Below are 144,179 nucleotides of genomic sequence, written 5' to 3'. Positions count from 1 at the left end.
GGTCTAGGTAGAAATATATTGTTTCTTTAATTGCACCCATTGACCTAATGGTAGCAACATAGTAAAAAAAAAACTAAAAAAAAACCTGTTGTCAAAACAACCTCGGATTACTGATTACAATCTGTTTTTGTTTCTTTCTTTTGTTCAGGCTCCATGGGTCTGTAGCACCATGGTTAAACCATTTCTCTTGTAAATTATCCTTGCCTTCCAGCTGAGTTTTTCTCAGCACATTTAAATGATGTAATCCTTGTACTACACAGTTTTGATACTTGTAACTCTTAGCCCACAACACACAATGGAAGTTGACGTAAAAAGCCCACAACAGGAAGGGAGGTGGTTTCCCGCAATATTTAAAGTTTCACCATTCAATATTTTGTATATCAGCAATGACTCAAATGGTGAAGTGTAGTATCAACGTCAGGGCAGTGCACTGCTGCTGCATGTTTAGGTAGGCAACTATCTGTTCATATATTAATCATAACACCTTTACTTTATGTCTTTCTGTGTGTGTGTCTGTCAGCTTGTTGTGAAGTTCTCCCTGCAAATGGAAAAAATAATGTGAAAACAGCTTCAAAGTGCAAAATCACACTACACTACCAGCTGCTGCACCGCACAGGCCAAATCTTGCATGTGCGACTACACCCTAATCCGTGAAGGGAAGGCAGGTGTTTCCAATCCCTCGTTAAAGGCCGATATCTTCATGTCACGTCAGTGATGGGGGGGGACCCACAGAAACCCACAGAAAAAAGTACAGCAGTTTTTTATTTTTTTTTATTATTTTTTTTTACCAGTTTGTGATTTAGTATAGTTTTATTATCTAATGTTCTAATGTTGGACCAGTGAAACTTCACATATGTCTACATGCCCTGTAATGACACATGCTTACATTAGCTCAATTCAAAGCCAATTTCTCCAAGTGCTTGTACCAAAGCTGAATACTATATCTGATAACACAGGGCCTGGGAATATTCTTTGACCTATAGCAGGAGTAAATGGTGCTATTTTCTGCTCTTCAAACCTTTGACCAGTGTGTAGGATTTAGTGGCAATGAATATCAACTCACGAAATCACAAAAGGTCCTCTCTGGAGCCAGTGTTTGGTTTGTCCGTTCTGGGCCACTGTACTGAAACATGGCAGTGTAACATGGTGGGCTCTGTGGAGGAGGACCTGCCCCCTATGTAGATATAAAGGGCTCATTCTTAGGTAACGAAAACACAACGAGCAGCAAGGAGCAGCAAACATAAAACAGGATTTTATTAAATTGATTAGAAAATATGAGTTTGCACTTGCATTAGCTACAGAAATGCTTTTGTCCAGATAACACAATGTCACAAAGACCTGTCCGACCCATGAGGGCAAAGAATAAGGCATTTCTGCATGGTGGTGCATGTTGACATGGGTTTCCTGTTACACACATACAGAAGAGCAAGGCAGGTGAATTGGAAACTAAGCCCAGTGACCCACCAGCAGCCACTGCAGCCCCCTTGCAACACTGCAACAGGATAAACTGATGTAAGAGATAGTGATGAGAGTCTTTTGTTGGATATCACAGGACAAACAATAATATCACTTTCCTGACTGGAGGGCAAAAGCACAATCTTGTTTACAGCCACTAACAGTAAAAGCTTACAAGGCTGGCTCATCTTAGTGATAAGAGAAAGAAAAACAGCTGTGGTTTAGAATACGCAGTGTGGGTACTGTGCTGTTTGAAGGTGTATTTTCAGAGTTAGGGTGGGGTTTCTCAACAGTCGTGGGTGTTTTTTTAACACCTCGGTTGTTGTTGTTTTTTCTTTTTCCTCACTCTATAACGTCTCAGTGTAAATGGATTCAGTTAGACCAATAGTAGAGTAATATCTACCCTACATAAAAAATGTTTACACTGTAGTTTATTGACACATGCCTGCGTTTTGCAATACTGAAAAAGGAGAAGCTGCATTAGACATTAGCTACCTTGGTTTCACAGGGAAGGCTCATTAAAGTCATGCCTCATTGGCGTTATGCGCAATGTAGGTCAAGTGTCTCAGTTGTGTTATATTTGCATTATTTCTGTCTCTACATGCATAACCTTTTCTTCTTCTTGAATGCAGATGGGGTGCAAACTAGAGCACTGTCGAGTCAAAACACAGAAATGATATTGTGATGATGGATATACTGTGAACGGAAAATGAGGGATGCAATACCCAGCTGCACATTTTCATCATAATTTTCTATTGAAAAACAATATTTTCTAAAAGAAACCTTTGGGGAATTTTTTAGGGTTGCACTTGATCTCTTTTCTGACCGCATTAGCATGCATTTGATAAATGATAATTATAGCACAGTGATACAATTAGACCCTGCTTTGCTGAAAGCTTGAAATATTTAATCATGGCCTTTTGAAAACTCCACTGTGAAGTACAAATGTGTAACGTGTCCAAGTTCTGGTTTTGCTCATGTTTGTAAAGTGGTTTCATGAATTTTGGGTGCTTGCATGATGCCAGGGCCTTGTGCGCTGGTACTCAGTATGTTATATGTTATGGTAAAAGTGGTCTACACCTAAGTGCCACTACCTGTCATATAGCATGTGGTTAGGGTCTACTGGTGCATGATGTGAGGCTTGCTAATCTCAAGTGTGCCATGCATAGTGACAATAAGAGCGTGGAGTGAATATAGCGCAAGTGTGGCCTCTATACCAACCACAGATGTGCGATGAGACGTATGAAACCCTCTGTGCAGGGAGGGGCCTTTTTCCATCTGATTGGAAGTTCCTGTTTTTGTCTTTACTTTCTGAGAAATATTGAGAAAATATAAACTCTAATTTGGGCTTTTGTAATAATGCTTCGCTTGATGCCACCGTCTCGTAAGTGAAATTCTTGCCACATATCCTCAAAAACACTGAGTCATTTACTTAACAAAACATTTACAACTGGCTTAATATGACGTGCACATGTTGAAAGGACCCTTCCCGTATAAGGTATCATAAGGCAGCTTGAGCAATACCATTTGATGTGTAGTAGTACAAAACAGATGATGCCTCTGGAATACATGATGATTTTGATACACCACAATTAATGGAAAATTGTTAATTGTCAATTAATTGAAAATTGATCTCCTGAAATAAGTGGAACGTTAAGTGGAAACGATCGTCTTCAAACAGCTTTTGACCTTTTCGACTGTGAAATTTTAGAATTCACAGTTGTTGTGTCTCTTTGCAAGGCAATGGAGTAAAAGTGACGGCAATCCTTCTGTTGCATATTTCTCTCTCTGTGTGTGTGTGTGTGTGTTTGTGTGTGTGTGTTGTGTGTGTGTGTGTGTGTGTGTGTGTGTGTGTGTGTGTGTGTGTGTGTGTGTGTGTGTGTGTGTGTGTGTGTGTGTGTGTGTGTGTGTGTGTGTGTGTGTGTGTGTGTGTGTGTGTGTATGCTTTGGGTGTGGTGCATGTGCTTTGGGTGTGGTGCATGTGACAACCTAACCTTCTTACTTCCCCATCAAAATTCTGTAGTCAGCGACAACATCTTCTCACATACTCAGCATCACCACCAGCAGCCAGAGTAAGTACCCTCCACTGCGCAGAATTCACTTCAATCTACAACTCCGATAATTACGTGTGATGGATTTCATCCACTTATTATAGGATAAAATTAGAACAAAACTTTAAATATTTGATTCTTAACAGATTTACAGATTACTGTATGCCACACAACTCTTGTCATATGTCTGCATGCCATATGACTCTTGTCCTATAGCAAATTGATACATAAGTAAAGCTTTTGCTCATAATGTATTTCATATAAAACAATATGAACTTTGAAAATGTTTTTAGTTAAATGCTTCTTTTTGCATTAATTTGGATTAATTGATTTTGGTTGATTTCACCAAATATGTAAAAGCAAGAAAAAAGTCTGCACACTGCAGCTCCCAATGCAGGTAGATTTAACAGGATATCCTAGGTATCCTACCTTGGTATCTTGCTTTTGCATGTTTTGTTATTTGGTCCAGCACCTGCTTTCTTACTCTGGATGTGTGCATCTACCACAAAAGCATTTTTTGAGGAGAAAAAAAAAACCTATATGATATTGTGTTTGTGCTATTTGCTAATATAGATCAGTATTTCAATTTCTACCGCTGCTTGGGAATTTTAAGACAGTATAATACTTTAGTTTACGAAGTTATTTGTGCGTTTCCTTCATGTCATGATTTAAATGCCCTCTGCAGCTGCTCACTCATCCTGTGTTAACCACAGCAAGGTGGAGTACTGTGGCATACACGAGGAAGACATTTAAATGAAGCCTTTTAAACTGATAAAGCATTGTAGTGAGGAAGTACACACTACAGTTATGAGAGCAAGGAGAGTTTTGTTTTATTGGTTTGTTTCATATTGTTGGATTTTGAAATTGTTCTTATTTTTTCTTCTTCAGGTGTGTATTGTCCACAGGCAGAGCTCCAGTGGTTAGAGTGTGCTGATAGCCTGTTTTATTACAGGAGTTTCGCATTAATTCCCTCGCAGCTCATACCAGTTTGGTTCAGCCTGTTGCCACTCACAGCCTCAATCTTGACCAGCCCAGGCGTCACTATGAATGTCTTCACCTCCCTCACATCCCCTTCCTCCTGCCCCCACTTGTACCACTTACCCAATTACCCCAGCAACACCACCATCTCAAATGCCACCGCTACAACCACTGGAACCAGCCATGTCATCTTGCGGCATTACAACCACACTGGCCGCCTGCAGAACAGGACCATCTCAAACACCCAGAACCACATCAGTGTCACCATGGCGGTCTTCCTCTTCTTCAGTGTTTTCATCATCCTGGAGAATTTCCTGGTGTTGGTGGCCGTCATCTCCCGCATCCGCCGCAGCAGACGCTGGGTTTACGTCTGCATTGCCAACATCACACTCAGTGACCTCCTGACCGGTGCTGCCTACCTCGTCAACATCTGTATGTCCGGTAGCCAGACGTTCCGCCTCAGCCCTGCGCTTTGGCTGTTCAGAGAGGGCATGCTGTTTGTCGCCCTGGCAGCATCAATATTCAGTTTATTGTTAATTGCTGTGGAGCGTTACACCACTATGATGAGGCCAATGCCGCGGAAGTCAGCCACAAATACCTACTACAGGATCTATGGCTTGGTTGCACTCTGCTGGGTTTTGGCACTGGTGATTGGCTTCCTCCCATTGCTGGGCTGGAACTGTATGTGCAGCTTGGACAAATGCTCCACCCTCCTCCCTCTCTACTCCAAGACCTACATCTTTTTCTCTCTTATCATCTTTTTCCTCATCCTCCTGGCTATTGGCGTGCTCTATGGTGCCATCTACTGCCACGTGCACAAGGGTACTCAGCTGGCCTCCAAGCGCAGTCGCAAGCGCTCCTTTGCTCTGCTTAAAACTGTGATCAGCATTGTTGGGGTCTTTATGCTTTGCTGGGGGCCACTATTCCTGCTTTTGCTAGTGGATTTTTTCTGCGTCTCCCGCCAGTGTGCTCTACTGTTCAGTGCAGATTTTTGTATTGTTCTTGCTGTCCTCAACTCCGGCCTGAACCCCGTCATCTATGCCCTGGGCAGTAGTGATATGAGGACAGCTATTGCTCAGCTTCTCTGCTGCTGCTGCCTGAAGGCCGGCCTCTGTGGCCCAGACACATTCACATCCAAGGACACCAGCAGCACCTCAGAGAACAGGCGGGACAGTCTGAGGAACAGTTTCAACAAGATCAGGAATCTGAGTGTAGCCTCTCCGCCATCAACCCCAAGCAAGATTCGCAAACCACCCAAAAAATCTAGACTGAGCTCCACCACCACCTGCCTGTCAGTTTCAAGTGGTTAGACCACAATGTGTTCCCCTCCCAAGTAAACAGGACCTGTGTGCACTGATACACATCTAACGGTTTCCTCTGAGTTTTGGTTTGAATTTCAACAGTTTGCTGTCAGGCATTTTCACTCATGATTACACACTGTCAGAAAACTTGACAATATGAACTCATCTTTCCATTTCCATTTTGCCATTAGGCCACAAATTGTTTTTTTTTAAATATTCCTTTTATGTATAACATTTATATACTTATTGCATTGTTGTTGTTGCATTGTTATTAAAGAGCCAAATATAGTCAAGTAATATTTTTATATGAATCTTTATATTACATGTATGAAAGAATTTCCACTGAAAGTTAAAATAAAGAAAAAAGAAAAATATGTGTGTATTATTAAGTATTGCACTGTATTGTGACATTTTGTATTACTCTTGTACAATTTTCTGACAACTTATGGAAATATTAATAAAGTTTATTTTGCTTTACATATGAACACACGTATTCAGTCACTATACTTCCTCTGCGTTCCTCTGGAGGGAGACATGTCATCGAAGCCTTGATTGACTCCTGCAGAAGGATCAGATTACTCAAAATGCTTTGGGTTTTTCCAGCCAAAAAAAAACATCACAGTCATCTGTGCACAAGTGCTGAATAGTCTCATAATTTCACCTGATCTGATTTTAAATATTCCACCATGTTAAATATTCTAATCTCTGTCAAAAACAAGATCTTTGTGTAACACTCATGTAACTGTACATTGCACAAAATATAGTTTTTACACTCTTAAAGGTTCATCTTCTTTATTGGACCTAAAAGTCTCCTCAAAATGCCTTCTCAGGCTGCTCTCATCTCTCTGCTTTTCTGACAGGATGACTGATTGAAGTTCAGTGCAGAGGAGGTGAGGGCTGGGACTGCAGCCCCAAGGGCACATACAGCCAGGCCTAATTGATAAATTCATTATGACTGTCTGGCAGGGATAGATAAGGTTTAGCAGATAGTATGCACCCGTTATACAGGCTACTGTACTGTACTTCAGTATACTGCAAACTGAAACAACGTGTTTTGTCTTGACCGTACAAGGTATTTTCACCAAATAAAACCAATGGTTGTGGTATTGATTGTCAGAGTATGCAAACTGTGCTTGTGTGGTAATTTCACTGTTCTGTTTCATGAAACAGTAGATACTACAACAGATAACCACCAGCTACTAGCTGTGAAAACCCAATATGCTATTTAAAGATCTGGAAGTTCCCACTTTCAATATAATATGTTTCCTTTACTTTCTGAAGTATCTATTCTCACACAAGGTCAGGGCCACAGCTCTCACATTACATCTCTGAAAACCTCTGAAAACTTCGATTCATATGTTAAGTATTTTTTTAATATGTAAAATGAAGTATTCATTATTAGACATGCCGTAATTAAAGAGTTTAGCAGTCACAAATGCAGATCATTTTCTTCATCAAAGTTGTACAGTTTGATCAGATGTGATTGACAATAGCCTGGCAGAATGAGCAAACAACCCCATAACTGCCATCGACTCTGATTCAAATGTTGCTCAATCCTGATTGGTGCTCACAAGTACATGACATCATCACTTTATAACTAAGCCCAGCCCAGTTTAAACCAGTAAGAACATTATAAAGGAAAAAAAGGAGTACAGGAAACTCTCATGTGAAATAACAAAATATTTTCAAACTTTGGAAGAAAAATGTGTCTCATGCTGCATATCATTGCTTCAAGTAAAAGGCTAATTAAAGAAAAAAGATCCTTTATTCATCAGGTACCCACGCCAGCTGGCAAACAGGTTCATACATGTAAATGAAAAATACATGTCAAATGGTCTATTTGGTCACATCAAGTGAGTTGTCAGTTTGTTTTTACTTCAGTGACTATTAAGTAAATAAAAGAAAATACTATAGATTCTGAAAAATGACATGCATTTTTATGTCACAGTTATGACTGAAAGAGGATAAATTATTACAAAATACACAGTTTAGTCTACTGATTCACTCTGTGTGTGTGTGTGTGTGTGTGTGTGTGTGTGTGTGTGTGTGTGTGTGTGTGTGCGTGCGTGCGTTTGTGTGTGTGTGTGTGTGTGTGTGTGTGTGTGTGCGTGTGTGCGTGCGTGCGTGCGTATGCGTGCAAGTCATGTTCACAAACTCACGCTGACTATAAAAGGGATTAAGGAAGATGGCAATGTGGCAAGAATATCCTTAATCCCTTTTCTCAGCCTGAATTAGCAGAATATTGCTCTAAATGCATCAAAGTGTCCCTGTAGACTTGAATGCTGAAGCCCTGTCCCCTCTTTGAGGTAGCCTCTGTTCCACTGGCCTCCCCAGGAAGTGTATCTTAAAAAGCTCATTCATGATACTGGGATTTTTGCTTCATAGTCTAATGAGTGCTAACTTACTAATGCAGTAGCCAGTATGCTGTTATTTCAGTCAGTCATTTTAACACAGAAAACAGTCAGTATCTAATCAAACAATAAATCCCACAAGTCTTAGTAAACAGTAAACATGCTCTCATGTGATATTCTGACAAAACAATAGTCTCTTATCTTTGCTAAAAATAAATATAGAAAGAAAATCTTGATATTGTGTTTTGTTTTTTCAGGAAGAACGATGAAAAGAAATTACACTCGAGCAAGAGAAGAAAGTAGAACAGAATCAAACCCAGAAGTAAAGTTGGCTCTATAATATACTCACCTGTATATATGTACACAAGGAACAAAAAGAACATTTGCACAGCATTTCTTATCAATACTGGTATTCTAGCAGCTCTGTGAGGTTTTACTTAGCGTACTTACGTAGCGGTGTATTTCGATGTGTTGCAGGTATAATATTTTACCATCTTAATTTATCATGTTAGAATGCTAACATTTGCTAATAAGCACATAACACAAAGACAAAGTGAAACTGGAATGTCATTAGTTTTTCAGGTGTTTGGTCATAAACCAAAGTATTGGACAAACAGATATTTGTATTTGATGATAGAACTAGATTCCATGTTTTGTTTTTTATAGTTTTTATATTGTTGTAGTTCACTGAAATACAGTGACAACTTCGGCCTGCTGGTGCCACTAGAAGAAAAGCATTCCTGCTCATGACGTGTGAGAGCTGTACAGGCTCGTTGGTGACAACTGGAGGAAGGAAATGAGGCGTTAAGGTGAAAAAGTAGGAATTCTGTTTTTAACCTTTTACCTGAAACGGCCGCCCACACAGCGGATGAGGTGATTGTGCTGTTCCGTAACAGCAGGAGAGCATACATTCAAATATGCAGACACACACACACATCTATTAATGATTAAGTGCTTTCGACAAGGGAAGAAACCTGAAATAAAGTGCATATACAGCACTACTCAAAAGTTTGGACACACCTTCCTATTCACTTGAATGAGAAAGTGTGTCAAACTTTTGACTGGCACTGTAAATACATACTCAAATATCATATTGCAAATGTCCATGCATAACCTATAGGCCCACACATACATACTGCAGATAAATGTGTACAAACATGCCCATAAGCATACTGCACATACTCTAAATCCGGTCTCTGCAGTCATTTATGAGGTTTCTCAGAAGTAAGGATTTCTGAAGCCGGCTCAATCTTTTCCTGTTTTTTGTGGTTGAGGAAGCAAACAAGTCATTGCTGGTTGTGTGTATGTGTGTGTTTGTGTGAGTTCTCGCTTTGCCTTTCATAAATTCCTGCATCTTTTTAAGAGTAGAGGATAAGCCTCCCTCATCCTTGGTCCTGGCACAGCTCCAGGTCTGGTGCCTGATGAAAAAGCAACAGCAAATTCCAGGCTTTATTAGCTCTCTGCTCAGAGACGTTTGTTGTATCATATTTGACACGTCATGGGCTGATCACCATCCCACTGACTGGGCCCCTGTTTTCAAGCTCCTGGGTACGCACATTGCTGAAGATCTCTCCTGCAATACCAACACAACTGCAGTAGTCACAAAGGCAAAGCAGCAACTCCAAGTCCTGGGGATCCTCAGGAAAACCAACCTGGTGGTGACCATCAAGAGTGTGCTGGCGTACTGTATCTCTATCTGGTACTCAAACTGACATCAGAGGGTCATCAATACTGCCCAAAAGATCATCGGCTGCTCACTGCCCTCTTTGGAGGACTTATTCAGCTCTTGCTGCCACAATAAAGCAGCCAATATACTGACAGACTCAACCCACCTGGACAGCCTGTGTTTGACCTGCTGTCCTCTGGTAGATGCTTCAGCTCCATCAAATCACAGACCAACAGACCTGGACACTGCCAAACACTGACACTGACTGCATGGGACCTGTGTGCCTATCAGTACTCAAATGCTTACATTCCAATCATAGAAAGAAAATAGAAATAGAATAGAAATAGAATAGAAAACCTTTATTGTAAATACAATGAAATTCTTCTGGTTGGTGCACTAAAATCAATCAATCAATCAATCAATCACTATATATATACATGTATATATATATATATATATAATGTATAGATACACACACACATATATATATACAGTATATAGTAATATATACGTTTATCAATGAAGTGTAGCGTATACAGTGTACAGTGTAGTTTACACTGACTTGAGTAATATGAAATATTGCACATAAATAGATGTGATTATTGCATAGTGTCAAATTCACGAGAATGATATGGTATCATTGCATTATAGAGCACTGCACAGATATCTACATGCCAACTGCACCTCTGAATGTATACTCTTAACTGCACTACTTGTTTATAAGGCTGCTAATATCTCAGCTGCTAACATGTTTTCTTTTTTCACATTATTTTATAGGTAACAGCAAGTATATGTATTGTATTTATATATTTAGCTTGTTTGAGCTTTTTAATTACTGTTTGTTATGTGTAAACGCACCATCAGGATTGCCATTCAGTTTTGTTGTAATGACAATAAAGGAATTCTCTTCACTTCACATTGCTCTCTCTTTCTATCTCCTCCCCTTAAAACAACAAGGCCTTTTCTCTGCTGTAAATGAGGTACGATGGGTTAATGATGGTTGCGTGCAGACGCCGCTATGCCCTCAATAATTACCTTGCTGGCCTTGCCTCCAGGTGTTCAGCAGACAGCTAATGATGTACTGCCGGCTCAGGAGAGTGGAAAGCAGGGGGTGATGCTCAGAGACACTCCACCGCAGAGAGTGGTACGTTGCCATCAGCACTGCGACAACTTGGTGGCCTGTGTGTTGCAAAATGCAATGTTGCCTTGCCATGGGAAAGAAAACTGATAAAATCTCTAAATGAAGCAAGACCAAATAATGTTTTTGTCCTATGTGCTTCTAAAAACAATATTCAGTTTTGTCAGTTTCATTTGTGAACATTTTATATTTCTGTTCATCATTCATCTGTTATGATAATATTTTGTCGAAAGTCGCTTTACAATGGACGCCACGTGGCATCTACAGCAGATGCAGTCAATTTAAAGGAGTACTCCACCCAAATTATGTCTTTTAAGCTTCTTACACACCCAATTTCGACTTGAAGGGTGTTTTTACAAGGTTTGTAGCTCACTCTTTCAAGGAAAGCAGATCTAAACATGCTTTCATGGAAGTTGCAATGTGACCCAGTTTCATGTAAAAGAAAAAATACATTAAACATTATTACTACATTGTGCCACAGAGCACAGAGTTAAGCTTAACCCGGAAAAAAGCATTTTGACCTATTTTGTCTCAGTAGTCATAGGATTGAAATTCTTACCAAATTTACAGCGACGCAGGACATGAAACCCCCCTCTAACAAAGGTAAGGTTTAATCATACATGGCATTGCCAACCTTACTTTCATCCCAGAAAAGAGCTGGCACTACAGATAGACACCTTAAAATATGAACTATGTAATTTTTTACTAGAACAGAGAAATCAGTACTGAATTCAATTAAACTTTTGATTAAAAAAAAAACCAACTATGATATTTGTTTGAATACAAATATTTTCACCATTGTGTCTATGGCTGTTTCAACAGCCTTCAGCTACACAGACATGACTTCACTTCTGTCTATAGAAGTGGAAGGGCAGTGTTCAGGAGGTCAATCTCTGAACTGAGCAGCAGCCAAAGTAAAGCTTCAAACAGGCAAGTACGCACAGTGTATATAAGCACCCTAGAGTTACTGTGAGGACACTGCACTTAAAGAGAAGGAGTGTTGAATGACACACAACTCACCACACTGACACATAACAAAAAAATAAATTGTCTAGGGTGAAGAAAATTCCCTCAGTTAACACCTGAAATTACAGAAAAGTAGTGACTCTGGTGAATGACATATTCAACAAGGGAAAGATTATCATTCCTGACGTGCTGACATGTTGTCACGCAAACCCATAGATCACATAGGAATGGAAACCAGTAAAACAGAACAGTCCTGAAATCTCATTCTGTAGTTGTAGCTCATGGAGAGAAGAAGGAAAAACATATATACATATATATATATATGGAGATGATCTGACTTTACCTCAAAACATTTGCATGATGTGCTACATTGTAGTCCATTAAAAAAAAGACATTTATGGATCTTTCCACTCTCTCCAACACTGAGTTTTTATGCAGAATGATTGCATTTAATGGGTATAATCTAATAAAAATAGAATACGTTCAGAAATTAGACATCTGACATCTTTCATCATGATTAATTTGTCATATTTTGGCGCACAGCACCTGATCACTTACATTTTAGACAGAGCAGGAAAAAACACAGAAGAACTTCTTGTGTGCGTGTGTGTGTGTGTGTGTGTGTGTGTGAACATTGCAGGCATGTGTGTACACTCACATATGTCATCCTATATATATTTATGTGTGCATGTGCTCATGCATCCGTACATGTTCATGGATGTATGTGTTCCCACACTAATATAATGCAGACTCTAACAACCAGGTGTCTTTTGGGTCAGTCAGTTTTTATCTGGTCTTTCTCAGTCACACTGAGGATGATTTAAAGTATTGGCAGCTTCAGAAAACTCTGTGCAGTTAATCCAGCAGACTTGCTCTTGTGGGAAAAAAACAACTCAAGCAAACAGCCCATTTATTTGGCTACCTTACAGCGTCCCATCCCACGTTCAGGCATCAATAATGGCTGTGCAAATATCTAATGTTGTGTTTACAATTATACCCAGTCGATCAAAGTGTTTGCCATTTTCCTTTGGGCAGCTGACATCATGCTCTTACCAACAAGGAGAACAAAAGAACAGGAAGGGCGTGCTCTGTGCATGTCCACACAAAAAAATCAGACATTTAAATACAAAGCACTTTTCTTCCCCACGTGTCTGTCTCTGTCGACTGCACCTGGCTGAGAAATCTCATGTGAAGGAGCTGGAGAACAATGTATTCCTTCTGTGTTCATATTTACAGTTTATAGTCATGCACGTCTCTGTAGTTGTACACAAACACATACCATATATGTCTGTTATTCTCCACACACAGTGGATAGGAGGGAAACAGCTGGAGAGAAAAAAGGAAGGACAAGAGAGCAGGGCAAGACACATTTTTTGTTCACTTGTTCCTTAATTAAAGGGGAATGTGCTGCCACGTCGTCTTCATTCGTCTTTTTTTTTCTCTGAATCTTAACAGAGGGGAATAGCTTAGAGGTACACAGGAGAAAATGTTCTGGAGATATTTACTCCAGCGCCAGTATGGGCACATGTGGAGGAGGCAGGGCTCTTAAAATCTGCAACATCTATGGTTCCAGCTGCTGCCTCCTTATCAAATGAATAAATAAATAAATAAAGATTATTCCTCCAGATAGTGGGCCAGCGGATACAAAGGAAAACAGGCCAGGGATTATGAGACATAAAATGATGGAGGCAGACACACTGTCATGACATATTCTGTTGTTAACTGTTTTTTAAAATGAAAAATAAGTAAACTGTATGTTCCAACGTGATGAAAAATTGCCACAAGCACATTGAAGCACTTTTTTTCTCATTCCTCTTTCATCGTAAGTGTAGAAAACAATTACTAAAGACAACGTAAGTTTTCTCTAAGGGCTGGATGTCGGCCATGTGCAGTGACTTTGCTCTCATCCTTGGGAATGTAGCTATGTGAGCATGTTTTCTCTCTTTTCTTAATCCCCTCTCTCATTCTTGCTGTGCTTTGGCTGAGCACCATGACCACTTAACTAATTGTGTTGTGAAAGATGTTCCAAGGGTGATGATTCGGCTTCGGTTTCCAAAAGTTTCCAAGGTAAGGATGCAGATTTTCTTAGAGAGGGTCTTTGTTGAAGTTCTTCCTTGGCCTAAAATTGGGGACAAAAACATGGTTTATCTGTACTTGCGCCAATTGCAGAGCAGAATCATGTCCGTACGATAAATATAGAGCTGGAGCCAAGAGACAATTAGCTTACCTTGGCTTTGCATGATGACTGGAAACAGTATCCTCTGTAACAAAAACCGTCCCCTGGCTCCAGCTTCATATTTAATAGGCAGATATGAAAGCAGTATTGATCTTTTTATGTAACACTCAGCAAGAAAATGAAAAAGCATGTTTTTCAAAATGTCAAACAATTCCTTTTAAATGATGTCAGTGTTCAAATGTGTTTATACATCACTGTGTATTTAAAATAAACGCAGTCCATCACCATATTGTATTTCACAAATCCCAGTTTAAGACACACAATTTGTGTATAATCTTTATGACTATGGTCCCACATTTCTGACTAAATAATGCTAATTAGTTTAAGCAATTATCTTTTTCATAACAGTACGTTTTCTTTTAAACGATAATGCAGTCCAGGAGACTGATAATTGCACATTTTGATGTCATGACTTTTCATAGTCTTATTTCCGATGATAAATTTACTCCATGTGGGCAGACTGGCTGAATGAAACACTTTGTCTTCATGTTTAGACCTCCTACTGTACATATGAAATCAATAAAGTGTATCCTTAATCATTGTCAGTCCAATAGTAAATCCTACATGACTTCACACATTTGAGCCTTCCATTTCAAAGAGCTGTCACTCTTCTTCTCTCATTGCTGAGATTATTCTTGAGAGGATCTGGACTCAATGTTGGGACTTGCAGGTTTGAAAGGTCCCAAGCTGCAGTAGTTGCCCTACCGCTGGCTTCGTTTTTTTCCACGAGGCCCGAGGAACGGAAGGAGCAAAAGCTTTGTAGAACAGATGTTCTCGCTCAGCTCTAAACCAAATTACGCAGCCAAGCTCACAGCCACGGGCCAGAACCGCACGGATGCTGATTGAGTGGTGGAGGGGGCAACAAAAGCAGATCAGGCTCAATAAAGCAGCCACATCGTGAAATCTGGTCAGCCTTTGAGGCCTGAAGATGAAAGGGACACTGACATCGCTATGGAGACTGAAACAAGAGCTGGAGGCTTTGGTTTGGGTACCCGTCTCTGGCTGCATGGTTGTGTGCCTGTTCTCATGAAAACTGGAGAATATATATTGTCACGTTTTTGGTTGATGTATGAAACAGGCAGTCTGAAACTGGGTGTAACAAGGATAAGTCAAATAGAAAGTTGAACTTTTGACCTTTTGCGGTCTGCGGGAAATGTTCTGCTCTAACACTGACGTCACAGTGAGGATTTTAGAAACACCCAGGTCGTGAGTTCAAGTGCCCGTCTTCTGGAAAAAAATACCCAGATTCCATAAACAGTGTCTTTTTAAAAAAAATATTTATTTGTGCATTTTAAAACTTTTTTGATTTAATCCACTGTTACATTATGAGTGATTTTTGTTTTCCAACATTAAGTTCTGCAGTTAAGATGCATTTTCAGACAATTCAATGGCTAGTAAAATGGTTTATTTAGCCTAGAGGTGGGATATTTTTTCATCACATAATGGAACATTTAATTGTTTAGTTTACCTGAAAAATCACATTTAGGCATATGTGGTTTTCACATGATCTCCTCACTATAAAATTCTGCTGGGGAAATAATAAATCCTTTATTCATTTCTGAGAGTCAGTCTAGAAACTACAGGAATAAGCCTGTAAAATATACTCCAATGACATATGTAAACCCCCTCACAAAAAAAACAAAGACCTGACCTCAGTGTCCTCAATGATGGCTTTGACCCTTACTTGTAAACATATGGCAACTTCAACACACAACACAAGTGGTAATTATCTGCAATTAAACCCAACTTTGTATAATTGCTCTCGTTTATTCAAATTTATCTTTACTTCAATCTTTTGTTACTGCGTCTTTATTTGTCTGTGTCTCAGCCTTTCTTTTTTCATGCTGTAACAAGCTTCCCTCTGGGATGAAGGATTTTATTGTATGTTACTGAATAAAAACAACAATGGAGTTCTTTTTCAAATACATTTCAACTTTATTACAATTAGTCGTGGCTGGATTAGTAGTGCGAAAAGCAGCGGTTGCACTTGTAAAATTGAAATAAATCATGGTTCAGATGATTGAAAGTAGCTAGAAAATTACTGACATTTACAATAATGCACTTCATACCCCGTTTTCTTCCACATTCAGCTAGATTAAATACTTGCACAAATCACAGATAACTTGTCAGTGGTACCACCTGGCTGGAACAATGCCTTGATCAATATCATATTGCTGATGTGATTAAAAACAACTTTCTAACCTTTCCTTGGTTTGAATAGAACATTTATCTGCTGAAATTGAAAGTAGCAGAAATATAGAATTTTATGGTGCCAACCCTGATCAGTGGAGTTTCTGGATGAGATCATATTCATCGCGCTTAATGAGCCTCCACTTTCCTGTTGGTATGAAATCTTCAAGATGAAGCACTTTCTCTTGGTGGCTCTGAGAGTGGGGGGGGGGGGAGCTGCATTGCACACATTCCCAATCACTGATAATGGGGACTGCTGGGTGACATCAATTACACAGACATAGCAGACATTGCACTGGAATTACCTCACAATGAAGTCCAGTCTCAGTCTGGCCTTTGACAGCTCAGAAAGACTGAAAAAAAAAGAGCGAGAGAGAAAGTCAGGAGGGACACAGGCGAAGAGTGAGAGACGTGTTTGCAGTCTTGTCAAGGGAGGAACGCTGAAATATGCATGAAAGCAAAGCAGAGCAACAGGATCGACTGCATCAGTATGTAACAGTATTTAGGCAACGGCTCAGGATGCCAGGGCCTACCTACCAAGCAAAGAATCGTACATCTGCTCATGAAACATTCATAAAGAAAAGGACAGTCATCTAAGTCATCGAGCTGCACCTCCTTCCATACACTTCAGGGTTCAGTGTCGTTGTCTGACAGGTTGGAATCCTCTGGTTTGATTTTCATCAGGGCCAATGACTTGAAGCTAACGTCCCACACTGCTCTGTGGTGGGTGTGGTGTGAACACCAGAGCACAGCGACTGAAAATATCTTATCTGGGCTGGGCTGATTTGCTGCACGATCAATGGAGGTTCGTGAGGCAACATGGGACACTGATTCTGCTTGTCAGTGAGCTCCACTCCTGTTCCTGCTGAACTGAGCCAGTTTTCAGGTAAAACACTGATACCAGTTCAGTAGGCACGGGAGTGCACAGCCCACGCAGTGCTCCGTTTGGCAATGCTGGGTGCAGTCCGCATGCTTATACTGAACAAAAATACTAATGTAACATTCAGCATGTGGTATACAAACAGCGCCAAACAAGCAAAAAATCTCTGTAGTAGGTTTGTCTTCTCTAGCCTGCAAATGTTATCAACTATAGCTAGCTAACTAATCAAATGATAGATCCACAATTTTTCAAGTCTGGCTTAAAACAACAGTCAGGTTCCCAAAGTGAACAGTGAACAAGTTTTTCCTCGCTGTAAAAATTCCTCCTGTTCATACTGACTATTTAAAGACCCCTTTCAAATGTGCCTTTAGTGATGGGGGTCAAAATCCACAATGTCCACACTTTGTGCAAAAATGCATCTAAGAGTTTATCTGAAGCTTATAAGAGGCTTCAGCAGTCTGAGTTAGTCAAATCATTTGGATATATTTAGTCTTTTTACCATCAAATTTCCTCTTTGTGTTTCCTCAGACACTGTTTTATTGTTGCGGTGGAAGTATATTAGCAAATAGATGGACTTTGGCTGTATTGTTGAAAAATATCTACTGGATTTGATGAATTTGGACAGCTGAAGCGTCATATTAGCTTCAGATAAACTTTTAAATACATTTAGTCTTGTACTGCACTTACATTATAAGTACATTATAATGGGATCTTATAATGGTCAGTATGATCAGGAGGCATAAATACACCAAGAAAAAAATATTTCAATGACTGCTTTTTTAAAACAGATTTAAAAAGTAGTGAACCCATCCTTTAAGTTAACATTGCCTCCATGAGTTGGTTGAAGCGACTGTCTCATGAGTTGTTGTTTTTTAACCCTTTGTAGCTCCTTCATTCCTTGTTTTGTATTTTCAAACATTATGTTTTCACTTTTAATATTACATGAGAAAATCTTTTTAGCATGGGGACGTTTTGAACAAATGTAACCGTATCTATACTAACGTCGGCGTGTTCTCCAAATCCAATTAAGTGCAGGTCAGAACTGCTAACATTACCCAAACTGATAATATGCAGGACTAGCTTCCACACAGGAAGAAAAGGGTTTATAACAGGGTGTCATAAAATAAAATGTAACCCCAAAAACTATAAATAAAAATAGAATATAGTTAATTAATAACCTGTTTTGACAGTTAACTAGTTAGCTGGACATGCTAAATGATCATTAAGGCAGACAAAAACACTGGTTAATCAATTCCATTTTGGAAAGGCTAAAAAACTATCCATCTTCCAATGTCTTAAATTATGAGTTTTTCTCTTTCTAAAGCCCAAAGCTTGACAGGCTCCCATGCTTAATAACAGATGCTAAGCTATGAGGTTTAGCAACCTGTCAGTTAGGTGTGTGCAGGTTTCTTCTCCAGCACAAGTCCAGGCTGTTGTGTGGCATCAAAATACTGGCACCATGGTCCTCAACTGACTCAGTTGGACGTGAACTGGGCATGCCCAGACGGGCCCAACATTTAGCACCACATTCCTAAGATCGCAAAAGAACCCATGGCATTTTAAAGTCCGCATTAAAGCTAGGTCAAACTGCCTCACGGAAACACTTTCAAATATATTTGGTATGCATGATGATTCTTGCCAGATGTACAGTATAAGGTGAGATGAGACAGTTGTTGCTTCAGGCAAACACAGTAAAACAAAGTCGTACATGTCTGGACCGTGATGCACAATCAGGACCTGTCATTGGTCCACAGCAACACACATTTAACCCCACATAGCGCCCACCTCCTAGTCTCCCTCCTTCTCCACCTTATCTCCCGTCACTCCTCTCCACCTCCCTCCTCTTTTCTTCATATCCAAGATCATCAAGTTCTTTCCATTCACTGGAACAAATCCCCTCCGACGAATCAACTATTTCACCTCAGGCACTGAACTTAGCCACTGTGAACAACACATAGCAGGGATCAGTGCTCACCAATTAGCTAAGCTCTGTGCCTTTAGCAAGTGGGTGGCTGGCTTTTGAGGGAGCAGAGACGCACGCAGACCTTTACGTGACTGCTGAGTGGTAAAGTTGGCGGTTTCAAAGCCTGCAATTCTTATGATGTCGAAGTTTGTTTCGCTTTCAACAGGGCTCATTTGTTTAGTGTGCTGCCAGTGGAGGATTCTTGCCTTCATTTTAAACATCAAAATACTCTCCTTGTCTATGAAGCTCAAATCCAAAAGCTGAAATGTGATCTCCCTCCAAAAAGTGTGTTCTATCATGTAAAGCTATGTGGCTCTCATATGCATTTACATCAACTTCCTAGCTGATTTGAAAAGGGAGAACAGTGAGGACAGTTTAAATTTCAGACAGCTGCACATTTAACTGCAGCCTGCAATACATTTAGACACTTTTAAAGGAGACACATGTTATTTTGCAGCTTTCTGTGTGAGAAACAAATCCTGCAAGTTAACTTGTTGAAGTCCGTTGAGAGAGTTGATCACAACATCCATCTAAACCCTCAAATATTTAGTCCTTTGACTCAGTGGCAACATCCAGTGTCAGATGTCAACTGAAAAAGACAAAACCGCCGAGAAGACAAACAGAAAAGCATCCTGCTGTGGAAATATACCGATAGAGACGAGTCACCTGCTGAGCTGTGAAGGAGTGGAAATCCCTGGCAATGTGATTTTTGTTTCTCTTTGTGCATCAAATCACGGTGCCAGGAACCCTCCCCACCACAGCTGGGGCAGAGGTTCTGCCCTTCCCCTGCCCTCTACATCTTCATCTCCAACATCCTCCTGGGCTCCAGATGCCTTCATCCACAGCAGCTGTGGAGCACCTGTGACCTGAGAGAAAGAAAGAAAGAAAGAACGAGAGAGGGGATGTGGGTTACATTACTCCTCGGAGATTCTGGACAAAAGCTTTACATTAGAGGTTGAACTGAGGATGAAAGATGATACAACTGGTCTATGCAACACAACAAAAAAAATGTAATTTGTGGGACATGAGGAATGACTCTGCAGACTTTTCTGTTGCACGGATCAGAAGGATGCAGCAGATGTGGAGTGTAGTTGAAACATGCAGAACCAGCTACCTGGTCAGTTTGTTTAAAGCAACTAAGGAGCAAAAAGAAAACATGGTTTGTTTGAAATGGCGAGGGCAACGCAAACTGTCTGCTACTGCTGGACGTCAATACTCTCACTATGAAATGGAGTAAAGCTGGAGCACCATAAGGAGATCTGTATCTCATTTTAGCAAATAATGAGCAAAACATGACTAATGTGTTTTGTTTTGTTCCTACTGTATTAAACAAGGGGTTTTCAGGTCAAACAGGGCTGCTTTATTTGTTTTCCCATTGTAGATGTCTTAACGCTATTGGGTGGGTCCATAAGGGGAGACATAGAAAAACAAACTGCAGCTCTTTATAGGACTTCCTTCTTGCAAAATTAGAACGTCACGGTGTATTATTATCTTTTGTTGTTGTTTTTTATGCTGTTTTGCAGGAAAATTCCAGGCCCACCCTGTTGGGGAAGGAATAATGACAGGATTGTTGAGCAGTGAGGAGGAGGTTAGGGCTGAGTCTCCACAGTCTCTCCTTGATCGCTCTCCTACATTCGTCAGCGCCTCCCTTAATTTGAGAGTCAAAATGATTGGAGAGCCGTCTGGAGTCACCTCTATCACGAGTGATATATCCCGAATCAACTTATATAAACATTTGAATCTTTCTTTCCATTTTAAGATTTCAAAACACTATGATAAGATGTTCTCAAGCTTCTTGTAATTGTTTTCTTTAACTTTTGGACTAAGTTTGACATTTTGGGAAATATGTTTATTGACTCTTTGGAGCAGAGTTAGAGCCAGGAAATAGTCCGACACATAACTCCCTGTAAAACAGTGAATTGCTGTTTTTACACGTCAGTTTTTGTAAGTTGAGGTGAGCTGTAGAGGTGCTGGTAGCTGGAATTTGCAACCTTCAGACAGAGCATGCTAGGTGTTTCATCTGGTTTCCAGTCTTTGTGCTAAGCTATGCTAACCGGCTGCTAGCTGTAGCCTCAAATTTAACAGAAAGATACTAGAATATTGTTGATCTTATTGTCTAATTCTCAGCAAGACAGCAAGCACTTTTTCACAAAATATCAGACTATTCCTTTAATTGTTGAGTCTGTACGTTAATTGTTTCTTTCAATTTTGTGTTCTTTTAAAGTAAATATGAAAAGTATTAGCGAACAGATTAACAACTCAAGGGCCAATTCCACTTAGAAGTTAAGGACTTCAGAGATCCATTTATAATCTAAGTTTCAGGATCCCATCTGAAAGTCCTAACACCCCTGCATTTTGAAATCTTAATATTTACACACAAATTCACAGAGACGATCTTTTAAAGTCACAGCTCTCTACACTTGTTTGCACTTGCAGGTATATAAAAGTGTGTTTGCTGACAGGATTGTGACAGCATCTAGAAGGAAATGGGTGTCTACCACAGTTTTTGGTCCACAGTACATGCTGTACAACTTAACGAAGGCATGCAGAACCCTTTCCCGACAGAGGAATATGTCTGTCCTGTCAACCGGCATTAACAGTCTGCCCCTCCCTGCACAGGAATCATGAATAAATATGTTTGTCTAGGTTGTGAGATGTGGAACGTACAGATGTGCTTCACTGAACAGTTGTAGGATAGTGGAATGAGGGATTGCCTATGTGTGTGTGTGTGTGTGTGTGTGTGTGTGTGTGTGTGTGTGTGTGTGTGTGTGTGTTCACGTCTTGTCTGTGCGTGTTGTTCATTTGCATGCATGAGCTGACGTGCGTTGTGTATGAAAGAAAGGGGAAAAGAGTGAGAGTGAATAAAAGGGAGTGGCCATGCCTTCTGACATGTCTGTGAGTCAGTGTTTGTTTGCTGGGTGTGAATACCTGATATGGGAGATAACTCATCGGTGACATTGTTAGCTTTAATGTACGATGTGAATATGTGACATGTTTTTGGCAAGCAGGGTAGATTGCAGAGTAGCATATAGAGGTTGACTGAGTAATGATGAGAATAAAATGTCCTTCAAACATAATCATCTACACGTATCGGTGTAATATTGGTGTAATACTTTAAATGTACAGTAGATTTGATTTTTTTAATCAATTATTAAAAATATTCCCAAAGCCCAATGTGCCATATTCAAATGTCTTGTTATATGTGACTAAAAGTCCAAAACCCAATGATATTCAATTTACTCTCAGATGTGAACAAACAAAAGCAGAATATCTGAACATTAGAGTGCTGCAGCTTGCAAATGTTTGACCTATTGCTCAAAAAATACCAGAACAGATTAATTGATTATCAAAATAGTTGCCTATTCATTTTCTGTTGACTGACAAATCGACTAATCTTTTTTGTCAAATAACATCTACAGCCTCGGGACAAGACTAGTATTTTTTACTGCTGGAGGTTAAGTGTTCAGTTTGACCTGATTTCCATATAACCATAGCAACTAAACTTGACACTTATTATCATTTGTTTGTGGTTTGTGAAAGCATACGGTCAGGTCTCCAGCTTGTGTTAGTCCACATGAACATAATTTATAACCTGATGGAACTTGTGATTGTATGTGAGGCTGACGGTGTGAACAAGTAACCACATTTAGAAAGCGCAAGGTTTGCACTTTGAGCTGAACAAAATGACCTCATTCACACAGCCTGGAGGAAATGCTAGTTGGGCAAAAGGCCTGAGAAGAGTCAGTGTGGCAATAACGTTGGACCTAAGTGGCTTTCAATACCTTTAAGATACAAAAAGGCAGCCACAAAATTAATTGCACAATATACTATATATAGTTGCAATGCCTAACCCCGCATTTTCTTTGAGACGTGACAATTACCACACACCATTTGCTGAAAAGCAGTTTCTCATGTTATTCTAGTCTTGGCAGTTGGCAGTGTTTACACAGGCGATACGGTGATATATGTGCTGGTGACCGCAGGCATAAAATTTACATCTGAACCCAGCCGTGTAGCGCTGACGTCACTCTGTATCTCACACTTTGGTGGCACTGCGATTTGTCACCCTGCTCTCACAAAACACAGACAAAGTGTTGAGAGGGAGATGGAGAAACAAGAGATGGAGAGAAATGTAAGTATGTGAGAGTGTGTGCGTGTGAGAAAAGCGAGAGCAATCTCCAGCCTAATTGCATTAGGAAAGCGTTGGTTTATGGATGCCACGCTATCATGCTGTTCCGGTCTGTAAAGTGTGCAAAGCTCTTCTGAAATGTGAAGCTCCTTTTGATTCGCAACCTTTTGAGGGAACGGTTTGAACACTGGACTCTTCCAAGTAGGCTCTAAAGCATGATCAAACAGCGTCTGTGTCCAATAATCTCTGTAACTTTCCAAAATCTCTGTAATTTTCCAAAATTCAGACAATCTATTTGCACACCTCACGCAGCTATCGGCCAGGTGTGCCGGCTGTGTCAGTCTTTACTCGACTATTTCCGTCATGTCATGTGCAAAACTATGAACGCCCTACATAGGACATTGTCCAAAAGTATGTGTTGTATCACCATATTTAAATGATTATTGCATTTAACCCTTCTAAAAGTGTGTGTACTATCCCCATATTTAAACGATTACTGCATTTAACCACTCTCTATGATGGCCAGCTTTTCACTCCGCTGTCTGGAACCACTATAAACACTTTTGCTGTCACACGTGGTCAGACCACACGAAGTTGCCTTTAAGCAATCAGTATGCTTCAAACAAACTACTTGTCAGATTCTCCCCCGGCACATCTCCGATGTTGGAAACAAAAGGGGGCCGCGGCAGACAATTTCTGTAACTTTCCGAAACCTACAATCTGACAAGGTTTGAATCTCCTTCCAAGCGCTCTTTTTTCATTGGCCACACTTCTGTGTACGCCCCTTTTTCTGTGTACAAAGAGTGCAACTTCATGAATAACTTAGAGGAAAAATAGAAAGTGTGTGCTGTTTTCCACATTTTAACAATAACTGCCTTTGAGTGTGTTATTGGACGACGCATTGTACGTACCTAGTCGTTACAAGCATATCCCCACCTTTACACTCAATGATCGAAGAAGAAATTACCCAGATATAATATATGTCCCTCTTTGGAATTGACATGAAACCCTGATCTGAACCAATCACACTTCTGTAGGTAACTAAGGACCCTGTGCGCATTAAAAAGTCATTACCAGTGGTTGTTGGGCTTCATTATTTAGCTCATTAGATCACTCGGTCTCGATAACGCAGCCCTCACATGTGACTGATGAAGGGAGCAGGAGTCAAGCAGCAGCTTTTTCACATATGCCATTAACAATAATCAACTTTGCATAGAGGTAATGCAATTTGGTGAAATTAAATTTCATGCAAAATCAATCATTACCAAGCTCTTCTTAGAAATGTAACAGAACAAGACATTTGAGACTAAACGGATTTGGTTGGTTCAGGTATTTTATGTGAAAAAGTACTTGACGCTAAATTATTTGAATGTCCAGTCATCTTTCAGAGGCACTGAGTCATCTCTTATAGGAAACAATGGAGACATGAAAAAATGATGTGGCCCCCTGCTCTGACAGGAACATGATCGATTATAATGTATGAGGGGAAATGGCACAGCTGCATTAAAGCCTGGCATAGGCTATCTCTAAATCTGATAGTAGCAGCTATCTCAGCTATTAGCTAATAGCAGCGGCTACGCTGATAAGATTCTGACTCTCAGAGAGAACCTGAGATCAAACTGAGAGAAAGGGAGGTAGCACAGGGCGAATAGGTCTGAGAAAGTGACGCACAAAAGAGGGTAAAAACAGGAAAGAGATAAAAGAAACGACTGAGAGTGTGTTCACATGACGTCGCAATGGAGGAAATAAACACAGACACAACAACATTAGACTGACAGGTTCATTGAGGACACTGGGATGTATCAGTGCTGCTAGAGCTAACTGCAATACATTCCTATACCAGACTCAACTAAACCAACTGCTTTTTTATTTGTGGCACACCCAGTACATTGTGTTCCTGCAAGTTTTAGACACCACCTATAAGAACAAAAGCCTGCGAGGAGTTCTTCTATTAGTCCAAAAGTCATTACATAAAAATTAAGTACAAATGTAAGTATAGGTAACATCTTCAGTAGAATCTGTAGATACACCTTTCCAGTTAAATTCAGATTAAGGTAGGGAGATTGGTTTAAGGAGGGTTGTTTGGGAGGGATTCCTAACTGACTATTGAGATGCATCCGTCAGCATGGCGTGTGAGAAGGCCAAGAAGAGTTGGCGTGTTCGGATTGTGACCTCTGTAACCAGCAGGCTCCCTCCCACTCCAAGCATGCAATCTCTCCACAAACTGAGGCCTGTTTTTCCACCACACATGGCTTCAATTGGAGGCTACTGCTGCTGTGTCTGCAGCTCCAATGAAAAAAACAAAACAAAAAAACAAAACAGCCAGGCATAGCTCATCAAACCTGATTATGAAATCAGTGACTGGCAAACAGATCGAGCTGGCAGTGTCACTAGTTTTGGATATTTCTGTGGTGTTCACTGGCAGAAGAAAAAATGTGCGCTATATTTCTTCTGCTTTTTTTAAATGTCCCCATCTATGTGTGCATGCATGTGCGTGTGTGTGGTGTGTTAATGTGTTTGTATGTGTGTGAACAGGCCTGTATTTAAAGTCTCGCTCCAGCGCCAACAAGGCAAGCTGTTTACTAATTCATTGGTTGTAAAAAAGTAAATATGCATCAGTCGGGGCCTATCAAAGGCTCCTTCATATGGTTCCTGGCTAAGATAGCTTTGGATGTGTGCTGTGCCTCGGCTCAGACAGAAATTCTCTGTGGTAGACGCATGGCTGGCCTGAAAGAGCTGAGGGAAACCATGCTGTCCTGTACACTTAAACCCTCTGCAGTTGATCTGAGGGGAACCAGCGAACACACAAAGTGCAGGAAAACCATGAGAGAAGGGAAGGCCATGTGGCCGCCACCGACACACACAACAACCTACTGTAGAGTCACACAGGTGCACTCGCAGGGGAACACACACTTCACAGGCATGTACTCACACAGAGACCTGTGCACTCACAGTCACAGACGCACATAAACTCTATTGATGACAGCAACATTAGCAGCCAAACTCAAATAACAAACATCTGTTCACTGTTCTCGAGACAACGCCCTTGTCAGCATCTGCCACAGTGCACTCACAGTGTTTGGTCTATTCTGAAGTACACTTTTGATTTAAAGCTGTATGCAGTGATTTTTGACCAGTAGGGGGCAGAAGCATGCCTGAACAAACTGACAAAAATACAATTCAACATAGCATCTGTTCATTAATTATGTATTAAAGGACCAGTGTGTATGATTTAGTGGTATCAAGCAGATTGCGACCAAATTAATTCACCTCCTCTCATCCTCCCCTTCCAAGAGTGTGGGAGAACAGTGACTGCAAAACTTGCGAAAAATGGGAAAAGAGTCCAGAGTCAGTGTTTGGTTTGTGCGTTCTGGGCTACTGTAGAAACATGGTTGTGCAACATGGCGGCCTCCATTAAAGGTAACGTAAACACATTGATGCTTATTTTCATGGGATTATATACTAATTAAAACACACTTTTTCTGGCAAGTTCCAGTAGATGCCACTACATTTTACCTACTGGTCCTTTAAGAGACCTGGTTATAACGATTAGCCTTCCTGACAATCTTTCCCAGTGGTCACTCACAGTATTGCAGTGAAAAAGTTTCCCATAAACAGCCAGTATAAAAAAAACACATCTGCAAATTTAAAAAAAAATGCAAATAAGGTCAGTTTTTATTATGAATCTTTGATACATGGGTGTCTTACATTTGTAAAACTTCCCCCGAGCCTAGAAAAGCAATTTTATAATTTGTGACATCATCTCTAATGCACATATACACGGTCGCCCTTAACATTGGAATAGAATATTTTTTACTTCTTCTCATCAAATGATTGTGACAATGTGATTTATTCTTGATAGATAAAGTGTATATATTCTCAAAATTGTATTGATCAATCTCATTGCACCTGGTCAAAGGTGATTACTGATGTGTATGAATAGAACATAAAAAGAGGAATGTGTCTGAAAACAAAATTATTCCAACTTTATGGGCGACCGTGTACATTGGGCCATATATTGCAGAAGCTACTGAATTTTTTTGCTTATGCACCAGGCAAGTCATTTACATTTGACTGAATAGGTGCCAACTTTGAGTCTGGTATTCAGTTCCTGTAACACATCATATAATGGGTGATAGCAATTCCCATTTAACATGTCCAACAGTCACAGAGCAATGGTAAGTCTGTCTTGTCTGTATTGTATTGTAAGTCCAAATCCCACTTGCTCACTCACTGTTAACTCTAGTTTGATTTACTAACCCCTGAGAAAAACACATATCTGGCAAGTTATTTTGCTTGATGTTATTTTTCACAGCTCATTTGTTTTGGCTGTCTGCCATTTCATGTTCAGCATTTGGCATCGTCTTGTCTGAACTTGCTCTCTGTAAAAGGTTACCATAGGCTTTATATTAGAGGGTTAGTAAGAAATGTTAGACACAACCACACACTAAATGTTTTGTAAACCGAAACAGTGAGCTAAAAAGTGCTAAAAGTTGCTAGAAGCTGCGTTTGGCACTATGAGCAAATTTTGAATTTCATAGATTCCTCCTTGTGCTGCTATTATTTGTTTATCATTAGCAGTATTTGATATAAACACTGTACATTCAGTAAACTTCTCTAAAAGCGCTTAGCCTTGCCCTTGAGTAACACAGCTCTTACACATGGGAACAGCTCACTGATTTAGTAGACCCAGATAAAGCCTTGGACCACGCTCAAATATTTGAACTATTTGTCCAAAAATGTTCTTTGCACTTGACTTTAGGGTTAGTTTATCAAATCAAGCTCCTTTTCCAAACACTGATGAGATTATGGGGTTATAAAAAAAAAAACCCTCCACAGTCATGAGCTTGCTAAGAAAAAGTTTCCTGTTGCAGCAGCCAAAGAGACTGGGAACCATGCAGGTGTGTGTGTGTGTGTATGTGAAATATCAGTTTTTCTCCTCACTGATCGAAATCAAATACAGGTTTATTCAACTTTCATGAAGCCTTTATTGATTACAAAATACACTATGTTATGCTCTAGAGTTCAATTCTTATTTAGCGGAATTAAACCACCCATGTGAAATATTTTTGATGAGCCAACGGTGGCTGTAAAACCAACTACTTGTTTGCCATACAAACAGATGCACTGTCTCTCCGAGTGCTATCATAAAAAGATCAAAGCTTGACTACAACAACTGCATAAACTTCATATCATCAAACTGATGCTTTGATCTAATCTGTTGTCTCGTGTTGTGTTTGTGACAAGTCAGCTGCCAAAAGGGAGGGGGAAAAAAGAACACATAAGGAGAGGCACAGCAGAGCAAAACTAATAAAATTTGGAAATGGAACGCTGCACCCATCAGGAGGAAAAGAGTCAAAGGAAAGAAATGTGTGTGAAAAAGCATGTGAGAGTCAGAGAGGGGTGTTTGCCACTCACCATGCCCACAGGTCCGCTTTTGCTACTCGGTAAGTCTGAGTCACCTCAGAGTTCAGATGAGGATATGCACAAAGTGGAAGAGTTGACCCTACAGGAAAGACCACACTGACCAATTTACTGGCTGACTAACTAACTATCTGACTGGCTATTGCATGCCTGACTGACTAGACAACTGCAAGGCTGTCTGTCTGACTGACAGCCTGACTGGCTGACCGTGCCAACTGTGCCATTTCAGATCCAAGAGTGCGATCCTCATTGCCGAGGTCTCCCGCTGAGGTCTCGCTGCCAAGGCTGTCCTGTCCTGTCCTGTCATGTCCTGCTCTGTACAGGGCTGGTGCCCAGAGCTCGTCAGCCCGATGAGAGCAGAGCCAGTGAGGGGGAGAGAAATGAATATCTGTCCCCTTGTTCCCACAGCCTGCCAGGAGGAGAGCAGAGGAAGGGAGAGGAGAGGAGAGGAGGCTGCTCTGTTCCCATAGAGGTCAGATGTGGAGTTAACACACCCAGCCAGCTGGCTGGTAACTACTGCCTGCCTGCTACCGGAGTTGTCTCCCCCTCTCTCCCTCCTTCTCTCCTCCCTGCAAACCTGATAAATCACACTGGAGACACAGCAGAGCACTGACCCACTCAGCCACTCATACACAGCCAAGAGTAACAGTAGAGACAGAGAGAGACTTTCAACCAGTTGTCCCAAGAGATCCACTGTCCGTATGAGAGTCTGGAGGTAGAGCTGCCAGTTCTCCTTCTTCTCTCCCTCTTCTCTCTCTATTCCTCCCTCCCTACCTCCCTCCCTCCCTCCCTGCCTCTCCACTTTCATTCCCCTCTCTAGTTTTTTTTTTTTTTTTACAGCCTCCGCTGAGACACTCTTATTGTGGCAATTGCATTAGCCTTTACCGAGTGAGGAATGGCTCTTAGTGCCTAATGCAATGTTGTGTCTCTCCGTCTTTGTCTCTCTTTCTCCTTATCTCTTTTTCCTCTCTCTGTCTCTCTCCCAAGTGTCTATCAGTTTGACATGTACACGTACACATACACACCTCCTCTCCTTCCTTCTTTGCAGCTTTTCCTCTTTCTCTGTGAGTTATCCCTTAAAGGGACACTGACACTCTTTTTGCTCTTTCACAGAGGTGCAAGGGTTCTTTGAAGGAGTCCAGGTGCAGGATCACATTTCTGAAGGCTGAGAGGCATCGATTGTGTTTCTCTGTTTGCCTTGTGATTGTCTCAAATGTTTACCCGCTATTACACAACTAATGGTCTACTGTGCGGCTGCAGGAGATATGTAGAATCAATCAAACAGCAAAAGGGAGAAAGCACATTTAACCACTTAGTTTATGGCCATGAGAACATAGCAAGAAGCTTATTATCACAATGAATCACAATGGGAAATTGAGTTTGCAACACGGAGCTTGTTCTCAAACAAGTTTCAGGTTCCATTGATTAGAATGAATTAAACTTCACATTTTCATTGCAATGTGAATTTGAATTGTAACCCACAGTCCTTAATGGAAATCTCCCTCTATGTAGAGTCAATTTAACTTCAGAAAAATCTGTTTGATTGAACTCTTTTGATGTAGATATTCATCTTTATCATACTTAATGTGATGTGACCTCATTATCTGCTGTATCTCACCTGAGGTTTTTTACACTGTGAGCTTTTTTACTAGCCAGAGTTGAATATACCTGTACACTAATTTAATTGTAAATTAAATGTATAACCTTGAATTTTCTGTTTTCACTGTTAAGTAAAACTAGATACTAGATTTTGAACTCAAGGTTTGACAGCACAAAATGATCAGTATATTTTTTTAATCAGTTAGCTTACAGTCAGACTTCATTACCTGATGTATCTTTGAAAAATACAATGGCAAAAGAAATATGGCTTTCTCAGTTGCAACTGTGGTATTTTTTGAGAGAGAAAGGCCATGTTGATTTTTACTGTATATTTCCTTATTTAATTTTGCTATCAGAAAAATGACCACATGTAAATTTACTTTTTAAACTTTTTTTTCTTTTGCTTAATGTGAAAACTTATTAACGTGTAGCAGACTTAACAAAATATAACATTTTAATGTCTGTATTAGTACATATTATGAAGTTATTATTATTATTATTATGTCGCATGTCTTACTTTAATTACTAAAGCCTATATATTTGATGTGATTTGTGAGTATATTTAAACCTTTAAGTGTTAATCTGGAGGCAACAGAAGTCCTACAACTAACTCTCTGTACACTTGTGTTGAGTGTTGAATTGACCTCACTTACAGATTTTGCTTTGTAATGCAGTCAGATGTTACTTACCTTACAACAGGGTTAAAGACATTTAGCAGCACTTCAAAATAAATGCTAGATGTCAAAAGTCACAGTCATTCTTCACGTCCACATCAAATATGTTCAAGCCAATAAATCACTCTGTAAACGAAGCCAAGATGGGTCACAATGTTTCATCAGCAGGCACAATGCATCAGTTTGGGACTTGGCCTTTAAGTCTGACATTGGAGAGTGACAGGGGGCCCAGCGGAGAGCACGTCTTGGAAGTGAAAAGTCACGAATTTTATCCCCAGAACAGTGTGTCCAAAACAGCTTTCTGTCCTGCTGAAGTGTCCCTAAAACTAAACCTTTATCTGCTCATTGTGCAAAAAGCTGGCTTGGATGACTTCACTTCACTGTTAAAAAAGTGTAATTAAATGTCTGTAACGAACAGCAGAATATGTGAACAGCCAGTAAAAAAACACTCAGCAGGGATATCCTAATGATGTCCCTCTGAGGTAGAAACATGGCCGCTGGTGGCTCCGACCGTTCCCTGCTGTAAATCTAAAATGATTAGAGGGCAAGCAAGCAGCAAAGATGAGACTGTATTTCAAAGAGTATTACATGTTCAGACATAACATTCATTAATTAAACTTTTGTGTTCTCTTTGAAGTTAGATAATATCTTACAAAAGCAGTTTGGAGGACGAGAACTGCAGCCCCTGCAATGTTCTTGGAGCCGTTTGTCTGTCTCATAACTCACAGCGACTTTATCAGTGCGACTGCTATCTATCATTTCACTGCACAAAATTAGACCAGTGTCTTTTTCCAGGCTTGTTTTTCTCCATTTCTGAGCTAATATCAAAGCAGACTACTGATCCATTCAGTTTCTCCTCAACAATTGACCTGGGTGTGACTGGTGCACTTGAGGACACACACCCCCCAAAAAAAGGGGAAAAAAGGAAAAAACTTATTTTCTTGATTACTAGTAGTGAAGATGGTTTAGATTTATTTTATTTTAATAGTCCCTGTTTTGACATGCCCATCTCTGTGTTTTTTTTCACCACCACAATACAATGGAGGTATAAGATTTTATGTGTGATGCTTAAAACTGTACTAATCAACAATTTTGTAATAACAATTTTTTTTTTAATCTATTTGTAATGTGACAGGGGTCACTCATAGTGATACACTCCCCAGCTCTGCAGTTCTCCTCAACTCTCTGCAACATTTTAGCTTCTTTCAACTTCATTGTTTCGGTTTTGTGGCAAATTTAGTTGGGTTTGGTATTATATTTTTTTATTAGTATATATTGTAATTACATTCCTCAAGTTACAGCAAACAAGACTCTAAATGAATGCTAATGATGCTCTGTATCTGCTGGATGTGACATATGACAAACTGTTGCTAACACTTGCACCATAACCATTTTAAACATTGATAATATGTCAATGTTGTGTTTACAGCTCATTGCACTGCTGCAAAGTGGTTAAAAACGAATTTATTCAGATTGGTTATTTGTGTAAGTCAAATTGAAAGAACCTGTATAACTCTCGTAGTCTCTTCCGCACTTTTCTATCGCCATGTTTCATATCCCGCACACAAAACTTTGTCTGGATCGACCATTTTTCCAACCAGGAGAACAGCTGTCAGTGTGTGCGCCAGATTTATTTGAAACACACACAAAAAAAATGCATTGTAAGCAGTTGTTGGATCTTGAACCAGGATAAAAGAAATGGTCCCTATTAAGACTGTCTGAAGTGTGTTCTGTGAATTTCCAGACTAAAGGGAAAACTAATTCTGAAGAGATGTAATTTAAAGCTTTGAGCGCCACAATTCCTTTCACCTCTATTGTGTTGGGGTGAAGCTAGAAATCTCAGGGCCAATAAAACCTGGCTGCAAAAAATTACAGCTCTCTCTGAAAATTGCTGAAAATTAATCAGTAATTATGAGAAAAAAGCTTCACGGGATGAAAACACACACGGCATGACAGCATTAATCATAGATCATGGGGGTGATGCCGTCTCAGCACAAAACCAACCATCTTTCAAAGCAGCAATGGGTGCTCATTACTCGTGCCAAGGTGCTGATGTTTGTCTGTATTTCTCATATTTTCCCTATGGGGTTATTTGTTTGTTTAAACTAGTCTGCAACGTTCAGACTTTCCAGCACACTGAGCCAGGATAAATCAAAGAGGCAGGGTGACCGACTGCAATCATAACCTCATTTACAGTGACTAAAACCAAACATCCACCAAAACACAAAGCAGAGTGGTTTCACTGCATGCACTCAGTTGCACTTACTGTGTTGTAGTGTATACCCAATGTCACACACTGTTAGTATGATGTGGCCTTGTTTAAAATGCTGAACTAAAATTAATTCAAACGCTTGTATATTAATGTTAAAGTCAATATTACTGTGTAAGACACAAGAGACGTTCTACCAGGTAGGTAGGTTTTATTTCCAGTGTGTCTTGAATTAAGTGACACCATGAAGTAATGTGCATATTTTATAGGTAGCCTAGTGGGTGAAGCTTTTTGAAATGAAAGTGATTTTCTTTGTCTGTTATAGCATAACTTATTTTTGTTTGAAGAAATATGACGCTCGCAAGACTTTGAGAATGATTTATTCACTCATTGGGGTAAATATTTTTGTTGCATGTTCCTGACGATATTCGTGATTTGATATTGAAACATACACTGCCAGCGCAGAAAGATCGAGAGGTGAGGCTGATGACAGACTGAAGGAGACAGACAGCCTGTCTGCCTGTCTTTGACTTTTCCAGGGTGGGCTGAAGACAGCGCCAGCAGGGATGCCATGCATGGTGCTGTGCCGGGAAAAGAGGCCTACGCAAGACACGGGGGAGGGAACACACACACACACACACACACACACACACACACACACACACACACATTTATGAACTTATTATGTACAAGGGTTTCACTAAACAGGGGCAAGAACAAAAAATGTGCAAGCTTATGCACGCATGAACTGACAATAACCCAGATGCACAAGCACACAAGGATTTCATTGGACATCCAGCTACAGACCAAACACTTGTACAAACACACGCACACACATAACCTATGCAAATGAGCTCCAGAAGTTTCATGGCATGTGGCAGATGACCAGTTCTCCTGCCCACATCCTGTTTCCAGACCAAACCAGAGCTCGCCTCTTCACACAGGGCAGCAGCACAGCCTCAGATGAAAAAGAGTTTTTGAATGTTTATCATTTCTCTTTTTTTCTCTCAAGACATAATTTTGAACACTCCCAGTTTCTTGTCATTCATGTGCAGGTCTTTACATCTGTGTGTTAGCCTCCTGGTTACTGCAAGAGCATACCATTTCCTGGTAAAAAAAAATAAAGTTATTTTGCTTCTCCCTATTCAACAGTTGAGATTCAGTTTGTTGCTCAAGGGCATCTCGAGCATGGTAGAGGCTTGCTGAGACAGGACTTAAAGTCAGATCATATAGCTGAAGGTTCATTTCTGCTGCTGTTGAGTTATTTCGTACAGTAGGTCCAGAGTTTACAGTACTGCACCTCTTTGCAGCATCATAACTTAAGTGACCGTCAGAACACCCTCTGTGCAGCTGCCCTCAATTGTAAGTCAGATATAGTGAGAGAAAGTAACTCAAATACAAGCCAACACTCATAGAGGCGTGCTAGATCAGTCTTTTGAGTGAAAATAGACACATATGTTCCCTAAAGCTCAGGGACTTTTTGCTGTAAGCCGTTAAAGAGCGGGATTGTGTGTGATGCATGCTGCCCGCGGGGCGCTTTGTCAGAGTTCTCCCTGTATTCATTCTCATACCTCTCAAATATAAGGTAATCTGTAGCTCAGCTTATAACTGTACACTATACAGCCACACATGTTAATTTTATACACACTCACATCTCCACTCAGTTTAACGCGATGGATTACACACCCTTCTCTATTTTATGATTCCAATTTCTGATTCATTCAATCAACTTTTTCCTCCATGCACATTTTGATTTGTCATAGCAGGAGAGGCACAGGTGTAACTAATAACGTTAACGGTGGCTCAGTTCCATTTTAGTGTCTCTGTGAAGCCAGGGCCTGGGGTGTTATGAATGTTATTAATTACACTTGTGCCTTTCCTGCTATTACATCAGAACGGTCTATTGAAAAGGCCAGCATCATTACAAAACAGTTGAGGTCAAACAAGAAGTCAGAGGGAAAAATAACATACATGCAACGTGAAGTAAATCAAATTAACCACAGTTGAGAATCCCAAAGATTTTGCTACCCTTAATGCAGTACAGAAGATGTTTGAAATTCAGCAGTGGTGAAGGATTCGAGTGGACAGAAGCCAAAGGGAGAAGCAGAAGAAGGACATGGAAATGATGAAGCAGGAAGATGAAGGAAGGGAAGGGGAAGTGAGTGGCACAGAAGAGTCATATTGCACAAGGAAGAAGAATGATGGACAGATTGAAGAGGAGAGAGGAGTGAGAATGGAACAGAGGTATGCAAGGACAGACACACATATTGTATGTCAGCTGTATGGCTCTCCCCAGCGGCCCTGCCTGTGCGAGAGGCTCAGGGGGAAAATCCACATGGACTAACTGAACTCTTCGCTCCTCTGCTGCCACATCTGGATGACACACCACCGCCCAGCATCAAAGGAAGGGACGCAGTGGACGGCCAGACAGGTGGCAGGGGAGGATGACTGAGACCCACACACACATGTTGTACATGCAGAAACAAATGCATGTATGCACAGATGTACTGATGAACAAACATAAACATTTTATAGCCTTGCTGCACAGATAGAACTGCTCAAAAGTGCACCAAAAAGTATTTGAATTTTTATTCCAAAAACTACAATTATTATCTTAAAGGCAGCAATAATCAATATTTTTTTTATAATAATGTATCAAATGACACCATGCAATATGAGAGGTTTCACTCTTAGTGGCTAACCCACAGAGAATCGTCATCCAAATCTGCAGCTGTAGCGAGTTTTCGCTCATTGTTTAGCTGCTTCGACTATTTTGTTTTGGTTCACTATCAGCACTCTCATAATTTTATTTTTGGCTGCAGCAATCAGCTGTTTTCAGAGAAAAAGCTCTAACAAATCCACTACCTGCCCAGCGCCAAACAGCAGACACAGTTAGCGACTAGCTGATTAACATTAAGCAGCTAAACGGCCAGATAGTTCCCCTCAGTAATTGGTGGAGACCAAGTACAGAGCTAAACAAGAGTAGAGAGAGAGAATATTGGACTTGTATTCATCAGAGACATGACTCCAAATCTATTATGAAGTTGCTCCATAACAGCAAAATTACATGTAAATAAGTATTATGGGAAATTAAGCAATAAGTATTTCAAGTTCAACATATCAACCTAAAAGATGATAATATGTCATGTTGGGACCATGAAATTATTGAACACTGATTAAATAGGATAAAAATGAATAATATCAGAAGAGACCATAGTACCAGGCAATATTAAATAAAGCACCAGAGCTGACCTGACATATTGGTAACCAAGCTGCTCTCCTGCCACTGATCTCTTTTAAAAACATAAACCAGAGCTCTCATTCCTTACCTGAGATTTCCTCCAACACTTCAAACATCATTTCTTTTCATCTTGATAGGTCAAAAGTAAAGTTAGATGAAACACAGACTAAAATTGAATCACAATCCAGCAGACTGAGTGCTATAAAAAGTAACTTAATGATCCATTTCTTTCACCCTGGATTCATATTGCACCCAGGCCTTTCTACTTATATGATGACATTAATCAATATCTTGTAACTCTTGCCTATTTTCTGTTTTTCCCAGTCTATCACTTCAACACGTGGACATTGCACATGTTGAACTAATCACCGCAGCGCTCTACAGGAAGCTCTACGAAGCACATGTTGGGCTGAGTACCCAGTGGGGCACTCGGAGCAGAGTGCTCCCCAGATGCTCCCGGGCTCTCACCCAGCCTGGCGCTGCTCCTCTGCCTGCCGCTGGTGATGGATGACCTGTAAGGGATGATGAATCGACTCCTGTCAGGTCCTCAACACATCCTCATCTGGGATTCAGCCGTAAGGAGAGAGGAGCGTCACCATCACCCAGCATTGTACTTTAAAATACAACCCATATCCATGAGGAAAGATGATAATTTAATATCACTCCATATTGTGAAGTAATAATGTCAATAATCAAACTAAAAACATGTTTTCTTGAAATCTAAAAAGTTTACTAATGGGTTTGAGGTTTGTAGATACAACACTTTTTGTGAACAAAACTGTCCGACCTAGTTTTCCAAAGCATCCAAGTGTTTTAATTTTGTCTGACCAACAGGACAAGACAAAGACTTTTCAGTTTACATCAATATGAAACAGAGAAAGGCCCAAAAAACTCACATTTGAAAAGATGGAACGAGAGAATTTGGGCATTTTTTACATTAAAAATGTCAGGATCAACAAACTGCTGCAGCTTGCACAATATCCAGTGTAATTTCATTAAATCTGATATGTATCTCCATTATCTTGATTCCCTGATATTTTGATTTCTCCTCAGTATTTCGGGGTTTCCTATATTTAAATCTACAATACCTACATAACAAAGCACAGTGGGCTCTAATTACCTTCATTCAGTTTTGAGATGAAATATTTGTCCTGATGATTGTCTAGTGACAAAAAGCTCGACTTTATCATTAAATGTCTTTTCTCCATATTTAAGGATTTTGACCTTATTTCACATCAGCATTGTGTCATAAGTGATCATCTTAAAAATGGAAGTGAGAAGTTTTGTTTTTAATTGATTCAAAAATTGATTTCAAGAAAACTCATCTGTTCCTTTAAGACTACTGTTACAGTGGCTGAAATAGAAACGTTTTCAGTCCTGTCAAAGTACATGTTAATATATTGTAGATATACTATGACATATGAGCAAACTTTCATCACTTAGAGTCATTGCTCTCATTCTGCCAGGAAGCCCATTCACATACTGGATCAGCTCTGGTTTTTACTGTTTGAACTTCACACTCTGTGCTTTCCTCACTCATTTCATCACATTTTCTTCATTTCCTGTGAACGGCAAGCAGATGGATCTGAGTTTGGGCTAAGGCCTGAGTGTTATCTGTGCTGAGCGAGAGAAGGGCTTCCTGCTAGCTTCAAAGCCAGCAGACTTTGAGCTGCTTTAAACCAAAGAGCCTCTCCACTATCTTGAACGCGGTTTCTCGCTGAGGTGGTCAGTTGGCTTTATGAGAGTCAGCAGCACAGATGTTTTGTGTTTGTGTGGAGAGATCAGGTTAACGCCCCTAACTGCTATCATGTAAGCAACTCGATCGATAAGCTGTGGGTCAGTACTGAGATATGCGCAAGGAGAGATGGAGAAAGAGTGTGAGCCATGTGGTGAGAAAGTCTCATTTCACACAAATCTCAGCGCGAGTGCAAACAGAAGCAGACAGAAACCATTCCCTCTCTCCTGCATGCCCCAGTCCAGATTACTTCCTGAAGGTCCGCTGGAATTTCAATCATGTCCCCCCTCCTCCTTCCCCCCTTACTCATGTGCATCTGCCAAATGCTGGCCGATATTTATATTCATAAAAACAATGAATTTGCCATGAGGAATAGGGAGAATGATATAGAATAACTGAGGCAGTGTGGCTCAGGAGCCAGATACAACACTGTATGAGCTGTGCTGTGATGGCCTGCTGGCAGATATTAGACTTGGGCTGGATGGAGGGCACCAAAGCCTCAACAGTCCGCTCAGTCCTCAGCATCATCCTTACAGCAGCACGGCCAATTACAAACCAGATGTGGCAAAAACCCGGGGATCAGGCCTCCCTGATTGGAGCAGATCTGCATCTCACGTTTGATTCTAGCTCTTGACTCAAGTTCGGATGAATGGATCAGAGGCCTGTGGAAGAGGGTAACTCTGCAACTGCCATTCTTTCCAAAGCACTTACTCGCTTTCTTGACCAGAGATGTGAAGATCAATACCGCTCTCATGTCTGGACGTTCAATATGAAGCTACTGTACAGTCAGCAGCCGGTGAGCTTTGCTTAGCATAAAACAAGAGTAAAGAGCTAGCTTGGCTCTGTCTACTTGCACCTCCAAAGCTCACAAATTACGTCATATCTGATTGGTTTTCAAACTGAATTTAATGTGTTCAGCAGCAATGTTTAGAAGTGCTGGTATGCAGATTTTGTTACCTTTGGACAGAGCAAGGCAAGCTGTTTTCAGTCTTTATCTGAACTTAAGCTAACTGGCTGCTGGCTGAACCTGGATATTGAATGTGGAGTCATGAGAGAGGTATTGATCTTCTTATCTCACTACCAGCAAGAAAGCAAGTAGGGGAATTTCCAAAAATATCTGACTATTCCTTTAAGTGGTATCATTAGGGTGAAAATCATTGTGTAAATGTCAGTGTGGGTCAGTTTTCAGTGTGGAAAAGCTTTAATTTCTTGTCTAAGCCTCTCCTTTCCCTTGAATACTCTTACCCTTTATTTACTTTGAACCAAAAAGTTTAGTAATGGTGAATTTTAACTTTTTTCTTTCAACCAGCGTCCATCTGCGTCACCTGCATCATGATGCCCTACATGTCCCAGAATGCCTTTGAAGAGTCTAAATTTGTTGCTTTCAGCTGCAGGTTCTATGATCAAGTTGGGACATGAAGACATAGCTGAGTCCTTTTTTCTCCTTCCAGATGGAGGGAGACTGTTTACTCTGAGAACAGCCTCCTGCAATAATAATGTACGACGAGCCATTGAGCTCTAAATACATGAACAAACACAACACTAAACCCAGTCTTGTTTCCTGTTTCTCTCTCGCCATCTGAACGACCCTAAACCAGGCTGGTAATCAGTCGGCAATCAGGCCAATCAGGCTGGAAAACAACCAAAACAAACACAAGGAGGGTGAGCGATGGTCGGACAGTGCTCCCGTAGGCTTGGCCTGACCTCATGTTGAGACGGCCTCATGACTAATTGGTGTTTAAGCCCAATCATAGTCAGCACACTTACTACTCCTGTGGGCCTACTAAATGGCTCTATTCTCTCTGTCAACCCCCCATTTTTGTGTCTCTCTCTCCCTTTCTCTCTCTCTCTCTCCCTCCAGGGTCCCCTAACATCCCTTCTTTAGTCTGTCTGTCTGGGCCAGAGGGAGGCACCGTGGGAGTTTAATTGCCTCGTATTTCCACAAAGCCAAGTTCATTACATTAACAGCTCCGGCCAACGCTGCATACTTCTAACCTGCTGCAATTTGTTTTTGTATTTATTAGGCTGGCAGAGAGGCAACTTCCCGCTCAGCTGAGGGAAAGAGAGAGAGAGAGAACGCCAGGGTGAGGGAGAAGGTCAGAGGGAGCTCGTCAGGCACAGGCATCCATTGTGATGCACCAGCCGGGCGGAGCAAAACATGACAGGGAGGTACAGACGAGAAACGCAAGGCCTACTCAGTCCAGGAGAAATCAGGGTCGCTCTAGAGGGATGTAAAAGCATGAGGCGGCGGAGGACAGATGAGGGGAAGGTCAGAGGCAGTGTTGACTCAAAGTGTAAACATCACATTTGGAGGGACGGAGGAAACTTTTAGAATAATTTGTCAGCAATATACATAAGAGAAAAAAAGTCTGCTTGTTTAGCATGATGATTATTTGTCGTTCGTCATAAAAAGTCAGCATGTTATGTTACATGTCATCAGCCACAAAGTTAGTTCATTATTTTTCATGTTTTAGCTAACTGTTTGCTGACATCATCTTAAAGACATTTTCCCAAACCTGTGTCCATGTGTTAATTGTTTGGTTATTTCTTAATAAGTACAAAAAATATGCAAAACCCCCCAAAACAAACAAACAAACATCAAAAATATGCATTTCTATTTTTCTACAAATTCCTTGTCTTTTCTTTTCCTGTAAAACATTTTCATATGTTTGATGATTCATCTTGAACTCAGAGAAGTACAGTGAACAAAAATGTATCCAATCAAATGTGATTTTGGGTGACAAACCCACCACGCCTCATATAAAACTGCACTTGACTGCTTGCAGTGTGTTTGGATATCAGTGGGCAGAAGCGTTGTTTTCATTTTCAAAAGAATGTGACTGAGGTTTGCTTAATTTATTTCTCCCTCGTCATTGTCTCTTCATCTAACAACACTGGGTGGGGGAGGTGTGTGTGGAGACCAACAGCTCTGTATTTGTTAAGCCATGCCCGTCTTTTAGTGGTCCAATCAAATCAGAGGGATTTGATTTAAATCCATCTTGTAATTGTAAACTGCCCACATATTCTGTTTCATTGAAAAACACGTCACAGAAGGTAAACACAGTCTAACCTCTGTTTCACTGGAACTTTAAAGCTGCACTCATCAATAGTTTTATGCTGGATCAAATTACTTACTGTAATATAAATGGAGTCACTCATAGTGAGTCAGAGGATTATTATGACATGAATCTGCACTTCTCCTCAGCTCCACAAAGCATTTTAGCTTCTTTCAGCTCATTGTATTGGTTTCATGGCCCACTAATTTACTGTTTCTGTTCAATACTCTCATCAACTTTGTTTCCAGACAGCAGGCAGCCGTTTTTCAACAAAAAAGCTTAGATAAACCCACCATATGCTAACTGCCCAACACCATACAGAGAGACAAATAAAGTTGTGTACTCAGTGCAGTATTTAGCTACTTTCACTTCTGTCAAGAGGTGCCAAAATAGCTAATAGGGGAGTGAAGATTGCACTTACATTTATCAAATGACCAGAAAGATTACTCTAATAAAATGCTAATGTTGCTCTGCTTGATGTGTAAATAAGCAACTGTTTGCTAGCATGTGTGCCATAATGATATTATATAGTGTTAATCTGTAACTGTTGTTTTTGCAATAAAGTTAGGCTTGGGCCTTAAACATCACCTTTCAGACCAAACTTGATTGAACCCATCAGGTCTTGCAGAATTTGAGACCCAAACCCAACCTGAGACTATATCTCAACGATGATGTTATATGATTGCTTTGTCAAGGCTCCCACATACAAAGTAACTAATCAAATAAGACACTAGCACAGATATAACATCATTTCTCCTTCTACTGGCATTATACATACTGCAGTCACTAATGCATTTAAAAATAATAAATGATCTGACTTACCAGTTATAGATTAACATTGCTGTTTCTTAATATTGACCAGATTAATGGGGATGGTAAACTCCAAAGATCTTTTCCATCTGAACTTGACAACAGTCCAAACAGTTGTAATCCAGAGCAGAACTTTGTAAGGTGATTGCAATGATCATTAAAGGACCAGTGTGTACAAATTAGTGTCATATCTAGCGCTGAGGTTTCAGATTGCAGCCAACTGAATATCCCTCACCTTCTAGATATGGCATGGTAGCCGCAAACCTCTCAAAAAATAAGAAAAGCCTTCTCAAGAGCCAGAGTTTGGTTAGTCCGTTCTGGGCTACAATAGAAACATGGCAGTGCAACATGGTGGCCTCCATTAAAGAGGAGGTGCTCCCTATGTAGATATAAAGAGCTTCTAAGGTAACAAAACACAACAACTCTTATTTTCAGGTGATTATACACTAATTAAAACATACTTTTGAGTAATATATTCCATTTCTGCCATATCTGCTAGATGCCACTTAATTCTTCACACTGCACCTTTAAGTACTGTGGAGGAAGCTTGGAGGTTTTAATTTGCTGTCGTAATGAGGATGTTTCCACATGCTTTTCCCAAATCATAAGGAATTTTAAGCTACCCAAAACCTTTTAAGACTGGCAGAGTCAGAGTGAGAGAGACAAAGAATTTTCTTACAAAACTGCATTTGAAAATACTACAACCTGAGCCAAAGCTGAGCCATAAGCTTTAATGTTCTGCTGCCCTCAAATCAGTTAATGTATGTATATATATATATATATATATATATATATATACAGTTGCAATCAGAAATATTCAACCCCCTCACCTCAAAAGACATTTTAGTGATGTGTATGAAGGATAATGACAATAAGTGACAAAAAACCTCATTAAACAACAGAAAATATTTATTGATACATATTTGAGTTATTTTGAGAACACAAGTTGACTCAACTTTGAAGTTCAAATGAAAAATGCAACTCTCTTAACAAATGTGCTTGTGCAATATAATTCAACCCCCAGCTTCAGTACTTTGTGGAGCATCCTTTTGCTTTTATAACTTCTAACAAACATTTTCGGTAGGTGCTGACAAGCTTCTTACACTCTCGAATCTTTGCCCATTCTTCATGTGCAAAAGCCTCTAGTTCAGTGATGTTTGATGGCTTCTGTGCTGCAACTGCCTTCTTTAAATCCCACCAAAGATTTTCGATCAGATTTAAATCTGGTGACTGAGAAAGCCTCTCCAGGACATTCCAGGATCTATTTCTCTACATAGCTTTGGTTGACTTGGAGGTGTGCTTGGGATCATTGTCCTGCTGGAAAGTCCAATGATCACCAAGGTTCAATTTCTCAACAGAAGACATCACGTTCCTCCTTAAAATGGCCTGGTATTTCTGGGAATCCATGATACCAGGTACACGGTCAAGATTGCCAGTTCCTGCTGCAGAAAAACAGCCCCACATCATCAATGATCCACCTCCATGCTTGACTGTGGGGATGGTATTCCTGTGGTCATAAGCCTGGCCTTTCGCACACCAGACATACTGCTGGTCCATATGTCCAAACAGTTCCAGCTTGGTTTCATCAGTCCATAGAACTGTCTCCCAAATCTCTGTAGTCTTATCCAAATTCCTCCTGGCATATTCTAGACGACTTTTGATGTTCTTTGTGGTCAAGAGTGGAGTGCGTCTTGGAGTCCGGCCATGAAGTCCTTGTTTATTCAGTGCTCGTCTTATAGTTGCCACTGAAGTACTTGTACCAGCCTTCATCAGGTCATCCTGTAGTTGTTTTCCAGTAACACAGGTTTTTTCTTAGTTGTCCTGACTAAGTTGCTAAGGGCCCTTGATGAAATGTTGGGCTTTCTTCCACGGCCAGGCAGGTTTGCAGCTGTTCCATATGTTTTGAACTTCCTTATAATGTTCCCAATGGTGTCTCTCAGAATGTTGAATATTTTGGAAATCTTCTTATACCCAAAGCTCTTCAGGTGTGATAAAATAATCTCCTCTCTCAGCTTTATGGAAGCTCCTTTCCCATGATTGCAACTCACCTTGGATACCTTCATGGGTGAGTTTCTATACGCATCACAGCTGAAGCAAATGAAGGATCATTATAGAGTTCCCAAAGACTTCATTATGTTTCAACTCCACTTTAGGCCATAGAAACTGGCAGAAGGCTTCAAAAACAACAATATTATATAGGGGTTGAATAATTGTGACATGGCTATCTTAACAAAATATACTGTTACACACAAATACTACATCATTTATTTTCTGTGTTTATTTTATGTTTCACTCAACTCATAAAGAAGTCATCCAAAGCAGAATCTGGCTCTTTGAAAAAACTTTAATAGATAAATCCTTAAAATCTTTGGGGGGTTGAATATTTCTGATTGCAACTGTATATGACTGAGCAATAATTGAACTAGGAAAGCATTAGACAACATCCTCTCCCATTTCTACCAATTCCCAGCACTGTAGCGGATGGATGGTTGCCACATACATATACACCCATGTCTCCATTCATGAATTCCACTCTGTACCGCCCACCAAATGTACAGTTCACACAGTACTGACACATGCACCTCTTTCACAAGACTGAATTTCCCACTTTGCCACACAAGTTGTGGTGACATGCTCTAAGAGCATTGGAGAAACACAGATTTAAAAATAAGTTTCTAAGAAATCTGTTTTGCAAAAGTGTGAATCTACCGCAAATCCCCCAGCATAGTAATTCAAGAGACAATATGTACCTTTGACTCTTGTGCAATGACTGTGATGATACTGTAGGAAAGCCACCAGCTAATTTAAAACAGCAACACAGAATGGATTAACCAAGCAGCCCAAGCAACCAGAGAGAGACAGAAAGAAAGAGAAAAGGATAGAGAACAGATGAGGAAAAGAGACACATGCAGAGGAAGTCAACAGTAAAACAGGACAAGAGAGAGAGAGAGAGAGAGAGAGAGAGAGAAAGAGAGAGAGAGAGAGAGAGAGAGAGAGAGAGAGAGAGACCAAATCTACTGGCCATAATGAGTGAGCGTCTCTGAAAGTGGATATGAAGGCGGATGAGCCACGCCAACCTCCTCTGACCGCATTAACGAAACCTAATGGAACGGCTGGCTCCAAGAGGCCTCGTCATCCATTATCTGACTGTTGCCCAGCGCAACCAAATAGGCTCACGGTGTCAGTGGCTGCAGCTCAGCTGTCATCCACTATGTTCTCCCTTTTTCTTTGTCTTATTTCCACTGGTCTTAATGAAAATGATTGGTAAATCAATTGCCTGGTACGTAAAGAAGCCAGGGAAATATTGCCTCCACCAGGCCTGTGGCCACAAATCACTGTAAATCAAGAGGAGAGGAGAGGAAAGGATGACCATATTTTGTATTGAGAAGCAGCCATCATCTCACTACACACACCAGATCCATCATTACCAGCTCATGATGGGTGAACAAACACAGTTCAAACCCTCAGCATGGATTTTACAGTTTCACTGTGATTGAAGGATTCAGAAAACTGTATTTTTCTTCTTGCATTTCTTATTTTATGAAATGATAATACTGCTAAAATAGAGAGGTTTCAGACTCTGGTGGCCTCAGTGTGTGTTGAACAAGTTTCGAATGTTTATGGTCGTATTGTAGTGCTGAGTAACTTTGTACATCTGTTTAAGCACTGTCCTTAACTTGTACAGTTCTTAGGCACTTATACTTTATCCTCCAATACATACTTAAACTCCACATTTCAGGGAAGAATATTTAATTTTTTAATCCACAACATTTATTTTAAGTTTAAGTTACTTTTTTATACAAAAAATAAGATGAGTGTATAGATATATAATTTTCCATAAAACTACCCAACTGAATGTAGAGTATTCAAAAGCAGCTGCACTCCAACCAGCTACATTTAAAAAAAAAAAACAGCTTACACATTATCGCATTAATATAGTCATTTAAAAATGTATTAAGAAAATAATAATGTAACATTAACAGGGGCAATTCTGTCGCCATTATTCATACTTAAAATGTTATTCTTGAAATACACTTGCTGATAATATTTACATATTTTATTTAAGGAAGCTTTGAAAGCAAAAGTGCCTCTTTTTTAATTTGCATTTTATGAATACAACAAAAGACCAAATACAGACAGCACACAAGAACAGTATGCCAGAGATTACATATAAAAAGATGTAAATATAGTATATTTGCTCAGGAGATCATTGTATCATAAACGCTTCTCTTTTCAGACTTCCCTGTTTTACATACAAGATTCAGGTTTCTATTCATTGTATATTGGCTTTGTATGAATACTTCTTCTTCTTCTTCTTCTTCTTCTTCTTCTTCTTCTTCTTCTTCTTCTTCTTCTTCTTCTTCTTCTTCTTCTTCTTCTTCTTCTTCTTCTTCTTCTTCTTCTTCTGCATAGCACCCTGAAAGGGTTTTAGAGATTAAATATAAGGTCAGGTAATAATAAGGTAACAAAAAGAACCTGTTTCTTTTTTGCTTCTGGCAGTGCCATTCAAGTTTCCATATGATGAACAATAATTATACTGTGAAAATTATCTTGGATCGTGTAACTGTTTTTCCAACATAAGGAATTTTGTTATTGTTAGATCAGGGTCAGGGTTATTGTGGGTGAACATGACGTTGCCTTGTAATCCAGGGCCGTGGTACACTGAACTACATCATTGATATTTCACAAATGTTGCGGTGTCCTCAGAACATAATTGCTGGTTTAACTACATATTTGTGTGTGTGTGTGTGTGTGTGTGTGTGTGTGTGTGTGTGTGTGTGTGTGTGTGTGTGTGTGTGTGTGTGTGTGTGTGTGTGTGTGTGTGTGTGTGTGTAATAAGGTGACCATAGATATATAATTTACTGGCTTAAAAGGGTGAATTTAGTGTTAACCTGCTCTTTACAAACATTAAAATTCAAATGATTCAGATCCTCTGACCGCTCTGTCAGACCCACTCACTAAATTCTCAGGTCCATCCATCAAGCAGGACCTTGTGTTTTTTCCAAGTTTTTGCTCATTAACAAGGGGATTACAGCGGGTGGTGTTTTAAGGGGTGAAAGACACAGAAGACCTGCTACATAGGTCTTCGTTATAAAGCCCATCATTGTGTGCTAATAGTGGTGTCTGTGTGGAGAATTGAGCACTCCCTCTTACAGTATATCTCTGGTATTTTGTGATTCTGACCTTGTCGTTGAGTGGTTTAAGCACTTCAGTGTGGCCAGTGTTTGAGCAACCTGCCAGTGTGGTGAGAAAATGACAGCATCCTCTGAGAATGGAAAGGGGCAATAAAAAGAGGGGGGGCTACTTACATAGGCATGCTATACAGAAATTGCTTACTTACTGCTAGGTAGCTAATCTCTCGTTAATCCACGGTACTTACCCCCACGCACACTGACTGCACCTTTTGTGTGGTCGCACAGAGAAAGTGTTTTTCTGTGGCCGGGGGTCGGGAGCAAAGGCTGGTCTGATTCAGGACATTCCCAGGAGCACTGGAAAGAAATGAGGACACTGAACAGCTCATGCATTGTGTCTGTCTGTGTGTCCGTGTGAGTGTTTATTTCAGTACATTTGACTTATTTTGTGTCACAGTCTTCAGTGTTGTGCGGAGACATATATTTCATACACACATTTCATATTTGAAAAAAAAAAGACGTTTTTGTACATTATGTGAAAAATGTGACCACACACACACGTTTTCTGAGCTGCTGTGTCGGGTGATCCTATGATAACAGGATGTTATGATTTTTGAGGAGTGACACAACTTCTGCTATGCCACTCATGCACCATCCACACAAGAACATTATTTTCCTCTTGGAACAATTGTTCTTTTCTACTTCTGTCTTCACATTGAGCAGCGACAGTTAGTTTGACCGGACAGCCAGTCATCTGAGCGGATCTCCAAATGATCATTTCTCAATAATGTGAAATCATTACACTGAGTTTCAACCTCCACGCCAAATTGGTTTTGTGCTTTGTTTGCTGCTTGCCCTCTCACCAGCCTGGCCATGGATTACTCATACAACAGGAAATAATGACGCCAAGGTCCATTAAGTGGGATGGCAGGACATCATATCAGCATTAATCTCCACTTAGCAGAGCAGCCCCAGGAGAGAGAGAGAGGGAGGGGAGACGAGAGAGCGAGAGCGAATATGATTTTCAGCTCTTCCCAACTGGACTCAGGCTTTTAATTTTTATTACTATTTCTTTTTATGATATAAAACTTTGGTGAAAAGGTCTGGTGGGAACTAGGATCATAATCAGGCCAAATTTTCCATTCATAAACACACATTTATTATCTCTGCACATTAATGCTCCCAGCAGTAAGACACTTTTTAACATTCTCTTTATAGACATGTTGCCTTTCCCTTTAAGCCAGTGAAATTATTTAATTTAATTGGATACATTTGTGTTTCAGAGCAAGATGAGCCATTAGAAATATATATATTTTACATTTTTATTTTATGTTAAACATTGTATTTTACATGGACATGAAAGAGAAGATTTTTGTATATAAATACTAATTTTTAAGATATATTTTACATCTACCAAGAGACAGCAGAACAAGGTTTTGTACGTGGTCCCTGACAAAAAATGTCATTAAATAAAAAGAGACTTGGTAAATGTATTTTGTATTTACTGTGACTCTAATGCCACCTTCAGGCCACTCTCAGGCTAGTGCTACAGACTGTTCTGTCATGTTAGTAATAACAAAATTGAGAAATGTGATATTGATCTAACCTTTTAGATTGTCTGTGCTCACAGCTGTAACTGCTATTGAAGACCCTGAGGTCATGTTCTCGTCTTTGTGGAGGGGCGGGGGTTAGCCACCTTTTACGACATATAACTTACAATACGTGTGAAAATCCGATGTGGCAATAGTCCTCCAGGACAGGAATTAACTAACATTTAGAAAATTGGGCCTCAGGTCTAAGGTTTGACCCTGTGGTGGAATGTTGAAACCTGAACCATAACATCCCTTTTCTTTGGTGTAGTAGAAAAAAGTTTGCATATGCAATATATGTAGGGCTGCAAATAACTATTATTTTCATTATTGATTAATCTGTCACTACCCAAAGCCCAAGTTAACATTCACAAATGTCTTCTTTTGATCCAATGAACAATCCATTACCCAAAGATATTTAGTGTACTATCATAGAAGGCTAATAAACCTATAAATATTCACATTCGATAAACTTGAATCAGATTATTTGAATTTTTTTTAAATTAAAAAAACATCCAAAAACAAATCAATTATTAAAAAGATGACAATTCATGTCAATAGACCGATTATTATATGATATACCATCAATGTTATTGCTTCAAGGGGCCTGCTGTCTTCACTTACTTTTGTCAACATTTAACGTTATTTTTATGTCAACAATGTGTCAGGTAATGATCAGACAATTAAAGTGTAAGCCTTGAGGTTTATTCATTACTGTAACCAAAGCATAAAAATGCTTTTTTTCAACGTAGGATTCATGACAACGGTAAGAGTACAGGGTGCATACAACACGAAATGAACTGTCATGTAGCCTCCTTTGCTGCAAAGAGAAAAATACTAATATTAACACATTTAATTTGTACTGCACTTCTCGTGTGTAGTCAATCTGAGAGTGCTACAGCATTGAAAACATATAATACATGACATAAAGAACATAATAACAGTTAAAAAAAAAAAAAGTATTTATTTTCTGAGTAGAAAGGTTTTTGGGCAACTGCCAGGCTTAATATTGGCACCCCTGTCACTATAATACAACATATATTAATATAAGCATACAAACAGTTTTAACTAGTTGAACCCTAAGTATTATTCAAATGTAAGCCAGCTAACACACTGTGGTGACTACACACAGTGTTGTTATTATTATCATCATTATTATCATCATTATTATTATTATTATATATGACATGGGTGTATTGCGCCATCGGGTGTCGTTGAATATTATTGCACAGCCGTCCTTAAATGTCCCTGAAGGACCCCTACTCCATTCAATTTGAAATATTTATATATCTGAGAAGCATATAAAGAAACAAACACTTAGCGGTGCAAATTGATTTGTTTTCGGAGCGGAAAATAAAGATAATAATATATTTGTCTACGTGCCCCTCATAGATATATATATATATATATACTATGCGTGCCCCTTTAGAGGAGCTGGCTGTCCCGCTGTTCGCCTGATCAGAAGTATTTAACGGCTGCCTCTGTCCCCACGGCTGTCAGAGGCTGTGACAGCTGAAAATATCCTTTCACTCTTTATCTGTGCGCTGAATACAGTCTCCACCATGTTTGAGGAGGCGAGTGAAGTGTTCGATAACATGTTTAAATCTTCGTTTCCTCTCACCTTCATCGTGTTTCTGCCCGCGGTGCTGATCCTGGTGTCTCCGCTGCCGGCCGAGGCGGCGCATGAGTTCACGGTGTACCGCATGCAGCAGTACGACCTGCAGGGGCAGCCTTACGGTAAGACCTTCACCCAGGACTAAATGTCAAGCTTTAGGACTTTATATTGACATGTAATTAGATGTGTGTCGAGCTAACGGGAAGTTTCCCTGTGAAGAATCGTCTAATGTAGCATTAGCCAGCTAACTAGCAGCTAATGTTAGCTTCTCTTTGCTAGTAGGGAGGATCAAAGTAGCCTGTTTCATTTAAGCAAATCAATACATTTAAGCATCATGCTAAAGCATACATATCTCCTTCATAACCTGCAACAGTTTCATTATTTCTGATATGCTATTGTCTAACTAGTGTCGTTAAAATCATCAACTTTGTACGGAGCAGCCAGAAAACTAGAGGCTGTCACAACGTGCCTTCCTCCTCTTCCTCGTAGTTTTTCGCCTCGATGAACTGATAAGATTATCTGCGAGTTGTTTAAATTGTGTACAAGTATGAGCATGAGTGGGTTGAAGGACTTTCTATCCCCAGTAGGAGAAAACATTTTGACAAAGGGAACATGAAGGATATTTATTATGATAATCCACTCAGTCTACAACACTGGGGAAAGTAGTAGCAGAATAAATACTCTTTCTCTGTTTTGTATGGAAATTACTGGAAGCTACCAGTCAAATACGTCACTGAAACCAGGGTATCAACAAGTCTTGACAAATCTTAGAAATTATTGATTTAAGTTTCTTCCTAAAATGTCTGGCAAAACCTTGTTGGAAAATCCTCAGTTCTGTTGTTGCAGACCTCTGACCTTAAATGAATTAGTTATTTTTTAAATGGTTAATCTAGCCATCCATTCATTTACTGTTGCTTACCCACATCTAGGTCATGATAATGAGTAACTATTTATATTATTGGGAATGATTATTTTAAACTACAAGGAAGTAATTCCCCTTGCACATGATAAATAATTGTAGCTCTGGTAGATTAAAATGTCCTTATTGATTTCTTCCAAACTTTACGTGTGACACAGGTATTAAATTGCGTTTGTGAAGTAAACATTTTTTTTTTTTAAAGTCTTAAATTTAACGTGGTGAAGGGTACAGAAATCCTGCAAACCCAAACCTGCTGTTAGTGTCTCTGTCAGGAACCTGAATGTGATTCATTTTATTATTGTGAAAGCATCAGTGTATAGATAAGAGTCCTAACATATATAAAAAATGGTGGGAGTTCTTCTAAAGGAGTTGATTGATGATTTTAATCATTGTGCCTTCAGGTACCAGGAATGCCATCCTGAACACTGAGGCTCGTACTGTGGAGGCAGAGGTACTAAGTCGTCGCTGTGTTATCATGCGGCTGGCAGACTTCTCTTACGCCAAGTATCAGAAAGCCCTGCGTCAGTCAGCGGGGGCTGTTGTCATCATCCTGCCCAAGAACATGTCGGCTATGCCCCAGGACATAGTACAGGTATGTATACACACAGACTGTTGTTATAAATTTTGTGCTGTGTCCCATTTTTTCCCCTGATGTGTTAAAGTGAAACATGGTTGTGTCACATTGCAAAGCTTTGTGAATTGATAAGGAGGTGGAGATCTTTCTCCTTACCTCCAGTAGTGAGTTATTAGTGATGTTCTACCTGTGACTGTGACTATGAACCCAACCAACACTGAACTGAGGCCAACACAGATGTTTATTTGAGTACTTCAGATATATCTTTTATCTTTTATTTATTGGATGACACATACACTGATATATCTGCAGTATACTAAGGTTGGTCATTACTTCGGCCTAGCTGACTTACTGTTTATCTCTACTCGTGACACATTTTAATAAGTGAAGCAAAAATGAACAGTAAATGGTGGTGATGCAGCATTAAAGTGGATATGATCTACAGATATACAGCACAAGAAGAAGAAATCTAGTAATTCACATTTTTGTTGTTAATCTTTATGCACAGTTTCTCTTCTGATCTCAGCATCATTTAAAAGTCACGAGTACTATCCCTGCTTTGGTTTTGAAATTACTAAGCAGATTACTCAGCCACTAGCTTATCGGTTTTGAGTTTAGTTTGTTTAGGTTAGGTTAGGCCTTGCTCAAGGGCACATCAACACTAGTAGAGACGAGTTTTGTTCCCATTCAGTATTTCTTTTGTTTTCTTTTTTTTAAACAGCTTTTCTACTCATCGTTTCAGGTTTAGTATGTCTCAAAAACAAAGAGAAATGTTTAGAGTGAGTGCGGTCCTGCCTGCCCCTGACAGAAATTCAGGATTATCTTGGTGAAACACCAGCTGTGATTAAGTAGACTTCCCACCTATGAGGGGGGTTATTAATCTTTCTGAAAAGCTAAAGGTGTAGGCATTTAATGAGTTACTGGTTTTGTTGTATACCTAAAATACATTTTTAGTTAATTTGAAAAGCTCTAGAAAGCTGTTGTAAAAGCAGTTAGTTTCCTATTGTCCTTTCCTGAACCTTTTTGGTTGAAAGAATTCGATTGGATTTCCTCTTTCAGTTTGAACACATCGGCACTAAATGGACCTCTGTCTCTTTTATTGTTAAACATGCTGTTCCTGCTTGTTTTGTGTAGCAGTTCATGGAGCTGGAGCCAGAGATGTTGGCTACTGAGACCATCGTCCCCGTCTACTTTGCCATGGAGGATGATGAGCTGCTGTCCATCTACACTCAAACACTGACCTCCTCCTCCTCCCAGGGCTCCTTATCAGCAGCTGAAGGTAAAGACTTGATCGGGCAGCCGAGCTCTGCTCACAGTTGAGAAAGTAGATAAACTGATCATTTTTCTTTTGTGCTTTCTTTACTGTGTGTGTCTTTTTCCTTTTTGTGTATTGTACACACTGATGAAACAGTAACATGTCTTGTCGTTGCAGCCCGGTCTTACGCTGAGGGGAGCCAGGACACTTGCTATGATATGATATGAGGATACACAATACTTAGTTTAATACAGTCTTTAATCTGTGATTGTGTTGTATTTGTGTTTTCTGTAGTCTTGCTACATACAGCCACAGCTAATGGCTTTCAGATGGTCACCAGCGGAGCTCAGAGCAAAGCCGTCAATGACTGGGCCATCACCAGTCTAGAGGTGAGAGACTGAACTATAATCTGAAGACAGATGTAGCTGAATCAGCTCGTTAAAAAAATGCATTGTGACATGATTTATTTATGCATTGCAGACACAAAAAAACAAAGTCCAAGGCATAACATGTTGAAGAGAAAACGACATGGTCCCAAGATGTCAAAAGACATATCATATGACATGAAACTAACAATAAAATCCTGACAGCCAAAAGTACATCACCATAATTTAGATAAAATAATAATAACACTGCAGTACAGGGAAAATTCAATAACTGAAGCAAAAATATCACTGAAGTTTTCATTACAAGCCTGTGACTGTACTCCATAAATTAGCCCTAGCCTGTCTTCTGTATGCCCGTTTGGCTGTTTCACAACACAGCACCAGTGTAAAAAAAAAAGGAACTTCTGGCTACATTATTGACGCGAGGAACTTTAATGCATGCTGGCCCTAGTATTATGGTTATGCTAAGCGGGTGATTATCTGTGAAATCATTTTATATTGCTGTATTTGACAGTGCATATTAATAACACTTCTTAGAATATGTCAGAGTTAGCCATAAAGTCAGATTGTCCTCTGTAGTCCCTGAGCAGCCAAATAGTTGGAAGCACAATTATTATGAATAAAAGCATTGAAAACACAATCGACAATAAAAGCAGTGAAAATATATAGATATAAACAGAGCCTGCACTACATACAGATACTACATACTGTGGACAGATTATGTCATCATGTGACAACATTCACTCAGTAGTAAGATGAAAAAATACTTTCCAAGTTGTTAAATTTAAATGCTGCATGTTGCATACTTTCGTTTTTTAAAATTTCTACATATATAAACTTTTAAAGCCAAAGCGAAGCTCCAAAAGTAGGTTGCAGAACAATGTTACACACAACAAGTAGCAAACAGTGGCTCTGTGGTTTGGACTGATGACTCACTTCAAGAAGCAGCCAGTATTTATCTGTGTGGTTTGTGTTACTTCTTAAAAATTATAAAGTCACTTCAGTTTTCAGTTAGTGTGTGTGTGTGTGTGTGTGTGTGTGTGTGTGTGTGTGTGTGTGTGTGTGTGTGTGTGTGTGTGTGTGTGTGTGTGTGTGTGTGTGTGTGTGTGTGTGTGTGTGTGTGTGTGTGTGTGTGTGTGTGGCAAGTCATGTCAATTAATTGTTTGATAACTAGACAGTCAGGCATGTTTTCTGGCTGTATGACTATAGACAAATTTGTATAATTGAAATAAAATATTTACACAGCATTTTAACTAAACTTTGCTTAACAAAAGGTTTCAGAAATTTACCCTGTTTCTAAACTACTGAGAAGAAACTAAAGCGATAGCATTGTGTGTTAGCGTAGTGTTGTGTGTGCTGCCTGCTACAGTATTTTAGAGCCCAATCTGTGCATTTTTTTTTTCTTCTTCTGAACATGTGGGTGGGCTTAAATCCCTGAACAAAAACGGTTGTGTGGATTTAAAGCCTGTAAGTCTAGATGGATTTGATCAGAAAGGCTTACTTTGATTTTATTTAGTGTTTGTGTTGCTATGCACATATTGACAAATTTAATCTGTAGCCGAATAAGTGTTTACAATTTAAATTGATATTATATATTGTGTCATTTATACAAACCCACTGTGTACCCAAACAAACCTTAAAACTGCTTTGTGCTTTATTTATTTCTATTTACCCTCAAGCTCAAATTTCAGTTCTAATTATGTTGATGCAAAAGCCGGAACAACTAGATTATTAATGCACAGTGGGAGATCTTTCTGTATGAATATCATTATCAAACTCAATTGTTCGCTGTTATTTCTGTCTGCTTTAGTTATTGTTTGAAAGAAGTTTTAAACCAAAGAATTGGAGTCAGAAAGGTTAAAAATAAAGCCAGAGACAAGTGTTAAAACAGGACTTTTTCTAATCTTAGTTTGTGTTAAAACCAGAAGTCGAAAGTGGTTTAGTGGTTTAGTCACACTGCAGAGGATTAGGAGACAGAGGGCTTGTGTGACTGTAACCCACTGCAACACTGCACAGTCACAGGCTGGCAGTTTAAACACACAGTCACACTGGATTAGCTGAATTCTCTGCCACTGATTTACTGTTTCTGCCTTTATTTCCATCTGTAACTATCTAACGGTTTCGTTGTTGTTTACCAGGGTCGCCTGGCAGGAGTTGGAGGAGAGGATTTGCCTACTATTGTGGTGGTGGCTCACTACGACTCCTTTGGTGTTGCTCCAGTACGTTTGCTGCTTCTTTTCTCTTTCAGATAATTGCTGACACCTTAGAAAACATCCACAGAGTTTAGCAGTTGAAGAAATATTTTGTCTGCAAACAGCTGAGAGATTATCTTACATTTGACGGTTTATTTAGTCTGTGAGTTGAGCAGTCAGATACAGTGTCTCTAAGAATAAGAGATGTAAAAACTGGAGATATGTAATTTGTGCTTACACAGTAATAGATAAGGAAATAACACTGTTCAAAGTATTATCAGGTAAGATCAGAAAGCTTATCTGACTTGTGTTTGTGTGCAGTGGTTGTCGTACGGAGCAGATTCAAACGGCAGTGGAGTGTCCATGTTACTAGAGCTGGCTCGTCTCTTCTCAAAACTCTACACGTACAAGAGGACGCACGCTGGGTGATTAACGACACAAATGCACTCTGATTTTAATCAGCACTTTCAACACGCCTCTTACACATTCACAGTAACGTTTTGACACCACGCTGAAGCTCCAAGCTGCTCATGTAATGTAAGCTTTGTGTGTCTAATAAAATAGTAAAAGTGTTATTGATTGCTGACTTCAGTGGTTCATCCAACGTCAGCTCAAGTCTATTCATCATGTTAATCACATTTGGAGCAGGTTAGCACCCTGCTCTGAATGCTTTTTGAACTATACTGAACATGATCAGTGCACTCTGTGTGCAGTAAGAATCACATCAGACACTCAGAGTGCTCAATAAACTGATGGAGGTTTGTTCTTATGTCCAAATGTACTCAACTGTAGCTGAGTGGAAGGAGCTGCTTCTTTCACATGCTGAATAATGGACTTCACTGTTTATGCAGTGCTAAAACAGACTGTTCTTTGTAGAACCAAAGCCGGCTCTATGCAGTTGATGTCCAACAACTTGTGATTTATTGTCCACATTGGAAATTACCAATATTCCTTAATTACCACTCTTATTTCCATGTCTGAATATCCTAGTATCATACATTCTGCTTCATCATGTTTTCACAAGTTATTACTTTGGGGTTTTTTTGCAAATTAAAATCTAACTCTGAATCAGGTTATTATTGAGTCAATCAAGAGTTTCACGACTTAAATGAGTCAAATCTACCAATGTTACAAACAGTCTATCACCTCAGAAATATTTATTGCTAGAGTTAGATCCTACCTTACACTGGAAGATGCCAAAAAGATGACTCATGCTTTTGTGTTTTCTCACCTGGATTATTGTAATGCACTTTGTTCAGGATTACTAAACAAAAACATTGACAGGCTGCAGCTCGTACAGAATTCAGCAGCCAGGGTTTTAACATAACCAGGAAAAAAGATCACTCCAGTTTCTCACAGTGGCTGCCTGTGTCGCTCAGGATTGATTTAAACCGTCCTCATAGGTCTACAAAACGTGAAGCAGCCTCTGTTTTTATGCACTGTTTTTCTTCTTCGTCTTCTTCTTCTCATTCTTCTTATTTATGAATCCTCTTGTATGTTCAGGTACAACCTGCTGTTCTTTGTATCTGGTGGGGGGAAGTTTAACTACCAGGGCACCAAACGTTGGCTAGAAGACAATCTGGACCACACAGGTACTGTAGAGTTCAATGTCTAACAGTGTTCTGGACATTTATAGAATAGGATGTAATGATTCATGCAGCTAGATTTGGTTTGATACAAAATACTGGTGCCAGAATACTTGAGCCAAAACCTGAATGGAGACAGTTTATGTGAATGTATGAATATAAAGAGCTCCCTGCATTACATACACCTCTGTGTTACATGCACTAACAGTTGAAGAAGAGAAGAGTGAAATGATCCATCATCATTCATTGTCTGCTCACCATATGAACAGGTTTTGTCATGTCGTCTTTCTGTATCTCTTATCATATTAATTGACGTCCTCCTTTTCTCAATAGACTCCAGTCTGCTGCAGGACAACGTAGCCTTCGTGTTGTGTTTAGACACTTTGGGAAATGGAGACTCATTGCACCTCCATGTTTCCAAACCTCCTAAAGAGGGAACTCCTCAGTATTCTCTGCTCAAGGAGCTCGAGATGGTAAGACTGCCTCACTATAGAGTATAATATGTATACCCTAATTTGGTGATACGTGAAGGAGATTTTAAAAAGTGCTACATTTGTGAAAGAATAATTCTGGAAAATGTCCAGACCTGATTCAAGAAAAAATGTATCTTGGGCTAACAACCTGTGCTGCAGCCATTGAAAAAACCAACAAACAAAACAAAAAAACTTCCATAAAGGCCTTAATACACATAAAGCAATACAAAAGATAGTACATAATAAATATAATGCAAAAAGATATTAAATACAGAATAAATACATACTCAATACCAGATAGCAGTTCTAATAGATAGACCTGATTCTCTGGATATTCTCCAAAGTTAATATGCGAAAGCAGTTTTATAGATGAATTAATTGGAAGAAGAGAGACGAGCAGTCCACTGGAAGAGTTTGAATTTAATAGATTACTAAAAACAAAAATGTCCTGCTTCATATTTATTTTCGTTGCCTGATACAATTAGTTTGAATTCTTCTAGCTGTACCTTAATTACTAAGCCTGGAGCAAAGGTTCAGATATTCTAATTATCACTCCTTTTAGGGAAAACTAAGCTTATAATTTCTGTTATTCTCTCCTCCACCCTCAGGTGTCATCGAGTCAGTACCCTGAGCTCAAGTTCTCCATGACCCACAAAAAGATCAACCTGGCCGACGACATGCTGGCCTGGGAGCATGAGCGCTTCGGGATCCGCCGGCTGCCAGCCTTCACTCTGTCCCATCTGCCATCCCATCGCCTGGCTCAGCGCTCCAGCATCATGGACGTGCGGTCAGTGTCCCCCTCCTCTCGCTATGGAGTGGGAGAGCCCCCTGCTGGGTGGGTTCATTACTGCAAGTCTCTGAATCACCAACAGAAAAGAGTTTCCGTGTCACTTTTCCGAGTCTTTTTCATTAGTGTCATTGATGTTGTTAGTGCCCCGTTCCTTTTCACCTCTCCTGACTTTCTTCATTGCATCACGTTAAATAAGCTTTCTGCATTTCAGCCCACCTGTGTGGAAATGGATGCTCTGTAAGCTGTTTCTCTTTTCTGTTGTTGCCCTGGGTGTTTTTTTCATCCTCTGATGTCTTTCACTTCTTGATTCTCTTACTGTCTTCAACCTTGTGTTTGTGTTTTACAGGCCTCACGTTGATGTGAAGAAGCTTAGCAGGAACACCAAGGTGGTGGCAGAGGCTCTCGCCAGAGTCATCTACAACCTCACAGAAAAGGTTAAATACACATATGAAGAAAAGTGGTATCAGTTAGATGCTTTTTCCTGTTTCCAGTCTGTGAAGTAACACTTTTCTTGTACTCTGCTGCACAGGGGGCTCCTGGAGACCTGCAGATCTTCAGCGAACAAATGGTCAGTCACTGTTCACCCTTGCTCTTTCACAAACATTAAGTGCAAAGGTTTTGTGTATTACTGCTGAGTCCAGCGTCATCTTTTGTCTAATCTGCAAACTTTTTCTGAATTGCATAGTCATATCAGAATCAATCAGAAACAGGCTCAGAAATTGCGACTGTGCAATGTAGAGCGGAATGGTCCGGCTCCTGAACGCCAAATTGATCCCAATTGCTGTGCTGTAGATCTCGAAAAGTAAAACAACTGCCAACAATCAGCTGTTTTTGCTGCTACTATGACAAAAATCGCAAAAGTGTGATTTGTGTGACAGCAGGTGCAGGAGGAGCAACTGTCAGCGGTGGTCGACTGGCTTACAGCACAGCCCCGAGCCGCCCAGCTGGTTGACAAAGACAGCAGCGTGGTGTCCACCCTGGAGTATCACCTGGGACGCTACCTTAAGGATGTCAAGAAACACTACGTCAAAGCAGACAAAAGGTAAAGGAAATGAACAGAAGACACTTTTAGGCGCTTTAATGCCCAAAATAATAACGATGACTCTTTCCTCTATATTTCCAGAAATCACAGATCTAACGTTAGTCGTATATTCTGAACAGTTTGATGGTGAGGGTTTGTGATTTTCTCTTCCTCAGGGATCCAGAGTTTGTATTTTACGACCAGCTCAAGCAGACGATGAATGCCTACAGGTACGGTTTAATGAGCTGCTCTTCTCACCTCTGAGATGCTTTTCTTCAGCACTGATGTAGCCCTGTATGCACTCTCAGCTCACAGTTGTCTGGAAAGTCTTGAGTGTTGTTTCAGTCAATCCTCAGTTAATGTTGTTTCAGACTTTGGTCCATTTCTCTCTATAATCCTGAATCCCTGATGATTCTCTCTTTCTCTCAGAGTGAAGCCAGCTATTTTTGACCTGCTGCTGGCTGTCTGCATTGCAGCCTACTTAGGGGTGATGTATCTGGCGATCCAGGTAAGGCGCAGCCCTCTCAGACATGCACCTCATTATGCAGTTTTGTTTTTTTGCATGTTGATCTTATGTGTGAATAAATTAGTCACTTTTCTGTAAAAGTCACGGCAGCAGTCTCTGTAGTTGTAACATTTCTAGCACAAGTCTGCATTAAATGTGGTCATGTTAACAAATGGAGAGAAATGTCAAATACACAACTTGCCTATGCTTTTTAAAGAGCAGTCGTAATTTGATCAGTATACAACATCATCTCTTGCACACAAATAACATGAAATCTGTACAATAACCAGCAAAATACTGAAGTGACAGAAGAAGTGAAAAATAAATAAATAATGTGCACATCTGGGAACAGCAGTGAACAATAACCAGCAGTCTCCCTCCCTACAGTTTCTGTAGTTGTCAAATATAAAAATAAATATCCTACAAAACATACTAAAGAAATTAAATGAGTCACATGTTGATGTCTTGTCATTCTACACACATCACGTTAAATTGATGAGAACACTTTGAAGCTGTTTCATTAGAGTCTTTGAGGTTTACACAACAATGACGTTTTAAAAATCCATAACTGACCCACACAGTTTCCTCTGGTGCAGCAGACACAAAGTATTACTTCAGCATCACGTTGATCCCATCATGAATAAAGCTAGGGCTGCAACTAATGATGATTTCCTTGTCAATTAATCTACTGATTGTTGTTGTAATGAATTGTTTGGTCTATTAAAATCAGACTCAGAGTAATGAAAAACTGTCCAAAAATTTCCCAGAGCCCAAGATCTTCAGATACCGTCTATTGTCTGAAAAAGGTCTAAAACTCAAAGATGTTTAATGTTTAATGATATAAAACAGAGAAAAGCAGAAATTCCTCACAATTTGAAAAGCTGGATGCAGAAGTTTACTGTTTTTCACTTGAAAAATCACTGAGGTGATTGATCAGATTCAAATTATTTTTCTTTCAGCTCCTTGTTTCAGCTTTAAAAAAATAAATGTTAATTGACACCAATTACAAATATTCCATGTTTGCAAAAGGCTCATGAGTTTGCAGATGTTTTGTGAGTCTTGCCTTAAAACATGAACTGATGTCTTTTCCCTTGTCGTCTCTTCACAGAACTTCGGACTCCTGTACAGCGTTGTCCGCAGAATCACCCAACCCAAGACGAAGGCCCACTAAGCCTCACAACAATTTTTTTTTTGTTCCCCCAGACCCTGCCCTTTTCCTCAAATCCAGAAACTCTAGCCAGTAAGAACACAAGACGCCAGGCCAAGCTGCCGTTCTCGTGATGGTTTTCAAAACCAGCAGAATCATTTCCATTTCCTTCATCCTGAACAACAAACTATGATGTCAGATCCTGTCTTGCTGCCAACTTAATCTATTCGGTCTCACAGACCAGAATATTCAGGAATCATTTTTTGCTCTCCCTGTCCTCATGAGTACACACGCCTCGTCATTCATTTAAAATAATCCCTCTACGTTGGAAATATTTATTTATTTGATTGACGTTAAACGTTAGTTCACACCTCGGATCCAGATGAGATGAAGTGAAAGGTTGTGATGTTGCTGTACCACTGATCACTCTTCATTCCTCTCCTCGTTATACTGTACGAGTGATCGTTCTGCCAAATTGACGTCATGTGTTGTTTCGGGCAGCTAGAGGGAGACAGAGACCGCACAGAGTTTCGCCCAGAGTTTCTTTTTGTGCTCATCACCAACCTTTTTGTCTTCTTTCAAGTCCGTCTTGATTCAATACTCCCTTATGTAGGCTGAAAGAGTTTTATTATTGGTCTCTGCAATCACTCTCCTTCTGCATACTGGTCGTGTAGAGACCTGCATCTAATGTGAAGCCAGTGTAAGAGAAGGAGCACATGTTTAAGCTAATAAGAGGCTTCAGAAGTTTGAGTTAACCAACCCGAGTGTGTATTTCTGTCAGTCTCCACTACGGCTGATTATTGTTCATTTTCTATTACTTCTTTTTTGTAGTCTGAGGTGACCTATTCAATTTACTATCATAGAAGTTTAACAAAAGCAGAAAATATTCACATTCACGAGGCTGGAACAATTTGTCTTTTTTTCCCCTTAAAAAATTACTCAAAGCCATTAATCAATCATCAGAATAGTTGGTGATTAATTAACTGTTGCAACTTCAATTTCCACAACTATTGGATGGATTGCCATGAAATTTGGGACACACTCATGTCCCAGTCAGGATGAATTTTGACTTTCTCTCTTGCACCGACATGAGATCAAAGTTTCAGTTTGTCCAGTGCTTTGATTGAATATGAAAAACAAGTTTTGTTAATGATAAATTATCACTTGTTAGCATTTAGTTCAAAGCTCAGCTGTGCCCACGTAGACTGTTCAGTTTGTTTTTTCTAAGAGACTTTTATACCAACAAGAGTAGAAGTTTGGCCTCTTACCTCCCTCTTTATTTAACTCAGACTGCTGAAGCTTCATATTAGCTTCAGTTCAACTCAAGAATGCTTCTTTTGCACCGAAAGACACTAATAACTCTTTCAATGTACATATGGGCATGTGCGTATTTTATGATACCGTACTTGGAAAAATCTGTGAAAATGACTCAACACAAATATCGTTTACGGAAAAGGCGACCTGTCCAGATGAAATGTGAAGTAGTGTTTTAGATGATCCTGATAACATTGCCTTGGTAGGACAAAAATATTCTTGCCAACAATAAATGTGTGCATGAATCTCCTCTTTTCTCCCCACTGAATATAGATGTTTGTAGAAATCTAACCCTGAAATTTTTTCTAGACTCTGTTTGTTTCCTGTTGCTGTGTGACTTCATGTGTCTTATTTTTTACCACTCAGTCTTTCTTTTTCTTTTTTTTTTAACCCCTGTACTGCTAAGAAAGTCTTGATGTTGAATTACTGGCGGCAAAAGGTCACATGCCACAAACGTGTTCTCTTGTCTAATCAGAGCCCCTGTGTGTTTTTAGTGTGTAAGATTACAACGCCAACACATCACAATGAGATAAAACTCCCCCTTTACTCCTTTTTTATCAGTCAAACCGTGCTGACTGTGGCAGAAATGTGATTTTCACTTAATCTGATTTTTTTTTTTTTTAAAGCCGTGACAAGATTTTTGGTCAAGTCAGCACTGCAGGTTTTATACAATTAATGTCTTAAAATGAGCACGAACACAAAGGGGGAGGTGGTTAAATCTGAAAAAGTATCTTAAAACACACAAATTCTTCATTAGTTTGTGTAAATTCAACGATTCTGCAGTGAAGTCTTGACCTTTTCTCTGCCCTGGTCTTGCCTTGTTGTGGGTGAATGGTGTTTATTTGCTGTTTTTGTGTTTTCAGTGTTACTGCATGACCTCTTCCCTCCCTTTTTTCTCATGTCGCCATGGTAACAATGACATTTTATTTACCAACACAAGGGAACGATCGTGTGGTACATATGATTTTTTTTTTTTTTTAATTTATTGAAACCGTTTTGATTTGTGCACTGAAAGTGAACTCTCCTCTCGTCTGAACTGTTTCACCTCATCCACAACACTTGATCTTTGCAATGAAAATGATATCAGTTGTGATTAAAAATAAATAAATAAATGACAAAAATAAAATCGCACATCTGGTCTGTTTTGTTTACTGACATGTTTTATTTTATGGGAAAAAATAATAACATTGGCTGAATGGTATTAAAATTGTATTACAAAAAGAGCAAGTAGTGTCTTTTATCAAGTGGTCAGATTTTAAAAAGTGGTAAAATTTAAACAGTTTGGAGAGAAAAAAAAGAAAAACGGGGCAATTTGTTTAACTTACAGTGTTTATGAATGGTCCAAAAAAAAACATTTCATTAAAATAGACTTTCAGTTAATTAACAGGTTTTAATTAATGATTCTTCCAATAAAGTCATAAAAATTCCCAGATTCTCCCTTCCCTTTTCTAATTTTGATCTACGAATGAACAATAAAAATAATACTAATAAATTACAGTGCAACTTTTAAGAAATACCTGCAGTGCTTTCAGCCTGTTGTTCTCTACCAGCTTCTACTAAGCTCTCATCTTCACTCGTCAGCAGCTCCCACAAACACTTGCCTCATAATTTTGGGGTGGACATTTTGGCACAATCAAAGCATTTGTGTAAATAACTGGTGTCATGATGGAGTGAGGCCTGCGAGGCGGTTTAGACAGACAGCTCACATGTCAAAACTTGGAGCAAAGCAATTCATCCTCTGCAACAATGTGGTCCAGTCAATAAAGCTGATTGATTAACGAGTTTGCAAACATTGCTTCATATTTTATCATCACTCCCTACATTTCTCTGCTGAGCTTTTGTGTATGCAAGCAGGGAGTGATAAGATTGGAAACTAGACCTCAAATATATCAAACTCTACTCACTGCAACCTCTGCAATATGGTGGTCCTGTCAGCAGTGCATGTTTTACTGATCAATTTGCAAACATTGCTTCTTTTTTTTTTGAAATCCTCAATCCCCAATCTTTTCTTTCCTGATCTTGGTGTATGCAGAGATCAAACTGAAAACTGCCAATAGGTTAAAAATCAGCTCTGCATTCACATAACATGTTCCAAGTAAGTTGTCTGACTGAACCGAACTTCACATAAAAACTTTAAACCAAGATGAAGTGTGTGAGCCAAATGTTCAAATGCTTAAATGAAATAAGAAACAGCCAAATTGCCACAGAAAGACAAAAAAATAAATAAATTACAATTTCACATAGTTTTGTCAATTCTGGGTAGTATTAGAGGTGGGCGATATGTATGAGAATATTACAACATTAATATACTTGAAAATCAACTGAATTAAGTGTTATCTAGTGGACACCACACAGACATGTGTAGTAAAATGAAATCATGTGAAGGTAAAAGTTTGAATTCCCTTAAACTGTTCACTGAGTTTAGATACATATCAGGCTAATAAATTCAGTGTTGACAGTGTGTGAGAATCCAACCTTTACTTTCACATAGAAATTCAATTGTTATTGGAATATATATCACGTCTGGAAAAATCAGAGTACCATAGATGCAAAAAATCCAGCTCATTGGTTTCCAGCATACAGCACGGCGTCTAAACACACTCAGAGATGTTTAATGATATTCATATGACAATATAAATAAATATGGCTAAATAAGTATATCATCTGACAGTATACATATTGTCATATCGCCCACCCCTAGCAGTAGTTACTTGTTCACACGTCACAGCGCTGTTTGTAGTCTGACACAGTGGGATATCCGTACCAGACTTGAAGGGTGAGTCGCACCTGATTCAGATCACAGGTCTTTGTGGGTTTACTGCAATCTGGATTTTACTTGTGTCACCATATAACCACTGCCGTACAGTTGATGCATACAACAAAAAAGAAAAAAAACATCAGGAAATTATGGATAATGTAGTCTCACAGTTGAGCAGGCAGGATATTGAGAGATCACTTCCTGCCAGAAAACCATGCTATTAAAACCGGGGGACTCTGAATGTTTGATAAATTACACACAGTAACATGTCTGATAATCCTTGTTACTTACAGTACAGATGGTTGATGACTACAATAAAAAATAAATTTAAAAAAAGAGCGTGAGCCAGCATTCAGATTAAAAGGAAGAGATCTAAGACTGAATCCAGATGTTTGTAATGTACGACTCTCCCTGGTCCCTGGATATCTGTTCCAAGCAGACTATCACCGACTCATACATAGCAGAAAAAACCCCCAAAACAACGGGTATATAAACAGTGTTCTCAGAGAAAAGAAAACAGCAGCAATTAAAAAAACAAAAACAAACCTAAAACTAAAATTAAAAGTTAGTTTTAACTCCCCAAGTGCTGACGCAGTGGTGTTGGGGATTGTGGAAGACGCACAGATAAACTAAAACGGACAGACGACATCTGCGGCCTGCTCCGGCAACACAAGCAGCTGTTCATCCAAACAAAAGCTCGAAGTTGATCGAGAAGGTGAGAAGAGTGAAAGTATCCCTTATATTTCTTTTTTTTTTTTAAACAAAAATGGTGCCACAGCTGTTTCCACGAACACACCAATGAAGCAGGTAAACATTCAAATTTAAATCCTTCCTGAACTTGTTCCTTCTCATCTCTAAAACAATGTGTGTGAGACATTTGAATCGCACACTGGTTTGTGTGTGTTCATTATGTGTGTTCAGTGGTCACCGCTGTTTTAAAAAAAATTTGTAGACATTAATAAAGACGATGATTACATATCTAGAGGATTTTTTTTCTTCATCGTTTTGTTTGTAAGACAATTTCATAGCATATTTCCAGAATCATTCCGATGTCATGCATTCCTGGATACCGTAATGTGAGCATACATAATGTTTTTTTATCATACTGATTTTTAATCTTTACACAAGTTCTGGGCTATTGTTTCTAATTTTCTAGCCGTCACCACCTGTGAACCGGTTATAAATGTTATTCAAACGTCATATTGTTTAAACAAATGAAATCATGAGGATGATACTGAAACCCAGTCAATCAATTCCAGCTATTTGCTGTCATTAAACCAGCAATCAGCTTGTATGCCTTCATGTCAGTGCAGCAACAGATGCTTTGCAACAAACGCACACACACACACACACACACACACACACACACACACATAGAGGAAAAGAAGAAAAAAAAAAGACGAAAAAAAAAGCTTTTTTCCATTCAGGAATGCAAAGTGAATATCTGTTGATCATCAGCGACAATATGGTAAATCAAACCGAGAGGTGAAATGTTGTGATTTTTGAGTTTAAAAGACTCGGCTACATGCGTACTCTCACACATACCTACACATACACACACCGATGTGGCTTTTTAAAATCAAACTAATGGACGCAGGGGGGGCCGGAGCTGTGCGGTCGCCACCACTGGAGTTGTGCAATGATATGAAAATCAATACATGTGGTGAAAACAGCACCGGACGAACCGGGCTCTCCTGCATCGCTGCAGCTATGAGAGCGACACTCGGTACGACGCAGTGTTTTTTTCCCCCGGTCTGAATTGTGTTTTCAGCCTTTTCTCCTCACGCCTGGAAACGAAGATGAGGGACGGATTTCGAGGAGGAGGCGGAGAGAAGGAAAGCAAAGAAAAAAGATTCCAGACAGGGACTTTAGGAAACACTTGGACATAGTTCACTGATGGCGTATTGCCTGATTATCAAGTCACTGCAGGTCTAGATGTCTACAGAGTCACTACAGGCCTAATCCTCGTCTTGTCTGGGCGCTGTTAAGGGTGACGATGGTGATAATTATGACACCCTATACTACTGTACATGACAACTACAGCCCACCTCTCACTGAAACTGGTTTGTCTCTACTGAATGTATCAAATGCAAAGTTAGCAACAATAAGACAAAAAGTCACCTGAAATAACATTCACAGTGCTCTAATAAAAACAAAATGACAGTGATGAAATGACATGGCCTAAAACAAATGAAAAGAACAAAAACTTGTTGCAACCTAACTAGGTTTTTTCCTTCCTTTTTCTTTTTTGTGACGCTCTTCCTTTGAGCCACGCTTTTTCTTTCTTTCTTTTTTTTTCTTTTTTTTTAGCGTGACCTATCCAAGGAGGGCGTCTCGTCTTGCTTGTACTCGTAGCCTTGTGCCAGGTGGTGGCGACAGAGAGCCTGTTATAGATGCTTCTCCTTGGAGATTCCATTCTGCACGTGCTTCCTGCAAGGAGAGAGAGAGAGAGAGACAGAGAGAGAGAGAGAGAGGGGGAAAGACAGAGAGAGAGACAACAGAGCGTCAGACAACTGAGAGTAAAGCGTCCCGGATGAGAAGTAAGCTTGTCAGGTGATCAGCAGATGTGAGGTATTAGCAGGCCGAGAGGATATCAGCAGTGTTCAAGGCCAGGCAGATAAGGGGTGCCACATAATCACATTTCCAAATGGTCTCAGGCTCTTTGATCCAATCTACCTACGAGGGTCGCTGGTTACACCATGGGAGATCTTCTCTATCTGTCTGTTCCTGCCCTCAAGAGAGGAGGAAGTACCAGCAGACTCTTCACGTGCTTGACTTATTAAGGCTCAGGAAGTGTCAGTTTATTGTCTCTGACTAAACTAGTCGTGGAGAGTGTGTGATCTACACATCTGCAGTTTCAGGTTCTGCGGCTTAGTGGTGGCCAAAGGCTACTATGATAACCATCAGAAGATGACAGGGGTACACATGACAGTCAGACACGAGGCTGAAAGCAGCTCCTCAGATAAAGTCTGATGAATCCATATCTTCAGATAAAGGAACAGATATACTGTGATTTTAGTCACTTTTTCTAGTTTAAAGCTCACTATTGAGTGTTGAGTAATCACTTACACATTAGAGGAGACAACTGTATTACGTAATACACTGTCTTCTTTGGAGGAATAAAGTTTAAATTTGTAAAAGTTTACTTACTAGCAAATGAGACCATGATTAAGAGGTATCAAACTCAGCTTTAAATATAGCTGCAATGATTAGTAAATTAATCAAACAATTAATCAGCAGCTATTTTCATGATCGATTTCAGTCGTTCTTCAAGTAAAAATGCCAAACAGTACCAACAGTTAACATTTCAGACTGTTAGACAAAACAAACATATTGAAGACGTCACTAAATGATGAATTGACTAATCAAGAAATTCATCCGCAGACTAATCTATAATGGAAATAATTGTCAGTTGCAGCTCTAAACTCAACCCAGCGGCACTGAGAGTCTGACTTTAATTAATGCCATAATTCACCATAAAAGCTGCAGTTTCCTGTGACATCAAGGAGGACGTAAACCCCATCTGACTGAAGAAGTGCGTTGTGTCTCAGATTAGACAAAACAGAGTTAGATGGAGAGAAGCGTTGAATCTGTGTCAGTGCAGTTTTACTTTGAGCTCAGGGTTTGAGCACCTGCTATCAGTAGGAAAGTGTTTAAAATATCTAGTGACTTTAATTTTTCTGAGGCCTGTTTTTATACTTTTCAGATCTACTGTACTAGTACGCATGGGTCTACACTGATAGGTTTAATTCATACTTGCATTTTTCGGATGATTGACAATATACAATACGTCTAGCTTTGGTTTTTGATATATTGTGCATAGAAAACTTGAAAATGTGTTCTTTATAAACTCAATCACTGTATCGTATCATTTAGTCAACGTAGCACAGTCACTGATCTGGAAGCATTTAAACTGGTGTGAAAGCTGCAACAGATTTCTTTTTTTTAACAGTAGTTCATGTTTCCGTTTATTAACGACCTCTCTTAAAACTAATGATTTATTGATGTGGAAATTCTACAAATAGCACCTTAAACGGTTGGTTTGGTTTCCTGACACACTGCCTGCGAGACAAAAACAAACTTTGTGTTTTTCCACACTAAGCAGCAGCCTCTCCGTCATATTAAACACATGACAGCGTCTGATGGTGCTGCTCACCCCTGGGCAGAGATGTGATGTCCAGCATCATCATCGCTGTTGTTCTCCACCTTAAGCTTTCTGAGCAGGCCCGCTGCTGCCTTGTTGCCCGCTAGTGCCTTTTTGCTGTCCTCGTCCTCATACTCCCTGACGTCGTTCACCTCCTTCAACTTGAGCACCTTCACTACGAACACCACGATGAACTACACAGAGCGGGACACACAAACAGATCAGACTGTGTTAATGTCATTTCAGTTTTCTCAACAAAAACAGACATGCTTTCCACTTTTTTGTGTGTATTATGTTTTTGGGCATTTTTGCCTTTATTTGAAAGTAGATGGCATAGAGATCAACAGGAAACAGGGAGAGAGAGAGAGAGAGAGAGAGAGAGAGGGCAATGACATGTAGCAAAGGTCCCGTGCTGGAATCATAGCAGGGACACAGCAAATATGCGGCACATACGGTAATAGCCCAGCTACCAAAGTGCTTCATGCTTTCCTTTGATTAAAAAAAGCTCTGCATCCTGTCATTTATGCCCCCCCAAAAAATCTGCATTTCTGTGTTCTCACCAAGAACCAGTAGATGTTCATGAGCAGCAGGGCGAGGAGAAGAGCGTTGAAGAAGAAGTAGAAAGGGATGTTGGGAACAGATTGAAGGCTGGACACACATGTGGCATACAGCACTTTTAGAGGAAACCAGTAGAGACGGAACCAGAACCTGAGAGAGACACAACAAACATTAGGAATAAAAATATTGTACATATCTAAGTATTTTCACGAGTGAATAAGAGAGAGACTGTGTGTGTGTGTGTTTGTGTGTTTGTGTGTGGTGCCACACCAAGTGATGCTGAAGCTGACAGAGCCCATGTTGGACAGTAAATCGTTGAGCAGGTAGTAGCCTCCTCCTCTGGACTTCAGGTAGACGTTGAGCTTGGTGAACTCCAGCTGGATATCATTGATGTCGTGGAGGAACAGCACCAGAATGCCTACGTTGTGGTATCTTAAGCGCAGAAGCGTACAACATGTGTGTTATTTTCTACTGTACGCAAGGCAACAGATAAACAAGTGCTTGATGTGTCATGTTACAGCTCACACAGTTAGTGACTTATTTTTAATAGTGATCCTATAAAAGCAGACAGCTGTAAAGATCAACCCAGCAACCGAACAAGTAAACTTTTGCTTTGGTCTTTTTTGTTTATGTGATGAACAATTTTATGCCGATTCATGACCACAATTGGCCATAGCAGTTGCACTGTTGTCTTAAGGTGAACAAATAAAATTTTAAAATACCTGAAAGCATAAGAGAAGCAGATGAGTGCCAGTGTGATGATGTGGTGCACCACCATGACAGAAGAGTCCTTCCTCCATGCGTCCATGTAGACTGTAGCATAGATGGCGTGGCCGTAGAAGCTGCCCTGAATCAGGTAGGCTATGGCGATGTCTAGAGGCACTGACATACCGCTTTTCCAGTCTGGACAAACAGGAGAGACACAAGGAGCGACGTTAGGGTCTGATACACACTGCAGGTACACATCAGATATCTCAACTGATGAGGAGAAAGAATGTGATCCCTAACAAGATCAAGTCATATTATTCTGTTTGCATAGGAAGGGTTAAAGACTACAGTTATAATAAATGCCACCACCAGGCTGATTTATCAGCCGATATTAACTTATCACAGAAAATAGTGATGTCTGCAACTATAAGTAACATTAAATTATAGGATAGAAAGGCCGGAACTAGGTTTGAGGTAATCTATACACAGTGTCTCTGATATACTTATTTGTCCACTGATGAGTTTATTTTGAAACTGCGCTCACTTTCCTTCAACCTCAATTTTTTTTAAAAGAAGAAGAAAAAGAATTTAAGCAATCTGTATAAAGCTATGTGTTTATGGTAAAATAAAAAAAATACTATTGGCTGATATATCATCATCAGATTTTTTTAAACAAAAAAAAAGGTCAGACTATACTAAAGACAAATATATCAGTGCAGGTAATGATGTGCCATAATTTGTTTCAAATTAGTTTTTTAATCAACTCTTCAACTTTTGATTAAGTCATCAAAGTTGGTTTGAAATATGTAGATGATCCTGACATACTGTTATATTATACAGTATGTTGTAGCCATGGTCTATTTCACATAAATGACCATAAATAAAAAGAGGCATATTGTCTGTAGGTGGCACTGCAGCAACATGATCAATTTAAACAGCCATAACTTAGTGGTCTCTCAGTAAGTGTCACTCTCTTAAAACTGTGCAGCAGTCATCCATGTATGCTGCTCTAGGACTCCCAGGGTCCCAGTCCCCATTAGATCACCATAATTCACTGTCAATATGAGCATTTTGATGCAGATCTGGGTCCAGATGTAGATTCAAAATTCCTAAAAATGTTGTATTATCAAAATAAAGATGCACTCTCTCTCTCTAGTGGTAAATATTTTATTCTATCTCTCTGCTTGTTATCTGTTTTCTTGTTGTTTCTACTTGGGGATCTCACGCTGTTAATAACACCATAAAACAGAACATCAGAACATAAAACAGCATTCATATCATAACTTCAGAGTTGGGAACAGGCCTGTTTACTTGAAGCTCACTGCATGAGCACGCTCTAGTGGTGGATGCAGCTGTGGTTTAAAGTGTATTCACCTCTTCACCAGTAACATCAGTCTATAGCTCCAACATCAGTTTCTGCAGTGAGACTGAAGACTGAAAAACATCTTTGAATTGAGTCTGAACAGATGCGCACTAAACCAAACAGCGACTCTCAATGTTTGTTTCATCTTAAACAAACATTGGTAACCTTAATAATATTTTATAATGACGATTGGACAACTGGAGTAAGAAATAATTGTTAGGTATACTGTATATATCGTTTTTTTCTCCCCTTCTTTTTACCCTCTTCTCTCTTGATCTTGCAGTTACCTTTTAATCCCTCATTATTTTATTTATTTATTCAAAGTATAGCTTCCACCTCTCTTGAACAAGAGTTTGTTTACTTTAAACTCAAGTATAGTTTTGTTCTGTTGGTAAAAGTGTGTTTTATACATGTGAATGTACGTCTCATCGTATAAACCTTTTTAAAAAATGGTAATTTAATAAACAGCCAAACATTGTAAACCTGGAGCTTGGATACAAAGTTAAGCATGATTCAGCAGATAGATGACCCTTTTCTAATAAAGGCTACAGTCTGCCGTCAGAGAAATGCTAATTTTTAGTGGTTAATTATAGTGTATAATGTGAATGAAATTGCAATAAATTGATGCAATTCAAACTTCTATTTAAGCAATAAAATGTTAAATGTGCCAAGTATTTTACTTCATTATTCAGTGTTTTCATCATGACTCAATGAATATACATAAGTGGATTTTCAAAATGTTTTTAATCTGCACTTTTTGTTAATTGATTTATTATATTGCCTTCTTATCATATAATTCATTATAATTAGTCTCTGGTTGTCCATTTACATTTTTAGTTTCATACACATTTAAATTTAAATGTTTCTATCTTTAATTTCTAATATCTCCACATACTGAGCTATATACAGTGACTTCCTGTGGGGACGTGAAGGGTCATTTGGGGTAGTTAGTATGAGAGGAGGCTGGAGGGATCAGGTTTAACCTCCAGAGAATTAAAGAGGGTTTCTTAAGTACCACAGGCAAAATAGGCCACATGTATGTTAAGGCTCCTGAGCGACCTCGTGTCTTTGAAGCCTATCAGATGGTGGACGGAAACTTTCTCCTCCACTGTTTGAGTAAGGGTTGTCTCTGGTGGGATGAGGTTACTCTTGGGGCTTGTGTAATGTTTATTGATCGGACCTTCCGTCATTAAACATTGAGAAGAAGGCTGCTAGATGGATCACAAATGAAGGGCTGCCAAGTGGGTAGCATGGGAACTGGAGCCCTTTTTTTCTCTCCTGGAGACTTTTGCTTTTTTCTGTTCTCTTCAAGACAAACATAATCCCCCCCCCCCCCCCCAACTTTCCAAAGTCTCACCTTTTCTTTCTGGCTTCAGACCTCTACCCTCTTTCTCTCTCCCCCTCCCCCCCTCTCCCTAACGGTCCAGCTGCATTACCCTGCTTCAGTACACATCTCAGACTGATAGCTATTAGAGGTGACACAGCTATTACAGATGAACCTGGCACTGTCAAACGGCCTTTGCTGGCTCCACTCAGAATGACTGAGATGGACCGGAGCTCTGACACTTCCGTGTTTGATGGAAGAGGCCAAGAGCCTATAAAAGACATGGATGGATTACAAGCAGAATACCCATTGCACATCTTTCCTACATTAGCACTACAGTGATGGTCTTCACACAAAGTCTATTCTCCATTAGCTATAATTATGCAGCTATTTTTTCCCCTTAAATGGGGCAGAATAGAAAAACTTTGCCCTCAGTTGGCTCATTGTTACATCATTTCACTCCTGTTCACAATAAAAAGAAGACAGTTTTCTGTTGAACCATAACTTAAATGTTGAGTCACTGGTAACAGATAACTGTATAATCATCACTGGTGGTACAAGAACTGAGAAGGATGATCAGTTCAAGGTTCAGAATACAGCCTGTACGTCTTTTATGCACTGCCATATATATATATATATATATATATATATATATATATATACATATATATATGTATTCTTAAAGAGGCATTTCACCCCCCAGACTCTGCGTGGGATTAGGCCATGTTGCCTGCTGTTTCATTAGATTAAAACAACTTCAGCTCCTTATCTACCCTGAGAGGTGAGGTAAGAGACTGGCTCACTATTAAATGTGCGTTTTCTAAGGGCAACGTTATCCAACATGGACCAGCTTCTGAGAAGGAATGAAAATAATTCACTAATTCAATTTGCACTGAACATATTAAATGTTGAAGAGATTTTAACCATAGAAAACATTTTTTATGTGAAAGTGGTGCAGAGCAGAGTCAAGCAAGTCAATTAATAGATCCAAAAGAGCAATAGCGCATGAATTGCTAAATAAATGAACATTAAAAAGACATTACTTCCTCTTTCCACACCACACTTCTCCTTTTAATACAGAAAGTGTGAATCTTACTGTAGAAGACAGAGGGCGGGTCATGGAAAAAGGGGTAGGAGGTGAAGAAGAGCAAGTAGGTGCTGTAGCACCACGACATGGTGTAGAAGACCAGCTTCCACGCACTCTCCGGCATCTTGGCAGCATCTTTGGGCAGCAGCCTGCACCACCGTGCAAGAGGCTGCAAGAGACAAAGCAGAGGAAAACGACATTCAGTAAGAGGAAGTCACACAGAATTTATTTTACTGTTTCTTCAGGCGGGGAGGCCTTTAGATACAATAACTGCTTCGTTTAAACTGTTTTTTGGTTGTTTTTTTTACAGTATTGTGTGTTGAAATGAACAGTTCACCACACATATTGATCAGTCTGTTTTTGCACTGTTCGAGATGAGATGACATCATTTGGTTGTTTTTGTTATTTTATTACTAACTATTTATGTTTTGTGCCATGCCATAAAGAAAGAAAAAACTATTTCACTGCAAAATCTTTGATAATGTTGCTGTTTTTTTTATCTTTTCACAGCAAGAATGAGCTGAGACAGTTACAGAGAAATCTTGGTAGGGATTTTGGAAAGTCAGGCACAGATGTTTTTGGAGGGGTTCGAACTGTTGCAACAACTAATAAACACTGGTCGCAGAAAACAAGTGAGCTTCAGGGGGAGAATCTACATTGTTTCTTCATATAAACACATGAGGCAGCAGAACATTCAAGACACAACATGAACAAAGTCGACATGGCAGTGTTTTAAAAAATAAACCACAGAATAATAGAAGAAAAATGTGAGACTGCTACACATAAAATGAACAGGTAAGAAAAATGACAACATCCTGCACACAGAGGTGTTTAAGAATAACCTTCAGATTATTTTTATTAGTTTATATAGTGGTTTATATTGTACTATATAATGATTGTCGATAAAGTTTAAGATGACCCACTATTGGCCAACAGCCAGTGACTACTGGGTGTTGTTTAAATTATTACAGATAGTGTAACTTTAGGTAAATATTAATAAACTAACACATGAACACATGGACCTCGTCCTTTGACACACATGTGCGTTGCTGCATTACAAGCATGTGACTGTCTGCCGTCACAAACGTGTCTTGCACAAGTCTGGGTATAATTTGCTGTGCAAGCAGAAATAGAGGAAGTCGGGGAGAGAACACTCTTCACATACTGATGTAGCCTGATAATGAAGCCCCACCCACACACTGGTGGGGGGGCATCATCTTCTTCTTCCCCCTCCTTAATCTTACTGCTTTCTCTGAGCCCACCTTTTGACCCCTTTCTCTCTTAGTTGTTACAGAAGACTTGAAATCTTTCTGTTTGCACAAATTTACAGAAGAAATCAAACAAAATCAATGACTTGATGATGATTGAGGGACTGATGCAGATTATTAATTCTCGATGAAAGCAAACATGTAAAAACACACAGATGGACAGACACGTGCAGGCACATAGAAGCTTGGTATAGACAGGTATCAGCTCGGTTAGCAGCAAGACAGGCAGGTGTTCAGTGTTTCATATCTGTGCCAAGACAGGAAACCAAACCCAGCTTACCACCTCATAAACAAAATGCCTTACGCACGTATACTACACACAAGACCACTTAGGAGAGCAATGAAACTGTGTAACCGGAGGCAGGAAAGTGAAAGATGCCTGTGTCAGTGATACAGTACGTCCCAATCAGTTGTTACCAAGACACTAGTCTACAGGACATGATCTAACAAGCCTCTGATTACATGACAAATTAATGGAGGAAGTGTCGCCACGGCTGAATGTAAACCATGTGGTATTAGAAAGTCACTTTAACAGGAATTCACCAAACTGTTTCAGTTTGAAACGCTTCCTGCCTCTCTGAAGAAATATGACACCGACACTGTATTCTGTCTTTTATCTCAAACTTTCATTCTCCCTCCCTCCCACTCTTTCTTTTTTTTCTTATTCTCTTTTTCTTTTTCTCTGCCTCTCTTTCTGCAGTCTTGATTTGATGGAGTCTCTGCGTCAAACGCCAGAGTCACAACAAGACAGGGAAGGAAGCTGAGAGCAGCGCTGATGTGAGATAAAATGTAGCAGCAACAGACTTTGTGGTCCTCTGTCGTGACACATTTAAGAAGAAAAAGAAAAAGAAAAAAGAGCGAGCAGGATGGCCCCACATGATCTCAACCGGGGCTGCTGATTGGTTGAGACTGTGGGGGGACATGTGGTGCGTGTTCAGTAAGTCATGACCGGAGAACAAGACACACCACATTCTGTTAAGTTTCTCAGTACATCTGTATCAGTCCCCCCCCCCCCCTTTCTCTTCCTGGCTCCTTCATTCGTGCTCTCTCTCCACCCCTGTGTCTCCCCCTGCCTGCGACATTTATTTATAGAAGCCAGCTGTCAGCACACAGCATAACCCCCCACCACCATCACCACCACTGCATCACCCCCCCACCACCACCACTCCCTGCACACACAAAAACATAGGCCAACGCACCCCTTACAAAGGCTGAAACACTAGTGGCTGATAAATGTCACTGCAATCACCAGACCTGCCTCTGCAGCTCATATCTTATTTGTTAATCACCATACTGCTGTCTCACTGCTGTTACATCTCTTACTAATGATCCATCATCCACATGGTACCTGCTCTATTTACCTCTCAATGCACCACATCCTCATAATTTAACCACAGTACAGGTCTAAAATTCCGGCAGCTAAAAAAACGACCTGTAGTTACATTTACGACATCTAGCGGTCATAGTAATGCACTCCACAACAACCCATATGACCGTAATGAACAGCTTTCCAAACACTGCTACAAGCGCTGTGGTTAAGGTCTGGTTAGGTTTAGTCACAAAACCCACTTGGATAGGTTTAGGGAGAGATCACGGTTTCTTTATAGTTGCGCAACCTTCATCGTCATGGTAACAGCACACACTTTGAGGTTATGGTTTGTTTTAAAAAGTCCTGACTCGTAGTTGGAAACAGGAAGTGAACAGTGGTCTCCGGTTGCCTTTTCTATCTAACCACCCAATCCATCCGTCTCCTCCTAATAAGGCAAAAATCATCTCATCAAGTCACATTATCTTCTTAGTCATCTGAGCTGTGTTACTTCCTCATAATTACTACAGCTGCTAGATGGCATATGACTACAGGTCATTTTTGCCGGAGGAAATGTTAGACCTGTCAGTTTTTTTCTGAGAACGAGCTGCTGAATACCTCTATTACACAACATCCACTGCCTCTTGCATGCCATCTATGCGGTGTCATCTATCTTGAGCATCTCTGATGATGTTAACAATGCAAGTGAGCATAGTCTGGACATGAAGAAGAACAAAAAAAACCAAAGCAACGAAAGTGGTGATGTGAAATTATCAGGTAGGTTTGGTGTATTTCTGATTATACCAGAACATATGCAACATGCTCTCTGTACGTCAGTTTTTACATTTGGTAAACGTTGAAATGTAGCGGCACAAAATTGATTTTTTTGGGAAAATAGAAAACAAATTTGAAGGTTTTCATTAAACCAATAATAGCAAAAACCCTAACCCAAAAGATGTGTCAAACAATGTTAAATACAACTAAAACTCTATGCTATAACACTTTTGGTCTGTGCTAGGTGTCGCTAAGGTTACAGCCATTAATCACAGCTATTGAGAGCTTAGCCGAAGGAATGGACTGTTTACCTGTTCAGACCAACCTTAGCACTGTTTGAAAAACACCGCCCCTGCATTCATGTCAATGGGACCACTGCACTGACACAGTGTGGGTGCCAACAAACAGGGCTCCAGCCAAATAGATATGAGCACACATTCCTGGTAGATTACTTTGTAGCATGACTGGCAACAGTGGATAAAAAACTGTAAATACATCATAAAATCATTCCTAATAGTATTATAAATCCCTGTGCAGTGTTTTAACATGATAAGCTTTCAAACTCATGAATCTATAACTCAACCTGAATCTATTGCTCAATTTGTACCTGTACCGACATGCCAATGCCAACTCCACAGTTAACCCCTTTTGTTTCTTGGGCTGTGTTCACAAAACATACTAAAGCTAAAATGAGCTCCTAACTGGCCACGAGAAATTCTTGAAAATAAGGGGAATCAGTCCTAATTTAAGACTCCTACACTTTTGTTCTACAGTAGCATTTGGTCAACAGTAGCACAGAGCATTGTAGTACTAAAACTAGCTCTTAAGTCTGTGAGGGCCTTTTTCTAGAGAAATATTTGGTTTGTCCGTTCTCAGCTACTGTTGAAATATGGCAATGCAACATGGCGGCCTCCATGGAAGGGGGCCCACTCCCTAAACAAATATAAAAGGCTCGTTCTAAGGTAAAAAAAACAAGACAATTCTTATTTATAGGTGATTATATAATAACGGAAACTGACCCAATGACCTCTAATTACATTCAGTTTTGATATTTGAACTCTTGCTTGAGTTTTTGCCTCCTGACTAGATTTGGTGAGTGATGGTCTCTCTATATTCTGGTCCCGGACTTACTGCGACTGAAACCACCCAGCAGGGACACAATCTTTGTTTCAAATGCAGATTGTAAAATTACATAACACCCTGCCAATGGTTCCATTCTTGTCTCTGTATGCCACCCAGCCCACCATCTCACTGGGTCCTATCCACCCACTCTATCCATCTACCCTTTAGTGTTCTGTGCCAGCCTACAGAGTGGGGGTATAGTGGGTCAAGGACACTGAGATAATCCACTCGTCCTCTGATGGATAAAAGAGAGGGCCTTGAATTACACTCAGCTGGGACCTACGGACGTTTAACCACCCCCTCTCTCCCCTCTCTCTTCCTCTCTCTCTCTGACAGACAGACTCTGGCTGAGCTCGTTATTTAGCTTCACCGGTTTTCATTTCACTGTCTGGTTCTGTCTCCATCACACGGGTAAAGAGGGAGAAGCAGAGAAGCAAGTCTGAAAACAGAATCAGGGGAGAAAAAATGGAAGATACAGTAAACTGTGAAATTACATGGCCAGACTGCGTATGAAAGGAAAAGAGTCAGTATGAAAGAGACTTGACGAGTGGTTCCCTTAGCAACCATGCAGGGATGCTGGCAAAGCCATGTAATGTGGCTAAAAACTCGCTCCACCTCTCTTCAACTCCAGTCCTTCCTTGTCCTTCCTCTTCCTTTCCCTTCTTTCCCTGCTGATCTGCAGCTGCACCCCATTTCTGTCCCTTTCACCTTTTGCTCTCTAAAAGTTTTGCCCCCTTCTGCCCTTCCTGGAAGCAAGTGATGAGAGAGGAGAGAGGGTGAATGGACTCCACTGGCCTGTTGCATAAGAAGATAAACTGGGCCAGTGAGTCAGGGTACTGGCTCATGTGGGGATCTGTTCAATATGGCTCGCTCTCTCACTCACTCTTTCATTCCCTTGGCTCTATCTATCTTGTAGCTCTCATTCAGTGTAATGTCAGTCTGACCATCTATGTGTCGCATTTTAACTCAATTATTTCATGAATTCCCCTGTGTTCTCTTCCCATCTTTTTGCAGAATGGGATATAGGATTTGCAAAGGCTAATCAAATGGACGGTCAGAGTATTATATACTGTATATACATATTAAAGTAAATCAAGTCTATTGATCTGCGATTAGCAATTACAATTACAACACTTGTTATGGTGCTTTAAAGGTTCAATGTGTAAGAATTGGCATACCCCCCCCCCCCCAAAAAAAAAAAAAAAAAATCCCAACCCAGACAACACTCATCCCACCACCATTATCACTCAATGAATCAGAAAACGGTTTCACCACAGAGATAAATTACAACATAATTCTAAGTAACAACTAAATAGTTTACACACACACACACACACACACACACACACACCGTGTAACTCATTAATAGTAAAACAGCAGTTCTTCTGCCACACAGCATAATTTTTTCATTAATTGCAGCCATTTTACAACGTAGTAACCCAGTAGACACCTACTTTATTGATATATTTCAATATTGATTCAGCTTACTACTGTGTGCTACGATGCCAAATGGCTCATGCCAGGTTTCACATAGCTGGTGCAACTCAGTGCAATTCGTTGGCTCAGCTGACACATGACCAGCTGGTGGTTCCCCGGCCAGCGTCTGCAACAGCAGTCGGCTGCTCTGAAACAGTGGTGCAACTTTCCACAATAGGCGTTATTTAAATAAACTGACCACATATTTGTAATCTAAAATATCAAAATGTAATCAAGTTTACAATCCTACAGTGGATTTTCAAAAGCTTTCTGCCTGGCCCTGCTTTTACTGTCGGCAACTCTAGGCAGCGGTACTTCTTCATCCTCTCACGTTGGACTGAGGGCAGACAGAGACTCATTATCGCCACTGAGGTATAAAGTGGCATTACCAGACAGTACCGAAGGGACAGGGACAGGGCTAGCTGATTATGCTAACTTCAGCAGATATCACTGCAACACAATACATATGTCTTTGATATCACGTCAAAACTGTTATTTCTTCACACTGATCATTTTAGTTTACTGTGGACTCTTCAAACTAAAATTCTGGCCAATTCTTACACACTGAACCTTTAAGTAGGCTAGACTCAACTTTTTTTTTTCCTCTCCTCTTCAAGCATCTCTGACATTACACATCTATTAAATACTGAATTTCAATATTATTGGGTTTTTCCATGTTCAGACTAACGTTTTATTTATTTAAACCATTTTGTAGGGACAGGTTTATTTTGTTTTGTTTTGCCCTGACCAATCAGTAGAGAGATGTATCTGTCCTGCTGATCTTTAAGTTGACAGTGAGGAGAAAGCGATGTAAGAAAATTTCGTACCCATTCTTGCCCACCAAGCTCTAAATGATCAAATACTTCTCCAAAAAAAAAGAAAAGAAAAACACCTGTCAAATAACTTAACAAATCTGACTGTGAGGCCATTACGAGGTCTGGAACTAGGCTACGTTATTAGCAGTCTCATCACAAGCCTTCCAGTTGTTAGTTCACCAGTGGAAAACTTTTGATGTGAAGCAGCCACGAGAAGTCTTTTCATTATCAGCAGCTTAACACAGCAACAGTTTTCATTCCAGTTCCAACAGCCCAGCAAAGAGAGCAGATCAGACAACCGTGAAGCTGCTATCTGTATGATAAAAGTTTAAAGAAATGTGGGAGTGCAGTTAAACTCCAAACCACAGTGAAATCTACATTATGCAGCTACAAAATACTGAGGGGGAAAAATAATCAGCCTTTTGAAAATATTGTTGTCTCTCCTGGCTCTTGCTTGTATGCACATACCGAGCCACTCGGTTGACAGCAACTCTCAGCTCTGTGATAGAGAGCCCAACGTGTGCTTAGGCTGGTATTAGGCCTCTGCAACCTTACACAGGATGAGAATTGATGAATGGACCATGACAGTAGAGCTCAGGTGATGGCAGCGCCTGTCATGTGTTGGCTCTGTTCCCATGAAGGTCTATAGTATTACAGGTCAGTGTGGCTACCCCTGGCTGTGAGGGTGCCGTATCCATAGAGATGATCACAGCAGAAGAAGTGTCATGATCACACCAGGAAGTGTTAAAGTGTGGGCATCGCTCATCCAGTAGCCTAACGATTAAAGCGCATACCAAAGTTTAATGTCACTAGTTCAACTCCAGCCAAGGACTTTTGTTGCCTGTTATACTCCCGACTCTCTCTCCTAATGTTTCCTTTCTTCCCAACAATTTTAACTATCAAATAAAGGAAAAATAGAAACAATTGTATGAAGGCAACAACACTAGGTTAAAAAGTATACCGCTGGATCGTGTATAGTGAGTTCTTGGATATAAAATGTTCATTGGTAATTTTCTGTCGTGGTCAATGTAATTGTTGTTAAAGTGTACTGAAGGAACATATCACATGACATGTTTCAATAACATTTGAGTAAAGAAAAAAGGTTATATATGCAGTTGCAAAAACAATATTTATTTTAACTACAATTATTCAAATTATTTGTTAACTCCTCTTTCATCTGTTTGTATCTGCGAATGTCTTTAAAGATATGGTCTCATCCATAATTTTACGTACGATTAGCATGCTAGGCTAACAGTCTGTCAGTTGTGTAGCTTCAGAACACACACTCTAAATGCACCTTCCCAGCACGCTACCTAATTAGCTGCCAGACACCATGAAGTCTGGTCAAATGGATCCGTCAAGTCTCTTTTGGCGCTTTTCCACTATACAATGGTGTTCCTGTCAGTGTCCTTTGTGTGAGACACTACAGTTGGTAACTGTGTGTTTTTAAAACTTATTTTGGGACACCGCTGCCCCCCCATAGTGTAACTGAAACTGTTCACACCACTTCATTTTGAAAGAGCAACGGTCAGTGGCCAGTGGGGAAACTCCGGCCAACCATTGATGTAACTTCATCACTCAGTGAAACAGTGACGGACATTTGGGATGATAGAGCTCATCGAGCCAAATAAAGACACAAAAACTAAAAACAATAACGATAATTGTAGTGTGTACGTACTGGTATGAATAGTTGCCCTGTCCTAGTCTCTTTCTCTCTCTTTCACACAAAGACACAGACGTGCACAAACACGCACACGCACTCCTACCTCTCCAGGTCACTGAATATGGATGCTGGATAATCCATATCCTGCCTACTCACTGGAAGCAGCTGAGGCTGATGGCAGACAGTTGTGATGCATGCTGGGAGATGAGTCAGCCGCTAATTTGTATTTGACTCAATGAAAAGAAATGGTCTTGAGATGAAAGACAGGCTGTGATCAATCACTCCACTGTTACCAAACGGGAATGTGAGTGACTTGGTGAAGAAACGCATGGCTAACATAATCACACTGGGAAAGACACACACGCACACACTTGTAAAGACAGAGACTTCAAGCACATTCCTTATTTGACTATATTTCATGTGTTCATATAGCAGGAAGTGAAAGCGCTGCACCTCTAACTCAGTCTCGAAATAGCTTTCCAGATGCAGTGAAGTGTGCACATTAGTGGCGTTCGCTTCACCAGACAACAGGCTTTTTTAAAATGTATTCCAAGACCAAAAAGCTGCACTGCATCATCCCAAAGAACTTATGAAGTTCTGGTTCAAATCACCACCTTCGTTCACATTTTTCAGCACCTGCAGATTTTTCACCAGCATACTTATTTGCTTAATCTGTGACGATCAGGTGACCACAGTGCACCAAAGTCAAATGTTTTAAAAGGTGTGTTCTTTCCATGCCTCATGGATACTAAAATGGGTGTATCATCACTGCTCATCCAGTCACGTACTTGCATGCAAATTAGTTTGCTCTGTGTTGACAGTGCCTCATCTATTCAAGATTTTTAATAGTAGTTCAACCACACTCTTGGTTCAGCATCAGTACTGTGTTGAACTGGCTATTTGAAGTAATATTCAGTAGACCTCATGGACCTGTTCTTTTTGTCTGGAAGGAAAGAACCGTTATCCCTCAACGTCCACGTGATCAAGCTCATTTCCTTGCAAAGTTCACTACGGTGCATTACAGCTTTCAAGTGCATTTCAAATTTCAAGTGCATTTCACCAAGCAGATGATAACAGACAGACTGACTGAACTGTGCATAAAATGTAGCCACATGTAAAAGTTGAGCATGTGTTGCCCTCAGGTGAAACCTGTGTGTGTGTGTGTGTGTGTGTGTGTGTGTGTGTGTGTGTGTGTGTGTGTGTGTGTGTGTGTGTGTGTGTGTGTGTGTGTGTGTGTGTGTGTGTGTGTGTGTGTGTGTGTGTCTGTCATAGGCTACTTTCAGACTTAGGACCAATTAATTGGGGACGGCTTGTCCAATTGGGGTCTGAAGCCATAGCCCCAATTGGGAAAAGGCTGATTTTTGGTTCAGTCATTAAGGTTAGATGGTAGTAAAATAGCAGAGGTTATTGTTTGGGTTAGGATAGGTATCCAGGACACTAATGTAAGTCTATGCCCTGTCCCCAAAAGTGACTGTGATCTGATATGTGTGTATGTGTGTGTGTGTGTGTGTGTGTGTGTGTGTGTGTGTGTGTGTGTGTGTGTGTGTCTGTGTGTCTGTGTGAGAGACAGCGAGAGAGACAGCAGTCGCACCTGTCAGGAGGAGGTCTAGCCTATTAGTCAATCCCAGTGGAGGAATTAACCCCTAGACTTTGTGCTTAAATTAACTCCTGAAGCATCAAAGTAAATGAACATGGCGTCTGCAGCAAAAGATTTTCATGGGATTCAACTAAAACTTTAGGTTAAGAAATTAACCCCGGATCTCTGAAACATGAGTGAGGTATCTCACTATGGGACATGCTCCCTGCGCTTGTCCCCAGAAGCTATTTTTCATTACGCCAGTCCTGACTGGCAGACAGACGTGACGTCCGCTCCTTGGAGGAGGAACTTCCTCTTCCATATAAAAGCCGGGCGTAACGTAGTCCATTCAGTCTGAGCAAGCACACCTCTTCCTCGCTCCAGGCAAGGAGGGTGGTCTGGTGAGATACCTCACTCATGTTTCAGAGAACCGGGGTTAATTTCTTAACCTAAAGTTCTCTTTCAACATTCGTTTCGGTATCTCACTATGGGATATAGAGACTCCCGTATTGCCAGACAAGCTCACCTCGAAGACCAGTTATTAATACACTGCCAATCAGACAGGCATATTTGCTGCTGAACCCACGCGCAAAACAGTGTGAGACAGTGTAGGCACAGTAACATCCAATTTGTAAAACCTGGAGAAAGTGTGAGGCGTGGCCCAGCTGGCAGCCGCACATATCTCCTCAATAGAATTACCCTGAAACAGCGCCCATGACGCAGCCATGCCGCGAGTTGAATGAGCACGTAGCCCCGCGGGGGGTTGCAAACCCCTGCTATCATAGGCCAGGGCAATAGCCTCTACAATCCAGTGTGACAAACGCTGTTTCGTAAGAGGTTTCCCCAGGTGCGGCGTAGCCCAAGACACAAACAGCTGCTCTGATTTCCTGAAGCCAGCCGTTTTGTCAACATAGGTGCGTAATGCGCGCACCGGGCAGAGTGCATTCAAGCGCTTGTGCTCCTGTGAGGAGAAAGGAGGGGGGTAGAACGCCGACAGCTCAATAGGGCGGTATGACAAAGCCGGGTTAAGAACCTTAGGCACAAACGCGGGGTTAGGCTTCAGCAAAACCTTAGAATCCCCCATTAAAAACTGCATACAGGCCGGATTCACCGACAACGCATGAATGTCACTCACGCGTTTGGCCGAAGCCAACGCGAGTAACAACGCTGTTTTAAAGTAGAGCACTTTAAGCTCCACCTGATGTAAAGGCTCAAAGGGCGGGCACGACAGTGCATCAAGCACCATAGACAGATCCCACGGGGCAGCCAAGCTGCTTGACACCGGTCGAAGGCGCCGAGCCCCCTTCATAAACTGACAAACGAGGGGATGCTGACCCGCCGTTTTGTCTCCGAAGCCTATGTGACATGCCGATATAGCGGCTAAGTACACTTTGACAGTGGAGAAAGCCAAACCTTTGTCCAGCAGCTCCTGCAGAAACGTTAAAATAGCAGGGACGGGGCTCTGGAAAGCCACTACTCCTGTTTTAACGCACCAATTCTCAAACGCGCGCCATTTGCCACCATATGCGCTGCGCGTGGAGGAGGCTCTGGCACTCTGAATGGTGGCAATGACACCTTGTGGGAGCCCAGCAGTAGCCAGATTTAACCTTTCACGGGCCAGACCCATAGAGCCATGCGCTCCGGATGAGGATGGAAAATCTCTCCGCGTGCCTGCGTCAGGAGATTCCTGCGGAGGGGCAGAGGCCACGGCTGGCCGTACAACAGCTGAAATATCTCCGCTAGCCAGTGTTTCCCCTGCCAGCGGGGGGCTATCAAGATGGGAGTCAGACCCCTCTCCCGCACTCTGGCGAGGGTGGGAGTGATCAGCTCCAATGGGGGAAACGCGTACAGGAGGACACGAGGCCACTCGTGCGCCAAGGCATCCAAACCCATCGGGGCGCTCTGACCCGTGAGGGAGTAAAACAGAGGGCAGTGAGAGTTCTCTTCTGACGCAAAGAGATCTATCTTCGCCTGGCCGTATCTCTCCCATATCTGAGCCACCACCTCGCTGTGGAGTTTCCAATCCTTGTAGCGAGGGTTGCCCCTGGACAGTAAGTCTGCCCCCAGGTTCAATATGCCCGGTACGTGAGTGGCTCTCAGCGATAGTAGGTGGGAGCCGTTCCACATTATCAGTCTGTGTGCCAACATGTGCAGCTGACGTGAGCGCAGCCCCCCCTGTCTGTTGATATATGCCACCACCGTGGTATTGTCCGTTCTGACCAGAACATGCTGTCCTCTCAAAAAGGGCAGAAAATGTTTCAGTGCTAGTGACACAGCCTGAAGTTCCAAGCAGTTTATGTGAAACAACTGCATCTGTGAGCTCCACGTGCCATTTACTATTCTGCCCTCGTAGGTGGCTCCCCAGCCCGCTCGAGAAGCATCCGTAGTAATAACTTTCCGGACTAGGATCGTTCCCATGGTAACTCCTGTCGTCAGGAAATCCGTGCGTCTCCAAGGGCGCAAAGCCAGGATGCACGCCGTGGGGACTGAGACCTGGCGATGTCCGTGGCGCGTCGGGTTCAGATTGAGTGACGCCACCCACCGCTGAAAAGGTCTCATGTGTAAACGGCCAAACGGAATGACCGTCAGGGCCGATGCCATTAGCCCCAGCAGTCTAAGACACACTCTGAACTTTAGCCTCGTCCCTCTGCGGAAAAGTGCCAGACAAGCCTGAAAGGCTCCCACCCTCTCCGCTGACAGATGCGCTCTGAATGCGGCCGAGTCCAGAGACAGACCGATGAAAGTGATGTTCTGAGTGGGGATCAAAACACTCTTTTCCCAGTTCACCGTGAAACCCAGGGCGGCCAGATGTGACATGAGCAGTCTGGTGTGAGCCTGCATTTGCTGGGGGGACTGTGCGGCTAGAAGCCAATCGTCTATGTATGTAGCCAAGCGTATTCCTCCCTCTCTTAGAAGGGCAATGGCAGCCTCGGTGCATTTTACAAACACCCGTGGACTTAATGAAAGGCCGAACGGGAGCACCAAATACTCGTATGTTATGCCCTGGAAGGCAAATCGGAGATATTTCCTGTGCGGGGGATAAATAGGGATGTGAAAGTATGCGTCCTTCAGGTCTATGGATATGAACCAGTCGCCTGGGCGCACAAATCTTATCAGGGCTGTGTGCGTCAACATCCTGAACTTGTACTGTCTCATGTATTTGTTCAGAGCATGCAGATCCAATATGGGTCGCAGCCCCCCGCTTTTCTTCGGGACCAGAAAATACCGCGAATAGAAACCGCTGTTTCTCTCTTCTGGCGGCACTATCCGGATAGCTCCTTTGTTTAGCAGAGAGTTGATTTCCTCCTGCAAAATATGGGCTTTTTCTCCCTGCGCCCGTGATTGTACAACCATGTTAAATCTGGGCGGAGTGGATGCAAACTGGAGCCTGTAACCTCTGGTTACGGTCTTTAACACCCAGTGTGACGCCACGCATGAACGCCACTGCTGAGCCCGCTGCGCCAGCGGACCTAACGGTGGTCTCGCTGCAGCGCTGGGCAGTGCAGCGGGTCGTGCAGCTGCAGCGGTCAGCCTGTGCTGTCCAGCAGACAGACTGGCCCGCTGCACCACGAGTGGGGTTATGACTCCCCCCTGTGGCGTTATGTGGGGCTGCACAGCCATGTTCTGTTTCACTTTTATTTTTGTTTTCATTAATAAATGTGGCGGCGCCCTCAGCTTTGAACCTGGATGCGCACCAGAAAACATTTTTATTGACAAGTTCAGGGGAAAGGGACACTGGTGTGTGTTTGCGCACTGGTGTGTGCTTATGTGACACAGCTGGGGCTCTGCGGGGCCCGCTGCAGGTCCGACCTTCCTCCTCTTCGTGTGGCTGTGAACTGTGAGAGCCGGCACGGCCTCTGCACGCCTCTTGAAGGGCCCGGAACATGGCCTCTTTGAACTTGGCAGGAACAGAACATCTTTCAGAGGGGGTGAAGCAGGCGTCTGACTGGACCCGCCAGCCCCCTCCATAGACATCGCACTAGGTGGCGCGTCTCTTCTTCTTACCCCCGTGAGCGGCAGGGGGGGCAGCTCGGTTCCCCTGCGTCACATTGGCTGCAAAGGGCTTCTTGGCCCATGCACCCTTAAGTTCAGGTGGCTTGCTCTGGGCGCTCGCCTGGGCTTGGGGCTGGCGTTATGGGATGCGGTAACCTGGCCGGGTCACAGCATGGGCAAACGTCTGCCGGGGTGCTACAGGGGGAGGGGGTGGCACCTTCCTGGGGAGGCATAGTTGAAGTGCTTCACCCTCCTTCTTCTTCTCCTCGCATCGTCTCTGCATGGTGACAACCGCTGGACCAAATAGGCCCTTCGGGTCTACGGGGACGTCGAGGAGCTGAGCCTTCTCCTTCTGAGAGAGGCTGGAGAGGTTCAGCCACCTAGCCCTCTCTTGAGTGACCATCAGGGCCATGGCTCTTCCAGAGGCTTGGACGGCGCACCTGTGTAGACGCAGGCAGAGGTCCGTTACCACGCACATTTCTTTCCACAGGGCTGGGCTGGGTGAGGCCGTCATGTAATCCTGCAGTTCCGCCTGGTAGGCCATTAGCAGCGACGACGCGTTCAGGGCCCTCAGCTTTGTAGCCCTTGTCAGTCAGTGAGGACTGAAAACACTCAGCTTTTGATGGTAGCGTGGGGCCCGCCGCTGTCATGGTGGACTTCTGTGAGGGATGGAAGTGGGACGCCAGCAGAGGTTCGACCGGAGGGAGGTGTGAGAACCCCTTCTCTGCCATGTCGGCCCAGTCCAGCGCCGAGCCTCCCTGGGCGAGATTTTTGGCGGAGAGAGGATTGTTCCAAGACCGCGTCGCCTCCTCCAGGCACTCAGGGAAGACCGGCAGCAGCTGTCTAGCAGATGCTTTGACCGTGGGCAGCCTTCTCCCTTCATAGCGAGACGTGGAGGCCTCAGTGGGGGCTTCTGGCCACGTGATGCCAAGCTTTGCAGCCGCTCTCTTACAGACATCGTGTAGGTCAGTGCCGGCGTGCGGGTTTGGAGACCCGCTGCCCACATCACCCCCGGGCACCGGCTTTGCAGCCGGAGAGGGGGTAAAGGGGTCCTCCAGGTCCTCGTAGTCATAGTCAGACCCGAGGCTAATGGACTCGTCCCCTGAGTCAGAACCATCGACCACGATGTCCCCGTGCTCTTCCATCAGGCAAGCTCCGGGCTCATCTAAGTCGGTTAGCGGAGCAATGGCATCGAGCTGTTCGCCCCAGCCGGCACTCGTAGGGATGGCATTTCCCTCGGGGCTCTCCGCTAACTCCTGTGACGAGGGGTTGGTTACCCCCATCATAGGGTCCGCTGTCGACAAGCTAGCTTGGCGCGCCAGCCTGCGTCGGCGGGTCTTATCAGTGCACAGTGCTCGCAAGAAACTGGGAATGCTAGTGCAGCCTGGGCATGTTGCAGCCCGAGGCACGCAGCACAAACAGAGTGGGTGTCTGCTCCCGCGATCTTGTTGCCGCACATACACGTCCTCGGCGGTGGTCTGACCTTTTCCATGGTGAGGGAAGGTACAGGCTCCGTCATTCTGTTAGCTCCGTAGCAGCTACTGTTTGGAGACAGTCTAGCAGTTGTACTCAGATAGCTTTGCAGCTTCAGGATAACGTAGCGTTCGGCGACCGAGTGGTTAGCTCGCTCTGTGAACTGTATTGCTAGTTCAGCTACACCTGCTGTCTGAGAGGTTGCTTCTGGGAGCGAGAAGAGGTTTAAGACTGAATGGACTACGTTACGCCCGGCTTTTAAAGGAACTGTCTGTCTGCCATTCAGGACTGGCGTAATGAAAAATAGCTTCTGGGGACAAGCGCAGGGAGCATGTCCCATAGTGAGATACCGAAACGAATGTTGAAAGAGAACACACTTTACACTGGTATATACTCCTACTATTACATATCTGTGAAGCAGCTTCTGCTGCAGCAGGTGCATATGTCTCTTAAAGACATCACAGATTGTCACAAATGTGTTCACTATGTCGTAGCTTTGAAAGAAGGTTATTCTGTCTAGGTTTAAGAAGACAACAATAAAAAATTGGGTTTTAAAAGACAGCTTTTAGTATTGAGTAAAATCAGAAAATCGTTTTCACATTTTTAAAATCTGCGCAAGAATAACACCGACAAATACCAACTCTCATCTACCACATTTAATCATACTCTTTAGTGGAGTAAGATGCAGCCTCCTTTGGTTTTCACTATTTTTTTCTATCCTCTGCCGTTTCCTCACGCATATTGTATTATTTCATTATAAATTACATAGAGATAACTAAGTGGGCTGCAGTAAAGTTCAGAGCTAAATCTACCTGACATCAAGCTTTAAGACACCTGCTAGGCAGTGTTTATCCATCTCATTCACATTTTATAAAAAATGTACATTCCATGTTAAGCAATACCATTTGCTGACCAATATCAGCTCAGCTAATTCTAAGCTACATCGCCTAGAGCCATTTTCCATGTATCATAAACATTCTTTCATCAACCATGTTGTTATATTTTGTTGGAAAATAATACATTTGTCCACTCCATGGGGAGGGACGAAACATTATTTTCCTACATTGGATAACATGAATTTGACACACAACAGAAATAGTCTACTGCAGCACATACTGTTGAAAATAAGTAGCTTATTATTAGATTATTATTTACTATTAGTTGTATATCTTACTGAGCAGGAAACATCAAGCTTGTGATGTGTGATCATGTTTTTTAATGTGTCTGATAACATTCTGACGAGTACAGTATAGCATCATTATAGTGGTTTTCTTTATCTTCATTCCTAATTATCTCTGTGGTTATGAATTTTGCAGAAGAAACAAAATTTTCATGTTTATACAATAACATTTCAAACCCAAAGAAACAGGGACAGTGGACAAGTACACCACACAAAGGTCCAGTCTCTGTTAAGTGTTTAATGATTCACTCAAGCTGCTCCCTGTCCACACTGACAGATAGAAGACATATGGCTGTCATTCATAATGCAGCATCTATCCTGCTGGCAATAAAGACAGACTGAGGACTAACTGTGTGTATGTATACAAATGCACTGTCTTCAACAGGCCAGTCAACAGTGCATATGCTTCAGCAGGCGGTGGTTTATGAGCTCACCATAATCCTCCAGCCAGAGATAATCTAAAGCTATCTTGAAACACACACACATGGGCACACACACAAACAATCCAAATTTGGTAAAAAGATACTGACTTTTTTAATATGAGGCAACAAATGGCAGTGTGTTAAAAGGCAGATCTGCAATTTTAAACCAACAGTCAGGTCTCCATATGTGCATTGAAAGAGGTTTCCCTTGCTGTAATTATTCCTCTTGTTCCCCATCAAATGTGCTTTCAATGTAAGTGATGGTGGCCAAAATTTCAAGCATGTCATTTCATGTCATTTTGTGGAAAGAAGTTTATCTGAAGCTTATTTGAGGCTATAGCCACACATTTACATTAATTCATTTTAGCATAAAATAACCTAATAGATGTGTACAAACTGTGGAATAAAATTAAAACACATTTATTAATTATGAAAATAAATATAATAAAAACATCTTCCTCGTGGTATTGATTATCACTAACATTACCGATCTATACAAGCCAGTCCAAAAAAAGGAAAAAGGAAATCACAAAAATTGATACTAAATCACAAAATTACAGAAAGGCAATTCATATCCAATTATCACCGTAAGAACCAATGTGGTATTATACTGAAGTATCCTTACCCTAACACTATTAACCCTGATTACAACACCACATGACACATGTGTGTGTGTGCTTGCGTATGACTCAAACAGAATCTTCTACGAGCTTCAGGAGCTTGGCTCGGGCCGATGATAACAGCTCCAACATTGCAGATAGGCCTCAATACACTAACAGACTAATGGAGTTAAATAAAGATCGGACGGCTGGATTAAGGTTAGGTTATTGGTTCAGGTATGGATTATAGCAAGAATACAGCAGACACACAGTCTGCTGGGGTCTGCAGTGTGGTGACAATGCAATACTAGATCTATTTTAGCTTTTATTCATATTGACAAACACAGAATTAAAATGTAACTTTTTTAACAAACTAAGAACTTACGAATGGCTTTAGATTTATCTTGATTTAGTTTTACTTGTCTTTCCCAGATTTTTAAATAAATGGAAGATATGTGGCATTCTTGTGGCAGTTTTCAGGGTTTTCTGAACATGTGGTCTGTCTGACTCACACCTTGGTTAGAAACTTGTTAGAGCAACCTCTGTAATCACTGTCAGATGTTGTTGATTTCCACTAAAAGGCTGAACTAACTAGCTTTGTGACCATTCTGACCCAATACCACATGGTTGGGGGAGACAAGACAGTAAGAGATATGCATGCACAGGGCAACAGAAAAGACGAAAGAGATATACAGAAGAAAAAGGAAAAAGAGAAAAAGACAAAGATGAAAAACCAGGCAACAGAGCACAAAATTGGCACCAACACCAGTCAAATGCTGGTCAAAAGTGGCTGTTAGATTTTCTTCACTAACCAGCTAAAAAAAAATGGTACTCTATTAAGTGGCAGGTCAAATTTGAGCATTAAACCTATGACTGGTGGACAAAATGTTTTTGAGTAAACTACTTAATTAACTACTCAAATTTCTTTCTGATGGCGAGTCCATGCAGATGTAGTGGTCTCTCTCAATGCAATGGACAGCTGTGTGATATGACAATATACATCATGTGACAACCGAAACATTTATATTGTTTTATATGATACTCTATCGTTTATTTTGTTGTGTAGCATCACACTTTTTACAGCAATACTGTTCGTCATTTGGAGCCTGTCCAAATGACTTTAAATAAATACTCATTAACACTCACACGTTGCAGTAGGGCGGTGTATGATCTCGATATGGCACATTTTCTGTAAATTCAATGAATAGTTTCTGGTGTTCGCACGCACATGAAGGTCTCACCTCCACCCGTGGCAAACCACAGAGTGGTGTGACCATAAATGAGAAGAAAACACTGCAGATACTATGTTTATTTATGTCGTTAATGCCTTAATTTATATGAACTTGTTTCGTTTTAGCTCAGTGTACTGCATTTTACTGTCACTTATGGTCACGCTACTCAGTGTTTCACCACAGGCGGTTCTGAGCAAGGATACGGACCAGAAACCTTATACCTATATCTGGATATGAGATTTTGGCCATATCGCGCAGCCCGACTGCGATGTGTGTGTGAGTATGTGAGAGAGAAAGGGAGAGCCGAGGGATGCAGAAACTGATCTAATTGCATCCTACGAATGCTTCTGGAATCCAACCCATAACTAGAGTAAAGGGAAGCAAGCAATTCATTATCAACACCCTGTGGACTTCAATGAAACACACAAACAAACAGACACATTTGTGCTTTCTCATCTCGCATCTGCGGACATTCGTTTGCGGACCGCCTGCTGCCTGTGGCTGTGGACCGCCTGCTGTCCCCTTGGTCCAGCTTGACACCCACTGCTACCACTATTATTACTATAGTCATATTTCTATTATTATTATTGTTGTTGCTGTGCTTCTCTGTGTCACTCACCCACTCTTCCCCTCCCTCTATTTCTTTCAACCCAACAGGCAGATGGCTGCCCACCGGGAGTCTGGATCTACTTGAGGCTTCTTTTCCTGTTAAAGTGCTTGCTCATGGGGGAATGTACGGTCTCTGTAAAGTAAAGAGAACAATCTAGACCTGCTCTATGTGAAAAGTGCCCTGAGATAACTTCATTTTGTGATTTAGTGCTATATAAACTGAATTGACTTGACCTGACACACACACACACACACACAAACATGCACACAAAAAGAGGATGTGCACATTCTGGTTGACCACTGAGCTCTCACACATTTATAGAGTGGCCTCGTTAGAAGAGAGACAGCTGCCAAGTGACTGTGTGTTCTTGTCTAATGAAAGCATGTCCATTCTGTCTGTCAGGAGGAAAATAAGGCTGACAGAAAGAGAGAGGAAGAGGAAAAAGATAGAGAGAGTGGCCGCAGCAGCTCTGTAGCGGTCGACACCCCCCAGCACATTCCAGCTGACCAGAGGAGAGAGTCTGACTGTCACAGTCAGCAAACAGATGATTCATGTTCCTGCATTGTCGCTAGCGGTACATATGGCTGCTTTTAGCTATGATTCACCAAGTAATAGTACACAACCACCTCCCCGTTTCCTCCTCTGGTAAAACCATCGGTATACCTGCTATCTTTTTAACTGTCTTAAACCGACTCCAGGCTACTACTAAAGGATGGCATATGAAAATAAAACGCTGAACATATCGAAAAAGGAGAAATAATGAACAAACCTGAGGGCTGCGTTACTTTCTGTTCTGCCGATGAAGAAAACAGTCAATATGAGTCTGAAGTGAGTGCTAAACTACAAGAGATCCAACAGGAAGGAGCAGTTACAGTGAGCAGTAAGTTTCTTTTAGGGCTGCCATGTGGTTATTGTGACCATTAACCACATAGTATTTTATTTTTTTGTATGATGTAATGCTTTAGATGGGAACTGCTGTAAGTTTTGTACAATGGTATGTTTATTCACTATAACCCTGATACAGTAATTATTTTGTATATTTGTCTGCCCAGGGACTGATTATGAAATGTAGCTATCCCCCTAACAGTCAATGTCTGTCTATGAAATAAACAAACTAAAAATATATGTATTTTTATTATTGATAATCTGTAAATTATTTTGACAATTGATTAATTGTTGATCTGTACAATGTCAAATGTTATGTGTTTATAGCAATGACAGCCCATATCTAAAAGTTACTAAATGTATTATCCTGTACAACAAAGAAAAGTATTACATCTGAGAAGCTGAAACCAGCTAGTAGAAACCACAAACATCTTTTTTTTTGCTCAGTAATTGACATATAATAGAAGGTCTAAATGTGTCAAGGCATGTGTATAGAAATCAGCCTCTGAACTTGACAAGCAAGCCAGCAAATGCATCAATAGGAAATGAAAACTGGGTAGTTTGTTGCTGAGTGCATTACAGGCTGGAGCAACCCTGCAGGCAGGCGCACAAGCACAAAAAGCCATCAACACACAAGGTTAGGAACATGCTGTAGCCTTACTGTAGGCCTTTTATAACTAAACATACACAAACATTGTGCATTTACAATAACATAATATTAATATGGATGAAAACAAAAATGATGGGATATAATTATGCTTTGCCGATTTCTAAAGCCACATTTACTGCAGTGACAGATTATGATTGATTACAGCAAACCCACAGTGTACAGTGGGATTGAGAGTTTTAAGAACTCTTAAGTGCTTTGTATTTATAATATATGACACATTGATGCATATAAGTCTATAGATCACATGTCAGGTGATGGTGAAAGTGCTGCTCATCTAAATGCCAAATGATGATGGATTAGAGAGCTGATTCACGAGAAGGGAGGAGAAGAGAGATCACAGCATGTGCCTAATAATAACCAAATGTCAGAACAATTGTTTCCAATCAGTGTCAAAATTACAAGTAAGTTTCACCTGAGTGGGCACTTTTGGCTGAATGGATAACACTTCCCCTTACCACAAATCCAGTACCAGGTTTCTTTTGCAACTCTAATTCACAACAATGAGCAGGGACTTAGTGGAAGGTGATCTGGGATCTGTGGTCGGGGACCTTATCAAAGCTCAGGCTGCTTTCACATTTAGAACAACAGTGGGGTATGAGGTGCGACTCAGCCCTATGCAGGGAGATAAGCTCTGCAATATGACTTGAGATGGCAAGCACACTGCTGCACTGGCTGCACTCCTCTGCGTAACCACTTCAGTTTGTGCAAGTGTGTGTGTGTGTGTGTGTGTGTGTGTGTGTGTGTGTGTGTGTGTGTGTGTGTGTGTGTGTGTGTGTATGTGAGGGGCTATGGGAGGCATTTATGAGAGCGGTTATAAACTGCTGCTGCTGAGAGGGTTGGACCACTGCCTACCTTATTTGTCTGCACTGTTTGTGTGTTAGGTATGTGCTGCCTCTCCCCCAATGCTGCTGGATATAAACGTTTAGCAGTAGTCAAAAGTTGCATATTTTATGTGAGTGAGCACATGTCCTTTTACCAACAAATGTGCGTGTCTGGATATGTGTTCAATTGTGTAAATAATTGGCTGCTGCATGCTGAGTCAGCAGGCTTGGCCCCTCGGCCCACTCCGCCATTCCTTCCTTCCTCTACTCTCCCTTCCTTCTCTGTTCATTCATCCCCTCAGAATACCCTTCCTCTCTCACTCCAGTAATGTCACTTTGTCACTGTTCTTGTTTAAATTCTCTTCTCCTCTAAACTACTTCACCACCATCTCATCCACCCATAGGGTGAGAATATATGTGATAATAAGTGACACATAGCCATGCATGCTTTGCAAATATGTGCAAACAGGAACATACTGTATGTATCTGAAACCTCTAACTCATAAAAACAGGCACACAAATGCAAATACTGTAAATCCAATGCACACAACTCATTCGCTAATAAATTAAAGGCCTTTTAAATGAACATAAGTACATAAAGAAATAAACCTTCACACGTTCTGATAAACATGTTTGTGCAGAGTGAGGACTAAAAGAAAAAGAGGAAGGAAAACTTTTGGTTTCCAAGGTAACCCCGGTTCTCTGAAAAACGAGTGAGGTATCCCACTATAGGAAGCAGCACCTACTTGCGTGACCAATCATGGAAACTCTGACACCGTCACATCTGTTGTGAGGCAGATCAATCGTCTTGAGTTGCACGGGCCAGCCAGTCCCCCCTATATACACACCCGTGACACCCCACATGGCATTCTCAAGTGTATTTCTTCCAGGGGTCCCACAAATGCAAGCAAGCAGGGCAGTGTTGTAAGGTACCTCACTAAGTTTACAGAGAACCGGGGTACCCTGGTAACCCACCAAAATTTCATCCTCCGAAGCCCAAAACACCTCAACCCAGAAAAGTCGACACCACAATCAGTCCCTCTACCCTTCCTGGTCATCCAGCGATGTGGGCAGGTCGATAGCCAACCCGTTTGCACACCCCATGCAGGTCGACTTCACTGGTGTGGCGAGTGGGGAGAAGCATGGCATCTTCATAACCCTCATTATTATTGTCACAGAGGAGATCCAGATAAACATCATCCTAGTCCTCCTCTCCATCACTCCGCTCCTCATTGAGTTGGGGGCTGACCAAACAGAGGGGGAAATCCTCCACCACATCCCAGCAAATGCTAGCCATGGCCAGCTTGTTGCTAGGCTTCATTACTCCCATACATGCAATGCAGAAGAGATGGGGGTCCCTCCCTGAGATGGTTAACCCACATGTGGCTGGTCAAGGCCAGGACTTGACATCCTTAACCTTGCTGCCACCGGTGTTCCCCCTAGAGGATGCAGCTACAGTATAGTTAAAAAAAAACGTGACAGCCAGCAGCAGTAATAGACACACTGCTCACCTAGATCTGCTGGCTAGACAACACCTTCCTGAACCAACAACAATAATAATAAACAACAATAAACCTTACTTAATGAAAAGAAATCAAAATCCTGACATCAGATATTTGTTGGAAATGTCAAGACAGCAGAGAAGCTTGAATGATCTTCATGGGAAGATGTACTTCCACACTGGCTTTAGCCTCAGGCCATGGTAGTTAGTGTCAACACTCAACTTAAAGGGCACATTTACCTTTGTTAAACTTTAAAGTGCTAACATCAGTAGTGCCGATGGATGAGTCAGGAAATCATGATTATGTACCGCAGTGTCTTCATCTGACACTGGAGCTCAAGTGGCTTATCAACAAGTTGTTTTAATTTAACCTCAAGATGTGCTGAAAGTCATACTCCCCAGCATCAAACTTCAATGTTTCCAAAACGATTGCTTTGAGGGGGAGTCCCCCCCATACCCCCCGACCCCACCCCCACCTCAAAGCCGGCAAGCTAGGGGAATCACTGAACCTGATGGGAAACGTGATGAAAAACACTCACTTAACCACACAGCAATGTATACAGGGCCCCTCCCCTCCCCCACAACGCTCTCCAGACCTCTCCCCACAGCATTATCACTGACACGTGAAATGATGGCACCATGTGGAACCTAGTTTCCTTCCTTTGGTTAACATAATCTGAAAACACAGGACCTCCAAATGCTGGACAAAAATGGCTTACTTCCATTCTCTGCAACTACAAGTGTCCAAACACTGAATCACTGATGGCTTTCAATGTGATTGGTTTCATCAACAGTATTTCTGTAAATATATATCTGCCCAATTTAAAGGAATGAATCTTTTGCAGAAGCTCCAGCAGAGAGGCTTTTGGCAGTGGGTGGGTTCTACGAGAAGACATGCGTCTTATTTTAACAGGGTTTGGCTGCTGTCACTGTGGTACCACTCACTGAGTACATCAGGCCAGCCACACACCATAGTCAAAGAAACTAGTATCACTTGGACTGCTTTCATAATTGGAATCTGTACAGTGGAAAATGCAGACCGGAGTAAATGGAGATTTGAAGTGGGTCAACTTTCATTCTTCAAACATGACTGGGAGTACTGTAAGTAACAAAACAGAAAGCTAATTATTTCCATCCATCAGCTCATGTGGCAGAGGGATTCTTAAAATTTACAAGCAACATCTGCATGAGAAATATAAGTTTAGATAAGTACAGGCACCCTGAATTATATTATGATGAATGCAATTTGACAAACAAATTTCCCACTCAACGATCCCTGATGATGCATGTGCAGTCCCCACAGAGCACCACTCTTTCATTCAGTGTTTTCAAAGGTTGTCAAAGGTACCGGCACTCCTCCTCACATGTCAGATCACATCACAGTAGGATAAGCTTGCACAGTGAATATTCATTCACTAGGCCCCACTTTGTCTGCTGATGCCTAAGCTAACATTTAATGTACATAGTCTTGTGAATTCTGAACCAAATAAAGTATGTGTACTCATGATTGTCTGTGCTGTCATTTATTGTAATCATGTGACAGATCCCCTATTTTACTACAATTGTGTACAAATAAACTGTCAAAACCCACATATTCAATCATTACTCACAATTCATTAAAAGCGATGCGGTTTACTTAAGGTCCAACTTAATAAGTGAGAAAGCATCTTGTTTTGTTCTAGTCAGCGGCATACACTGTACTCAATTAAGACTTCAAATGATGTGGTTGTACTCATCTGACAGCCCACCTCAGCTTTTGTGATGTATAACAGCAATACTCATATTGCATTAGTTCAGCATGGCTGACCTAACACTGAACCAATCCTCTTCATCCTTAATGTAAGCACTGTAAAGACAGTGTTACACATGCACTAAATTATAGCGGGCACAAAGACAGATTGATAATTCACCCTATATAAAAAATATCACCTTATCTTTTAGAAACCTTACACTATGAAAAGCCTCAAATGGGGTCCATCCCATATTGTTCCATAGGAGTCTGCAAGTTACACGCTCAAACACACATACACAATGTAAGAGGCAAAACAGGCCTCATTCTTTGCATTCTCAGGCCACATCTGGCTTCACACATGGGGCCCTGAGCTACAGTATACTGCTGCAGCATCATCATCGTAGCATCCACCACGTGTAGACACTCCACCCCCACCCACGATGATGGTAGAATAATGAGCCGGAGGCCACATCCAGGCAGTCTGTGGAGAAGGGTTTCTCCTCGGTAAAACCAACAGGGTGGAGATACTCATGCCTTAGATGGATGAAGGAAATGTAAGAGACTCAGGCATAGGGCCAGTTTGTGGTAAGTTACAGTTTTATAAATGCACGTCCTCAGGTACCTAAAGTATGCCATCATTTACTATTGGTAGCATCACAAATCTGATGTTTCACAGTCTGATGGTCTCATTTCCGAATAAAGAAATTAAAATAATGCATATACAATAGTTCACATTTGTAATATCAGGTGGCATTACGATGATATTGATACAGTGGGACGCTATAAATTTGTCTACCATTTAGAATGAAGTAGCAACTTCTTTAAGTAATATCTCTTGGTGTAGTTGCAAATCAATGAGCAAGATTGAGGGCAATAGATTATTATTATATGTGTATGGATTATGTTATACAACACTCATACAAAAGTTTCTTTATTGATTTCTCAAAGTATACTACTAATATTGATCTCCCAATATAATAACATGTACATTACATTTTATCAATATTACCCATACCTAATCTTTTAAACTGACTGATTGAGGCATGGTGTGTGTGTGTGTGTGTGTGTGTGTGTGTGTGTGTGTGTGTGTGTGTGTGTGTGTGTGTGTGTGTGTGTTCAGACTTTGCTGCTTTGGCCCCAAAAAAGTACCTAAAAGACCTAACTCTAAATCTGAAAGCTTCATGATTATATTGACTCAAACAGATGCATTAAATGTAACACTATGACTGGATTGCATTGTATTCAGCAAGCAAATATTATGTAAAAATAACCACAAATAGAAAATTCATTATACTGCAAAGTCACCAGTAAGATTAACATGCAAAATAAAGATTTTGCATGATTTTCTCTGAGCTATAAAATGCAGACTTCAATAGTATTCACAGCACCAGTAATGTCCATACCTGCCTGCAAGTGAGACTGAAGCTTGCAAATCAATTGTATGTACAAAAAATGGAATTCTACTAGACTATGCATACTAAAAGTACAGGAACCAATAGAAACCTGTGTGCACATGTGTGTCAGATGTCTCTCTCAGCTGTGTTTCTGGCAGGCTGTGGGTCAGGTTAATATTTTCTGACGTGTGGTTGAGCTATCTGAGCAGGGGTGAATGTTGTCAGTTCCTACTGGCGTGTTTCTTTATCTTAAACCTACAACTGGTTTCAATATTTGTGGACATCTGTTTGACTCATTCTCACCCCTCATTTATTCTGTTTGCCTTCCCAGAGTATGCGCCTTCACTGACAACCCCCGGGAGACTGGAGGCCACATTTCTGCAGTGCAGGAGCTCCAATTAGACAAATGAGCCACTAAGCCCATTAATTAAGGATGTAAATAAATTAACATTAGGTAGCTAAGGGATCAGTGTGTTTTGTGATCGTGTGTCACTCACCTTGAACAGACTTTCTGTCAATCCCCGCCTGATCTGCGTCCACAAAAAGGCGCAAAAGAAGAACAGGGATATTTCCACCCAGGTAATGTACGCGTTATCCAGGAGAGTCCGTTTGGTGAGCCCCAGACCGCAATTGCTACAGTCTCTCCATGCACCCAGCATGACGGTGGAGGCTCTGTTGATGAGGTCCAAGTATCCCGGCATGGGCTCCACTTCCACCGGCCCGGTGCCCCCCGTGTGACCGCCCATCGTAGTGCGGCGCAAAAAGAGATGAAAACGGGGGGGAAATCACTCCGATTGAGGGACTCAGAGATCCCAGGGAAGCTGCACAGTCCAGACGGTGTGACAAATCCGTCAATAAGCTTGCTAGCTCACCAAAAAAACCCGCAAAATCAATCTTTATCTAGCCAGCTTACCCTCCTCAATAGCCTAATTCTTTGTTTTCCAAATTATGGCATGGGCCCATTCTTCGCATTCAGGATAGTTTTATGAATTATAGCTGGGCCCACCAGGTCTGGCCACACATACACACACTGGCTACTTGCCTGTATTTATTATTCAAACAACCAAATTATTTAATGGGGTTTTGACCGCTAATCGGAGCCATCTGCGTCTGCCTGGAGGCTTCTTCGGATCCTCATTCCGCTACGCACACGGGCTCATCATTAGCCGCCTAGCTAAGGGAAATCAAACGCACACAATAGTGAATGGGCCAGCATTGGCACAAGCTTCCCAGCTAGCTATGGTACTTGAATAAATTAATCAAAAACGTTGACGGAAAACGCACACACACATCAAAAAATTGAATGTTATTCTATGAGGTGTCTCTGTCGCCTCTCCGCCAGGCTCATCTCTCCGTTACTCGCCTTATATAAGGGCTCTTTTCCTGCTACGGCGACACACTACGACACACAAACCGGCAAGTCTCATACGAATACAAGATACTCCACCGACAATGAAAGGATAAATAAGGAGAAAATTATCCTGTGTGTATAAGAGAGAGAGAGCGAGAGAGAGAGAGAAAAAAAGGAAACTGCCGCCTCCCTTTTGGACGTCTCTTCGTGTCCTCCTCTGCGCTGGTCAACGTGTCCTCCTCTGCTCCTCTTTCAATGAGGATCAACTGGTACGACGAAAAGAAGACAGAGTAGGTTTATGAGAAACGGAGGCGACGAAAAGAAAAAAAAAGCTGAAAGGGGCGTGACGTAATTAAGACCGCTATCTTCGTTTTGAACCCTCTGCTTGAACCGCTGAAGATTAAAAAGGGATGACTTAAAGAGACAGTACAGCCACATGAAGACAAAATGACACTCAAGACATCCACATTTCCTTCATATGCACACGTGCAGAAGCACAGCTAAAGGTGCTTGTATGTAGAGCTGACTTTTCACAAGACCACACAACAATGGTATTAAACATTTATTATCATTTCAAAGGAATGCTTAGATTACACAGGAGAAATGCTCATTTATTAAGAAAGGCAGACATGTTTCATCTAACCCAACAAGTAAAATGATGACCCCCCTGGTCTGGTTTAAATAACACAGCCAGAGTTTTATTTAAACATTTTCTTTCCTTACAAGTCAAACATATCAAAGTAAATACAGGTATGTAAGTTAGATAGATAGAGAGAGAGAGAGAGAATGAGTGTCATTGAAGTCCACTGTTGAGCTGCCTCAACAAAAGCAGATGTTTCATGCTGTGGCGGTGGGGGCGTACTGCATCTCTAGTCTGTCAAATTCATTCTCCTGCAGAAAAACAAAGAGCAGAGGAAACAGTTAGACACCAGAAAAAAAAATCTGACCAGGGGAACAGCTGTGCCTCACATGGTTTGTTTGGAAAGGGTATAACCGAAGTGTTTATGTACATCTGCACTCTTGTGTAATTACTACACAATGTGTGGCAACGGCTGAAGATTCAAAGTTTAACACGCTTATTGGCTTTGCTCCAAGGACACCTGCTGTTCCCATTTCAAAACAACCATGCCAGGTAATTAAATTATAACAGTAAAGGTTGTGGAGGTGAGTCACTGTGAGCGGATCTGAACCTGAATAGCCCCGGCCATCTCAGATACATCCCAGATTTTATCATTATGTTTGTTTTTGACTTCTGGAAAATCTGGCATGATGTTTCAAAGAACAAACTGATTAGTAATGTTCAAGAGGAACACAGAGCAGTAACAGATCCATGCTTTAAACACAGCATCTAAACAAATCTACCACCATCTGAACACGAGGGAGAGCACAGAACAACAGATCCCGATATTAGTCAGTTACCTTGGAGAAATAGTCTTTGAGGAATGGATGGGCTTTGTGAGCATCTTTCAGCTGAGAGAGGTACCGATTGGTTACCTGAGGACAGACATTTATACATATGTTAGAAGCTAATATGACAAAGTTAATAACCAGAAAAGCCTCTTAAACAGCTTCTCATCATAAACAATAAGATCCTAAATGAACAAAATCTCCTTCCAAATGTATAACTTTTTTTTTTCCACATTCAAAGGTTACAACCTCCTACTATACCTGAGGATTATGTTTGTTAGCAGAAACCGCCCACGTAATTCCTGTTAACCTTGTGTAAGAAGTGTTAATCAGTGGTTATTACACTCTTTAATGATGGCTTTGAGTCAATCGTCAGCATTCTACTGCATTACTATCAAGTTCATCAAACGTAGCCTAAGATAATTGAGTCTTTATCTTATGAACTCTGGAGTTCCAAGGTGTATAACTCACACACAGCACTAAACTAGCAGATATGCTTAGGTGATGACATTCATGATAGAAGACCAATGCAATCAAGAAATTGCTTGGTTGAATGCATTTTCCTGGTTTAATCAAAGCAAAGCAAACAAACTTTGCACTTTGCACTCAAAGTAACAGAGAAAGACTGTTAAAGTCATCTTTGACCAAAGTTGAGTTAGCCTATAGGAAACTGCAAAAGTGATGGCTGTTAAAGCAGTGTCTCGTTAACAGCTTTGGGTCCAAAGTCTCACCTCGGGAGCTTTGCCCAGGTGTTGAGTCAGCACTATGAGGTTGATCAAGGTCTCAGGGTGGCTGCTGTCCTGAAAGGGGTGGAGACAAGAGAGTGACACACAATAAAACAACAAACTGAAACGTTAAGACAAGACAGTAAAAGCGAAAAGGACCTCCTGTTCAGTATGTTACTAACTGAATGAAATGACCTTAATCTCCTTCATCATATTCACAGCGCACAGCATACGACACACTGGTGCAGGTAGCTTTTGTGCAGCGTTCCAGTCTGCTGCTAACATCTGCCATAAGGGGCTAATGAGTATTGTTCCCAAAGTGCTTCTACGTGCACATGTAAAACAATATAACATCTGTTTATCTATTCAGTTTATTTACTCCATTTATCACCATAGAAACAGTTTGTCTGGTTTTCCTCTGGAGGAACACGAGGACTGAAATCATTAATGTAAAGTCACTTTGCATTTGGCTTATGTTCTCTTTCTGTACAGTTTAGTAAGACATAACATCAATGGATAACCATCTCTCTGTAATAATTGTACTACTGCCAACATCCCAGTATGTCACCCAGTCAAGGCAACATGAAGTTGGGGCATATTTTCTGAAGCAGGATTACTGTGTTCTAACAGGTGGATATTTAAACAAAAGGAGAAAGGCCTCATTTCAGTCAATCTAAACTCTTGGTTTAGTTTTCAGTTATTCCACAAAGACATCTCAGAGCTGACTTAATCTCAGAGCTAAGATGGTCTGGTTCAACCAGGTCTGGTTTCAACAGTCAACATTACTGCTTATTAAAAAAACAGACCTGAGATATAAATCTCTCTGTGCCAACATTTACAATAAAGTAGCTGCAATATTCACAACCACAGAGCAGCACATATTCAACATATAATAACAATGAAAATTAATATAAGCAAAAAAAAAACTCCATAAAATTAACATTTGTATGTCAGTAGTGTGCACTAGTCAACCCCTATTAGACTTCCTGTAGCCTGCAGAACAGTATGTGGTGCCATCTACTGTTACAAAGCAGGAAGCTGAATTTTTCAAACCGCGCTAGATTCAGCCTAATTTCTGAGACTGATGCTATTGCCATTAAAAATAATAGGTTTGGTCATCCTATACATATATTTCTGCAGGTCCTGGGCAACAGAAAAAAGAAGAAAGAGCAGGAGGGTACCCACACACTGATAAAGTGCTGCAAGATTCTTCTTTAATTGATCTTTTCCCTGCATGTCTTTACAGTATTTTGGCTTTAACTCTCAAACAAACAGCAATCTTTCAAAAAATGAATGCACCAATTAGTAGATTAATGGCAGGGGCCTTTTAGTGATATGTGACATGACACATTTTCTCTCTAAAGATTGCCCAGTTTCACTAGAATGCATTTTGTTTCACACATACCTCAAATTCAAATGAAACTGACTGTTTGGGGATTATTAAAAAACAGTTTGCATAATTAACATTTACACTGATAGCCGGCCAGAAGTTCAGACTCCCTTATCTAAAGATTATATGTATCGGTACACAAACCTGATTAAATCCAAATTAGAAATGTTCAAAACTGAATATCATTATTTTTGTTCAAGTTGTGACATCACACTAAAGAGTAGTTCAGATTAGCTATTTCAAAAAGTACTTTTGCGGCACATTAAAAGAAAAAAGAAAAAAGGAAGAGATGCTTCTTGTTTTCTGAACTACCCCCTCTTTAATCTTTGCTTACTCTCTAATCCTTGTCAATGTATTCAACTGAATAGACAACAAGTGCTAGTATGTACGACACAGTATGCTTAGTATCTCAGTAGATGTGTGAGGGTGGAAGAGACAAACAACAGAAACAAAAACAAACAATTATTGTCAACTAACCTTGTCAAGTGCCTCCTGTAGCACTCCTTCAGCCTCTTCCCACTTGTTCTGAGCCATGTAACATGCTGCCTGACCATTGAGAAGCAGCAGCGTAGATGAGTACTTGTCCGACATCTCCTGGAAAATGTAGTACGCATCCTGCAGCTTCTCTCCACCCTGGAGCGACAAGCAAAACCTCAATAAAAATTTAGGGAGGAAGAAATATTATCTGAATGTTCAGCAGGGTTCATGCTGAAAAGCCATTAATGAGTATACAGACCCTGCGGTTTGTTTTTGTTGTATCTTTTTAAATTGTTTCTGGGTGCCTGCTGCTCTTCAAGAATTCAAAGCTCTAGTGTGAAATGAGTCATTTAAATGAAGCATAATCCACCTAATACCTGCTGTGCTTTCACCCACTTTAAAACAGCTACATACCGAATTGCCTGCTAATTAATTCAAACCTGACTACAACTTCACTCAATCACAATATAACAAAGATAATGTGATGAATAGGAATATAATTTCCTCAGTGTACATGCAGGGGCATTAGGCTTCTAATATCGACCACATTATGCATGGAAGGTTTACAAATTATTCATTATAGAGAATTTGTTTATAAATCAACTATGTATCACAAAGCATATACTGGCTTCCTCACCACAGCAATATTAACCCAGGCTGTGGCTAGCTGGGTTAGAGTAGCATCTTCATCCTGCTCCTGCATCTTCTTCAGCTCTTTCCTGTCAAAACAAAGAGAATATTGTCATCATGATTAAAAAATACAGATACATCCCCAAAGACTTGCTTATGTTGATGCAAAGTTGTTGTTTTTTTTTTTTAAATAGTTCCAGACTTGGAAAAACATACAATAAGGTTAATGAGAATTTGCATGACGAATACATGCACCTTAGAATGAAAATGATGAATGCATGCACAAAAAACACCTGGATGTTTTCCATGAGGCTTCAAATAACAAAACTGACCTTGCAATGCAAATCACCTACTGTTGATGTGTTTTGACATGAAGCCTTTAAACTAATTCATACCTTGCCAGGTCAACACGATCCAGGCTCAGCAGTACCTGGATGGTCATGGCCATGCTGAAAAATAAACAAATGATTAGGTCAGTTATGTCAATTTCAGGCTAATGTCATCAAACCAAAATCATCAGAGTGATGTGGTGTAGACAAGGGAGCAGAAACTGCAATCTGCAGAGCAAAATTAAAGTACTCAACTGAAAGAGTACTTTATATTGTCAGACTGGTGATGGACAGTATTTTTTTTTGTTTTAAAAGCAGCAGAAACCAATATCCTCCTTTCTATTCCATGAATCCTGCTACTTGTAAACATTGTCTAACCTTGCTTCTTTCTGATCTCCACATTATTTACTTTTTAAACTTGAAGTTCAGCCCAGACTGACATTGCCACAAATTACATCATTTTACCAGATTTTGCCCAGCTCCCCCAGGAGCCAAAAAAATCTTAATTATGTTTTACATATACAGGACTAATCCCCAAGAACCTTTAAAAAAACTTTGATGTGTAAAATTGGTATGCTCCCTCTTTAAGTTGTGGAAGGTTCCCGTTTCAAACATCCCTTTATTTTGTGATGTTGAATTTGCCTGTTACATGACCTATTCCTATGTATTATTTTCAAAATTAGTTAGAAATTAATATATTTGTCTTGAACAAACGCACAAAATCAGCTTTGTAGGCATCCATACTTATTTGGCTAAATTAGATAGCAGTACGTCAAGAAGCAAATAGTCTTTTAGTAAATAATAAATCTTAACCTATCTATCAACAGCCATGCAAACTTGTCTTGACATGAAATCATTATCAACATATATATGCTGTGGTGCATTCTCTGTGTTTGGAGGCATCTTCCATGCTGTGATTTTTTGGAAATATCAGGACATGTATCTCATTAACAATGACAATGCTGAGTTAATCATTTTTGCAATTCTTATATTAATGTTCACATTTTATTGCAAGGAATGAGGATGAAACAAATATGCTCCGTCATCTTTATTGCAGTTTGCAGAAAGTAACAGATAATTTTCTTTGATGGTATGTTCACTTGAAATAAATCTTAGTCATAAACAAAATATTGCTGAGACCTTGTAAAGTAAAATCTTGATCTCTCCTTACCACTCCAGGTTTTCTCCTTGATGCAGAGTCCTGAGAGCAGCGTCAGTGTTGCTCTCATGATAGTAGATGGAGGCAGCCATGAGGAGGAAGGTGGTGTTGGCGGCATCCACACTCTTTGCCATCATCTTGTCTAGATCAGCAACAATAGCATCCCTGCACAAAAGACAACAGCAGGGAGAAGAGTTCAGACAATGACGACTTTAAACTGGAGAGAATCCTTGAATCATTTTCAGGTACTGATGACACATTAAACTAGAAAGGCAGTTTTCTCTACACATTCATTTGCATTTAGATTGGTTATGACCAAAGCAGGGTAATATATTTACAATATGTAGTACATTCTAAAATATTCTGTTACAAACAAAAGTATATTGCACTGATCAAAATTCAGTTTTTAAGACGATAGTTGCCATTCAGTAAGAAATAAACACTCTGACATTGACACCATTTTGTTCAGCGTACTTTGCAAATTGAGGATTACAGCCATGAAAGTGTTTCATCACCAGCATCTCTGATATGAAACTGAAGGTCATCAGTCTCATCTTGCACTGTCATGAAAACTCTCCCACAGAGACGTGGTTGTAGCTTTTACCAAAGTATGCAGTATGCCAAAAACAACAAAAGATTGGAAGAAAGAATCGCTGCCATCATATACCACATCATCAAAGACATTGATCACTATTGTGTAGAAAACTGGGTTCAGGTGGCTGTATAAGATCCATTCATTTACATATTTATTTATTTTTCAAAGCTTTTGTCTGTCTGTTCACTGTGTAGATGTTTATTTTTTAATTGTTAACTGTACATATAAATCCTGTAAACAGACAGACACACACACACACGGTTAATTTACATTCTTACTTCCATTTTTATTCTGCTCTTTGGCACACACACAAAAATTTTATCATGTCAATATGCAAGCACATAGCACACCCACAATTAACCAAATATGTACATTACTGTCCCTTTCTTGTCATGTTTGCTTTTACGTTTATTGTTAAATGTTCCTGTGTATTGTTATTTTTCTGTTGCCATCTGGACCACACTGAATTCCCTCACAATACATCTGATTCTGCTTGTGATAATTCATGAAGCATGCTCAAAATGTTCCGTATGATTGCATTTCTGCTTGTATTTTATGCAGTCGGTATCTGATTAACAATTCTGACACATTTTGCTGATACTTTCAGTATACTCGGGTCGAAATACCTTTTGCCTTCACTTGAGAGATACTCAGCAAACATCCTGACAGCCTGCAGCTCGGGTGAAGAGTTGCCTTTGATATCATCCAGGACTACAGCATACTTCCTCTGCAACATAGAACACAACAGATCTAAGTGGCCAAGCTTTTAATTTGTTATTGATTGCACTTTATTGTACTGTGACAGTGATTAATTACACAGATGGTAATGATATTTCTCTACTTGGATTTACCTGGGCAATGTAAGCTCTGTACAAAAACATGTCCCGTTCAGTCTCCTTATCAGGTGCCGAAGGCTTTTAAAGACAAAACAAAAACAGCAATTATACATTTACGCTAATTCAACTCAGAGAGAGAAATAGTAGCAACAATATTTAGCATTGCTGCTCGCCAAACGTAACGCTCTCTGCTGTGAGTCAGAGAGCCACAGAGTGGACATAACAATAACCTTTATGACATTCAAATGTTACCTACCTTCACCTTCTGAGCCTCGTTGATACATTGTTGATAACTGCCGATATAATAAGCATTTTTCACATCGAAGAGTTCATCAACATCACCCTGCTGCGCCGCCATGTTGAAAACATAACTTCCTGACACGTAGCACAGATACGTCACCTTCCAGCGTTGCACCGAGGATTGTGGGAAATGGAGTTCAATAAAAAAGGTATCTTTATCTGGTTTGGTTTTATGGCCCAGTTTCTAATGGAATAGAAACTGGATGGAATAGACTCCCAAACCCAATGTTAAATACATTTTCCAGATCCAGTTCTTCCTCTCCAACCTTCCTGATTTCCCTCTTTAAGGTTTCTCATCCTTGAAAGTATTTTTTGCAGTGACAAACCACATGTTCCTCTGACTCCTCTAAGTGCCCACATAATCATGATATTTTCGTGGTCAGATCATTATAGGGTAGATTAACAATAACGAGTGCGTATACATAAAAGTATTATGTTGTGTTGAAAAACAGTAATACTTACATAGTTAAAAGTACACCATTATGTGTTTAGGCCTAATTATTTACTTTGACATTATGAATTTGCATCAGCCTACTGAGGCCTATGATGACACAACTTAAATTGACAAGTGAATTATAAGCATAATGGGTTTACAGGGTTTACAATGACATTTATTCACGCACATATTAAAATAATAATGCACAAAAGGTAGGCACCAGTGTCAGCCTATGTGTTTACAGACTAGAAGGAGTATAATTAACTGAAACAATTAACTAATCAATTAGTAGATTACAAGAAAATAGTCTGCAAAAGTTTGATTATTGATTAATTATTAATTAGTATTTTACTGTTGGCTGACCAAAACAAGAAACTTGAAAACATCATGTTAGGTTCTGGGAAACTGTCACTATTTTCTGACATTTTATAGGTCAAATAATTCATATAAATGATACACCTGATTGTTTTAATGTAATTTGTGTATCTTAAAATACTAGAATCTACAGCATATTTCTTTAGTTGTGATTTGATTGACAAAGGCAGTCACTAGAGGGCTCCCTAGATTGATTTCACCACTGCAGGTGTCTGTTTTATTATGGGACTTGCAGCAACACAGTGCTTAGACATGCAATCCAATAGATATAACTATTAATATGCATCATTTATGGGATAGTATCACAATTCCAAAAACAACACCTAGGTATGATCCCAGTAGGGCTACAACTGGCACACAGGTGGCTGAAAGACGTAAAGCGTGCATCCATAAAATGACCTCAGTGTTAAACTAACAATGCAAGGAGACTATTTTGACCTCGGGAGTTCCTGTGTCCTCATTAGACAGATGAGGAAAAACTTCCCTTGTCTTAAAAACATCCGCTGACAAAATTTCAGACCTCTTTCTCTCACTCTCTCTGTCACACACACACACACACACACACACACACACACACACACACACACACACACACACACACACACACACACACAGTTGTGTTTCCATCAGTTCAGAGGATATTACATTGACCTACATTCATTTCCTGGAGACGTATCCTAACCTTTACACAACCCTAGCTTAACCTTAACTTTAAACCAAGTCTTCACCCTAAAATTAATTATTTGCATTGGGGGGACTTGCTAGGGACTAGGGAGGTCTCTCTCTCTCTCTCTCTCTCTCTCTCTCTCTCTCTCTCTCTCTCTCTCTCTCTCTCTCTCTCTCTCTCTCTCTCTCTCTCTCTCTCTCTCTCTCTCTCTCTCTCTCTCTCTCTCTGTCCCTCACACACACACACACACACACCCACCCACAGCCTTTCCCATGACTAATTGTATTTTGGGCTGTTGCATTTGTTTGTTTGACTACTGGGTGATATTAAATGGTGATGTGTATTTCATTAATGTGTAACTTAACAAGCCACTTTATCACTCCATGACAGAAATACTGCTCACCACAGTTCCTGCTCATTGTTCCCTTCACACCGTTTCCTCTGGGAAATGTGCAGCCTTGGGACTGGACAAGGATAATTACTGGAAACCATAATGGGGGCAGGGGAATGCGCTGGCTGTAAATGCTCCTTTCTTTTGGGCTGATTGGGCTGGTCCGCTTCCCTCGTTGCTCCTTCATTGGCTCAAGCCAACATCAATCTGTTGATTTCCAGGTCCCCCTCAAGTTTGAAACTTTTTTTTTTACGAGGAGGAATCGGGTTACAACAAACTCTTGTAACCGATCTCACAGCAAGCCGAGGGGAAAAAAACGCTCTTTCAATAATTTACACATCTGTGGCTGATACACGGTTACAGAACAAGAAGAAGAAGCGACGACGTGTTTTTATCGCACAGACGGACATACAACAAAAACAAGCCGAGAAACAAAAAAAACATGCTGTAAAACAACTTGTCCTTGCGTTGCCAGGATGAAGACTTGAATATATTTTGACTTTGAGGGATTAACATCTTCTCGACTGACCTGGGACCCGCTGAGCTGAGAGAGAAGGTGAGTTAACGGTTGAGTACTTTCTAACGCTATCAGCGGCCTGTGGTCAAGACCGTCACTTTGCACTTAATTAGCCTTTATAAGTTAACTACAGTCATGCTGCACTCACAAACATGGACCTATTAACACTTCATTTTGTTTACTAGTTTAGCTAACTTGGCTTTCTTTGAGCGGCTGTGTTTTTTAATACGGAGTTGGTATTTTTGTAGCTTATCAGTCAGGACGTGATTCATATAGCATTTTACACAATAAACCTAGCTAGTAACTTAGCAACCACTGGCAGCTAAATGTGCTTCAGTTTATTATGGCTCATATGATATTAGACGATTATTTTTAATAATAATATTGATCCAGGTTTAGAGTTATTGATTTAATGTGATAGATATCAGTCTGTAGCAACTATCATGTTTGATATTAACACTAGATCAAAAAAGTGGAGAAACAGTTAATAGAGAAGGCATGTGATTGAGAGTGAAGCTTTCTAATCATGTTTATTAGCTTAATTATTGAAGTTTAATGAGGGTTTCTAATCAGGTTTATTAGCTCAGTTATTGAAGTTTAATGAGAAGCTTTTCAGAATGGGTTTCCCCCCATGTTTGGTGTTACTGTATGTGAAACCAGTTGTTGGAAAATTGGATAGCATGCCTAATGGCACGCCCTTTTGCATCAGAGTTATCCAAATATTTCAAATTCAGTATTCATAGGGCTTCGAACCAGATGTGCTGAATTAATCTACTACTCGAGGAACATGCTAGAACAAAGACAGACTATTTGTAGGGCAACACTGAGATAATTTGCATATTATGTGCTCATGTGAGACAGTCTTTCATAAGGACTTCATGTCTTGCACTACAAAATCTTTTTCTGAACGTCTTACAGGAAATTAAGGAAATGTAGAAGAAAAAGGTCACTAAATGTTCATCCCAGCACCACATACATCCTTGTAGTCTACTGCACACCGGGAATGAAAGGGTGAAGAGTCAGACATATGTTTTGAAAACACTGATATGTTTTGTAACACATTGGCGTGTTTACATTGTAAAGCGCCTCTCCAGAACAAGGCTTGAGTTTGGATGAATAGCTTCACTGTGCAGCCAAGGTTCTGGCAGGTAGCAGCGCACATTATCATGCACAGCCTCTACAGACATGTCAAATGAATTATGGCCCTGGATTAGGACTTGGAGATGCCTCTCCTCTTGCATTAGCTGTGTCAGCGTTGAAATGATTTGGCATTCTTCTACCAACTGTGTTTCAGTTTCCTGGGCTTACTTTGTGTCTTTGTTGTTGGAAACAACAGCTGACAACCAGTGAGTTGAGGGCAGGGCCGAAATGAATATTGCAGTATAACTATAAGGCTTTATCAACATTTACTGTACATGTTGGCCAGTGTATGTAAAAATACAGGCCAAAAAACCTTGAACTAAAACCATTTGTTGATTTACCAAGTAGTACACAAACAGAAAGTTATCCCATCAGCAATTTCGGTGACTGATTTTGTCATTTTTCAAGCAAAAATGCCAAACATCTCCTACAGTAGTTCCAGCTTCTCAACTGTGAGCATTTCCTGCATTTTGTTTTATATCATTTTAATGAGTATCTTTGGGTTTTGGACTGTGATGGTGATGGCGCCTCTTTGGGAAATTGTGGTGGGCATTTATCCACACTGTTATTTGGAGGCTAAATCAGTGGTTTCTAACCATCATGGTCTGTGACCTCTCAAAAAGGAGCAATGTCTTGCTTGTACATTTAATCTCTTTTGGTTTTGAACACTGTTTGTGGAACAGAACAACCAACCTGAAGGTGTGAGATTTAGGAAATTATGATGGCCATTTTTTTGTATTTTCTGACATTTTGTAATGTAAAAAAAGATACATTTTTTAAATCAATATGGTAATTGATGCGAATCATCACTAAAGTAATCAAATTGGTGTCCCTTTCCTTGGACTGCATGGAAATATATTGAAAGTGGAACACAGAACTATAGAAGTACAATCAAAGTACTTTTGTTTTAGATTTCATCCATGACTGATTTTAATGAGTATTTGCTTTTCATCATTAATCATAGCTTTGTGCTCCACAACAACTTTATCATTGTTTCGGGACAGTATGAATCTGAGAGACAATAAATAATAATGTACAATAATTAGTCAGGTCTAGGCAGAGGCTGGTGAGCCTCATTTATGTGTATGTCAGTGTAATTGTGAGGATCCCTTCCTCCGAGTGTCTTTTAGAAAAGGACAATAAAACCACGTTGCCAGACATTCCCCATGCAGTGTTATGGGGGCAGAGCTAGAAACTGCAGAAGTAATGTTTGAGACACTGTTGTTCTTGCTGAGAAGAATCCATGGTAACTCACTGACATGACAAGAGTGGTGTTTGACCTGCTTTTACTAGGCTGCAAAGTTCATCTTAGCACACATGTGGTCTCCAGTTTCCTTGGAAACCTGAAACAGTCCGAACATGTGGCCTTGTATGAAAGAGCAGAGCTGCATGACCTGCAAATACTGTGGCATTGTTTCAAACGGGAAGAGTGAGATATGGCGCTATTTGCCAGTCGACGTAATAGACTGGATTCATTTGAGATCCCACTCAAGTAGTCTATTAGTCACAGCCATGTCCTCTGATATTGGTCCCTGTTGTTCTCACTGATCTCCATCCCCGCTGTTCTTACAGCCAAGCACACTGGTATTTTCCACTCCATTAACATACAAAGTTAACAAATTACACTCTCTGGGCTTGAGGTGAGGAAAATTAGTCATAATGTGCCCTGCTCTTATGGTGGCCTTAATTAAAGTGTCATTGGCCCAGACATCAGTCATAGCTCAAGCACCCTTTAGCACCTTGATTATGTCTTTAGTTATTTGCGGCGCTTTTAAGATACTAATTATATTGTAAATAATATGTAATTAAAACTTGGACACAGCAGTCAAAGTAAAGTCACGTGATAGTGGGTTGGTGTTTCTCTTCTTTATATTCTCTATTATTCTTACGTGTCATGCCAAATCTGCTCAGTTGTAACAAACAACTACCCACTTATGAATTTTAATGCGAGAACAAATGTTGTCAGTGAGTGTTGTGTTGGCCCTCGGGCAGCGCGGCAGTGATGTATGCTGCTGTATTCCCAGCCTTATTATACATGCGCAACACTGACTGATGTTCCTAAATTAAAGCCATCATCTCACTGCCACCGTCTTTTTACTGTACGAGCCGCTGGTCCGCTTTCCTTCTAATCCACATCGCTGCCCTAACCTGTTGCGCCGTAGCAGACTTCTCCTAGCCTCCGGTCTATTTTAGTACAAATCGGCAGGCTGAATTATTAATCCCCGATCCATTATATGCCGATGTATTAATTATTAATTGTTCGGCGGGCTCTGGCAGATCTGAGAAAACTGTTAAAAAAGGGACAAGATGTCTGAGTGAAAGGCACTGATTGCCTCCTTTCTCAGCAGATCTGCACAAGCCTTCACAGATGATGACTGTGTGGGAAGATGAGAAGGCGACAGCACATTACCATCATACATACTGCATCCAAAGCAAAGCATGCATTTGGTATGTGCCCATATTTTATATTACATGCTCGCCTTTTGCTTCTGATGCAGTTATGACTCTCATGTCAAAGCCACCGCACCAGATGAGTGTGTGCGTGTGAACAGCAAGACCAGCGAGACAAACACACAGCTGCCATACACACACACAATTGTTCCCTCACACCAGCTCCTCTTATTAGCAGTCAGCGCCTCCTCTGTTATGCAACATCTCAAGAGAAGGGTGAGACAAACACTACAAAAGTTGATGAAAGATGAAATCGCAGCGTTCGCTTGTCCTGAAATCCTGCTGTTGATTCCCTCACAGTGGAGTGGCTCCAGTCGTGCAGCTCATTTGAGTGGTTACTTGTCCTCTCTGAACACAAAGCACGGATGTACCTTATATAACTACCAGCACTGTCTATTGTTTCTGAAAAGTGGAGACAGATTATATCATACAGCTGGGGAGAATCTGCAGAGAAAGAAGTTGCCCCATTAGAGCGCATTTTAATGACATCCGTCATGCTTTCAGTCATGATCAAGAAGCTTGGTCTCAATTTTATTATCTTCTTTTTATGGCTGCAACTAAAGACTATTTTTTTATTATTTTGACAGAAAAAGGGAAAAATGCCCATCAGTTTCCGAAAGGCTTTGTCTTTGTGATCTTATCTTTACGTTGCTTGTTTTGTCCAGTCAACAGTTTATTCAGTTTACAATCACATACGACCAAAGAAAAGGCAGGAAATCCTCACAACTGAGAGGCTGGAAATGGGGGGATTTCAGTTACGCATTGTTGCTGATAAGTTTTCTGTCAAAAGACTAATTTACGAATTGACTTATTGTTTCAGCTCTAAATTCGACTCTGTATTCATCTAATGTTTCACGGCTTTGGAAAAGGTAGAATAGTCGTCCGGCTCACTCCACCTGTTCACACAGTGCCTGTTTTTTATTTACATTATGCTTGTGGAAGTGCTACCAAAAGGCGGCAAAGCAAATACAGTATGTAGAGGAGGGAGTGTACACAGTGCAGCATGATCCAGTCCAGGTCTACAGCTCTGCAGTAAATGCTGCTTTTATGACGCTAATGTGTAGTTTTTGTTGGCGCTGTGTCAGGTGAGATGTGGTGAGTCAACTCTGTGTGTTAGAGCTCAATTGTGCTGTATTGAAAAGTGTTTATATTATGCTGCCGCCCTCAAATCCATCACAATATGGCCATAAGTGTGGTCTAAAAGTTATCATAATATTCAGTAGTACAGAAAAACAATTGTTAATCGCTATAAAAAATAATCAAAACTGCAGCATTTTGATAATCAATTAATCTTTTAAGTCATTTTTCAAGCACAAATAAACATTTTCTGGTTCCAGCTTCACACTTGTAAGGATTTCCTACTTTCCTTTGTGTTATGTGATCGCCTTCTGAATATCTTTTTGCTTTTGGATTGTTTCTCAGATAATAGAAGCTATTTAAGGATTTCCCCCGGGGCTCGGCGGAGATTGTGATGACATTTTTTAGATCAAACGATTAATGAGCAGAATACTTAAATCAACAACAGTCTGACAGCATCTCACAAAATTGAACATTACCAGCTTCTCAGTGGCAGTTTTTTATTGTGCAGAATCGTAAAAAAGAGGCTGCAGATGTTGCTGCGTCTGTGTTTCAGATGTCTTTCAGGCCCTTTTCAAAAAGTGCATTTCAAACAGAAGCAATTTTGATAATTGATTAATTGTTTAAGTCATTTTTTTAAGCCAGAATGCCAAAAAGAGAAAAATGTGTTTCTTACTTCATGAATATACATTTTTATGGATTTTTGACTGTTAGTCGGACAAAACAAGCAATTTTAATAGATCACCTTGGGCTTCGAGAACCTGTGCTAGACATTTTTTACTACTTTTTGTAGACATGTAATAGATCAATTAATTGAGAAAAATAATGATCTGATTAATCAACATTAAAATAATTATTAATTTCAGCCCCAAATTCAGTTCTCACTACTTTTATCTGTTGGCGTTTCGACCTGTTTCAAGCTTTTAAGATTCAGATTATGGTATCTAGTGTTAATTGGACAGTTGAAAGCAGCAGGAGAGAGGAGGAGGAGGAGGAGGAGCGGGGGAACATATGGTAAAGGTCACTGGCTAGTCTCTCACCAGGCACGTCTCAGATGTCCGATGTAATGTTGTCACCAAGATACTTAAATGTTTATGCTTTAGGAAGAAAGTACAGGACTAAGAAGATGAAATATCCTCTCTGTTTTTGATGAAGATGGAAATATTAAAACTCATGTATGCCACCATTAGCTGAGAGTAACCAGCAGCAAAAGGTTACTGTAATAGAGATAATTACGGACTTTATGTTGAGAGCAGATTATAGGTTTTTGTTTGTGTTGTGTAGTGCACAATTCTTGTATGATTTGTGTCTATTCAGAGAGTGAAAGCAGTAAATCCCCACAAATACAGAGCTCCTCTCAGTAATCACTTCCATCCCAGAGCAGAGAAGATTTTCTCTGCTGATGGAGTCATCTCTTTCAGGGTCACAGTACCCCAATCCATGTGACTAGTGATCCCTGAAGAGCTTGAAAGTCGTGACATTTTCTGCTGCCATCAACCAATCACTTGTGCGACGAAGTGTCATGGAAAGTTCTACATTGTCTGCCAAAGCTTTTTTAGCAACTTGTGGTGGCCAAGCACTGTAGAGACACAGTTTTCATTGGCTTTTTTTTCTCTTTATGCCGGCTGTTATCAGTATCCACCAAGCCGTCTAGATTGGCAGCAGCTATTAGAGTGGTGATATTTTGGATACTGCGGCCTCCTCTTCCTCACGAGGCTTGATGGCGATGGGGTGGAGTGGGTGGACGCTGCAGGTGTATCCAATTTCTGTCCCTTTGTCACCTGTCAGACGTCAGCTTTGATTTGACTGACAGTCGATGTACAGGAGGTGCTGTATGTAGGATGCCTCCCTTTGGAAAAGCATTGCTACGCTCACATCATGAAGGATTTACATTAAATACGAGCAATGAGCACTAGTGTTCATGTGAAGTGGCTTGTGTGGATTTTCTGCAAGTAGGTCAACACACATGATTAATGCTGCAGCGAGTTCACCAATGAAACAATTGAATAAAAAGACATCAAAGTAAGGATCGAGAATTTTTAGAATTGATTAAGTTAGTTATCAAGGGGAAAAATCCAAATTGTTTCTGATTCCATCTTCTCAAATATAATCTTTTTTAAAATCTTTTTGTTGTTTAATCTTGTTGTCTTTGGGGGTTTGAACTGTAGCGTGGAGAAAACAAGCAATTTGAAGACATCTTGATCACAGTTTACAGCCTGGACACAAATTGAAACTGAAGAATTACCTTTTCTCTTTCAGATTGTTTTATTATTTAAAGGAGTTACTATCAAATAATCAGTATCTCCCAGAAGTTATTTGGTGACCCCCTCAAATGCTCTCAATCCACAGTTTTGGAACCACTGGGCTAAACTATTAGCTATTAGGGCGGCACATTGTACGTTCACACCTGATTAATCTGCTGATTGATTTGGTCATTAATTGATCAGTGGTAAATAAAATGTCAAAATAGGGAAGGATGACCATCGCAATATTCTTGAAGTTGAAAGTGGCTTCTTCAAATGTGGCAAAGCACATTAAACCCAGATAATGAAGAGGCGATCCAGCTTCATCCGACCCAACTTCAGTAATAAAGACTGGAAAGGACAGTGAGGTTACATCTTCATCATTATGAGCCTCTTTTTACCTCGATCCCTCAGCCCGACTGTCACGCAGCCTTGACAAGACTGTCTACACCTGCATGAGGGTGAGTACATTACCCAGACTCCCTCACTGTCATGAGACATCCATCCAACGCTGGTCTAAGGTCAGGTTTCATTTCCATGAGTCATGTTTGCTGAGCTTTTCAACTACACGTCTTTGTGAGTGAACGTGTCCTCGTTCTGAGCGAGCCGATGATTTTGTATCTCGTTTAACTATCGTAATTACGCTGAGGAGCTGTTGGCGGCTGCAGTCTGTCTTTGTTTTTCATTTCCTTTTCAGCTGCTCAGCATGCCAGACCAGCAGTAATGTGCGTGCGTGCCAGTGTGCAGATGTTTGTTTGCGTGCTATGACGACTGTAGCTCGTATATTTTGCTACAACACTCTGCAGTGTTGTTGCTGTCATGTCTTGTTCAGCCTTAAATCCGTTAAAATTCTGCCTCTATAAATTTTGTGGAGACGCTGTGTCAGGGTTGGCCGGGCTGTCCCTGGGCACTGGACTTCAGAGGCCATTTAGATTTGGCACTAACCACTCTGATGCTGCAAAGTCACCAGAAAAAAAGGAATCCTTGGTCGAAAACCTTTTCATCATACGGAGCGCTCGTCCCATGAGAACCTTTTTCTATGAAACCTTTATTTTTCTTGCTGTGGGGAAACAGAGGGAGGAAACGAGAGCCACAGTGAGGATCTTCCTCCATCCTTAAGATAAGAGTGCTAGGGGTCTGTTATGTGATTCTTCAGCTTTGAGTGATAGCTCCACCTCATTTCTGAATGGGGAGCTTGATGCTGGAGGAATTGGCGTCCCCTTTGACCTTTTTAAGATTTAAGTTTATAACGAATTAAGTTTCTAATAATATTTACACAGGTTTAAATGGAGCTTAACGTTTAACTGTCATCAAATTACAGAATTATTCAAACTTCTCTGAAGTTTAAGAGCCAATGGAGAGAAACACTTTCATTTTCATCTTCTTTCCTCGTTTTCTGTTCATCAATAGCCTTCACAGAATTGACAGCTACGACGGCTCCGGTGCCCAACGAGAGTGGAATTTAATGAGCACTTTCAAATCACCCTCCAATCTGAGAAAAAGGTTGTTGTTCTTAATGTGTCCATTATCCAGTTTGCCCTTTTCAAAACTCTTATACATCCGTTCAGCAAGAGCACGATGAGGTAAATGCAGACTGACTTTAAGCGTTGCGATAAGTGATTCTTCTCTTGAGGCTGACCATTTTGATTAGAGGGTGACAGCTGGACAAAGTGATTGTTTTCAGCGGACTGCTGTCATAGAGATAAAGATCACAGTACACTCAAACAGGAAGTTCTGTTCTGGTTTTGTTCAGTGTTTTCATTTGTGTATTTTTATTCACATTTTGAAGTATGGCTTGAGGAAATGTTGATAGAATTGGCAAATTTTAAAGAGTGTTTACACTTGCTTGCGGTGGTTTTTGCTTTTTTTGAGTTAATGTGCGAAATGAAAACCTTTATTGAATAAGTTCTGATGTAGCAAACATTCAACTCACATGATTGATCAGTTGTTTCCGCTGTCGGCGTCTTCCCGGATATTCCCATAACAAAAAAAACGCAGCAGATCGTAGCAACTAAGAAACCAATACGAGCTGACATGACAATGGCGACTTGTTTTGTTTCCCATTAAAAACGTCTTCTTGCATAGCCGAGTGTATTCGCTCTGAACTAGTCGATGGAAACGCATAATTAGTTTTTTCTTCGGGGGGGGGGTTTCCCTTTTTTTGCAAACATTTCAAAAGTTCGCTTAAATTTCGTTTGACAGTTAGAAACGCAGCTACTGTCTCTCTTCTTGTTATCTGTTTCACACACATTGCATCAGAGCAGGTTTTTTTTTTCTTCTTTGTAACAAGTGCAGCTCGGCAACTTGTAGAGTTACGATCATGATGGTGAAACGGTCAGCAGGGATTCTGCCAGTGATCCTTGATCAGCACAGCGAGAGGCCTGATTAAACGTCCAGCACCTGCACGCAGAGATGGAGTGAACCGCATTCAGTATGAGTATTCAACACCTACATTTCCCAAATGTTTGAGGATTGATATGTAACACCCCCGCCCCTTTATCTCCATCTCCCTGCGTCTGTCTCTCGCTCTCTCCTCGTGCGTCTCCTCCTTGGGAAGCATCCTGCTGACTCTCTCTAAGGAGTCTTATTGATATTCTTGGAGAGGCATTGCAGAGAGAGAGAGAGAGAGAGAGAGAGAGAGAGAGAGAGGAGGAGATGGGGGGTGTTGGGAGGGGTATGAAAGTCACACTGTAGCAGCAGAAAACACAACGCCTTCTAGTTACAACAGTAAAATAATCACAAGTCACCCAGCAGGGATGTGTCACCGTTCATTTTGTCTGCTACTCTAATATCACCTCTCCTGCTTTGGATCTGTATTGTCCTTCAGCACGTGATTCGGCAGTCTGCCAGTCACACAGATTTTCAGGCTTTAGGGGTTACTTTCATTTGAAGGGATATTGTAAAAAAAATTAAAAAAAAATAAAAAAAAAGAAGAAGATGAATCCCCTAGTGTGATGTGAAAAGGAAAGTTTGCTTAAATATAATGATTTTTGTGTTCACTGAGGCTGTCAACTATTAAGCTACGTTCAGCATATCAGAGACAGTGAGATTTATCAAGGAAACAAGATCTGACTGTTGATCCTCATTTTTATGTATTTTCTTTCCCCCGAGGCGCAGAACTCATTCACTTATTTGCATGTGAATTTCTTTAATTATTGATTAATTGGGTATTGTTTTTCACCAGTGGTGCTGATATAAGTCTAGACATTATTCCGTACCTTTATGTTGAAAGATGTAATTATGTTTCCTCTGGAGCTGTTTTGTCGATAAGTCAATTAACAGAAAATGAATCTGTAACTATTTTGATCGTCATTTTTGTCAAGCCCCCACCTCATTTACGGCTTTTCTCTGTTTTGTATCATTGTTGACTTAATATTCTTGTGTTTCGGGCTGTTGTTCAGACACAGTCAGACATTTTAAGATGTCACCTTGGTCTCTGGGAAATATTGAAACATGTTTCTACAAATGTTTCATATTTTATCAACAAAACACACAAAACAATGTGCAGGTTAATCAATAATGATAATAATTGTTAGTTGCAGGCATATTTTTCTTAAAAATCCTTCATTCTTCATATAAATGAAGGCGTTGTCTAAATAAGTTACAGTCTAAAATTAGCAAAAATGTTGATTTGAATAATAAAAAAATTAACAACATGACTTGGAGGAACAACTCGATCCAAGCTTTCAGCACTTTGCAGTTTTTAATACATTGTGTGGATACATTCAGTTAGTGCCAAAAAAATATTGACATTTAGTGCCCAGCCTAACGGGCTCTTCCCCTCATCTTATAAATTATAATACATTTTTATGATATATGTGTTTCCTCCTGCCACCGACTGTATTGACTCGTGTCCTATTTCCTCCTTTTCATCTGTTAAGTGTGTGTGTGTGTGTGTGTGTGTGTGTGTGTGTGTGTGTGTGTGTGTGTGTGTGTGTGTGTGTGTGTGTGTGTGTGTGTGTGTGTGTGTGTGTGTGTGTGTGTGTGTGTGTGTGTGTGTGTGTGTGTGTGTGTGTGTGTGTGTCTGGAACAACCTTGGAGTATCTCCTTACATATGATTGGGAGGAAATTACATCTGAACTCTGTGTTGAAGGACACGGTTTATGTGTAATTTTCTACACACATGACTGGGAATAAATTACGACTAAGTTTAGCATTCAGTGTGATGCTGAAACAAATAGCAGCTTGTTTAAGCGAATTATCACGGGAAAATTACATGATAATTGAATCTCTGGTTCTAGCTTGTAAAATGTGAGGATTTTCAGTTTTTCTGTGTTGTATTATTGTAAATTAAATATCTTTTGGATTTGAACTGGTGCTTCATAATCAGTATTAGTGAAAATAATGAGTATTTGCAGCCCTATTTCAAGATTTCTATAATTAATTTTAGGGAGGTTCAAAATTTGAGGAATACATTTGTTTGTAAGTGTTTGAAAGTGGTGTCCATCTCGTGTCAAAATGAACTCATTCGCCTCCTTCTGTCACCTTGATTCATACTCCTCATGCCAGTGTAAGAAGGCACTTGTGGAAAACAACTTTGTCTCTGCCTGTTTACTCTTGTGTACTCCAGGTTATCCTTGGAGATATGTGAACCTCAGAGAGGGAGCACAAGGGAAAATAAATTCATATTATTTTTGAAAAACCGAATATACAAACCCGAAGAAGTGACCCGCAGAATGCTGAAATGATGTTGCGTGCTGTGGACCTGCCTCATTTGATTGGGGAGATGGGGGATGTGAAATCTGGCAGCCTCAGTGACCCCCACTATTTATGAGTCTCTGTCATAGGCGCAACCTTTCACTGAGTCACCGTGCCTCGGCTCACAATCCATCCACACACAGCAGCAGCAGCATCATACATAAATCAAGCAACACGTGTGGAGTGAGTGAGTTGGCACTCTCACTCTGACACACACACACACACACACACACACACACCTTGTTTTTGAAACATGCTCAGCAGATGAGACGTCCAGATTACATTTTGCACAGTCGTGCTGTGGCCAACTTCACTCCTACATGGACACTGAAACGTTCTTCTCTATCTGGAAGGCTACGAGCCAGAGGGTTGCTGGGACTAATTTGACAGCTGCCATGGCTCATTATGTGATAAAGGGGACGGTTTTCGGCCCTGCAGTTTAAACAGTGTTAGTGTAGATGTTGCTCGCAATAACCTCACACATTGCAAGCTGTCAGGGAAATATGTTTGGTCCTTTTTTACTTCCAAAAATTAGAAAGTTTGAGTTGATGTCCAAGAAAGAGCTCTTTACTGTTTATATCTGTGTGTGTATTAGTCATAGAAACCAAACATGTTTTCACTCATCATTAGAAGTGTCTTTACGTTACGAATAAACACCCAACTAAACCGTTTTCTTCTCTTTACTCTTTCTCTCCGCATCTGATTTCTCCAGACTCGACGATGGACTCCTTCAGCACTAAGAGCTTAGCCCTGCAGGCGCAGAAGAAGCTGATGAGCAAGATGGCCACAAAGAGCATGGCCAACCTCTTCATCGACGACACCAGCAGCGAAGTGCTGGACGAGCTGTACCGTGTCACTAAGGAGTACACCCGCAACCGCAAAGAGTCGCAGAAGATCATCAAGAACCTGATCAAGATGGTGGTGAAACTGGGAGTGCTCTACAGAAACAATCAGTTCAGCAGCGAGGAGCTGATCCTGGTGGAGACCTTCAGGTGGGCAGCAACGGTCATTCAGGGAATAGTTAAACATTTTCGGCTGCGCCGATTAGTTGATTAGTTGAGCGGCAAAAAATTAACTGTTTTTATTAGTGATAAAAATGTAAATACCCTCCTTAGCCTCGTTACATTTCTGTTTGTGTTCAGATTAAACGAGCACTACTTTGTGCTTTAGGGGGTTTGGAAGGTGAATTTTTTAACTTCCTGCCTGAGGGCTCCTGCTCTGTACTAACTCTCAGAAGGAAACCTAATAAATAGTTTTTTTACATTGTTTACTTTTAAGGGGTTTGAATGAAAAGGTTTTGAGACTTTATAGCACATTTAAATAACGTTATATTGTGTGTCAGAAGGTGACAAATGTCAAAAAAAACAGCAAGGAGTGAGTTCTGATTGAGAGCTCCAAGTAGGAAGAACTGCAGTTCAACTACATTTTTGTGTGCTGATGGAAGCAAATTAAGGGAATTGACTCTACGATCAGTTTATTTTCCACTAAAATAGTACAACTCAGCTTGGGGGCATGTGACACTGACATAAGTGCGCAGTATGGAGAATGGTGATTATATTAGCATGGAGATGTATCGCTGCAAAGGACAATGCTATGATAGATATGGAGAGTGGGGGTTGTAAAACTTCTCTAAAAAAAAATCACAAGACAGCAGTTTCTTTTTTTACCCAACCGATTTCACTTTGCTTCTGCTGCTCCAGTCAGAATTAGAAACTGACAGCCTCTCCTCTCCGTCTGTCTCACAGGAAGAAAGTCCACACTCTGGCCATGACGGCGGTCAGCTTCCACCAGATCGAGTTCACCTTTGACCGCCGGGTCATGAGCGCCATTTTGAATGAGTGCCGCGAACTGCTGCACCAGGCCATCAAACGCCACCTGACAGCCAAGAGCCACTCACGCGTCAACCACGTCTTCAATCACTTCGCCGACTGCGACTTCCTGGCGGCTCTCTACGGGCCCACTGAGGTTTATCGCGCTCACCTGCAGAGAATCTGTAACGGTGTAAACAAGATGCTCGACGAGGGGAACCTCTGACCTCTGTAGGCCTCGTTATCAGGCACCTTTACCTCTAGTCACGCCTCATGTACCATCTTGCAGGATATCTTTTTTTTTTTGAGGTGACAATCATGAACATTTATTTTTTCATTTGTTGGTTTGTGATTGTGTGTGCCTTTCAAATGTTACTGTAACACTGAAACTCTCTTGGCTAGTTAGTCCAAAGTCTAATTCCTCTTTAGCCTGACTTTGTTTTTTGTTATACCCAGCAGATGTTATTTTAAATGAATGTAAAACTTCACGCTCTTATCAGTATATTCAGAGGTAGGAGCCTTGACAACTGTGCCCTAAAAAAAAACACATTTTTTTCTTCATTCCAAGGGCACAAAGCTTGCTGTCTTACTTAGTCAAAAAGACACAAATCCAGGCACAGGCCTTCAGTTATATCTCTGTAAGGTGCCTTTAATGGACGAAAATGGTTTTGGGAGCACCAGGAGAGGAAAGAAAGTGAATTTCTGTCTCTTCGTAATACCCAAGGACATAAATAAGTGACCTTTTTTTTTTTTTGTTCTGTTTTGTTTTTTTTCTAAAAGTGGTATTGCACTCAATCCTGAACAAGCGCTGTACTGTACTTTCCTGCAATAGTGAAACCATGTGAAGCACAGCAGTAATCCTGCTTAGCCTGCATTTACAGATCTCACCATCATGCACTGAACTCCACTTTGTAGAGAGACCAGGCTATAGTTGACATATATGAACCCAGTTTTGCTTTTAATAGCTTGGTTTATATCTACCACATGCCACCACAACAATGAAGTATTTGGGTCACAGGGGGACCATCAACATGTAGGAATTTGATCGTGCTGCATTGTCTCTGCTCTGACTCAGATGTCTCACTGGTTGCACGCTTGTGTGCTTTAAAAGCACTCACAGAAAAACTTTGTGTCTGTAAATGGCATAATCACAGCAGGGGAGCAGCACAATGTGGCACCAGGTGCAAAGGTTGCGCTGGCATTTTATCAGAGGGGAATAAAGTGATAGCGTTCGCAAAGTAGTAGTCATAATAGATTCTGGAGTTCAATGTCAGCTGTGTTACAGATTTATTGGCGCTGCCTCAGGTCTATCCAAAAAGCACTAAAACTCTTGTTCGAATTCTGACAGATCTGAACTAAAAAGACTCCCATTGAGCAGCCAGATGAAAGGCTGGGCGAAAAACTGCAGCTCCATGTCTATGAAAAAGGCCAGGCAGGGTGTAGAGATTAGAGCAGAGACAAACACAGTACCTGATTGTACTCTCCCTCTGCAATTATAGCTCCCAGCTCTGGGGCAGTGGTATAATGGCCTGAAGCCTGCCTCCATCGAGCAGCTACTCTATTTCACCACACAGCAGCCTCATGTAATGTGATGGAGATGTTCGCGCGTTGCAAGTCTTTTTTAATGGAGTGAAAGATGTTGTGTTTCTTCCTTATAAAGGAGCATATGAATAGTTACTACTATACTATCCCTCTCAAACCTCACATAATAGCCATCTTTCCTTTTTTGTCTGTGTGTTTGTATCACTGAGCCTGTCTGGGAGATTGTTTTGTGCTGCGGCCTCATTTTGTATTCTGTGTGTGTGTGTGCATGTGCGCGCGTGTGTGTGTGTGCGCGTTTCTGTGTGTATCTGTGAGAGAATTGGAAATTGAGCCGTATAATAAGCACTGTGCTTTTCCAGATAGGATTGCTGAAACTTTAACTTCATCCACAGCAGCTCTGCCAAAGAAAAGAAGTCTGATGTTACTCAAAATGTAGCCTTTTTTCCTGAGAAACATTACAGAAAACCGTATGCACTTGATTACTAGTAACTCTGATAATGATGAAAACAACGTTTTTTTTTTAGTGTATTCTTGTATCTTAGACTCATTTTGCGTCATTTTGGGAGGCTATAAAAGTAAATCTTTTTGTAGCAAAAGTAGTTGACTTTAATTATCTTTAGATGCCATTTTCTCCAATTCCCTCACATCTCAGGGTTTTCCCTCAGTTTAAATCAATGTCATACTAAGATAGAAAGATCAGGAACCTTTTCAACAGCCCTGTTTATTTTAGTAAAACTCTCAATGACTCATACTTTCCTTGTTGCATTTTTACTCTTGTGAATTGTGAAATGTTTTTATTTTCACTTGTGTATATATGATTGTTTTTGTGTCTCTGTATTGTATCTATACACAATAAATATAATACAATTTACTTTTTTAAAAGAATACATTTCTCGTTGTCTTCTTCTTTTTTTTTTTAAACACTCCCAACGAGTGTCTTCCCATCTGTATGTCGGATGTTGGAATTTTCCGGCCAGATTGGAGGGAGTAATCTGACTGTGCCTGACCTGGATTTAGTTGAGCAAATCCCTTCCTCCTGCTCCCAGCATTGTTGGGAAACCATGAACGTAAACACAAGCCCATCAGACTCACATACATTTAATGTTTAGGTCATTTTTTTCCACTTGACAGTCAAAGGTAGAACAGGAAATGTATTAAACAGCTCTGTTTTTGGAAATTTAAACCATGAGCAAGACTCACTGTATGAATTAAACTGCCATTGACTTTGGAGGAATGATAATTTGGTCGATAGCACGTCTGCAGATCCGCCCTGCAGCACATTGAAACTACTGCAGTACCAAGTGTCCAATTACCCTCTAATGGTCTAATGGTCATTATCTCAACATCCTTTTTTTTTTTATGAGTACACCCCCGACTTCAGGTGACCATGTTCTGACTAAATTGAGATGTGAGTACAACTCGGTCACATTTAATTGTCTCCCTGTGTACTTCATCCTCTTTTTATTTGACTTAACTATGATGTCAAACAAAGCTAAAATATCCTGACATCAACATAATGATTCATCTCTGCCTGTTCTGATTTTTAGTGTAGTTATGTAAGAGCCAAAAATCAAGAAAGGAAGGGAAAGTTTTTTTAGTTTCCAATGTGTGCCTCGCTCAAACACTCCAGTGACAATTTTCAATTTCAAAATGACAGTCACGACTTGATTATCAGTAGATGTGACTGAGTGCTCTAATACATTTTGGTGAGGCGAGCTTCCACTGGGGCATAATTATCATTTTGACATAATGAAGTGACAAAGGTGCTGTCCAGCATCGTAAGAAGGAGGGAACTGAAAAGACGAAGCGTACAGGGACCCATTACTCTTTCCACTCATGTCCGAAAGCAGATTATCAAGTTATGATTTGTGAGCCAAACTCTTAACCTGCACTAAACAAAGTTGAGGAGAGCTATCGTATCGTCACACTTTCCACTAGGATTGAAAATGACACCCTGAAATCTTTGCTTGGCTGTGTACACTCACAGTGATAGTATAGGAGGAAGGACAAACTGAGCAGGATTTTCACGGTCCATCCCTTCAAGGGTACAGGCAGTTGGTTTTGGCATAACACAGCAAACTCTGGCTGGTTGTCAATACGGTCACAAACACTCTAATGTTTGAGTTCTGGGTGGTGTTGCAAAACAAACCACAGGGCATTGTGTTCAAACAGCAGGCAACACTCCGCATTTGTGCAACATCACACTCCTATTTCTAGATTTCCTTTTATCATCAAAGCCAATGAAGATGCCTTTTAGGCCTAATGAATGACAGGTACTGAGATTGCAGTCAAGAGAAGAGAGGCATTAAAGAAAAAACTGCAAAATGATTCAGCTGTTTCTATGATGATAGCTTCATTATCCAATTTAAACAAAATCAGCTGAGGAATATGGATTTGTTGATTTATGCTGCAGCATAGCAGGAGATGTACCTGGCACAGCGACTATAACTGACACCCAGTGAGGTTACATACAGTAATAAAATATTTGGTCACCACATTGTTCTGTTCCTCAATGGAACTGTTTTTGTTCCTCATTTCTATCGAAATCCAAAGTTAAGACCAACATCCCAATCTAACATTTGCATACATACTTTCTGAATCGTATTACAGTGTATGCTGCGTGTAAGAGGAGCGGCCCCTCTCACATGAGGCCTTTGCTGACCTGTTAAGCAGCTCCAAAAAAAAAATTCTCAACACCAATCTCATGTAGGTTAGCTGCCTGAGCAGAGCAGAGTGAGCGCTGCTTATTATGTATTACTTTGCTTTTGTAGTCCCTCCACATCGTTACTCATCCAGTATGCTTAAAGGTGCTCTCCCCTCTGGCAAGCACAGCTATGACAGTCAGCTTGGAAGTTAGAAGTCTTTCAAAACTCTTTTTTTCGTCCTGTCTTCCTCCCCCATCTCTGTCTCTTTTACTCTTTCTTGGTGTCCTCGCGTCTCTCTCTTCCTCTTTCTTTTTCTCTGTCTTTCCCTCTTCCTGACTCGCTGTAGTCCTCAGAGAGCACCTGACTGACGTGTTGTTCAAGGATGAAAAGCATGGTGGAGGCAAATCCAAAAGCAAACAATGCAAAAACACACGTGCGAGGACAAAAACGACACTGCTGTACACACACATACAGAACTCAGTGCCGAAGCAAGCCCTGAGGATTATCTCCAGTGCGACACTGGACACTTCAGGGAAGACAGCATCTGCTCACTTCCATTTTTAACACCGCAAAAAAGAACACTGTGTTCTCAGAAAACTTCTCATTTTCACTTTGTGTAGCTACAGTGTCATATACAGGCATGTGAACACTTATATTTCCTTCCAAATGACACATTTCTGCTGTCCAGGCAGCTATAGAAAGTTCTCAAGTGCCCAGAGGCATTCATACTGTGACTAAAAGCCATTTTGCACAAGAAATTCTGACAGACATGGGGCCTTTGCCTTTCAAAGCACTGCCTTGACATCTATCTTTTCCACCAACTTATGTAAGGTGTTCAGTGGTGTGCTTTCTCTCTGTATCTCTTTCACTCTGTTTCTTTGTGTCTCTCTACCTGTTTCTGCTCGATCTGCAGTGGCAGTAAAGTTCAGCAAACACACACGTGCAGCTGAAGTGTCCCAGCACACACGCTCTGCTGCTTCTCGATGGGCAGTCGCCCTGTTACAGGACTCAAAACAGGTGAGGGAGTGCTACAGGAAGCGGTGGACAAGGTTACAGGGAGGCCATATGCTCCCTGCTGTTGCAATGATATTGAAAACCATGTCACAGTGACAAAAAAGGCCCTCTGTAGAAAAAAAAATGGCAATGGAGTTTGCAGAAAAAGAGAACATATATGAAACACTGCAGCAAGACTGAGGGGGGGAAATTACCTGCTTTAGACCTCTTTCATTTTGTTTTTGTCCTTCCATCACTCACACACATAGCCAGCTCATAATAATAATAATAATAATAATAATACAAAGGACGGACTAAAGGCAACTGGACTCAAGAGGCTGCCCAGCCAGCCTTAAATGGACATCAACTGTGACAGCTATTATTATTCCACACTGACTTTAAAATGAGCCATGATTGTGTGTTTAACTGCTGTGTTATTCATAGACGTCAAAAAGTGGGTGGCTGATTGGAGGAAAACTTTTAAGAAACACGAATTCGAGGTCTTAACACAAACTTCACTGCTATCTGCAGTCAGATTGGTAATGTAACTATGAACCTATTCAGCTATCTGAGAGAGAAATAGCCACGTGTCTCTCTAAAAAGCAGACCCAACAAAGCCTCTGGGCCTGATGGTCTAAGAGGAAAGGTGCTTAAAGTATGCTTGCACCAGCTTAAAGGGGTCATCACTCAGTTGTTTCAGAATCTGCTTAACTGTTGTATTTTTCCAAACTCATGGAGAAAAATCCACAATAAGACCTGTGCCTAAAAGTGTCTGGAGCAACATCTATTAAAGATTTAAGACCAGTCGCACTCATTCAGTCAGCACCCATTCTAACTCCTCTGTCGGGAATCAACTCAACCGCCTACATTTGCTTACAAATTGCAAAGGGTGGCAGAGGATGTGACTCTCACTATAGTGGACCAAATACCTAAACAAATACAACAATCAAAATCATTTGCTAGAGTTCCTTTATTTGATTTTAGCACTGCTTTTAACACTGTGCAGACACTCTTTTAGAAGATGACCATTTTTAGAAAGTTGTGATGAACGGGGTCAACTTGGGTGAGCTTGAAGCTTGTTTTTTTTGGGGCAAGTAAACATTTTAACTAATTGGGAACAATAATTGATCAGACTTTAACTTTTAATGAGAACTCAGAGAGCAGTTTTAAGAGAGTCAATCAGCAATGGTGTTAACCAACACATACTAGAAATGGCTACAGGAGCCTGGTTGAAAGCATGTTATTATTTAACAAAACAGCTTGGTACAGCAACTTGAGTATGAAGGTTGAAAATAAGCTCTCCAAAACTGTTAACATGGCAGGGAAAGTGATTGGCAAGTCACAAAAACAGCTTTTCAATATATTTGACAGTGCAATCCACAGAAAGGCTAAACAAATAACTGCGGATACTTCACACCAACTGCACTCAGAGTTTGAGCTGGCCGTCGATTCAGAGTCCCAAGAGCCAGCAGGAACATACAAGTAGTCTTTTATTCCCTGTGCCACACAGCCATTGAACACTAAATGACTGGATCAGGGAGCACTTGTTATTTCATAAGATTTGCTCTCTGGTGTTATTTATATAACATACCTGCTGCTACCTGTTAATTCACAGTATTGTATGTTTTAATTATGTGTTGTAGTGGGTGTAGTGTCTGTATTTTTACTGCTGCACTTTGGGAGAAGCCAAAGACAAATTTCCACTGAGGTAGACAATAAAGTAAAACAATCAATCAATCAATCAATCAATCAATCAATCAATCAATCAATCAATCAATCAATCAATCAATCAATCAGAAACATATTCAGGGAACGTTTTTTTGTCCTGTAAATAATGGCCATTTTTAAAATATCAATCAGTACATTATTGGTGGCTCAGTGAAATAATATTTAACAATCAGGCTTGTATCAACACAATAAAGATATAAAACAGTCACATCTTTTAGTTAACTTTAATTCATGTTTGTCTATGTGTGTTTCTGTTCTAATTTTCATTTCATTTGAGCACTTTGAATTACTTTTGTGTGAGACTGAGCACCACAAATGAACTTGATTGACTAACCATTATTTCAAAGGGAAATTCTGTTTGAAATTCACGTTATGTAAAACCTTTTCAAACTTCAATATGCAGACACATTCATACACACACACACACATGCATTCACAGTTCCATTTTTAAATTTTTAAACACAAACTCATCATCACATAGAGACATAGAGACTTTAGTTGTTTGTACAGATGTGTATGCAACCGTACAGTATGTCCTGCAGAAAAAGAAGCTCTGAAGGATTAACTGTGCCGGCTCTATTACTTTCACTCTTTATCGTTTTTTTATCCAGACTTGTGGTCATTACTGACTGACAGCAGTCGACATGTAGGCAGGAATCTTCTTAGCCTGTAGATTACACATAGCCTGTGTCTATTTTCTCTTCCCTCCACGTACCTGTATAGTATAATCACTGAATGAAGTCGTATTTTAACAGGGTACTACCAGAGGAATAGATTGCTATGCTGACTAACAGAATGACAGATGCTTTGAGGGTCTCTCTGTTGAGTGACAGCCAACTGTCAAGGCTTTTGTGTGGCTATACTCCTGTCTTTTCATTTTGGATGCTGCCAGAGAGGGAGGGACCCATCCAGCCGCAGCTGAGTGAAAAGGCACCTAGGAGGCATCTTTGGGCTTGTCAGACACAAGAAATCTAATCCAGACTGCCAGGAATTTGAATTTAAATGAGAAACCCGAAAATAGCAGCTGTCTCTGCATAATTGGAACAAATGGAAGTTGGATATACTGCGGAAAAGAAAACAAGAAAACAACTGGGATGTAACGTGACACGATTTGCTGACAGTTAGAATAAGCTGGGGAGAGCTGTGCCACAGGCAGGCTGTTGTTTGCAGCTGGGCAGCTTATAGTTTCTGTCAGAATGCTGATCTCTGATCTACTAGGTCGCAATTATGTGCCCCCTTACCATTCCTCCTCCATCCCTTCCTGCTGCCATCCTACCCCCCTCCTTTAAACCCCCTCTGGTATCCTAAGCAGCATTTAATTGTGAGGGGCTGAGCTGGGGAGGGAGTAATCAGATGAGAATGGAGGCAGGGGGAATCACGTGGGTATACATTGGCTAACAGGGGATTAATAACACTGGCTTGATTGAAGTTCAGCTGCTCTCCCTCCTGGGTTTCAGAGGGAGAAAGAGAGTGACAGAGAAGAGAGGAAAAGAGAGGAGAGTAAGACAGAGTTGCAATAACAGAGGACGATAAGGGGTTTCTCAGATGTGATCGGAGAGTAACAGAGAAAAGAGACAGAGATGGGGAGAGAAGAGGGAAATAGAGAAAGGGAGTTAGAGCACTGAGAGGGAGTGGGAGGAAGAAAGAGCGAGGATAGGAGGCAGCGCAGCGCAGTGCGGGGGGGAGAGAGAGACAGGAAGAGAGAGAGAGAGAGAGAGAGAGAGAGAGAGAGAGAGAGAGAGATGTAGAGACAGGAAACCTCCACTGCTACTGAGCCAGTGAGACGCAGGCAGGCAGAGGGAGAAGACGGAGAGAGGCCCTCAGCATCAGCCCAATGAGGGGGTGAGGGGCTCAAGAGCACCACAACGTCGAGAGTAGTGGGAGGAGAAGCAGGAACGGAGGGGAAAGAAAAGGGAAAAAGGCAGGGCGATAAAATCAGAAACAGGCTTCCACAGCAAAAGGGGGAGTGGGTGGGTGGGATCAGAGCCGGAGAGGGAAAAAGCAGATAAAAGTTTTGGAAACAGAGTAGGAGAGGGAGAGGGAAGGGGAAAAGAAACCACAGATAGAGTAGAAACAGTCCATGTTAATGGCAAAGGTAGGAGGAGATTCATGGAAAAAGAGGAGGAAGCTCTCTGTGTCTCAGGAGTCCTCCTCTTCCTCTTCTGCTTCTTCTTATTTCTGTGAGGCTGCTAGACATCATCCATCACCATGTTCTCTGACAGCAGGGCTCCAGCGCCTGGGGAGCAGAAAGGCTTCAAGCCTCACACCCCTCACTTCATCCCGTGGCTGCGCAATAGTCTGAAGCCCCACCACAGCAGTGACCTGGGGCTCAATGGACCATACAAATCCAGCTCTGAGGCACGCAACAACCTGACCCCGCTGGAGAGAGCCAAGGGGATCGGGTTCTTCTCCATTCAGGGCAAGGACAGAGCAAAGAAAGGCGAGCTTCGGTGTAATGGCGTGGGGATGGCAAAGATGCTGCCGGTGGTGCTGAGGGGGCACCACATCCTGCCAGGGAGTCTGGGGAAGCAGAGGGAGGACAGTCCTGCCAGGTGGAGCCAGTCTCCAGAGCTGGAGCCAGACCCCAACACGCAGATCAGCCCAGGGGACGGGCCGCAGGGTCTGGGCAACAGTTCCAGCTCTGCCCAGAACAACCACACCTTTGTTAGGAATCACGGCAGCCACCTGAGCCTCCTTCATGCGCAGAATGACACGACTAGCACCTCAGTCAGGAAATATGGGCCACTTACGGGACCCCCGCCAGTTCCTGTTCCTGCACTGCTGGCTGAGGAGCCAAACTGTAAGGTGCCTGTTGTGGCATGCATGGAGGACAGGAAGGGGAAGGTGTGGGACTACGCCAGCCACACTATTCGCAGGAGAGACCTCCATTCATCCAGCTGGCTGAGCTCAGACACTCAGGGATTAATAGAGAGGCAGCAGAGTTTCAATTCAAGCTTCAGCTACATCAGCAGGAACTCCCAGAGCCAGAGAGACCTGACAGCACTGAGCGATCCACCTGTGGAGGGTTTCAATGGCCCACTTAATGGAGTCAGCTTCTCCACAGAGGTTTCTCAGAGAGGCCTCGGCTGTACCAGAACTCTACGAGGCCCCAGGAAACCCAGACCAAGCTCAGAGCACATCACAGTCCTGGGCCAGAACCAGACATGGGTCCAGCACAGACAAACAAACAATGAAGGGGAGTCTCAAAGGAAGGGAGCAGGCTGCAACAGAAAGGTGGTTCGAAACCAGATTAAACGGGTGGTGAACAACCTGGAACAGGTTCTTACAGCACTGAGGGACGTTCACCAGGAAATGAAAGAGGTAAAGAGACAGATTTTTGTTGATTTTGCAGAATTCATAAAAGTAATAAGTTAGAAACAATAAGACAAAATCTGTTTAGTATCTGATTCATGTTTGGTCAAGCTCTTCACCCACTAATCTTCACATTTCTACCCATGTCTAAAAAGGAAAATTCAATCAGCACAAAATAGAAGTTAATTCATCCTCTCTCAGTGATTTTTTTCCTCATGCAGGAAATGTTTGTGCTCATTCTAAAAACCTTGAGGGCTTGCACACTTACATTTTAATATGCATTAAAAAGTCAGCAGCAGGGTTGCATGAATACACCACAGTCTGCAAACTGTTTCTCCAACTCTCCAATATCACCTGTCTCTAAACATACAGTATTCAGCACTCATTCTGAATTCATAACTGCATGTTCATAGAGGTGAATGACACAATAGTTATTCCTCATTTGCCTGATGCTTTCAGAGGCTGCTGAGATGATGCTATGTGACATCAGGCAAAGCAGTCGCCTTCCCCTCTGCATCTTTTTCTGTCTTGCCTCCTCTCTGTTCTCTCATCTCTTCCTCCACTCTCCCTCCTCATCGACAGATGCTGCTCCAGGCACTGCTGGATAGCGTCCGACGCTTTTCATAATCCATTTATGCCTTCACTACCTCTGCCTCGTATTCCTCATCCAGTAAAAGTGACACGTAAATCTCGCCTCTTGGCATTTGATCTGCGTCTACGTGGTCAGGAGCTAAACCTGAGGTAGTAACCTCATCATCTTGGCTGGGTGGGGGGGGTTATTGTTGGGGGGGCTGTGCGAGGTTTTGTGTGACAGTGTTAATATAACACTGATGAAAGAGCATACAAGCTACACAAAAAGAGGGGAAAGAGGAGGGGGGCAGACAAGACACTGTGATGAAAAAAAATCCCGAATTTTAACAACAGAGACGACAGATCAAAGGAATATAAGGCACAGAGAAGACTTTGGTTGCATATTTATTTCAAAACCCTGTTTTATCATTCTGTTGCATGAGCAGCAAACCCTCAGTTTTATCTAACAATCAGTCACTGTTATAAAAACAGCATTGGAGTGATCCTTTAAAGCGTTTTATACAGACAATACAGATATTACAGAAACATTTAAGACTTTCTTTCTCAGACAGCAGGAGAAAAAAAACATCTCACACTTGAATATGATGGAGATCCTTTACTGAGACATTTTAACAGCACCAACTGCACATGAATCAGAACCTGAAGCATGAAACTGAAGAAGTTCAAGGAAACGTCTGAGCTCTACAGCAAACACTCATCAGCACTACATTAAGACCTGAGGGGTCAAAAAACATTGTTTTTAATAAACACTCTGGGGAGCAGCAGCAGAAAAACCGGGGTCCTGGGCTCTTTTATCTCCTCTGATTCCTGACATTAATAAGCAGCATTTGCCCAGAGTCACTTGATGTGCATATACACGCTGTACTTCAAAGTCATATGAAATGCCTCGCCCAAAAGGCTACAGCAAAAAAACACAAAAAACACAAAAAACAAAAAAAACAGGTAATCTTTTGACATCAGCAAGGATGCTGTTGAACACAAAGAACAAACCAATAATGAATCTGTTCCAGCAGGGTCCAATGATTTATCTGTGCACATAGAGCAGGTGGAGAGATAGGTCAAACATTTTCCCCAGTGTAATTTTCTCCAATCTTTCCAGCCTCCATCGTGTGTGTGTGTGTGTGTGTGTGTGTGTGTGTGTGTGTGTGTGTGTGTGTGTGTGTGTGTGTGTGTGTGTGCGTGTGTGTGTGTGTGTGTGTGTGTGTGTCCACCAACCTCACTGTGTCTTTGTGCTGAGCATTTGTGTGTTATGCACACACTCATGAGTTACATGCACTACACTCATTTCAATATGTGTATGTCTGTGTATGATATATTATATAGTGTCTGCTGGAAGTGAAACCCACCTAAATTTATTTTGCACATTTCCTGTAATAGTAATCTCATCCTTTCTGGGCTGAAGTTGACATTTTTGTACTAAGTAGTTGCACGTGTGACATACTTACAGACACAGATTAGAGCTATACATCTGGTGAGAGAACATGACCCAATTATAAATGAATACTTGAGAAAACAATTAGCCACATTTTTAATTTAAGATCTTCATCACTATATCAAGTCTACAGTGTTTTGTTTTCAATTATTCTGCTTGAGTTTTTCACAGTGCACGATGTCTCAACTTGGAAGAAAACTCTTTAAATTAATAATAAACTGTTAAAGCACTCAGTTGATTTATTTATAAGACAAACAACTGACTGTTAACCTCAAATGTTTCATAATCAAGTAATCATTGTCAAGCAAAAATGTCAAACATTATCTGGTTATCTGTTTAACATAATTAATAATTTAACATTTTTGGGTTCTGGACTGTTGTAACCAACATTTTTCACTGTCTCCTGTCAAACAGTTTATTGCAAAATAAACATTTTGTCCCTAGTATGAGTCAAGATTTTTTTTTTAAAACAACCTTTTTCATCAAGCAACCAGTTTATCAGATCATACAGCTGAAGTGATCAACCATCTCACCTGGCTAGCGGCTGCAGCAGCAGGATCTCTGACAATGTAGGTGCAAATGTATGTTTATTTGGATAGACTGACCACATATTGGGGATCTAAATGGTTACTTTCTCACCTGAAAAAATATTAAAACTTAAAGTGACATATTAACAGTCCTAGCTTGGCTCAAAATCTCTGCCATTGCTGCTGGTTGCTCAGGGCAGCGCTACTTCTTCATCCTCTCATGATTGACTGATGACAGACTGGACGCTACAGTGACTCACTATCATCACAAATTGGTATAACTAGACAGGTGACTGGGGCTAGCTGGTTAGCATGCTAACTTCAGTAGATATCTTTTCAACACAATACATAGATGTCTTTTGACATAACATCAAAACTGTTATATCTTCACATTCTGTTGAGAATGTTGGTACATTTTTTAATCTTTCAAATAAAAATTCTGGCCAAATCTTAAATAGATCATCTTTAAACAACGTCTTTCAAACTCCACACCTCCTGTTTGTGAGTCACACTTGATTAGTGCTGCTTGTGACATGTTGAGTGATCCTTGTGTAAAATCAGTGGAGTGTCCTTGTAAATTCACGTTTTTTTATTCATCACCGTATTGTATGTATTTATCCATCATTGTGTGTATTTTCCAGGTGGTGCAGCAGATTGACCATCTAACCTCGTACATTGATCTTAATGAGGAGGAGCAGCAGCATCGGACTCGAGGAGGCGACAGCTGCTCCAGTCCAGGTTCCAGCTCTAGCGACGCAACAGTGGGCAGCACTCATCGGAGGCCCTCAGAGCCTGAAGACCAGCCAGGAACCATACAGTCATCTGGCACCCTTCGGAGAGCTCATCGAACCAGAAGCCAATCTCCACCGAATGTACAGATGTGCCCGGTAAACTCGAACGAGAGGACTCGAACTCTTGAGACCAGCAACCCTCCTCAACCCCAAAACCTTACCTCTCATTACCTTACTTTGTCTCCCCAAAGAGGCCTCCCTGTTCGGCCTCCCACTCCTGGTCTCTCCCCTCTAACAGTAAACCTCCATCACTCCAACAGCCCTGGTTCTCGGCTTCACTCCCCTGGGCCCTGCCCCTCCATCAGGGTCAGCCCTGTCTCCCCTCCCTCCCCTCTTACTCCAAAGCTTTACCCACCCCCTGCCCTTAGCCCTTCTGTCATCATAGAGACCAAAGTCGGTTCTTATCAGACCCCACAAAGCGACCACCCATCTGCTGGCCCTCTCTCTCCATCACTGACCCAGCCACCGTCTGCCAGCTGCCCACCCACCGACTCAGAAACTCAAACTGTGTCCAACACTGACAGAGAGAGGCGAGCATCCTCAGCGGGGCCTGTTCAGGTGTGCTCCACCCCCGCAGCCTCAACTAAACCACCAGCAGCACAGGGTCGCAGAGGCCGCAAGCCTCCGCCATATCCGCACCACAAGCTCTCTGAAAACACAAAGAAAGTCAAGGAGCCCCGCAAAGCTCCTCCGTACCCTGAGAAAAGAAGACTGCTCTCGACCACAGTGTGAGACTGATCGCAGCAGGAGGGGGAGGCTGATTGAACAGAGCCATATTCACAGCACCAGCCACAAGTCTGCAAGAGCGGAGAGTGATTTAAGGCTCGCCAAGTTGAGCTGAGACCAAGTTTCCAAGGTGACAGGACATGAGACGCAACTTGGGGTGAGTATGTCAGGAGAAACAGCTTGGCTCTGCTCACATCATTTTCCATCTCTCCTTCTCTTCAAATCTCTTGAGTACATATGCTGAACATATACTGTGTACAGATGCTCACTTTGCACGCCACCTCTCACTCCCACAGATTGCACCGTTAAAGGGCAAAGGATGAGGCCTAATTAGTCAGAAATATGAAGGAAATTGTAATTATTGTCAGATGACAAGACAAAGTAAGACCTGATTACATTAGAGCACTTCAATCTATGCAGCCAAACACATCCCCTCTCATGTATCAACATCGTTTGGGTGAGATAAGTGCTGTCAGGAGTCATGATGGTGTAATGAGTGCAGCAAAGACTGCTTTGGCTCAGTGGTGTGAAAAGCACATGCGGGGGAAGCGAGGCCGGAGATCTGTAGAGATCTGGAGACAGAAAAGGTCTCATAATATGAGAACACCTCTTATCTGGCCTCAACAGATAAGAAGTGAACAGGCTGAGTTGCTCCGTGCTGACTGGGTCAACATCCTGACACCTGGGTGCACGTCAGGGGAGACAAGGGGCAGCTGGCCATTCGCTGTACCCTTCACTGGGCCCCTGGTGTTACAAAAACCCTATCTCCTTTGCTGCCTCTGGCTTGAACGACCGGGCCACAATCTCCATCTGTTCCCCTCCAAATGTCAGGAGATGCAAAGAGAGAGAACCAGGGGGCAGGTGTGCGAGAGAGTAAAGAGAGAAACACAGACACTGGAATGCCAGACGGAGCAAATCGATGGCTCATTCATGGGATGTTGTCCTCTCTGAAATGTGACTGTAGTTTATTTCATTGCCTTCATGTGGCTCTTTCTTAAAGGATAAAGCCAGTGTCATTCCATATCTTACTTATTGTCAACAAATCAAATGAAAAGATCAAAACCAACAGTGTGTTGATCCGTCTCTCAATACTTTCTGACTTTCCCACCTGTCTGTGACGCTCAGACTTAAGCCCAATTGATCCTACTGAAGACGGAAATCTTTTTTAAAAAATGGCTCCCACTGTAGTTTCATTTTTTTAAATGGGAGTAATTTTCTAAAACAGATGAAAAACCAGTTTTTTGGGAAACATTACTCAAACAGGGGGATATTGTGCATTTGTTGGGGAATTAAATATTAATTAATGGATGTCAATAACACAGAAGACTAAGATTTCAGGGTTTGAATACACAGAAAATACTTGTTGATCCTTTTGTGGGATTTGTTGACATAAGAAAAACAGAATATTGCAGTTTTCTGCTTAAATAAAAGAGTACAGCCATGCTCTGCGTGGCTGTGAGGTACAGAGGTGAATGTTAGCGTCAGCATGCTAAAATGCTTACAATGACAATGTCAACATGCTGATGTTTAACTTTTTGTTTACTATGATTACCACCCAAGTTTAAGGTGTTATATAGCATGCAAACATTTGCTAGTCAGCACAGAGTAGAGCTAAGGCTGATGGTACATGTCTTTGGTGTTGCAGGTATTTGGTTGTCAACCAAAGTATTAGACAAATTCATAAGAAAAAGTCAGAGGATATTTGAGTTTTTACACAGTAAAAATCATGGGGCAATCTGTTTTTTGACCCAGTGCACAAAATAAACATTAGCTTAAAAACTGTCACAAATGTACTGTATCTTTGACATTAAAAAGACACACAAGTTATTAAAAATCAAATGTAAAACATGACATTTAAATTTAAGGAGAGCAGATTATTTAGTTTTGGTAAATAACCCAAGAGTAAATTAAGAAAATAACACTACAACTGGGTCAAAACAACCCCTTCATCAATTTCTGGGTAATTGTTACCCAGTTTTATGTTGGTGCTAAACCCAAACTGGGTTAAGTTTGACCCAGTGAGTTTTAGTGTGTATAATTTCTCCTTTGGTGAACATGAATTTCTGTACCAACTTTCATGGTACAATCTATCAAATAGTTGTCAAAACCACAGATATCAACCTGCTGGCTGCTGATGTCAGGGGATCACCACAGTCGGTGGGATTCATCATCATAAATGTGTGTGCAAAATTTCCTCATGATCCATCTGACAGTTAAAAAAATATATATTTCTTTAAAGTATGACGTGAATACAGTATCATAGGACAGTCAGATATGTTTTGCCCCCATAACCTTTACATGTTAATCTCTTCTCCGTCTCTACCCTCCTTATTCATCGGATGGTGGCTGAAATGTTTCAGTCTGTACCAACCAACGAATAATGGTGCCCCTGCTACAACGTTAATGTGACTAAAAGTGTTTCTGATCAAGGCTCTTTATTTAATGCACGCCATCTTAATCTAAGCCAGTGTTTGGCAGCATCACGTGTATATATTTTCCTGATGTTCGTGCTGTAGTTTTAAAATTGAAAGTAATCATCTCTACGGGTTCCAGATGGTAAACAGTAGTGATGTGTTTGCACAGAGGCAGCGCTGAGTCTCAGAGACAGAGTGAACTGGCGCTGAATAAAGAGATATTGTACTACAGAGACTCATCACTCAATGGAACAACCATCATGAGTAAAAAAGTGTCAATTCTTTTTTTCCCCATGAGGCCACAAACCTGGGAATCACAGTTTGTAATAGTTGCAGCTTTGCTAGAAAATGCTTTAATTATAAGGAGGAGACTCTGTGGAAGCGTTTTGGCACAGCCTGCCATGATGTTATTGTTGAAACGCAGCTCTGCCAAAGTGCTACAACACAACTGAGTGTCTACATGAAATTCTGATGTTTCATAGTTACAGTCAAGGCCATATTTCACATTTAAGCACTGGTAAAGTGTGTGGTTGCTATAAAACATGCAGTTAAAATTCAAACCAACTGATGCCAAGTTGAGGACAATCAAGATTACAGATTTTCTCTTAGCTTAACATAAGCTCGATAAGCTATATCTCGATAAGCCACAAAGATCAAAGATCAAAGCCCTATACATTCCCATATGTGCTGCTGGATTTAGTCGATCCTCCCTGCAAAGCCTTTTCCCCCCAGAAATTAGGGAGAAACAATGGAAACTCTTTATCTCATGGAAACATTTATCCAAGGACAATATATGTTAATGGTGCATGCTTATAGAATACATTTTCTTCATAATGCCTATTTTAATATATAAGTTTTATATGCGGTCTCATTTGTATGCTGGGAAACTGTATTTTTGTATGCTGCATAAAAACTGAGTTTATATTAAGAATACATTAGTGCTGGTAGTAAAATTGCTGCTGTTATTTTGGATGGCTATGACAGGGGCACGAAAATGCTTTCCGCCATGTTTACCGTGGCCTGGCTGTGACAGTGCTCAGAATATTTAATGCTTCTTCGCTGGCACTCGAATTTCTCCTTACTTTTCATGTTTACCATTTTAACAAGGCTGTGGGAGGTTCAATCAGATTATGACTGACATAACAAGACAAAAACTGGAGTTATCTTCAGAACACTGACAACGTGTTTTTATTGAAACATCCATCACGCGTCATCATGAATCAGAACAATTAGGAAAGTAGAAAAACAAAATAAGTAACATCTTGTGTGTGTTTTTTTTCTATTCCGGGTCAGCATCTGAATGTGGTCATTTCCTGTTGTGGCCCCAGAGGGAGTTTCGTTGGTGAAAAAAGGGACACAGACGTCCCTGCTGAGCCATTTCCTCGAGCCATGACGATCACCTCTAGACAGATGAGAGAAACCAAACCCAGACCAAACAAGGTACGAGTCTCACGAATTAATCCGACCGCAGA

General features: G+C 40.9%; 6 protein-coding genes across 7 annotated transcripts in view; 3 read left to right on the top strand and 3 right to left on the bottom strand.

The window, feature by feature from the left end:
- The first annotated feature begins 3,437 nt into the window (after positions 1-3,437).
- Positions 3,438-6,042, top strand: s1pr4 (sphingosine-1-phosphate receptor 4). Its single transcript, XM_062424723.1, has 2 exons — positions 3,438-3,527; positions 4,395-6,042. Exon 2 carries the CDS (start codon positions 4,550-4,552, stop codon positions 5,792-5,794), a length of 1,245 nt encoding a protein of 414 aa, XP_062280707.1. The 5' UTR covers positions 3,438-3,527; positions 4,395-4,549; the 3' UTR covers positions 5,795-6,042.
- Positions 6,043-50,246: 44,204 nt separating this feature from the next.
- ncln (nicalin) lies at positions 50,247-63,853 on the top strand. 2 transcript variants are annotated; one of them, XM_062423512.1, is made up of 15 exons: positions 50,247-50,510; positions 51,709-51,899; positions 53,016-53,160; positions 53,431-53,525; positions 55,661-55,741; positions 56,036-56,139; positions 57,218-57,306; positions 57,634-57,773; positions 58,382-58,608; positions 58,910-58,997; positions 59,093-59,131; positions 59,445-59,605; positions 59,761-59,814; positions 60,014-60,092; positions 61,198-63,853. In XM_062423512.1, the coding sequence occupies exons 1-15, from the start codon at positions 50,336-50,338 to the stop codon at positions 61,258-61,260; spliced, it is 1,731 nt and encodes a 576-aa protein (XP_062279496.1). In that variant the 5' UTR covers positions 50,247-50,335; the 3' UTR covers positions 61,261-63,853. The 2 variants fall into 2 exon arrangements, with proteins under 2 accessions (XP_062279496.1, XP_062279495.1); XM_062423511.1 differs by having other exon boundaries at positions 59,442-59,605.
- Positions 63,854-63,985: 132 nt separating this feature from the next.
- On the bottom strand, positions 63,986-102,690 carry cers1 (ceramide synthase 1). The gene is made up of 7 exons (XM_062423513.1): positions 101,502-102,690; positions 74,502-74,661; positions 70,733-70,913; positions 70,281-70,442; positions 70,013-70,160; positions 69,465-69,646; positions 63,986-67,738 (listed from the first exon to the last, which is right to left on the bottom strand). The coding sequence occupies exons 1-7, from the start codon at positions 101,748-101,750 to the stop codon at positions 67,696-67,698; spliced, it is 1,125 nt and encodes a 374-aa protein (XP_062279497.1). The 5' UTR covers positions 101,751-102,690; the 3' UTR covers positions 63,986-67,695.
- A 214-nt stretch (positions 102,691-102,904) lies between these two features.
- On the bottom strand, positions 102,905-110,273 carry cope (COPI coat complex subunit epsilon). Its single transcript, XM_062424683.1, has 10 exons — positions 110,160-110,273; positions 109,919-109,981; positions 109,694-109,794; positions 108,485-108,637; positions 107,380-107,433; positions 106,992-107,073; positions 106,355-106,510; positions 104,494-104,562; positions 103,775-103,849; positions 102,905-103,246 (listed from the first exon to the last, which is right to left on the bottom strand). The coding sequence occupies exons 1-10, from the start codon at positions 110,259-110,261 to the stop codon at positions 103,193-103,195; spliced, it is 909 nt and encodes a 302-aa protein (XP_062280667.1). The 5' UTR covers positions 110,262-110,273; the 3' UTR covers positions 102,905-103,192.
- Positions 110,274-112,093: 1,820 nt separating this feature from the next.
- tnfaip8l1 (tumor necrosis factor, alpha-induced protein 8-like 1) lies at positions 112,094-128,427 on the top strand. Its single transcript, XM_062424663.1, has 3 exons — positions 112,094-112,628; positions 124,911-125,190; positions 125,944-128,427. The coding sequence occupies exons 2-3, from the start codon at positions 124,919-124,921 to the stop codon at positions 126,230-126,232; spliced, it is 561 nt and encodes a 186-aa protein (XP_062280647.1). The 5' UTR covers positions 112,094-112,628; positions 124,911-124,918; the 3' UTR covers positions 126,233-128,427.
- Positions 128,428-143,867: 15,440 nt separating this feature from the next.
- mydgf (myeloid-derived growth factor) overlaps positions 143,868-144,179 on the bottom strand; it is an 8,937-nt gene continuing 8,625 nt past the window's right edge. The window contains exon 6 of the mRNA XM_062424324.1: positions 143,868-144,179. This exon is cut by the window's right edge and continues 1,328 nt beyond it. The gene's annotated coding sequence lies outside the window, so the exon portion shown is untranslated.

This window comes from Scomber scombrus, chromosome 8, assembly GCF_963691925.1.
Source record: "Scomber scombrus chromosome 8, fScoSco1.1, whole genome shotgun sequence".
Taxonomy (NCBI): Eukaryota; Metazoa; Chordata; class Actinopteri; order Scombriformes; family Scombridae; genus Scomber; species Scomber scombrus.
The sequence above is the reverse complement of the archived record's forward strand: the minus strand, read 5'-3'. Positions and strand labels throughout refer to the sequence as shown.

What these genes read in the sequence shown, in the direction of transcription:
- s1pr4 (XM_062424723.1), top strand. Translation starts at nt 4,550, where the DNA reads ATGAATGTCTTCACCTCCCTCACATCCCCTTCCTCCTGCCCCCACTTG.
- ncln (XM_062423511.1), top strand. Translation starts at nt 50,336, where the DNA reads ATGTTTGAGGAGGCGAGTGAAGTGTTCGATAACATGTTTAAATCTTCG. An exon ending in ACTCCTTTGGTGTTGCTCCA is followed by an intron (nt 55,742 to 56,035) that starts GTACGTTTGCTG and finishes GTTTGTGTGCAG; the next exon opens with TGGTTGTCGTACGGAGCAGA. An exon ending in CAGACGATGAATGCCTACAG is followed by an intron (nt 59,815 to 60,013) that starts GTACGGTTTAAT and finishes TCTTTCTCTCAG; the next exon opens with AGTGAAGCCAGCTATTTTTG.
- cers1 (XM_062423513.1), bottom strand. Translation starts at nt 101,750, where the DNA reads ATGGGCGGTCACACGGGGGGCACCGGGCCGGTGGAAGTGGAGCCCATG. An exon ending in CCCGCCCTCTGTCTTCTACA is followed by an intron (nt 70,914 to 74,501) that starts GTAAGATTCACA and finishes CTGTTTGTCCAG; the next exon opens with ACTGGAAAAGCGGTATGTCA. An exon ending in GTCAGCTTCAGCATCACTTG is followed by an intron (nt 70,161 to 70,280) that starts GTGTGGCACCAC and finishes TGTCTCTCTCAG; the next exon opens with GTTCTGGTTCCGTCTCTACT.
- cope (XM_062424683.1), bottom strand. Translation starts at nt 110,261, where the DNA reads ATGGCGGCGCAGCAGGGTGATGTTGATGAACTCTTCGATGTGAAAAAT. An exon ending in ACGAGGCTCAGAAGGTGAAG is followed by an intron (nt 109,982 to 110,159) that starts GTAGGTAACATT and finishes TGTCTTTAAAAG; the next exon opens with CCTTCGGCACCTGATAAGGA. An exon ending in TACAGGAGGCACTTGACAAG is followed by an intron (nt 104,563 to 106,354) that starts GTTAGTTGACAA and finishes CACCCCTTTCAG; the next exon opens with GACAGCAGCCACCCTGAGAC.
- tnfaip8l1 (XM_062424663.1), top strand. Translation starts at nt 124,919, where the DNA reads ATGGACTCCTTCAGCACTAAGAGCTTAGCCCTGCAGGCGCAGAAGAAG. An exon ending in ATCCTGGTGGAGACCTTCAG is followed by an intron (nt 125,191 to 125,943) that starts GTGGGCAGCAAC and finishes TCTGTCTCACAG; the next exon opens with GAAGAAAGTCCACACTCTGG.